The sequence below is a fragment of the Phoca vitulina genome, unplaced genomic scaffold, assembly GCF_004348235.1.
Source record: "Phoca vitulina isolate PV1807 unplaced genomic scaffold, GSC_HSeal_1.0 scaffold22, whole genome shotgun sequence".
NCBI classification, from domain to species: Eukaryota; Metazoa; Chordata; class Mammalia; order Carnivora; family Phocidae; genus Phoca; species Phoca vitulina.
Window position 1 is genome coordinate 39,821,877 of NW_022589725.1, and position 110,350 is coordinate 39,932,226.

The 110,350-nt window shown below is 40.7% G+C and overlaps 1 protein-coding gene across 1 annotated transcript; it reads left to right on the top strand.

Moving 5' to 3' along the window:
- The first annotated feature begins 8,330 nt into the window (after nucleotides 1–8,330).
- SLC9A4 (solute carrier family 9 member A4) lies at nucleotides 8,331–74,214 on the top strand. Its single transcript, XM_032419200.1, has 12 exons — nucleotides 8,331–8,586; nucleotides 14,595–15,058; nucleotides 41,402–41,661; nucleotides 42,817–43,034; nucleotides 45,702–45,904; nucleotides 46,478–46,564; nucleotides 49,917–49,987; nucleotides 54,982–55,143; nucleotides 60,479–60,575; nucleotides 65,196–65,327; nucleotides 66,552–66,639; nucleotides 73,859–74,214. The coding sequence occupies exons 1-12, from the start codon at nucleotides 8,331–8,333 to the stop codon at nucleotides 74,212–74,214; spliced, it is 2,394 nt and encodes a 797-aa protein (XP_032275091.1).
- Nucleotides 74,215–110,350: the final 36,136 nt, after the last annotated feature.

Consider the following 110,350-nt stretch of genomic DNA (forward strand, 5'->3'; position numbering starts at 1 on the left):
TATAGTAGTTAACCTTATTTTTGGTGTATATATATGTATATATATATATATATATAAGTTATTCTCTCTTTAAAATTTTGGGATACAGTTTCTTCTAACAGACCAAAATATACCCTAAATCTCTAGTGTATGGCTTTGTTCTAGTCTCCTGCCTGATCACATTCTCTCTCTCTCTCTTTTTTTTAATCCTCTCCTTTCTTTTTTCAACCCACTTCTTATCTTATCAATTCCTTTTATAAAATCTTTTATAATTTCCATCTTTTCAGTCATATTCCATCCCTTCATTGTATTTACCCTTATTTCTGTACGTATGTAAGCTTTTCTTTCTTTAAAATTTTGGGAGGCACTTTCTTCTAACAGACCAAATACACCCGAAATCTAGTGTGTGGCACTGATCGTACACCAGCCTGGTCATATTTGATCATATTCTGTTTTTTTTGTTTTTTTCTTTGTTTGTTTTTATCTTTTTCTTTTTCTTTTTCCTTTCTTTCCCTTTCTTTTCCCTGGTTTCAGGTCTCTTCTAATTTGTTTAGTGTATATTTCTCTGGGGTCATTGTTACCCTGTTAACATTTTGTTCTCTCATTCATCTATTCTCCTCTGGACAAAATGACAAGATGGAAAAAATCACCTCAGAAAAAAGAACAAGAAGCAGTACTGACTGCCAGGGACCTAATCAATATGGACATTAGTAAGATGTCAGAACTAGAGTTCAGAATTATGATTTTAAAGATACTAGCTGGGCTTGAAAAAAGCATGGAAGATATTAGAGAAACACTCTCTGGAGAAATAAAAGAACTAAAATCTAACCAAGTAGAAATCAAAAAGGTTATTAATGAGGTGCAATCAAAAATGGAGGCTCTAACTGCTAGGATAAATGAGGCAGAAGAGAGAATTAGTGATATAGAAGACCAAATGATGGAAAATAAAGAAGCTGAGAAAAAGAGAGATAAAGAACTACTGGATCACGAGGGCAGAATTCGAGAGATAAGCAATACCATAAGATGAAACAATATTAGAATAACTGGGATCCCAGAAGAAGAAAGAGAGAGAGGACCAGAAGGTATATTGGAGCAAATTATAGCAGAGAACTTCCCTAATTTGGGGAAGAAAACAGGCATCAAAATCCAGGAGGCACAAAGAACCCCCCTCAAAATCAATAAAAATAGGTCAACACCCCGACATCTAATAGTAAAACTTATGAGTCTCAGAGACAAAGAGAAAATCCTGAAAGCAGCTCAGGAGAAGAGATCTGTAACCTACAATGGTAGAAACATTAGATTGGCAACAGACCTATCCACAGAGACCTGGCTGGCCAGAAAGGACTGGCATGGTATATTCAGAGCACTAAACAAGAAAAATATGCAGCCAAGAATACTATATCCAGCTAGGCTGTCATTGAAAATAGAAGGAGAGATAAAAAGCTTCCAGGACAAATAAAAACTAAAGGAATTTGCAAACATGAAACCAGCCCTACAAGAAATATTGAAAGGGGTCCTCTAAGCAAAGAGAGAGCCTAAAAGCAACATAGACCAGAAAGGAACACAGACAATATACAGTAACAGTCACCTTACAGGTGATACGATGGCACTAAATTCATATCTTTCAATAGTTACCCTGAATGTAAATGTGCTAAGTGCCCCAATCAAAAGACACTGTGTATCAGATTGGATAAAAAAACAAGACCCATCGATAAGCTTTCTGCAAGAGACTCATTTTAGACCCAAAGACACCTCCAGATTGAACGTGAGGGGGTGGAAAACCATTTACCATGCTAATGGACACCAAAAGAAAGCTGGGGTGGCAATCCTTATATTAGACAAATTAGATTTTAAACCAAAGACTATAATAAGAGATGAGGAAGGACACTATATCCTACTTAAAGGGTCTATCCAACAAGAAGATCTAACAACTGTAAATATTGATGCCCTAACATGGGAGCAGCCACTTGTATAAGCCAATTAATAACAAAAGCAAAGAAACACATCGACAACAATACAATAATAGTGGGGGACTTTAACACCCCCCTCACTGAAATGGACAGGTCATCTAATCAAAAGATCAACAAGGAAATAAAGACTTTAAATGACACACTGGACCAAATGGACTTCACAGACATATTCAGAACATTCCATCCCAAAGCAACGGAATACACATTCTTCTCTAGTGCCCATGGAACATTCTCCAAAATAGATCACATCCTAGGTCACAAATCAGGTCTCAACCAGTACCAAAAGATTAGGATCATTCCCTGCCTATTTTCAGACCACAATGCTTTGAACCTAGAACTCAATCACAAGCAGAAAGTCAGAAAGAACTCAAATACATGGAGGTTAAAGAGCATCCTACTAAAGAATGAATGGGTCAACCAGGAAATTAAAGAAGAATTAAAAAAATTCATGGAAACCAATGAAAATGAAAACACAACTATTCAAAATCTTTGGGATGCAGCAAAAGCAGTCCTAGGAGGAAAGTATATAGCAATACAAGCCTTTCTCAACAAACAAGAAAGGTCTCAAATATACAACCTAAGCCTACACCTAAAGGAGCTGGAGAAAGAACAGCAAATAAAGCCTACAGCCAGCAGGAGAAGAGAAAGAATAAAGATTAGAGCAGAAATCAATGAAATAGAAACCAAAAGAACAGTAGAACAGATCAAGGAAACTAGGAGCTGGTTCTTTGAAAGAATTAACAAGATTGATAAACCCCTGGCCAGACTTACCAAAAAGAAAAGAGAAATGACCCAAATAAATAAAATCATGAATGAAAGAGGAGAGATCACAACCAACACCAAAGAAATACAAACAATTATAAGAACATATTATGAGCAACTATATGCCAGCAAATTAGATAATCTGGAAGAAATGGATGCATTCCTAGAGATGTATCAACTACCAAAACTGAACCAGGAAGAAGTAGAAAACATGAACAGACCTATAACCACTAAGGAAATTGAAGCAGTTATCAAAAATCTCCCAACAAACAAAAGCCCAGGGCCAGATGGCTTCCCAGGGGAATTCTACCAAACATTTAAAGAAGAATTAATACTTATTCTTCTGAAACTGTTCCAAAAAATAAAAATGGAAGGAAAACTTCCAAACTTGTTTTATGAGGCCACCATTACCTTGATCCCCAAACCAGACAAAGACCCCACCAAAAAGGAGAATTACAGGCCAATATCCTTGATGAACATGGATGCAAAAATTCTCACCAAAATACAGGCCAATAGGATCCAACAGTACACTAAAAGGATTATTCACCATGACCAAGTGGGATTTATCCCTGGGTTGCAAGTTTGGTTCAACATCCGCAAATCAATCAATGTGATAGAATACATTAATAAAAGAAAGAACAAGAACCATATGATCCAGGGGTGCTTGGGTGGCTCAGTCGTTAAGTGTCTGCCTTCAGCTCAGGTCATGATCCCAGGGTCCTGGGATTGAGCCCAACATCGGGCTCCCTACTCGGCGGGAAACCTGCTTCACCCTCCCCTGCTCCCCCTGCTTGTGTTCCTCTCTCACTGTGTCTCTCTCTGTCAAATAGAGAAATAAAATCTTAAAAAAAAAAGAACCATATGATCCTCTCAATAAATGCAGAAAAAGCATTTGACAAAGTACAGCATCCTTTCTTGATCAAAACTTCAGAGTATAGGGATAGTGGGTACATACCTCAATATCATAAAAGCCATCTTTGAAAAACCCACAGCGAATATCATTCTCAATGGGGAAAAACTGAGAGCTTTCCCCCTAAGGTCAGGAACATGGCAGGGATGTCCACTATCACCACTGCTATTCAACATAGTACTAGAAGTCCTAGCCACAGCAATCAGACAACAAAAAGAAATCAAAGGCATCCAAATCGGCAAAGAAGAAGTCAAACTCTCACTCTTTGCAGATGATATGATACTTTATGTGAAAAACCCAAAAGACTCCACCCCAAAACTGCTAGAACTCATACAGGAATTCAGTCAAGTGGCATGATATAAAATCAATGCACAGAAATCAGTGGCATTCCTATACACCAACAACAAGACAGAAGAAAAAGAAATTAAGGAGTCGATCCCATTTACAATTGCACCCAAAACCATAAGATACCTAGGAATAAATCTAACCAAAGAGGCAAAGGATCTGTACTCAGAAAACTATAAAATACTCATGAAAGAAATTGAGGAAGACACAACGAAATGGCAAAACGTTCCATGCTCATGGATTGGAAGAACAAATATTGTGAAGATGTCAATGCTACCTAGAGCAATCTACACATTCAATGCAATCCCTATCAAAATACCATTGACGTTTTTCAAAAAAATGGAACAAATAATCCTAAAATTTGTATGGAACCAGAAAAGACCCCCAAATAGCCAGAGGAAGGTTGAAAAAGAAAACCATAGCTGGTGGCATCATAATTCCGGACTTCAAGCTCTATTACAAAGCTGTCATCATCAAGACAGTATGGTACTGGCACAAAAACAGCCATAGATCAATGGAACAGAATAGAGAGCCCAGAAATAGACCCTCAACTCTATGGTCAACTAATTTTCGACAAAGCAGGAAAGAATGTCCAATGGAAAAAAGAGAGTCTCTTCGACAAATGGTGTTGGGAAAATTGGACAGCCACATGCAGAAGAATGAAAGTGGACCATTTCCTTACACCACACACAAAAATAGACTCCAAATGGTTGAAAGACCTCAATGTGAGACAGGAGTCCATCGAAATCCTGAAGGAGAACACAGGCAGCAACCTCTTCGACCTCAGCCGCAGCAACTGCTTCCTAGAAACATTGCCAAAGGCAAGGGAAGCAAGGGCAAAAATGAACTATTGGGACTTCATCAAGATAAAAAGCTTTTGCAAAGCAAAGGAAACAGTCAACAAAACCAAAAGACAACCGACAGAATGGGAGAAGATATTTGCAAATGACATATCAGATAAAGGGCTAGTATCCAAAATCTATAAAGAACTTCTTAAACTCAACACCCAAACAACAAATGATCCAGTCAAGAATTGGGCAGAAGACATGAACAGACATTTTTCCAAAGAAGACTTCCAAATGGCCAACAGATACATGAAAAAGTGCTTCGGATACGTGCACCCCGATGTTTATAGCAGCAATGTCCACAATAGCCAAACTGTGGAAAGAGCCAAGATGTCCATATGTCCATCGATAGATGAATGGATAAAGAAGATGTGGTATATATATATATATATATATATATATATATATATATATATACAATGGAATATTATGCAACCATCAAAAGGAATGAAATCTTGCCATTTGCAATGACGTGGATGGAACTGGAGGGTATCATGCTGAGCGAAATAAGTCAATCAGAGAAAGACATGTATTATATGACCTCACTGATATGAGGAATTCTTAATCTCAGGAAACAAACTGAGGTTTGCTGGAGTGGTGGGGGGTGGGAGGGATGGGGTGGCTGGGTGATAGACATTGGGGACGGTATGTGCTATGGTGAGCACTGTGAATTGTGTCAGACTGTTGAATCACAGATCTGTACCTCTGAAACAAATAATACATTATATGTTTAAAAAAAAAGAAGAAGAAGAAGATAGCAAGAAGGGAAAAATGAAGGGGGGGAAATTGCAGGGGGAGACAAACCATGAGAGACTATGGACTCTGAGATACAAACTGAGGGTTCTAGAGGGCAGGGGGGTGGGGGGATGGGTTAGCCTGGTGGTGGGTATTAAAGAGGGCACGTTCTGCATGGAGCACTGGGTGTTATGCACAAACAAGGAATCATGGAACACTACATCAAAAACTAATGATGCAATGTATGGTGATTAATATAACATAATAAAAAAAAAGCCCCCCCCCCCAAAAAAGAAGATCGTCTTTAATTGCTGTATGCCCATAGGACAATTTCCACAGACTGAAGGGCTGTTCTCTTTATTTTCAATAGATCTTCCCAATTATGGGTGTTTCCCTAACACTAGGGAGAGGATCTATAGAGCTCCTCACACCACCATTCTAGAAGTGTTTCTCCCTTGCTTCCTTTTTTCTCTCACTTTGCTACCTTTGGTTTGCACCACTCATATAAGCTTTGTCTCACACTGTTTTCTAGAGAACCAGGATTAAGAAGGCAATTTTAGAGAGAATATTTCAGGCAGCTGTGTGGAAGCACTATTGCATGGGTGGAAGTGGTACCAAGGGTTGACCCCTCAGTGGTCGGGTGGGGGGCATGGGGACAGCAAACCTCAACCTGGAAGACAAGGTGGTCGACTGCTGTAGAATTCAAGTTTTCCTCTCACTATCCTCTGACCTTGGCGTCGCTTCTCTGATAGTGATTGTACTCTCAGTTACCAGTTGATTGTACGGCAAAAGACGTTGTAATATATTCACAAAGACTTGAAATTTTAGAGCAGGAAAAGATACCTGGAGTGGACAGCATCTTCAGTCTATAGATGATAAAATTGAGGCTCAAAACAGGTAAAGTGTCTTTCCCAGAGTGAAGCAGGTAATTAATGCCGGAGAACAGAGGTTTTCTGATTCTTAGTTTCCATCTTGTCATGGAGCACCATGGGAAATTCTCTCCCATTTCTTTTTAGAAAACAGAAGTAAAACAGAAATGCAAATGAAAAGATAAAATATCTATTCTAAGGAAGTTTTCCATTACAAGGCTATGCATGTCAACTTTTCTGAAAAAAATATTGGCCCAATATGGTGGCCTGCTTGAGGTCAACCTCTCATTTTAGTGACTAAATTGGATCTATTTTTAGAGCCAAATTGCAAAGGAAAGAGAAAAAAAATCCATATGTGAACTCTTAATCCTTGTCTTATTAAGAAGTTGCATCTAGATGCTAGCCTTCCTCAACAGAGGTAGCTCTGTTTTCCGGTGATCTTTGCTGAGCATGGGGTGGAGGGTGGGAGTGATCCACTTTCACTAACATGAACAAAAATATATATATAAATTGCCCTTCAGTTTGATATGGAAGAGGCGTTGAGACTGTTTATGGAGAATAATTTTCATTTTCTATTGAGCGCTATTCCGAATTGCAACAGAGTTCTTATCTTCCTATAGCATAAGAAATGTGAGTAAAAATAATAAAAACCAACATTTATTAAGTGCCAGTTAAATGCCAGAGATTTTCCTTGCTTTATCTCATTTAATGCTTCTAGGCAGTCGATGAGGTAGATATTATTATCCTCCCTGTTTTCAGAAAAGGATGCTTTGAAAGGTAACTAATCGGGTTAAGTCCACCTGGCCAGATGTAGAAGAAGCAGAAGTAGGTCCCTGGAATCCATTTCAAATTCTTCCATAAACACTCTGTGTGGTACTGCTCTTTTTGAACAAATAGACCATAATTAACAAAATTCTTTAAAATGAAAAATTTGGATGTGCCATGGAGATTTTTTTAAACTAGGTTTTAAATGTATTTCATGAAACTTGTTCTGCTGCTCTTTTTTTTTTTTTTTTTTTCTGTGTAAATTTCATGGAAACCTAGAACTTTCTTTGAGTTACTGCACATGAGTTTGGTCATGTATTATGCTACCTCCTCTTCCTTCCCAATTTACAGAGACCATATGATTCCAGGATAATCCTGGCTGACACCTAGAGTCTGGCATAATTATCAATCGTTCTTCTCTACTCTCAAAAACGCCCTTGTGTGGATGATAATTACAAGACCACCTTAATCATTCATTAAACATGCCGAGGTGTCATATTGCGGCTGCCCACTAGGTGTCAGCAGCGTAACCCCCGGAAAACGCTCAAGGAGAGCATTACATTACAAAAGTCCTATCGGAGCAAATAATTAAGTGCAGGAGCTACCTGCAGCCTTGCCCATTCAAAACAAGTGTGAGAGCAGGGGGAGGAGAGAAGGAGCAGGTGCAGGACAGGTAGCTCCTTACTGAGACCCGGTGGAGAGGGAAGGATTCCCTTCCTAGTCGGAAGGACTCCAGTGATATCTGGAATGCACACCGTGGTATCCTTTTTAATTTTCACTCACAAGATGAAACCAGTGTGCAGTGAAGTGAGGAAACAGCTTTGAATGAAGACATGTTTTTCCCCTTCCTAAACTGTTCTTCAAATCATGATCGGATGAAGGTCACATAGGTGACTTGGGCTTTAACGGGTCTACTGAATGACTGACGCCTTTGAGCCAGAAGCTGACTTATCTGGACACAAATCCTTTAAAGGTGATTTGAAAACATCGACACTCAGAATTCAATGACACGCTCGGACTCTTCTTGGAATGACCCACAGACTGTACGTATGTTACCTTTGACCCAGGTAAACGCCTCTGCTCTCTAGAAACCCTCCTCACGGCCGATGTGTGGCACACAACCACACACAGGGTAGGAGAAGCCCACAGCATGGGTTTTCAGATGCTTGTGCCTTTCAGTCCTTGGAACTGGGTGCTACTGCTAGTGGCCCTCAAGTGTTCTGAAGCATCTTCAGATTTGAACGAATCCACAAATTCCACTGCCCAGCATGAAGCTAATGTTCGGTTTGCTGCTGCCAGTTCAGAGGTAAACGAGAAGATATCTGTTTTTGCCCTGGATTATGACTACGTGCAAATTCCTTATGAGGTCACCCTCTGGATACTTCTAGCATCCCTTGCAAAAATAGGTAAGTCCCCCAAACACCTGGTTGTGGGAATCGTTCTCCATGTGCCTCGTAGGTGGTGAACTACACAGATTTTAACTGTTACTGCTATTACATTAAAAAAGAAATCTGTTCCTTAGAGTCAAGGGGAAGTCATAACTGCTTTTTATAAAGCCACGTAACACCTCAGGATTGTGCTTTGAAATTTGAGCATACTTCTGGGTTCTGGGATTTCTTCTTATTTCAGGGTGACACCTATGTGACATTATTGGCATGTAAAAATCTCAAGTTCTATGCCTTAAAAACTAGAGCATAAGGCATTAGACCTCGGAATGATGCCCATTGGAAATTACAGAATATTATTCTGTAGAATATTCTTCCTTCATTCTTGGCCATGTAACTGTGGGCTTCATCAATGACTCCCTTTGTTTATTCTTTAAAAGTGACATGTATTCCTTGCAGAATGACAGAAAGCAAGGAACAAGACAATCACAGGCCACTCTTATATCACTCAGTGGTGGGATGTGGGGGCATAAGAGAGGATACGTCGGTAACATACTGGTTTACGCCGGAGCCAAATGGCACTACTGGGGCACCTCAGGTTTCCTTTGTGAAATAAAGGGAATTTGAGTTCATGGATTAAATTCTAATCAAAATAATGGTTTACACTCTGTGATCATTTAATCCCTAACTCCACCCCCTTGTCTCCCTAAAGCCAGCTTATTCTGAAGTGAAAAACTGATACAGTTATCTCAATTATTAAGCATGACATCTCCTTTGCCTCTGTTATGATCTTTGTTACTTGAGTAGATAAGTTGTCCTATTGGGATAGAATCTATGATTCATTTTGATGCTTCTTTATAATTTTCCTCTAGCCTGGGTGTGAAGTAAGGGTTGATCCATGGGATCTGGCAGATAACTCCCGGGGATCAGGACTGTGGGCTCTGTCTACTCATCTAACTCCCTCCCCGGGGATGACGGGGGTACTGGTGCATTCACTAGATGGTCCTTCGCAATTGCTATTCATTTTGAGCTAGTAAAGTGTGAAGAGTGAATGGAAATTGTTAATTTGAAGAACTCCTGTGTGATTTGTCAAAGCATTAAATTACACAAAGGGTCTCACGTTATTTCTAAAAAGTGCTCAGGTGAAAAATGGCTTTCTAACGGGTTAATGTTCTCAGTTCAGAGCTAGGGTTCTATCACCTTTCATGCAACCACATGGGCACTGAGATCATTCAAAGTGATCTTATGTGGATCTTGAGTTTTCCTTTGTGAACAATACTGTCTCCACCCACTCCTTCCCTCTTTACAGTAATGGCGGAAGTTGGTCTGGGAGTCAAGGAACTAGAGCTGCCACTGACCAGCTAGTCACCTTGTCTTTCTAAGTCTCCGTGTACCCAGCTGTGAAATTATTTCTAAGACCTCCTTTTGGTGCAAATAAGGATTTTCTAGTGGCAAAGAGGTTTACATTCTATGTCAGTAAAAGGCTCAATACAGAAGGATATATTTTATCTTGGTTTTATATTAGCATAATACACAGATTGTTTTTTTTTAGAGTATTGTATGTACCCAGACCCACTATGTCTAGAAGCTCAGAGGATGGTAAGGACACTGTTGTTCACAGGACTACTGACTTAAATGTTCTTGATTTTCATTTTGGTGAAATTCAACATATTTTAGAAAAAGAAACTAACTTCAGTAGGTTATCGGTTGGATCATGCTTATTCAAATACAATTTCATATTCGCTAGTCTTTAAGAACTCATACTATTTCTATATTGCACATGAAAAGAAGGCTATACTTAATGATTATTATTTCTTATGTGTCAAGTACTGGGCTTGTAGTTTTATATGTGGTGGTTCATTTGCGTGGGGCAAAAAAAAATGACATAAAACTTTCACACATAAGGAATCTATATAGATTTTTTTTAGATTCTATATTGTAAAACTTGAATCAAAACATAATTAATAATCATTACATTTAGCATTCATTCTTTCACTCAGTCATTCTGTCAAGACACAGTTATTGAATGCCCCTACCATATGTGGGAATGACCATGGTTCCCGGCCTTAAGGGGCTTAGTGTAATGGGGAAAACAGATGAATCTAGCACTGCCTGGTAGGCATTTGGACACAAGAACATCACGACTCTCCTCCAATCCTTTTTAAAACAGCCAACTATGTGTCTTATAGAAGAATATTATAGAACAACGATAATACAGAGTCACCTCAGATTTTGTTGTTTATCTTTTATTTTAGTTCTGCTTCTTGGCACATTACGGAAGGGTGTTCCTTGAATCATTGGGCAGAATGGAATTGTAGGGCCCTCTTTGACTTTCAGGCAGGACGTTGTTATTTGTGGCCATTTAAATTTCAGGCACTAGAGTTGTAGACTCTCAAGGTGACTGACTCTGCTGTCCATCAGGAAAGGGAAGGAGAGTTGTAGAGTGTGATGCACCCGGCATTTCTCCTTACGATGCCCTACTTTACAGTGCAGGGCGCCTCTTCCTGCTCCCACTGCCTATGTGTAATTTGGCTTAAGACAGGTGCATGTTGGATGCGTTTCAGGAAACTCGATTCCTGGAAGAAGGACCAAACTGGGGAGACACAGGGCCAGAGAAAATCACACTATAGGCTCTTCCACCTCTTTTACATGTTAAAAAAATTCAGTGTAGTTAAAATAAGCACTAACTGAAGAAGAGGAAGAAGGAGGAGGAGGGCAGGGAGGAGGAAGGGAAAGTTGTTGTTAGGAAATGGAGAGAGCAGTACTCTCAAACTCTTGAAGGAGGCCTTAAAATGGTCTTGAAGCCAGTGGGTAGGCTTGTGGTTTTGGACAATGTCCCTTGATACTAATTATATTCTATCATAATAACCTGCCCGCTGATAACAAAGGAAATTCCAAGCTGTGATCAGGGAAACCTACATGCTCTTTGGATGGCTGTACTTAAAATTCCTTTTAGGGAGCCTGGGTGGCTCAGTCGTTAAGCGTCTGCCTTTGGCTCGGGTCATGATCCCAGGGTCCTGGGATCGAGTCCCACATCAGGCTCCCTGCTCAGCAGGAGGCCTGCTTCTCCCTCTCCCACTCCCCCTGCTTGTGTTCCCTCTCTCGCTGTCTCTCTCTCTCTGTGGAAAAATAAATAAAATCTTTAAAAAAAAATTCCTTTTATTTTATTGTAATTTTTTTATTTAAAGTTTTATTTAAATTGTCACTTACATATAACACCCAGTGCTCATCACAACAAGTGCCCTCCTTAATACTCATCACCCATTTAGCCCATCCCCCTCGCCTGCCTCCCCCCATCAACCCTCAGTTTGTTCTCTAGAGTTGAGTCTTTTATGGTTTGCTTCTCTCTCTTTTTTCTCCCCTCATGTTCATCTGTTTTGTTTCTTAAATTCCACCTATGAGTGAAATCATGTGGTATTTATCTTTCTCTGACTTATTTCATTTAGCATAATACACTCGAGCTCCAACCACATTGTTGCAAATGGCAAGATTTCATTCTTTTTGATGGCTGAGTAATATTCCATTGTATATATACACCACATCTTCTTTATCCATTCATAAGTTGACGGACACTTGCACTCTTTCCATAGTTTGGCTATTGTTGATAATGCTGCTATAAACATTGGGGTGCATGTGCCCCTTCGAATCTATATTTTTGTATCCTTTGGGTAAATACCTAGTAGTACAATTGCTGGGCCATAAGGTAGTTCTATTTTTAACTTTTTGAGGAGCCATCATTACTGTTTTCCAGCTTGGCTGCACCAATTTGCATTCCCAAAACCCCCAAAATATATAATCCAGTTAAGAAATGAGCAGAAGACATGAACAGACATTTTTCCAAAGAAGACATCCAGATGGCCAACAGACACATGAAAAGATGCTCAACATCACTCATCACCAGAGAAATACAAATCAAAACCACAATGAAATACCACCTCCCACCTGTCAGAATGGTTAAAATGGAATTAAAATTAAAATTCCTAAGGAGACATTCAGTGGCTCCCTGTGGCCTGTGGGAGAAATCTTCACTCCTTAGCCTTGACCTCAGACCCTCTCTTGTTTGGCTCAATCATCTACTGACTCTTCTTCCAATATTCTTCTTCATTCATAATTTGCTCCAGCCAGGTGGATCTCCTCAGTGAATGTCAGACATATCTGACTGGGCCATTCCTGTCTCTTTACTTTTTCTCTTGGAGTTCTCCCCACCTAAAATCTCTTCCATTCTCCTGTCCAACTATGTAAGTCCTAGTCATCCCCCAACAACCTGTTCAATTTCTACTTCCCATATAAAAGCTTCTCTGGTGAACATTTAACTGGATCAATCATTCATGTACACACTTACAGATTCTTCCACCAAATAGACCAGCTGTCGTGGGCAAGACACATTGCTAAGCACTTTGGGGAGATAAAGAGTTGTATGCCATTCTGTCCAAGTTGGAAAAATTTGGAGGTTAGTAGGAGAGATAAGGCATGCACAGAAAACGATAGAAAAAGAACATTGTTGTTAGACAGATACTGATAAAATATTACAGTAATTCAGAGGAAGACATATGATTTCCTTGGGAAGTGGTTGGGAAAAATTTAATTTTGAAGATTGAGCAGGACCTAAATAAGTTGAAGAAAAGAACAATCCAGGCAGGAATAAATGAAGACAGGAAAGGTGAACCACAAGGTAAAGGTGTGTGGTTGGCTATAACGTAGGATGCACACGGGTAGTGTTGGGTGGGAGGGATATTGACTTGGAGAGAACCCCAGAGTGGCCTGCTGTGCTCTGATCTCTTCTCCTGTTTGTTGATATAGTCAATATACACTTCACTGCATTCTTATATGTTGCCTTGTTTTTGTCTTCTTATTTGTTAATGTCTTATTTCTGAAATTTCATCAATAGCTGGAATTGTAATAAACATGTTTGGTTCACCATGTCACACACAGTACTTGGCAGTGAGTTGGTCTTGGCCCAAGGATGCTTCACAAATAACCCTCAGTTTAAAATCTGTGAGATGCTTTGTGTGCGTTCAGATGTCTTAGGTGGGGAATGAGATGAGTATAGATACATGTGGTTTGGAAAAGTCATCTGGCAGCGGAAGTTGGAATGAGCTGCAGGGTTGAGGGTGAGATACGAGGTCAGGAAGCCAGTGCAGAAGTCAGGATGGGAAATGGGGAGCCCCTACATAAAGGCGGTAACTGTACAAGTAGGGAGGAGGAGAGGGTCTTAAGGGACAGCTACTGAGACATAGATGATGAGAAAGGGAATTGCACGAGGGCAAAGTGATGGGGATTCAGGGAATGCGACTTGATTTCCTTCCTTTTTTTAAAAGATTTATTTATTTATTTTAGAAAGAGAGAGAGTTTGCAAGTGGAGGGAGGGGCAGAGGGAGAGAATCCTCAAGTAGACTCCCCACTGAGCATGGAGCCCCATGCTCAGGGCACCATCCCACAACCCATAAGATCATGACCTGAGCCAAAACCAAGAGTCAGACGCTCAACCAACTGAGTCACCCAGGTGCCCCTTGATTTCCTTCTTACATGGCTGACCAGATGGCGTGTCATTGGTTAAATAAGGAAAATACAATAAAGGACTAAATTTTCATTTATTGGTTTGGTGGAAGGGAAGTTTGGAAGAAGCTGATGTTTAGGTGACTGTTATTGACTCTGAATGGGCCTCAAAGGTGGGTTTTGCAGGAATGCAAAGGAGCTCCACCCTCCTTGCTCCTCTTTCCCGACTGCCCTCTCAGACCCTGTAAGGGGGGAAGCAGGAAGGAGGAGGGGGAGGGGACAGCTGGCTGAGGACTGCTCTGAGACCTGCACTGGGCCTGGCATGTTAAGTACTTGACCTGATTGAAAGACCCCATGACATTTCTAGTCCCCACTAAAGATGGGGCGCTAAGGCTCAGGGATGCAAACCAGCCTACCCAAGGTCCCCTCTGCTTAGTTTTAGAAGGCGTCTTCTACACCAGTCCCCTGGTATCTTCTTGGCCAGAGCCATTTTATTTGCAAACATCTAAATGTGGTTCTCCGCTCTTCCCTAGGCTTCCATCTTTACCACAGACTGCCAGGCCTCATGCCAGAAAGCTGCCTCCTCATCATCGTTGGGGCTCTGGTGGGTGCCATCATCTTTGGCACCGACCATAAATCTCCTCCCGTCATGGATTCAAACATCTACTTCCTGTACCTCCTTCCACCCATTGTCCTGGAGGGTGGTTATTTCATGCCCACCCGGCCCTTCTTTGAGAACATTGGGTCCATCCTGTGGTGGGCAGGCCTGGGGGCCCTTATCAATGCCTTTGGCATTGGCCTCTCCCTCTACCTCATCTGCCAGATCAAAGCCTTTGGCCTCAGTGACGTCAACCTGCTTCAGAACCTGCTGTTTGGCAGCCTGATCTCGGCCGTGGACCCCGTGGCCGTGCTGGCTGTGTTCGAGGAGGCGCGGGTGAACGAGCCACTCTACATGATGATCTTCGGGGAGGCCCTTCTCAATGACGGCATTAGTGTGGTGAGATGTCAAAGAACGTCCCCAGGGAGAGCAGGGGTCAGGGTGGAGCTGGAGACAGGAGTCCGTCCTCGGGGCAAATGGAGAAGGCTGAGCGGGACTTGGCCTTGGCAGGGCAGGGATAGGCTTTGGTCAATGGAGTGTGACTCAAGTTCTGGTGACTTCCCTTAGGATCTGCATCAAGTGCGTGATTGCTCACTAATGCTGCTTGTCAATCACTAGCCAAATAAATGGCTTCTTTAAAGAGAGAAAAAGGAGAGGACATACCAATCATTGTTTAGTTAAATTCAAGTTTTCACTTAGCAAGCAAGAAACAGTTGCCAAGGGCTCGTCTGGTTTTCACACTGGAATAAACAGTACTTAACCATTTTTCTTTTCTCTCGTTCACTGGACCTCATCCTCCTTCTCTTTATATACTTTTTGTTTGTTTGTTTTGTTTTTAACATGTTGCATGAGATGATGAAGTTAAATAAAAGATGGGGTAGGAAGGGAGTTGAAAAGGATTTGCAAAATTGTGTTAGCTGGCATATCAGTCTTGATTACCTGTCTTCTCCAGAATATGTGAATGAGGCATTTTTGCGTTAGGACTCCTTCTGGAGAGAAGCTGAGAAAAATTTAACGGGCTAAGTCAACACATAGCGTTAAGGCCCAGAAGATGTCCTGGGGGCTGGAATATTCAGACTAGCCACTCCCATTGCTTAGTTGTGTTACATTACCACAAACCTTCACCATGTGTTAGTCTATGAGACTTTATATCGTTTGATTTACTTTTCTTACCTTTAAATTTCTATCACATCACATAAGGGATACTAGAATGCATTTTCAGCATAGAAGACTCAAACAGTACAAAATTACACAGCATAAAAACACAAAAGCCTCCCCTTGTCCCTCTCCTCACCCTCTAAGCAACCTCTTTGATCAGTTTGGCATTTTCCTTCCCTGTCTTTATTATATGTATATATGTATATATGCATACAGACACACACATATATGTAGGTGTATATTATTTTGCATAAATTGGGTGCAGGTATATGTATTGCTTAAATATAACAAGTCTTGGAACTCATTCTATATCATTTCAGTAGTTAGGTAGTATTTTGCAGATTACATTGACAATAATTTATTTAACCATTTCCTGACGGATGGATATTCAGGTTGCTACCAATTTTTCAATTTTAAAAAATACAATGTTGCGATGAATATTCTTGTTTCTGCATGCATCTCTTTTTGTCTTTGTGAGTATTTTTATAGGCTATATTGTCGGAAGTGAAATTTCAAAAGTGGATACCTTCAAAAATTTGAAAGATGCTGCTGTTTTAATCACCTCCTCTTCATCGGGTTGATGAGGGAAGGATTCCTGCCCCAGGGATAAGGAGTGACAGCTGACAATAAAGGGATGACACCAATTAGATACATACACTCACAGCCCAGGGGATGAGGACACCGCACACGACACAGGGCCACATGGGTGCTGCACTTGGGAACAGAGAGAACAGTGAGGGGTATGGGGTTAAGGTTTTGTAGTAACAAGAGGAGAGGTGCCTCCTGGTTCCCAGAGGATGACGTGATTGGCTTGTTTTGCATAATTCCACAGGCTGTCAGGAGACTGACACCTAATACTCAGGTATGAACAGGTGTTGCACCTGGTCCGACTGGTAAGGAGGGCTATTTGGCCAGCAAGCGATCAGATTGGGGAAGAGAGCTTGCAGTTATGTCATTCAGGACCCTCCCAGCTTTACCAGATGTCAAGGTAGCACATAGCATTGGACCTTAATTTTAGGCCTTCTACCAGAGTTGCTAGAATTTTCCAAAACTCCTTATGGTCTTACATTTTCCGTAGTGCATTAAATATTAATATAGTAAATATTTTCTTTATCGAAGCCCACAAGGGACACTGCTTCTTAATGTTTTCCAATCGAATGAGCAAAAACAGGTTAGGCATGTTTGTTTTAATTTGTATATATCTCTTCAATGATCTTGGATCATTAGTTTTTCTCATTCTGTAAACTGGAAGTTCATATCCTCTTAGGGTTGCCAGACTTAAAAAAAAAAAGCAAAAAACACAAAACAAAACTCAGGACACTCAGTTAAATTGAAATTTCATATAAACAATGGATTTTTTAAATAAGTACGTCCCAATTATTGTATGCAAGTATCACATCCCATCCATTTTTCTTTGCTGTTTTTTAATTTTTTTAATTGATCTCGTAGAAACTCATTAAATTTTCTAAATTTTAAACCTTTGAGTATTACATGCAAATCAAATACTTTCTCTCATTCTGTAACTTAAAATTTTTTAAACTATGGTATTATTTATCCTATAAAAGTTTTACATTTTTATGAGCTCAAACCTAATGCACTCTTCTATTGCCACTGGGTTTCATATTTTGTTTGCAGAGATTGCATCTAACCAAAGAACATGCAAACCTTATACTTCTTTTTTTTTTTTAAAAGATTTTATTTATTTATTTTAGAGAGAGAGAGTGAGTGCCAACGGGGGGTGGGGCAGAGGGGGAGAGAGAATCTTAAGCAGATTCCCTGCTAAGTGCAGAGTCTGGCACGGGGCTCCATCTCATAACCCTGAGATCATGACCCGAGCTGAAATCAAGAGTCGGCCACTTATCCGACTGAACCATGCAGGCGCCCCACAAACATTATGTTTTTTTCTTTTTCCCCTTTTACAATTAGCTATTTAATTCATCTGGCACACAATACTTTATAGTGAGGACTTCATGCAAAAAACGATAGTACAGGGGGCAAAAGGCTCCTAAAAAGTAATCCAGGATATCTAGGGTGGACTCACCAAGTGAAGGAGACCCATACATGAGGTTGGAAGTCAATTTATTGATTCATAATGTGAATCTCCAGCTGTTCAGCAAGATGCTAGACTCATCAAGGCTCCACATTCTTTTCTTCTGGGCAAGTTCCACAGGAAGCCAATTTGTCAGAAACTGGGAGGAGAGACTGGGACTCCAGACTCCAGACTCCCACCATGTGCCTCAGAATCACCTCAGTGGGGCTCATGAATATTTGGATGTCCAAACTCCATCCCAGACTCTCCGAGAATGGAACCTGGCCATCTGTATTTTAAACAGGCCCTCAGGTGATTGCTGACTTTGAGAACTCATGGCTTCTTGCCTTTAAGTTGAGAGTAGCTGATGTATCTTGACCTAAAGCAAAGCTATGTTTGGAACAAGGGCTGCTCTCTCCTCACACTGGGCCGGATTGACTCTGAGATCCGCTTTCCTCACCCCATTCTGTCTTTAGATATTTCATCCTCTCCGTGTTATTACAGTGGAGAAAGTGGCCTCAGCTGGGAACCTATCCACTCCCAAGATGGCCCCTCTGAGCCATGATGTGTTCATTTCACAGTTCATCTCCCAAAGATTTCACTTAAATCCAAGTTATTTGCTGTTACTTGCTTAGTGTAACCCCCACTCCCGGCAGCGTCACTGAGGAGGCTTATCTGTGATGACATCAAAGCCACCTCTTGGCAGCCCATTCTGAGGTAATTAATTCTTCAACCTTTCCTTCACCAGTGACTTTCTAAATACCACCTCTTGTAATTTTCCCAGAATGTGTTATTTATAACACTGGACTCTGCTACCTCTTTGGTATTGCCTCTGAACTTGAGAATCTGCTGTCCCCCTGAATTTTCTCCTAGATTTTACATCTAGAGCCAATCACAGCTTGGTTTCTGGTCAGGGTTTCTTGGCTAGCAACATTTGTTTGACTTTCCCAAAGTTTAATTGTTTCCACTTGGACTTTTTTTTTTAATGATCATTTCAAAATAAAATTATAATTTTCAACTGACCAGAGTATCTGCTGAGGGCACTGCTATGACCTCCAATGGGCGAAGCTGTTGCTGTGTTGGCTCCGGGGGGGTCGCCCACACGTCACTCCCGGGTCACTCTGTGGTCACCCACAGCACAGTGAGTATTAAGTGTGTGCTGGGGCACTTCTGTGGCCCAATGTGAAACCAGAGAAGCTCCAGGGCCAGATTTAGAAAGCAGTTTGAAAGCAACTGGTAGTTAATGCAGTCCAGTTGTATTTTGAGCGAAGGGCCTTGAACTCACCCTTTCACTGGGGAAGGGGCCTTCCCAAAGGCCACAGTCACAAGCATGCTCTTTCAGCAGAAAGTCTGACTCATCTGGAAAGCGATCTGTGATTTGTGGGTTACATGTTACAACTCCACAGCTCTTTATCCACTGAAGAGCTGCTTTCTCAGTAAAGAGGAGCTGTTCCAGAACTGCCGAAATGCCACTGAATCGGATCCTCCAGGTCTCTTGTCCCACGTATTTCTCCCTCTTGCTGAACATTTCACCAGAACATACCCTTAATGGTGGGCAAAGGGAGCAGAGACAAAACCCAAATAACTCTAATATGATAACTAGTATCCCCAGTTGAATCTCATGGCCAAAGTCATAGTAGGTGACTATATCCAGCTACCGTATCTGAGCCCTGTGTGGGGTCACTTCAACCCTTAGTATTTTATTAAATTCTTGCATTTTACTATGGCACATGACTTAATAACCACATTTCACAGATGAAGAAAACAAGGTAAAGGAAGTTAAATTGAACAAGGGCATGCTGCCTGACTAAGGACAGTCTGGACAAGATACACAGCTCTGTCCTATTCCAATCTCTTTCCTTGTATTATTACCTCTTGCCTTTCTTCCCTTTTTCTTTCTTTCTTTCTTTCTTTCTTTCTTTCTTTCTTTCTTTCTTTCTTTCTTTCTTTCTTTCTTTCTTCTCTCCCTTTCTCTCTAAAGATTTTATTTTTAAGTAATCTCTACACCCAACATGGGGCTTGAACTCACAACCCCTGAGATCAAGAGTTGCATGCTCTACCCACTGAGGCAGCCAGGCGCCCCATTGAGTTTTCAGCTCCTGGAGCCCGGAGGGATGTGAGAGAACCCGCGTGTTACCTCCGAGTGCACTGGGCTCACGTCCACTTAGCAGTGAAGCCAGTGTTCTTTCTCAGAATTGGCTCACTGGGCAGAGTCCAACCTGTGGCTCCAGGAAAGATTGTGATCATCACTGTGCCTCATTTCTGTAAAATTGGGATGATGATATTCCTTAGCTCATAAGGTCGCTGGCAAATTGATACTAAACTTCTAGTGTCTCGAGTACTCAGCATGCGGTGACTACTCGGTGAGGGTTGGCTGCCATTGTGTCACAACAGGTCCTGGACACAGCAGGGTGGTTGGCTTGCTCTGAGTGGGCAGCTGGTTTGAAATACGGCACTACGTGATTTACTGTAAGCAGACGGTTCTCCCTGGTTTTCCTGAGTCCGTTTGCTAAATAAGAAACATAGCAATGCTACCAAGGTCTCTTTTGGGTCCCATCTCTCCCCATCTTCCCCCTCCTCCATCTAATCTGAGAGGCCCAAGAGGCCAGCACAGGCCCGGCCTGAGACTTGAGCTGAGCAGAGGGCTCCAGAGCATGTCGGCTCCTGACTGGTACTCCGTGCCGTTCCTCATCTCTCCCTCTCCACCTGCGCTTTCTTTCCCTCTGATTTTCATTCCTTTCCTTGGTGATATATTCATTTGGTATCTTGCTGTGCTGGCGTCCACCCTCCAGGACAACAGGGAATGAGAGAGTAGTAGAGGGAGGCAAATGAAAATGTCTGACCGAGCCCAGATCTTGGGCCCCTCACATGGATGGTGCTTCATGGAGATTTCCTTACTCAAGCTTCACAACAACCTAATGTGGCAGAGGCTGTTGTCCCCATGGCGTGAAGGGACAGTATGTAGGGGTTATGAGCAGAGACACCCCGCCCCCACCTCGTTCTCGAACATCTGGGTTCACATCTCCTGCTGGCTCTTCTCGCTTCTTTGAGCCTTTGAGTGCCTAGATCGCCAGGTGCTTATGGTTCTTCATTGTTATTTTTATTATAAAGACACAGACTGTCAGGAAGTTGTCTGTTGGATACAATTTATTCTGTGGCTCAGGATCCAAAAGATATAGTGAAAAGTTGCCCTCCCACTGCTTTTCCAGGCTGCTCTTCTAAGCTGGCAAACCATAGCACCAGTTTCTTCACAGAGAGCTTCTACCTTTCATTCAATTTACTCCTCTGTTTATTATGCATGCTTGTTGCTGGCCTTAGATCCTAAATTGCCAGACCCCTTATGCTAGAATTCCCTGCCCTCCTCTCGTCTCATCTTGCCATCTCTTTGCCGGCCTAACTTGGCGAACTAGTTGCCAGGTGACCCCGGTGATTTCTCTCCGAGCAGCTCCTGCCATCATTCCCGGGACCAGCGTGCCTCACTGAGCCTTGAAGCGCTGCTGAGTCAATGGCTGGAATGCAGGAATGAAGGCCACACAAAGAGTGAATCAATGGATGGGGGGGTTGGGGACTAGGAGAGACTGTGCAGAGGCTGTTCTTGCCCAGCTCCGGCCATGTCCAGGACCACGGCTCTCCCTCCCCGACTCCCAAGAGTGACACTCAGTTTGAACTTGGATTTGTCAAGGAAGCTTCGAGCAAACTGGGGTGTTCCCCTCTGACACACTGCTCCAACACTGAACGGCAGGATTGTTCCCTGAGCCTAAATGCTTGAGGTGGGTAGCTACTAGTGGGGGAGAAGTGTCCCAGTGTCCTTCCTTCTCACACCTTCAGGGAACATCTGTTCACACTGGGGCTGTCCTGGGCACTGGGCATGTGAACATGAATGGTGGGCCTTTGACCCTTAGGGCAATCTCTTCATGGAGGAGGGGCAGCCATCAACCTTGCTGGTTTTGAGTACAAGATGGCAAGTTTAAACCAAGCTAGGACAATAGTGAATAGCTTGTCAGAGGAAGCTGCATGGATCTAGGAAAGATTTTTTTTCCCATATTTTATTTATTTATTTGACAGAGAGAGAGAGAGAGAGAGCGAGCACAAGGAGGGGGAGGGGCAGAGGGAGAGAGAGAAGCAGGTTCCCTGCTAAGCAGGGAGCCCGATGCGGGGCTCAATCCCGAGACCCTGGGATCATGACCTGAGCCCAAGCCAGATGCTTAACCAACTGAGCCACCCAGGCATCCCAGGATCTGGGAAAGATTTTTAAAAACAGTTGTGTGGAGGCGAATTTTCTTTTATGATTTTCTCTAGTTTATGACTTTCCTCCCTTCAAGGGGTCCTAGCTCCAGTGATGTCATTTAAAGGCAGTGAAGTGTGGCCAAGAGCATGGATGGCGAGGCCATTGGCCTTAGTTCAATATCTGGTTGCGTGACTTGCAGCTGTGTGACTTTGCCCTAGTTACTGAACTCCTCTGGGCCTCAGTTTCTTTTCTGTAAAATGGAGATCAGGTTGTGTGAGAATTAAAGTGAGTTGATACACATAAACATGAAAATGGTGCCTGGCATAGAGTAAGTACAGAAGATTTGGTTATTTGTAATATTGTGATTTATAATAAATATATATTTGGTCTTCATCCCCATTCAGGGCACAGAGTTCATAAAACCCTTGGAATTTTCAGGGATGACAGCTGTGAAGGTGTCTTTTTTATGTTAATGAGGTGACTTTTGGAAAGCCCCTAGGTCACCTAAGTTTTGGGGTCTGTTGCCAGGGAAGCCAACCATGTGAGTAGAGGGTTGGAACTTTCAGTCCCACCTCCAGGGAGCAGAGAAAGGCTCTGCTTGGCCAATAGCCAATTATCTAATCAATCGTGCCTATGTAATGATGCCTTCATAAACACCCAAAAGGGGGGCACCTGGATGGCTCAGTCAATTAAGCGTCTGCCTTTGGCTCAGGTCATGATCCCAGGGTCCTGGGATTGATCCCCGCATTGGGCTCCCTGCTCAGTGGGGAGCCTGCTTCTCCCTCTCCTGCTGCTCCCCCTGCTCGTGCTCTCTCTGTGTCTCTCTCAGTCAAATAAATAAATAAAATCTTTAAAAAAAAACAAAAACAAAAACAAAAACAAAACCCCAAAAGGACCCGGTTCTGAGTTTCTGGGTTGGTGAACGTGGAGATTCCGGGACAGTGGTGTGTCTGGAGAGAGCATGGAAGCTCCACACACTGTCCCCATACCTCACCCTATGCATCTCTTCCATCTGGCTGGCCCTGAGTTATATCCTTCTATAACAAACTGGTCATCTGGTCAGTAAAATGCTTCTCTGAGTTCTGTGAGCCATTCTGACAAATTAATCGAATCCGAGGAGGGGGGCGTTGGAACCTCCTTTCTATATCCAGTTGATCAGAGGCACAGGTGACAACCTGGACTTGTGACTGACATCTGGAGTGTGAGCGGGGAGGACATTTTTGTGGGACTGAGTCCTTAACCTGTGGGGTCTGACTCTATCTCCAATTGAGTTAATTGCTCGGAGTTGTAGGATAAATCACACACATCGATACTGGAGTCAGAGTCGGGTGTTAGTAATAATACAAGTCCACCTACATCAGTACTTCTGAGCCAGAGATCTCCTCACATCCTAAGTGATGCCACATTGTCTGGTCCATCAGGCCATCTCAGCTTTTCCTAGAGAAGTGCTGTGCACAAACTTGACTCTTCAGCGTGTGTGGTAGGCAACGTTTTCTTGTCCTCTTTTTACCTCCTTATTTCCTTTCATTTTATTCAGGCTCCTAGGATAGGAGGTGAGAGGCTCCACATACAAGTAGACAGTTTCCTCTGGACAAGAATGTAGGCAGCTCAGGGTATAAGGTAGAGGTGAACCTTACAAGTTGTACAGTCTTGAGCAGGTGACTCAATCCATTTGTGCCTCCATTTTCCCATGTGTACAATGGGACAATTAATCTGACCTCAGAGAGTGGTTTCAAGGAGGATGTGAAAAAATACGCATAGATGTCTGGGACATGGTAGGTGATGAATAAATGACCCTTTGCCCTTCCTGTATTTGAGAGGAGGTTCCACACAAGAAAGGCAATCTGATTGACATCTGTTGGCATAGAAATGGGGATAAGCCCTAAACCTCAGACAAACTGGGCCATGGAGCCTTGGCTGGTTGGTTTTAGTTGTCTGGGGAGTGAACTTTACCCCCCGCCCAAGGGCTCAGCATGTGCACCTGAGCTGTGAGACACCTCTCCCGGGGCTGTTTCTGACCCACCGTGCAGGGAGGGCAGGTGTCTGGTGCTTACCCAGCCTGGGACCCAAGCGATTTCCTTCAGACATGCACTCTCAACAAAACATCTGGAAGTTAGGCCAAAGCTGCCATTGACAGTGAAATATGGTGCTGGCTGTGGGGGCCTGAAGGGATCATGTGTGTGCACGCACATGCATGCACATGCACCCAGGTGTGATGCAACCACAGGAATAGCTTGGGATAATGCTTGGAGCAGGCTGGAGAGATGGAAAGAGCGGGAAAAACAGAAGGGCAGAGGACACTCCCATGCAAACAGAATGTTGGAGAGGTCAGAGATTCACCAACCTGGAGGAGGCAAGTCTGACTCCTAAATGTCCCCAAATGGGTGACACTTTTACCTCCCAGATATGCTGTAGACTTGTTCACCAGCAGCCTGAAAGATCTGTCCCCTAGATGCATGTTACAATTCAGGAGCTTAAGCAGTACAGGGCCAGAGAGGGACATTGCAATCATTATTTCATTGGAATTCCTCAAATTTGATTCACAAACACTTGTTTCATTCATTTTCTTTGGGTTGACGAAACAATGATTGAAGTGGGAATTGTATAAATCGATTTTCAACCAGCCTACGCTGTGAGCCCTTTATGGGTGGTTAGAACTCCCTCCAGCTCACAAGTGCAGGAAAAAAGAACAAAGCCGCACTGGTTATCAAGTTGTCCTTCCTTTGTCAGGAGAGAGGGTTGAGCAGCTGTGGAAATGGATTTGGAAAAGAAACACTTGAGGAGAAAAGCAAACTCTTTAAGTCTTTAGAGAACAATCAGAATGATCACAGAAAAGTGTGTGGAAGCAGTTCTTTCAAAACCATAAGGACCATGCACTGCACACCGACTGCGCTAATTGCCCAGATGCAGAAGCAAAGGAGCGATGCCCCGCCTTTGATGAGCCACAAGCTATCAACATTTGCCTTGTTTCTTTTCATCTGTAAATTCTTTTTCTTACCCTAGAACCAGGAACCTGGCTATTCTTCTGTATTTTCTTTTCTTTTTTTAGATTTATGTATTTATTTTAGAGAGGAGAGAGAGAGCAAGCGAGCGAGCACGTGGGGGGAGGGGCAGAGGGAGAGACTCTCAAGCAGACTCCCTGCTCAGTGTGCGCCCCATGCAGGGCTCGATCTCCCAACCCTGAGATCATGACCTGAGCTGACCCTGACACCGTGAAACCAAGAAACCGGAAGGCCGAAACCAAGAGTTGTTCACTCAACTGAGTGAGCCACCCAGGTGCCCCCTTCTGTATTTTCTTATTGCCCTTTCAAGCCATAGAGATTTCTTAGGAGATTACATAATTCATTAATAAAAGTCACTGACTTGGGAGAAAAGCCTAGAACTACAAAGAGCCAAGAGAGTTTCCTAGTTCAGTGGTTTTCAGTAGAGCCCACCCTCTTCAACAGCATGTGTGCATGCATTCTCAAGGGTGAGTTGGGTGTGTCAGGCTGCTGTATGGAAAAAATATGCTCAGTGTCAGGTGAAAAGCCCCATGAGTTGGCTGACAAATAGTTTCCCTATAGCTTCCTCAATGATTATGTAAAGTGAACAGTAGGTCCAGCAGAACCTGTTGTACAAGGCTGCCCTGTGACATTATATCCAGGCCATGGGTTGGAGAGGCGAAACCACGGATTCTCTCTGGGCTTTGGTTCTCCAGATTTCACCCCTCACCACCCAGGACCAGCAGCGGTCCTTAGTGAGTATGAGACTCACAGCCTGGGAGAAAACAGAGAGATCATGAAATCCAGTGCCTTTATTTTAAAGATCAAAGTTCAGTCCTGTTTGATTGAGCCAGCGTTCCCCTGAATCTGAATCATCCATTTATTCATCATTCATTTATTCACAAAAAAATATTACCGAGCAACCCCTTTTGGTTTCTGAAAGTTCAGTTTCTCCAGAGACACAAATCACCGAGCTAGTCTTCAATGAATTTAAATCTACTGGTCACAGCTGATGTTTGCTTTTATAGTTAATAAAAGTTCTGAGGTTAATAGCCTTTAAATGACTTTTCCTGCCATGTTGGTATATTAACACCAGATGGTGAAAGATAGTCCTGTGGGCATTTGCTCTAAGCTGATGAGAGGGTGGGGGAGGCCAGTATGATGTAGACTCAGGGGTGCTAGGCTGCGACCTTCCTTGGATCATATAATGGGCGAGGAACAGGTGTTGGTGGGGGCCGCGTGATGAGTTTTGACTTGCTGAGTTTGAGATACCTATAAGCCATTGAAAAGAGTTTTTCCCTAGTTTTAGAAATTGGAGTCTGGAGGGTGGGGGCAGGATCTAATGGATGTGCACACTTGGAAGCCATGGGCTGGTAGGTGGTAATTGTAGCTTTGAAAGCTGGCAGCCTCCTTCCTACCATTCTTCAAGCTGAGAAGAATTTTCAAGCTTTTTACATTGAAAATGAATTTCTCAAAGAAGCTTCTTTGCTGTGCCCTACATCGATAAAATCCTGCTGCTCACACTTCTCTTTATTAAATTTTCTGACGTCTGTTCAGGTCATCTTCTTGGCCTCTGTTCTCTGAGGTTCTAAGCAACACATATTCCAGGATATCCAGCCTAGGAGAGTCGGTAAATCCCATGTTAAATATCCTGTCCGGGGTTGTAGATCGTCGCTTTCCTTTCTTTAGGAGTGAGGCTAAATCTTCCTCCATTCTGTCTTTTATTTTATATCATTATGCGGTGCCGGCAAAGTTATTGCTGGGTTCTTAGTTGATTTCCTTTACCCGTCAGAGCCAGTGGTTGTCAAGGAAATGTTCTATGACAGAGTTTAGTGTGTCCACAACCCTTCAAACAAAAGAGAAAATTAGCTGTGCTTATTATTTAATTTCCCGTAAGATTGATGGGTACAGCTCCCTCTGACATTCTCTGTACCTTTCCAGTATCTGACATACAGTAAGGATCATCTTTACTGTGATTCTGAAATTTCAATACTTTTTACACATATGGAGAGTGTAGGAATTAGTTAGGCTTTTTGTTTTTAAGGAATTGAGTTTATGGCAAACTTAAGTAATGAGGATTAATTAAAAAGACACACAAAGCAATCAGGAAGACAGAGATCCCATAGTAGTCTGTTAGGGCCACCATAATAAATAGCACAGACTGGGGGGCTTACACCACAGAAATGTATTTTCTCATACTTTGGGAGAAGTCCAAGACCAAGGTGCTGGCAGGGTTGGTTTCTGGTGAGACCTCACCTCCAGGCTGGCAGCTGGCTGCCTTCTTGCTGTGTCTTCATGTGGCCTTTCTTCTGTGCGCCCTCTTGGTACCCCTTCCTTTTCTTATAAGGACATCAGTCCTACTGGTTTAGGACCCCACCCTTGTGACCTCATTTTAACTTAATTACCTCTCAATAGACCCTATCTCCTATCCAGTCACATTCTGCAGTACTGGAGGTTAAGACTTCCCATAAATTTGAGGAAGACACAATTCAGCTCAGAGAAACCCCATCAGGAACCCCTCAGGAAGGTCTCATAAAAGCTGTACCTGGAACCAAGCTGGTTTTAGGGATTTCAGAAGTACCAAAAGTTCAGGAAAAAAACCAGAAAAGTAAAACCAATGAATCACTGAAGTAGTCATTAGTATAAATTTATTGTGCATGGACCCAAAAAGATGTTTGCAAACTGGGAACACTCAAACCAAAACATGAAATGAGGATCATAGATATATTGTGAGCAAGCAGCTTACCTAGTGTGAAAGCAGGGACTGTTCTTCATAGTGATTGGTTACAATATTAGAATTTTCTTAAATGAAAGGGAATTGGTTAGTGGTCACTTCATATCAATTTTAGGGAACTATTTAAGTTTTGCTAGGGGCGCCTGGATGGCTCAGTAGGTTAAGCATCTGACTCTTGGTTTCGGCTCAGGTCATAATCTCATGGTTGTGAGATCAAGCCCCAAGTCAGGCTCCATGCTTAGCTGGGCGTCTGCTTGAGATTCTCTCTCTCTCTTGTCTGCTTGAGATTCTTTCTTCTCCTCTCCCTCTGACCCTCCCCCTGCTTGTTGACTCTCTCTCTGTAAAATAAATAAATAAAATCTTTAAGTTTTGCTAATGATTTTCAGAGGTGTATGCAAAAAGAGACGCAGGTCGAGCTAGTCTGGCTTGTCTCACAAAACAAGGTAAATTAAGTGTTGCTGACTAAACTGCTTTTGTCTGCTCAGGACATGTTCCAGTCTGGTTTCCATTTGTGTTTAGTTTTAACAGAAGCAAAAGTTCATAATCTTCTCTGATAGTCAGGAAGGGCCAGGTTATGCTGTGGTAATAAACATCCTTCTAAACCTCTGTTGGCCTGAAACAACAGAGGTGTATTTCTTGTCTACCGTACTGGTTTCTCACTGGCCAGCAAAACGCTCTGTTCATCACGGTTACTCAGGACCCTGGGCTTAGAGAGCAGGCACCATATTGAGCATTGCTGGGCACTTCGCCAGAGGGCAAAAGATTTATGGAAACTCATCTCAGCAAGCAAGGGCCCCATCTCATAAGTGGTATATCGCACTCCTCGAAACTCATTCAAACTCAAAACTTGGCCAGGCCTAGTCATATGGTGGAGCTGAAAGTGCAATCCTACCAGGCGGCTAGAAGGGAAAGAACTATGGGCTAAACGGTGCTAATAACTATCACATCATCACTCCAGAGCCCCACCGTGGATGCAACATAGGTCAGTTGCTCAGAATCTGCTGCTTTTTATAGATCTTTCCAGTTTCACTCCAACTAGAGTCAACATAATCTACTCAATTATCTTTTCCCCTACTTCTTAGTGTTTATTATACAGTTTTTGGTCCTCATAACACATACTTCTTTGTGGCCCTTTATCATCTCTTAATTAGTCTCATGGTATTTATTCATCCACACCTAGTCAAGTCTACCCGTATGTCTCAGAAAGTATAGTTGCTATAGCTCATAACTAGGCAGAGGGTTTCACTGGCAGTCCCCGGTCTATGGACAGGCTTCTCAAGTCTGTCTACTCCTGTTCTTGAATGGGAAGTCTCATGTTGAAAGCCACATGAGGCTACCCCTTCCTTAGATTCAATGTCATAGATGTTACCCTTACAAGGAACCATAGCATGGTGGGGAATATGGCTACAATGTCCAGAAGGGTTCGTAGTCACAAAATATGCGATAACTTATCATTAAGTCCTCAGCTATTAGTGTTAAAGGAATCCAGGAGATTTAATATTGTGGAAACAAATAGCTTTCTCATTCTAAAGGATGGTTAAAAGTCAGTACAGTTAATGGACCTAGATGGTTATAAGATTTCTTTATTTTATGTGAAGTGGTATAATGTTAACACAAAGAAAAAGTTAAGTTTATATTGTAGAGTGCCAGTGAACATAATGCAAAGAAGTATGGACAATAATAAAATTAAAATAGAATTCTAAAAAGTATTCAAATAATCAAAATGAATGCAGGAAAATTAAAAAAAAAGAGGAAGAAAAGAGAAAATAAGTAATAAAATGGTAGATTTAAATCTAACCATAACAATGTCAATGCAAATTGAACAAACCTTTTAGAATCTCTAAAAGAAAGAAAGAGTTTTATTCAAGCCCAAGTTAGGACACCTGCCCGGGAAACATACTCTTCACAGGGAAGAAAGTGCTCCAGAGAATGAACCATTTTTACAGGCTTATGTACTTTTTTAAATATTGTAAAAGCTCAAAAGATTATAGATTAGCATATAGGCAGGAATCACAAGTTTTATCATAAAGGAATGCAGGGAGCAAGAACATTGATCAATCTTTCAAGGACAAGATGGTTTTCCTTTAAGCTACTCATTCACAAAGCAGATGTACAGTGCATGCATGGTGGGCCATAAATCAGGTTTTTGGTTGGAACAAAGTTTATTTACAGTCATGCTGACTAAGAAAAAAAATCTAAAATAGTTTCCCTTGTGTATCAGGCCTTTAGAGAGTTTTTCCTTTCATCACAATAATTGCATTGAAAGTTAATGGACCAATGCTCTAGTTAAAAACTGAGATTACCAGAACTAATTATAAAACAAGATTCAAATATATTCTGTTTATAAGAAACACAATGTAATTATAAAGATGCAAATAAGTTGAAAATAGGTGAATGCAAAAAGATACACCAGGCAAATGGTAAGCATAAGAATGCTGGTGTGGCTATACTGATATCATTTAAAATAGAAATGGCAAGGAGTGATTGCTTTCCAACTTACCTTGTGAGGCCAACTTTACACTAACACCAAAACCAGGCAAAGATAATGCAAAGAAAGAAAACTACAGACCAATATCCATCAAGAATATAGACTAAAACTACTTACGCAAAATATTAGCAAATCAAATTAAGCAATATATAACAAGAATAATAAATCACAACCACAAAATGTACATTCCAGAAATGCAAGTTTAACACTGGAAAAAAATCTATCAATGTAATTCACACTATAAATAGAATTAATGGTTGTATCAATAGATGCAGAAAATCATTTGACAAAATTCAGTGCCCATTTATGATAAGAAACTCCTAGCAAGGTAGAAAGAGTAAGTAACTTCTTCAACCTGATAAAGGATATTTATGAAAAACCAGAGCTAACATCATACTTAAGAATATCACTCTCAACACTTCTTTTTATTAGGCAAAAAATAAGAAAGCATTAAGACAAAATCACTAAAGAAGTAGTGTGTTTGTCTCTATTTATGGAGGACATGCCAGTTTATGTAGAAAATCCTGAAGACAAAACAGCTACTAGAATTAAAAAGTAAATTTAGCAAGGTCACATGATATAGGGCTAATGTACAAAAATCAACAGCACTTTAATATAGCAGTGGCAAATGACTTTAAATACTAGTAGCAAAAGAAAATCTCAAAATTCCATTTATAAGTACTGTCAAAATAGAAATTCTTAGAAGTTCAACAAAGATGTGCAAGAACTTTTCACTGAATATTATAGATCATTGCTGACATGAATTAGAAGACCTAAATAATATCATATTTGTTAATGGAAGATTCCATTATTATTGGGGAGGACAACTTTCTTTTAATTGATCTGTAGATTCAGTAAAATCCCAGTCAAAATCCCAGAATTTTTTTTGTAGAAATGGACGAGCTGATCTTAAAATCTGATTGAAAGTTCAAATGAAAATCTGATTGACATTAAATGCTCAAAGCAATTTTTAAAAAGTAAGTACAAAGATAGAAGACTTATATGAAGACTTACTATAATGCTACAATAATAATAAAGCAATAACATCACAATATTAATCAAACAATAGATAGATATGACCTCATGGAGGAAAAATAGAGAGGCCAGAAATAGACTTGCACATACATGGTCAATCGATTTTTGGCAAAGGAACCAATGAAAAGGAAGACATTGTGCTAAAATAACTATGGGTATCCATGTGGAAACATATGAGAATTGCCCCGTACCTCACACCAAATGCAAAAATTAGCACAAACCGTGTCATAGAATAAATGTAAAAGCTGAAATTACAAGTCTCCTGGAAGAAAAAAAAAATCTTCATGACCTCGGAGTGGGCAAAGGCAGAAAAAACACAAACAACAGAAAGAAAAAGGTAATAAGTTGGATTTTATCAAAAGAAAAAATTTTGCTCTTTGAAATACACAAGTAAATAAAAAAGTAAGCCAAAGAATGGGAGAAAATGTTTGCCATGCATATATCTCAGAAAAGACTTACATCCAGGATAAAGAATTTTATAACTCAATAATAAGAATATAAATAACTCAAAAATGGGTAAAAGATTTGGAAAGATATATCATAAAACATGATATACAAGTGGTCAGTAAACACATGAAAATTTGTTCAACATATTTTGTAATCAGGAAAATGAAAATTAAAATCACAATGAGATACCATTACACACCCCTTAGAGTGGTTAGAATTGAAAAGACTGACAGTATTAAGTGTCGACAAGGATATAGAACAACTGGAAATCTCATACATTTCTGGTGGAGATGGAAAATGGTTCAATGACTTTGAAAGACAATTTGGCAGGGGCTGTCGACTGAATGTTCATGTCCTCCGCCAGATTCGTATGTTGAAACCTAATCCCCAGTTGGATAGTATTAGGAGATGGGGCCTTTGGAAAGTGATAAGGGCATGAGATTGGAATCCTCATGAATGGGGTTTGTGCCCTTATAGAAGAGACCCCAGAGAGCTAACTTGCCCTTTCTGCCATGTGAGGACACAATGAGGAAATAGCTGTGTAAGCACCAGGAAAAAGGCTCTTACCAGACACCAGGGCCTTGATCTTGGATTCAACAACTTCTAGAACTGTGAGAAATAAATTTCTGTTGTTTATAAGCCACCCAGTCTATGATATTCCCTTAGAGCAGCCCATGTGGACTAAGACAGCAGTTTCTTAAAATTGTAACTTGTATGTACCACACTACCTCGTCATTCCACTCCAAGGTATATATCCAAGAGAAATGAAAACACAGGCCTACACAAAAGACTTGTACGTAAATGTTCATAGCAGTAATATTCCGATAGCAGAAACTGGGTGGTGGGGGAAGCAGGGAACACATCTCCTTCAACAGGTGAATGGATGAGCAAAATGTCTTGTAACCATGTAATGGAATACTTCCCAGTATTAAAAAGGAATGAGCCACTGATACTTGTACAACATGGGCAACTCCCCAAAACATTATTCTGAGCTAAAGAAACCAGACACATAAGAGTCCATATGTTATTATTCAATATATATCAAATACAAATTAATCTAGGGATGCCTGGGTGGCTTAGTCGGTTAAGTGTCCGACTCTTGATTTCATCTCAGGTCATGATCTCAGGGTCATGAGATGGAACCCCGTCAGGTTTGTGGAGCCTGCTTAAGATTCTCTCTTTCCATCTCCCTCTATCCCTCCTGTTCCCCACCCCTGAAAAATAAACAAAAAACGAAAAACAAATTAATCTACAGTGGTAATAACAGATCAGTGGTTTCCTGGGTTCGGGATTAGAGGGAGGGATGGACTTTAAAAGAGTAATAAAGAACCTTTCTGGGTTCACGGAATTGTCTGGGTCTTGACTGTGGTGGTGATTTTGCAGGCATATACAATGGTCAGAATTCATTCATTTTAGATGTAACTTATCATATGCAAATCATTCCTCAATAAATTTGACAAAGAAAAAAAAATATCAGCACATTTGAAATCAGCCCTCCACCTCTGCTAAGCCTTGGTGGGTGGGCTGGTGTCTTTAGCCACTGTTTTGTGTATTGAAAGGGTTTTGCAAAATTTGCAGTGGTTTCTGTTTTTTGGGTTTTTTTTTTTAAGATTTTATTTATTTATTTGAGTGAGAGTGAGAGAGCACAAGCAGGGGGAGCGGCAGGCAGAGGGAGAGGGAGAAGCAGGCTCCCCGCTGAGCAGGGAGCCCGATGCGGGGCTCGATCCCAGGACGCTGGGATCATGACCTAAGCTGAAGGCAGACGCTTAATTGACTGAGCCACCCAGGCGTCCCTCAGTGGTTTCTGTTAAAGGGTTGACGTTATTATGATCTTGGGAAGTTTCATGAACAGTCTGGGCCACCCATACTGACCCTCTCTTGAGGTTTGATAATTTGCTAGAATACCTCATAGAACTCAGGAAAGCACTTTACCTTGGTTGCCAGCTAATTATAATGGCTGAAACTCAGGAAGAGCCAAATGAAAGAGAGCATAGGGCAGGGTACAGAAGGAAGGGTGCCGAGCTTCCATGTCCTCTCCAGGCATGCTACCCTCCTGGCACCAACCCGGATGCTTTCTGACCCTGGTAGCTTAGGGTTTTCCTGGAGGTTCCATTACATAGGCATGATTGATTAAATCATTGGCCATTGGTTATTGAACTCAATCTCTAACCCCTCTCCTCCCCCTGCAGGTCATGGGGTGGGGATGAAAGTTACAACCCTCTAATCACTTGGTGGGTTCCTCTGGCAACCAGCCCACCTCCTGAAGCTCTCTGGGACCCAGGCAAGAGTTACCTCATTAGAAGAAACTCAGCTGTGGTTGAAAATGGTCCATTAGGAATAACAGAGGATGCTCCTCTCACTCAGGAAATGACAAGGTCTTTAGGAACTCTGTGCAAGGTAGTGGGGACAAAGACAATAAATCCATATTTTTTGTTATATCACAATACTGCACCTCCACCCTGAGTGAAGAGAGTAAATCTAATCTTGTTTCCATGAATGCCATGGACATGTTTGAGATTTAGCATTGGCTGACATTTCCCCTCCAATATGTGAAAAATATCCACATGATTGTGATTGAAGTGAGTCCAAAGAAAATCTTTTACAACTCTAATGACATCCAGAGCCATGTAATTTGAAAGATAAGAATTGTTTTTCATGTAGTCATATGGACTGTGTCTGTAAGTGTAGTCTTCTTAAATTATATGTGCGACTTTAGCTTCTCAAACTAGCATGGCATCTTTCTGGCAGTGCATACTGGTGTCCAGGGACAGGGCTGGCCCAACTGACTTTCCCAGGCCCTGGGAACAGACTGGGTAGCTCCTTATAACCTGGAGAGCTATGCAGAGGAGTTTTCGTTTGTGGCAACAACATGCAAATCTTTGAGTCTTACTCATATCCCCTGTGTTTCCTCTGGATTTGAGAGTCAAACTCCCACTAACACTCATTCAAACCTGCCTTTTTGGGGCCTTGTGGAATGTCTGGCTCCTCATCTTGGCTTTACTCCTTGGAATATGAGCACAACTGCAATGCTTCGAGGATCTGTATGTGGGTTGCTCCAAGGTCAGGCAGAATGTAAAATGGGACTAAGTAAATTCACTGAGTTGGGATACAACCACTAAGCTTCTTTTGCGTTCATTTTTAAACTTTATGTCACAATTTCCTTTCAAACACTCAGCCAAGATTTTTCTCAAAATCTGGCCTCACTTTGCTTAAACAAAAGAGACCAATATTATAACAGTTTTGTAAAATATGCTTGGTACTCAAATGGACATATTGGTAGATGTCCAGGTCAGTCATGTGCCAGACATTCAAAGGGCATTTAGATGCACAAAAGATGTATAAGGGAAACTCCTGTGAGAGAAGATGGGGAGGGAGCTCGGAGAAATGGGGAGCCTCAGACCATCGTGCAGAGTGACCCCACGTGCTGAAGGGGGCTCAAGGGAAACCAGATGGGTCTGTCTGACTGCATTTCTGAGAGAGTTTATCCAGCCCAGCGGGAGTCTTCAGGCTAAAAGCACCCATCAGAGGAGTCTTGCACCTTCCAAGATTGGGCCTGCCTTAGGGCCCTGCCACACCAGGTCCTTGGCTGAGGACAGCGATGGGAATCAAGGTGCGGCAGTTGGCTGCTCAGTTTCATTCCCTGTAGTCGGAGACCTGAGGGGTCCTGACTGCCTCAGATGGAGAGGTAGATAGCTTATAGATGGACGATGGATGGATGGATAGATAGATGACAGACAGACAAGCGGGATTAGAAAGGATATATATGTGTGTGTGTGTTTATATAATATTTACATATGTATTTATAAATATATATATAAATATATGTAATATTTAGAGTGGCTTTCTCTGGGAGGGACTGGGAGACAATTGCGGGAATTTTCCTTTGTATTTTTATATTCTCTAAAATTTCTGCGCATCAGCATGTGTATTCTTAAGCAAATCTGGTGTGAAATTTCAGCAAACCTCTCTCTTTTTAGGACAATCCCTTTCCTAAGTGTGCAGATGTACAGAGCGCAAATGTCCAGTGCTCATGATGTGAGAGTGTGTGTGTCCTTGCTTGAGCCAATTTGCACAAAGCTTTTTGCTTCTTCTTCTTTTTTTTTTTTAAGATTTATATTTTTAAGAGAAAGAGAGCATGAGCAGGGTGGGGGGTATCAGAGGGAGAGGGAGAAGCAGATACCCCGCTGAGCAGGGAGCTCACCGCAGGGCTCCATCCCAGGACCCTGAGATCATGACCTGAGTTGAAATCAAGAGTCGGTTGCTTAACCGACCCAGCCACCCAGGCACCCCTTTTTGCTTCTTCTTATTCACCTTCCCCAGCTTCTTCTCCTTCTCCCAGATGATGCACTAGAAACATCTCTTTAAGAGAGGAAGGGAGACTGTTTACAGTCTTCGTCTATATCCCTTATCTAACTAAGCTTGTGGGTTACTGGCTGTTAGTCACATTAAAAAGCAAGAACTAATCCAGACATGGAAAACATGTGTCCTAGGCTCTCTAAAGAAATAAAATGGATCCATCCGGAGGAAAGCCACAGTTTAGGACTTCATGAAATTCAAAATCAAGTTGTAGCCTGAGATGTACAATGAAAATCTGCTAGTCTATAATACAAGTTAATTCATTGTAAGGTCATTTTGGTTATAGAAGCTGTACTGGAAAGAATATTTTTCCCACAAAACTCATGTCCACCCAGAACCTCAGGATGTAATCTTATTTGGAAATAGTTCTTTGCAGATACAATTAGTTAGGATGAGCTCACACTGGATTGATGTGGGTCATAGTCCAATGACTAGTGTCCTTGTAAGAAGGCAATGTGAAGACGTGGAGGAGGGGACACAGAGGGAAGGACATATGTAGAAAACGGCAGAGACCAGAGTGGTATGTCCACAAGTCCAGGGACACCAAGGTTTGCCAACAACCACTAGAAACCAAGAAGAAACAAAGAACTGTCCTATCCTAGAGACTTCAATGGAGTGTGGTCCTCTCAGCACCTTGATTGTGGACTTCTAGCCTTCAGGGCAGTGAGAGAGAATAAATTTCTGTTGATTTAAGCCATCCAAGTTTGGTGTATTTTGTTACAGCAGCTCTAGGAAACTCATACAGAGGGCAATGTGACAAAGCTGCACTGGGGAGGGGAGGTGCATTGGACCTGTGAGCAGAGTGGCTGCTGGACGCCCTCCTCATGTCTCCTCTCCCCATCCAACATGGTCCATTAGTGATATAGTTTCTTACGTGAGGAGTGGTGACAACCGAGCTACTTTAAGGACTGACCTTTGTGCCAACTCGTATTCCAAAGCCAAAGCCATTCTGTACTGGATAAGATTTTTTTCTTTTTGAAATTCTCTTTACTAAAGGTATTATCATTTCCAAGGCTAGAGGATGTAGAGACTGAAGTTTCCATTTAAAGGTAAGTGCTCACAGCTGTGAGGGTCATGCAGGAACAGGAAACCACACAACACATTGTCATTTCCGTAACATCATGGCAATATCAAAGAGTCAAAAAAAAGTCCAAAAGGATCTTTAAGGGAAAATTAAATGGAACAAAATTGGAGGCTGTAAAATGGCATACTGTGAATGCATGAGAAGTCCTTATACACAGAGGTAACATCATATTTTAAGACCCATTCTTAGGGAAACCCAAAAACAACAAGTGACTTTCAGCTTTTAACTAACAAATTCCCGGGAAAACAGAAACATTTGTGGGGTTTTTTCCCCCACTTATTGTTACCTTTTGAATTGAATTTTTTCTGTTTAACTTTCCTTCTACGTAAGTTGGTATACAAAGACTAAATGTGAAAAGTCACCACTCTTGCAATATCTTGTAGCAAAACCCTAATATCTTTTTTGAGAGAGAGAGAGCAGGTGTGTGCAGTGGGATGGAGGGGCAGAGGGAGAGAGAGAGAGAGAGAAAATCTTAAGCAGGCTCCATGCCCAGCACCGAAGTGGAAGTGGAGCCTGACTTGGGGCTGGATCCTGTGATCCTGAGATCATGACCTGAGCCCAAATCAAGAGTTGGATGCTTAACTGACTGAGCCACCCAAGTGCCCCAAACCCTATCTTAAAGAAGGTGATATACAAGTCTGTGATTCAGAAAGGAAATTCAAGTCCAGAGGCTCTGTAGGGAAAAGTGAGGCCAGACAAGAGCATTTTCCCAATGAGCAGCTATCTTTGTCACCTAAGGAACCAAACCAGATTAAGAAAAAACAGAATAGATTTCCAAGAGAAGGAGGCAGGGAGAAAGATCTGAGGTATCATTGTAAGAAAGAAATTTTCTACATGGGGCCAGATTAGGTGCATCCTGCTTGGTGTGGGAGGACCATGGAAGGGGGGCCAGAACCGAGAACAGTATTTAAGTGTTGGTTGCAGTATAAGCAAGTTGTGTGTGTTCTTTGGAATGCCCATAGTTATAATAGCAACCAGCTAAATATGTAAAACTTGAAAGAATGGAATATTTAAATTCTTAGGAAAAAAGAACACCAATTCATCCTCCAGAGATGTAGTACAAAGGTGCATTTCATAGACTCCCAGGGAAGGACATGATATGGGCCCAAGGACCCATCCTGCCCCAGGTATCATTGGCTCCTGTCCCAGCCCCTACCTCCCATCTCCAGAAATACAATTAAATATAAAAGTATGAGAAATTACATGTTAACTACTGGACTCAAGAAGAATTCTGTCTACACGCCATAAACTTTTTAAAAATTCTGCTGAAGGGTGCCTGGGTGGCTCAGTTGGTTAAGCGACTGCCTTTGGCTCAGGTCATGATCCTGGAGTCCCGGGATCGAGTCCCACATCGGGCTCCCTGCTCAGCAGGGGGTCTGCTTCTCCCTCTGACCCTACCCGCTCTTGTGCTCTCTCTCTCTCACTCTCTCTCAAATAAATAAAATTTAAAAAAAAATTCTGCTGAAAATGTTTTCAGATATACCAATTGAAATTTAAAACCTGTTGCAAATCCCATATTGCCTAACTTTTTTTCTTTCTCCTTCCAGCTTCATTGAGATATAATTGACATATACCCTTGTGTAGAGCTGGATAAGATTTTTTTTTGAAAAATATATTTTCTTTTCTTTTTTTTTTTAAAGATTTTATTTATTTATTTGTCAGAGAATGAGAGAGTGAGAGAGAGAGAGCCCAAGCAGGGGGAGTGGCAGGTAGAGGGAGAAGCGGGCTCCCCACTGAGCAGGGAGCCCGATGCGAGGCTCGATCTCAGGACCCTGGGATCATGACCTGAGCCAAAGGCAGATGCTTAACCAACAAAGCCACCCAGTGTCCCTGGATAAAATTTTTGATCTCCACCCAGAAATGGATAGCAAAGTGTATTAACAGTTTATACAGCAACTCTAGGGCATCCATAAACAGAGACACTCATTGCCACAGACCAGCTGCTTGTTCTATTTCTGCTACTGGAGAACAACCTCACTCAAACAAATGTGAGGCACTCCTTAGAAAAAAATGCAAATGAGATGAAGTGGGGCTTTGCTTTGAATGTACCTTGATGGTTTATGATTGTGAACGTAACAAGAAGCCAGCCTAGGCTTCTTCATTGACCATCTCATCAGAAAACAACAAACTTTAATCATAAAGGTGATGTCATGGGGGGTCAGCAGAGGCCCTTCACAGAGCAGATCTGGAGGGGGCAGGACAGGGAAAAAGGCTGGGGAAGGAATGGCAGATTGAAGACCACGGCCAAGGGGTCAGTGTGTACACAAGGCAGCCAGTAGGTCTGGTAAGCCCCATGGGTGAAGCCAAGGCTGATATCCAAATGCCGTCAGGGCACCCTGAAGAACACAGGTGAGGGTCTCAGTAAGAAAGACAAATTGGGGATGGAGAAGTTGGAGTCACACAGGAGGCTCAGGCCTGGGCAAGCCTTGCAGGTCGCAGAGTCGGGGATCATTCCAGAAGTAAGGTGAGAGCAGAGTGTGAGCCGGAGAAATGAATGGGTAGAGACCTAACTATTCTGGAGGGTCCATCCACTCCTGTGGTTCCACATACAGCAGATAATCGTTTCCTTGAATTTTAGCTTCTGCTCCTGTTCTGATTTTTTTTTTTTTCCCATTTTTCCTAGTATAGGCAAACAAAGGCCAATAGGTATATGCTGTGGTTTATCAGGACTCTTCAGGGCCTAATATCCTCAAAGGTCTTCAATTTCCTCAGAAATCTTACTTTACCTGTTTTGTGCGTCTCGTTAACTGTGCGGCAGCTGCCACTTTTCAGAAGTTCAGTCTCAGTTCTGGGCTGCCAAGCACATCAAGTAGTGATCCGTAGATCACTGTAATTTCTTTCTTTCTTTTTTTTTTTTTTTAAGATTTTATTTCTTTATTTGAGAGAGGGAGAGAGAGAGCACATGTGGGGGAAGGAGGAGAGGGAGAGGGACAAGCAGACTCCATGATGAGCGGGGTTTCATCCCAGAACCCTGAGATCATGACCTGGGCCAAAATCAAGAGTCAGATGTTTAACTGAGCCACTCAGGTGCCCCCACCATAATTTCTTATACATGTTGAAGTAAGTAGAGAAATAGCAGGAAAATTGGGAGTGTGTATCACATGGGTTCAAGTGGTTTGGAGGATTCAATGAGATGACATATATGCAAAGTGGGGTCCAACTGAGAGAGAGAAACCACACAGTAGATTAAACAGAGAAATTTTAATATCAAAATGATCAACTATAACAAAGGACTAGCTGTAAGACATGAGAACTCTTCCTGGTACCCTAAGGCTGAGGGATGGTTCCCCCCCTCAAAGGACAAACTTGAAAGGGGTTCAGATCTCCCTGGAGGTGTGGATGGACCACTGGGCAGCAGAGAAGCCGTGTGGTTTAGCCAGAGGAGCTGGTCTGGAGCTGCTCGGCAAACAACAGGCCACCCTCGGGAAGGCAGGCAGGGAAAGTGCATCAGTAGTTGGTGGCACCAGGCGTGCAGTGGGAGCCTGGGCTTAGGAGGGGGCAAGGGCCTTCCCAGGAGCAGACTGCGTGGACAGGGCAGAGGAGAGGGTTTACACACAGAAGGCTGCTCAGGGGGACCCTTGATGACAGGCGTGCTGCATGAGGGCTATGCCAGGGCTTCTTTTTTCCATGTCAGGAGGTCCACGGACAAGTTATCTCCTGTCAAAGCTGTAAGGTTACGGACCAACCGCCTCCAGGGCCTGTGCCCACCCCTCAAAGGACCTATCGGAAGTCCTCTCAATCACCTGACTGACTATTGCCCCGCCCACCGGAAGTTGCTGGAAAGCCCCTTTCTCCTGCAATGTCCCCTCAGCGCCTTCTGCTGAGAGAGCTGTAAGATGCGGCTCCCTTGAAGGAGAAAAATTCTGCTGAAGGAATTCCATTGTTTATTATAGAGCCCGTATTGAAAGGCACATTCGGAGCTGGGAGGAAATTAAGTTGATAACTGACACAGCTTCGCAAAGAGACTGGCACAGAGTGGGTGCTCAGTGACTGAAAGCTGTATTAGACTCTTACCCAGTGTAAACGAATAAGAGCAAATTATTTGGAATGATTTTAAAGTTAGGTATTAGCCATATTAATATTTATGGTCGTGTAATTCACTGTTGTGTATTACTCAACTAGACACAAAGTTAAGAATCTGTGTGTCAAATATTTCTCATTTTGAATTCATGTTTCTTTTCCTTCATTTTCTTTTTGTCTAGGTCTTATACAATATATTAATTGCCTTTACAAAGATGCATAAATTTGAAGACATAGAGCCTGTCGACATTTTGGCTGGATGTGCCCGATTCATTATTGTGGGGGTTGGGGGAGTATTTTTCGGCGTCATTTTTGGGTTCATTTCTGCGTTTATCACACGTTTCACTCAGAATATCTCTGCAATCGAACCACTCATCGTCTTCATGTTCAGTTATCTGTCTTACTTAGCTGCGGAGACACTCTACCTCTCTGGCATCCTGGCGTGAGTACAAACCAAGGACCAACTCTCATAGCAATAAAAGAGAATGCAGGACCACACGGTGTGGACTAGCATCTGCAAAAGGCAGAACTTCTGACACTAATCTGCAAGGGTGTTGCTGGATTCAGGCTTTTTAAACTTCTGTAAAATCCGATTCGGGGCCTTTGCCAAACAAATGTTCTCCCCAGCCTTTGAATTTGCTCTTCTCCTGAACGGCCTTAGCAGAGCAGAGCAATTATAAGGTCAATTTAAAAGGCTCAGAAGAGCTGATGCGGAGAAGAACTAGAAGTTCAAGGTTAAAGTCTCATTTCAATAGCTTTTTTTTCCCTTGAAAAATTCATTATTTTAAAGGTAAAGGGCAGCATGCCATGAAGGACTGTCATTCCTGAGCTCTGCCTTCTTCTATTTCCCTTAAATCCCATCACACTGGGGTGGAATGAAACTAGGTAGATGGGATAAGACCAGTAGTCCAGATTTTTTTTCCTAATGAAAATATTTGTAAATATTTATCCTTCCTTATATTTTGGAATGAGGCTTCTTAACTTGGCTTGCTATATCTAGTCATGTTGTTTTCTCTATGGTATTATCCTCATACCTAGCTACTCAGGCAGAAATATTTAATTTTACTGTATAGAAATACCTATTTTAATTAAATATAATAGTATAAAATCTAGATACTCATTATTGTCCCACCCGAAAAGTGATCTAAATTACTTAGACAAGGCAGTTTTTTTCTCTTCCCCTGCCCTCAACTGCCCCCCCACCAGACTTGCTAGTGTCTCTAGAACAAAAACATTTTAAGTGAAAAATATCTCATTAAATTGTTGTAAGAAACATTGCTCTGGTGGTGGAAATGAGAGCCTCGCTGGATTATTCTTTCCAGAAACAGTTCTGCTTTGGGTTTGTGCATGGTTGATACCATTTTCTTGTGAGAAAGCCATGCCATGCCCACCTTTCCCAACACACTCAACTTGAGCAAACCCTTTGGGGAGGGAGAAGAGGAAAAAAGAAAGCCTGTGGGGAAAAGGAAAGGGGAATGGAGAAGATGTTCTCTCTGGATAAAAACAGGACCTATGTATCTGTGGCGTCTCCAGTACAGAGTTTTTCATGGAGGGGCAAAATCTTGTGGCTTCTCCTGAGACTCTGTTCCATCTGCAGAATCACGGCCTGTGCGGTAACAATGAAAAAGTATGTAGAGGAAAATGTGTCCCAAACATCCTACACGACCATCAAGTATTTCATGAAGATGCTGAGCAGCGTCAGCGAGACCCTGATCTTCATCTTCATGGGCGTGTCCACCATTGGGAAGAACCATGAGTGGAACTGGGCCTTCATCTGTTTCACCCTGGTCTTCTGCCAGATCTGGAGAGCCATTAGTAAGAGACAGCAGGACCCAAAGAGGCCCCTGCCTGTTGCTTTTTTAAATTTTTCTTATCCCTTTCTGCAATGTAATAGCCTAAGTAGTGAAGGGACACTAACTGGTTTGACTAGTTAGGGGAGTATAGGCACCTCGTAGTGACCAGGAATGTTGTCTGTGTGCTCCCTCACTCCGTTCAGAGCAATCAGAGGCTGGTAAGGTTGTGCACTGAAGCAAGGCTGGCGCAAGGAGTTTGTTTTTCTTTTTTATTTGAAGAGAGAACTTTCACATTTACACATTTAAATATAACTCAGTAGATTTATCCCTTGCTCTTCACTTCTTTGTCAATTTTTACCCTCTTGCACCTTAAATCAGATACAGATTATACACTGTGAGCATTTACACTTTTATTACAGGAAAAGTGAGATCTAAGTGTAGTCTATGTAAGGCAGGTACTGCTAGAAAACATTCCCTTAAAACATACAGGTGCTTTTAGTTGAGCGTTGAATTTGATGTATAGAAAACCAAGGACCAGGAAGTAAATCTTTATTTTTAAAAGTGCTTATTATTAATCAGTAAAGGCAACTCTATAATGTAACTGACTTTACCCCTATAAAATATGCCTAATTTTAAAAAAAATGAGACGTCTTGACTAATGGCTGCTTATTTATCTTGTACATTTATGTTTCCGGGGCTAGCAAGAACATTAGGTACTGAACTACATTATATGTGCTGGCTTTTGATTAGAAGCAGTTTTATTTTAAAATGATTTTGAGCAGGATTTGAAGCATTTGCTTAATTGACTTTGATCAATATTTTCAAGCCAATTACAATTAAAGAGAAATTAAGGGAAATGAATGAGAACTTACCTTGAACATACCAATTCTAAATTAATTTAGGGTGGGTTTTAAATCTGGGAAGAATAATAAGAATGCAGAAATATTAAAACATTCATAAAACTAGCTCTGAATATATGTGCCTGTTCGCTTTCTTGGGGAGAAAAGAATTAAGGAAACTGTTATTTAATAATATAAATTTATAATTTCAAATCAAATCTTAGCACTGCTAATAACTAGCTATACTCAAAATCTTCTTCCTCAACCACAAAATGGGAGGCATGAACAAATTTCCTAGGTTCCCTTCAGTTCTAATACTCTCTAATGTCAAGAGAAGTAACACTACTGAACTTCAGCCCAGCCAACAGGAGTATAAACCATCTAAGAGAGGATTAATATGGTGGGTACCTCAACATTGTTGGCCCTTGGTGACATTCCAACCCGACTCCTTCATATTCTAGCTGAGGGGAGAGTCACCGAGAGAATGGCTGACTGGGCCATGTCACAGTGAGGGACAGAGCCAGCTGTCAGAATCCAGTTCTCCCTCCCAGTCTCTTCTCATGCCCAGCCTGACTCGTTGGCTAATGTAGTTCACACTCATGAAGGCTTATAACATAAAGTCCCTGATTTCTGTTATATATAGAAATTAAATTTATGTAAACCTTCCATCTACCTTCTGAGGTAAATACTACCATTATCTCCTCCAGAGAGACTGAGTACATGAAAAGATCAGAACCTTAGCCAAGGTTACATGACTAGTATGTGGAGGAGCCAGGACACAAAAAACAAAATGAAAAATTTTAGATTTTACCGTCTCTCACGTTATCCATGTGCCTGTCACCAAAGGTTGCTTGCTGTGAAGTCTGTGTGATTAGAAGTCACACGTGGACACTGAGCTTTATTCTGTAGTAAAACCTCCTCTTTAGTCAGAGCTTTAGTGAAGGGCCTTTCCCACCAGGAAGCACTGCATTGGTGGTAAGCTAGGTCGTGTGGGCCACTCAGGGATGGAAAATCGGTGTGGTAGAAAACACCTCTGTGTTTTAAACAAACTCTGCCACCCTCCACCTTCCACTTACTGATAGTAAGAAACCCTCCTTTGAGCCCTTGCCAACTTTCTTGTTTGCATTGAACCTCAAGAAGAACCAAACCAACCACAAAAGTTTTGCTTACCCAGCAGAGACCACAATCACTAAAAGAGTCCCCTTATGTTTAAAATTATACACCTCCTTTGGTTACTCATTGAGAACATGAGGTGACAAAAATGTTTCTATCCCCCAAGTAATACCCTTGCTCTACCTAGTTTTGAAAGGCAGAACAAAAATTATGAGTATAGATTAGAATATATATGCCATGCCTTATATCAGAAAGTATCAAGATTTTATTACTTTAAACACACACACACACACACACACACACACACACAAGCTAGGAGGCTAATAACCTGAAGCACCACTGTTCACAACTACTCAAGAAATGAAGTTTTTTTTTTTTTAGATTTTATTTATTAATTTAAGACATAGAGATATATATATAGAGAGAGCATGAGCAGGGGGAGAGGCAGAGGGAGAGGGAGAAGCAGGCTCCCCTCTGAGGCAGGAGCCTGATGTGGGGCCCGATCCCAGGACCCTGGGATCATGACCTGAGCCGAAGGCAGATGCTTAACAATCTGAGCCACCCAGGCCCCAAGAAATGAAGTTTTGTAAGATATTTTGTTTGGGATGGACAATCATGGGTGTGATGAAATTAAGTTGCGTTGTTTTGCGGGCACATGCACACGACTCGGGTTCACTAGCATTGTATATCTACCCATTCATGACCCTTTGCTCTAATACGTATTTCCCCCTTTCTAGGCGTATTTGCTCTCTTCTATGTCAGTAACCAGTTTCGGACTTTCCCCTTCTCCATCAAGGACCAGTGCATAATTTTCTACAGTGGTGTCCGAGGAGCTGGAAGTTTTTCACTTGCATTTTTGCTTCCTCTGTCTCTTTTTCCTAGGAAGAAAATGTTTGTCACTGCTACTCTAGTAGTTATATATTTTACTGTATTTATTCAGGTTAGTAGATTTCTTTCATATCTGAAATAAGTAGATTCTTTCAGGATGATGTATTAAATTAGTATGGTACCAAAAAAGGGATATTTTATCTAATTTTTCAACATATGCTCAATAGTCAAACTAAATTCCCAAAAACTTCTAGGTCATGTTTGTGTTCATCCTTTAACCTCTAAAATATGTTGCTTTTTAATTAATAAAACATATTTATCAAAATATTCCTGGGTAGCAGGTGAATGATTGTTACTCTAGTGTGTTTTACTGAAAACAAGATTCCAATTAGTACTGGATAGCAAGAGTTTTTATTTTAGCTGGAGTTTTTTTCTCAGCAAACTAATGAGGTTATTTTAAGGGATGACACTAAATTCCTGCTTTAAAGTAATGCCTATTTTCATTGCAGAATTTAAAAGACTTAAATAAGAACTAAAGTAAACAGTGGAGCATTTATCCAGTAGAAGCTAGTACAAAACAAAGATATGAAAACTGGAAGCTCTAATAGTTTTGGTAATAGACTTACTCTCTATAATGACAATATTCACTACAACAGAACTCTTTATTTTGTCATTTGTGGTCTAGGGAATCACAATTGGCCCACTGGTCAGGTACCTGGATGTTAAAAAGACCAATAAAAAAGAATCCATCAACGAAGAGCTTCATATTCGTGTAAGTTATCTCTTTGTCATAATTAGTAAGTTAATAAGATGTTCTCCATTTGTCACTGATAGGAGTAATCTATCAGCTAAATGATGAGATGTTGTGTACACATCACTAAACATAGTCTCTTTCCTCGCCAGCTAGATCAAGAGTAACTGTACTAGTTTCTGATTGCTGCTGTAGGAAATTACCATAAATTTAGTTGCTTGAAAAACCATAGTTATTATCTTATAGTTCTGTAGGTCAGAAGTTCAAAATGGGTCTCACTGGGCTAAAATCAAGATGTTGCTGGGCTCTATTTCTTTTGGGAGTTTCTAGGGAAAAATCTGTTTTCTTGCCTCTTCCAGCTTCTAGAAGCCTCTAGCATTCCTTGGCTCATGGATCTCTCCCATCTTCAAAGTCAGCAATGGCCGCTCAGGTCTTTCTCATGCTGCATCACTCTGATACTAACTTTTCTGCCTTCCTCTTCCACATTAGAGAACTTTATGATTATATTAGGCCCATGTGGCTAATTTAGGATATTCTCTCTATCTTAAGGTTGGCAACCCTAAGTCCAGCTACTATCTTAATTTTCCTTTGCATATAAACTAACATATTCACAGGTTCTGGGGATTAGAATGTGGACATCTTCAGGCATTATTCTGCCTATCAGTCTGCTCTCTGCCCCTCAAAGATTCATATCTATTCCACATGCAAAATACATTAACTCTATCCTGACATCCCCAAAGTCTCAATCCATTGTAGTGTCAACTCAAAGACCAAAACCTCACCAAAATTTTATCAGCTCAAAAGTCCCAAATCTCATCATCTCAATCATCTAAATCAGGGATGGTTGAGCCTCTGAGTATTATCCATCCTGAGGCACAGCTCATCTCCAATGCTGAACATGTGGAACTCAAGAAACAAGTTATCTGCTCCCAAAACACACTGGCAGGGCAGTCATAGGACAAGGGCTATAGATATTTCCTTTCAAAAAGGGGGGAAATGGAAGGAAAAAGGGAGTCATTTCCAATGACTGGGAAAACTACTTGGTTTCAAGGCCTGGGAGCAGCCTCTGTTCCCTCAGACTGGAACTCCAATATGGGTTCCACCCTCTGGGTTCTCAACTCCACCCTCAGAGTCATCCTTTCTTTTTTATGAAAGATGGCCTGTGTTTTCAGCTTATTCCTTTGATCAGCCTGTTTCTAGCCTGTGGAACTTTGGGGTCCAAACCCCCACTTCCATTTTATCTTTTCTCCTTGCCATTTGGTTCAAGTTTGCAGTGTTCCTGTCAGGGTTCAACAGGGAAGCAGAACCAGTAGGAGATATATATTAAGAGCTTCATTGTAAGGAATTGGCTTACCTACTGTAGGGGCTGACTAGGCAAGCCCAGAAACTGTATGACAGCCCTTCAAGAAAGGTAGACCAGAACTCTCAGGCATGAGCCACAGCTGCTGTGCACAACTGGAATTTTCTTCTTCATCAGGGAAGCTTCAGTTCTACTCTCCAGGCCTTTGAACTGATCAAACTAGTCCCACCCAGATTATCGAGGATAATCTTCCTGATTTCAAGACAACTGATTATGGACTTTAATCATATCTGCTAAATACCTTCACAGCAACATCTAGATTAGTGTTAATAATACCTGGGGACTAGCTTTGCCTAGATAACACCTCAAAAAAACGATCACCGTAACTAATGCTCATAATTGCCCTACTTTCTTCTGAAATCATTGTTCCAATGGAACATGGGACCCTCTGCTTTTTCTGAACTTTTCATTAAGAAAGGGTAAAGACTTCTACTACTTCCGCAGATATAGCCTGGTAGCAGTTTTCAGTGAAAACATTCAATTCTGACAAAGATGAAAGTGAAGTTGAGCATGGTTTCTACCTGTTGGTTTAAGTTCAATACAATATTAGAGGGATGCCATTCTGTATGGCTCCAGGGAATAAAAATGAGAAGGAATACATGGAAGACAGAGGGAAAGAGACTTCAGCTCAGTTAACGAAGAGCATTCTGGCAATTGCTTCTCCTATGGCACACCCAAAGGTGAGATGGAGGTGTAGAAACAGTGGCTGGGAACACTTGGCATAGCTGCTGTACAGGAGCTTCAGGCTCTGAGGGGATGATTGTCCAGATAATTTGTAAGGTTCTTTTATCCCTCTAAGTTCATGATTCTAATGCTGGAGAAACTGATGAAGTCTTTCAAAATCAGCCCTGGATTTTATGGCCAAAGTCATCTAAACCCAAACCAAAAATTTTCAAGGCCATTTGAAAATGTTCAACAGATGGGGATAAGGAGCAAGCATTTTAAAATAAGGAATGCTTTGGGGCCCCTGGGTGGCTCAGTTGGTGAAGTGTCTGCCTTTGGTTCAGGTCACAATCCCAGGGTCCTGGAATCGAGCCCCGTGTCAGGCTTCCTGCTCAACAGGGGGTCTGCTTCTCCCTCTCTCTTTGCCCCTCCCCTGTGCTCATTCTCCCTCAAGTAAATAAATAAAATCCTAAAAAAAAAAAAAAAAAAGAAGTGCTTTAACCTGACTGAAGATTTTTGTTTCTATCTTTATACCCTCTATGCACTATTTTTAGAAATTAAGTAATATACCTAAGACAATAAAACTTAGATACTTTACTCCTTTCTTATTTATTTTTTTCTCAAATAAAGTTATAATTATTGGTAGAAAGTACATCAATTAAATGTTTCAGAATTAATTTAGTATTTGTCTATTTTGAAAATATTTTAGAGGTCAGCATAAACTTCAATGATTGCAAGTTTAAATTATGAAGACTAATTCATAAATTTTGAAGAGATTATGCTTTTTTCTGAAATTCCTGTAAATAATTCAGGTGAAGCAAATTTATTTAGTGTAATTGGCTTGGATGGTGAAATGTAATACTGAGACAAAATAATCAGATTAAAAATGAGGCAAATAGGTAAATATTGTTGTTAGTTATTATTATTATTATTTTAGGATATCTGTAGAATTATATTTTCAGAAACTATAAATTGGATACTGGCAATGTTTTTCTTTTGTGCTGAAATTAAAAGTAACAATTAGCTATTACATTCATGTGATTTCAGTAATGAGACATTTTCTAAATCATTCTAGAAAAATATTATTCAAAGCAAATGGCAAGTATCCTTTTTCATTGAAAGTTATGTGCATTATTAAGGAGCTAGTGAACAGAGTCTGAATCATGAAACTAAGTTGAATTACTATGGAAGGCATTATAAGTTTCAGTTACATGAACAGAGTGATAGAAAAGAGGACATGTTCCAGGAAATTAAAACCTCCTTTGTTTTCCAAAGTGTATTAGCTTTCTTTGTGTGTCTTTTAGAGTTAAAGTTTCACCAGCAATCATTTTTCTGTATTTGGTTTGGCAGCTGATGGATCACTTGAAAGCTGGAATTGAAGATATGTGTGGGCAATGGAGTCACTACCAAGTGAGAGACAAGTAAGGAGGCAGAGGGTTTCGCTGCCTAGGAAGGATATTTGTGGCATGAGGAACCTCAAAATGTTACATTGGAAACTGAGCATAAGACTAGAAAGAGTCCAGAGGAATGGGACCAGGGATGTAAAGGGCCTGGGAGCCATGGCATAGAAGAGGCAGGTGGAAGACGTGGGAATGCCCAGCCTGTGAATGGAGAGCTCTCAGGTGGAGGGGCTGTAGATTTGGGCTAGGTTGTGTCAGAGAGAACTAGTGCAATTTTCAGACTGAAATTAGAGAAGTCAGACCTAAGTTTAAAACACGGACAAGTTTCCCAATGAAGAGAGAAGCTCAACCATGGAATGACTGGCTTCGTAAGGCTACAGAGGGAGTTTGGTGAATCATCGGGGATCCTGGGGAAGACAGTCCTCCATTGGGGAGGGCGGATGCAGTGGAAGACCTTCAAGGGTCCTTTCTACATGGTTCTATAAAAATGCCAAAGTCTCCCTTCTCCACCACATCTCACATTTCAGAACACATTCTCTTCCTGAATTTTAGTCTACAGCATATTTCTTATGTGGCCCTGAGGAGAGTTGCCCTCAAGATAAGGAAGATGAGAGTTTGGGAGTTAAACATAGCAATTTAGCCGATGTAAGAATCAGCAGTAGTTGAGTTAACCAAACAGTAGAAGTTTTCTCTCTAGGGCTTGACAACATGTTGATGTTGGTGATGCCAAGAGAAACTAGATCTTAAAAAGTCTAGCAGATGAAAGGGGTAGTAGCACCTAAATGAGAAACTGAGAGCTTTTGGGTGGGCTTTTTAAATTTTATTTTGAATAATCTATTTTTAAATTTTAATTCCAGTTAGTTAACATGCAGTGTTATACTAGTTTCAGGTGTACAATATAGTGAGTGATTCAACACTGCCATACAACACCCGGTGCTCATCACAACAACTGCCCTCCTTGATCTCCGTCACATATTTCCCCCATCCTCCCACCCACTTCCCCTCTGGTAACCACCAGTTTGTTCTCTATAGTTAAGAGTCTGTTTCTTGGTTTGTCTCTCTCTTTTTCTCTTTTTTTTTTCTGTTTTTCTTTTGTTTTGTTTCTTAATTCCACATGTGAGTGAAATCATATGGTATCTGTCTTTCTCTGACTTATTTCACTTAGGATTATACTCTCTAGCTCCATCCATGTTGTTACAAATGGCAAGATTTCCTTCTTTTTGATGGCTGAGTAATATTCTATTTTATATATCACATCTTCTTTATCCATTCATCAATCGATGGACACTTGGGCTGCTTCCATAGTTTGGCTATTGTAAATAATGCTGCTTTAAACATAAGGATGCATGTATCCCTTTGAATTAGTGTTTTTTTGTATTCTGGCAGTAAATACCCAGTAGTACATTTCCTGGATTGTAAGGTAGTATTATTTTTAACTTTTTAAGGAACCTTCATACTGTTTTCCACAGTGGCTACACCAATTTGCATTTTGAGTGGGCTCTTTTTTATGAAGTAAAAAAAGGACAGTCCTCATAGTGTTAAAATAGAACTTAATTTATGTAAATATCTACCAATCTAGAACCTAGGTTATGGATTTTTTAAGTCTAAATCCTATAGTTCACCCAGTGAAAAATCATTTAATATTATTCCATTTAGCCAAATTTATACCAAATTTTCCAGACACTAAGGCAGATATCAAGAGCAGTAAGACACAATCAAGGACATTCCAGGTCCTCACAATATAGTAGACAAGGTCCTGGGGGAAAGAAGAGAGAAAGAGCCTGAATGAATAATGATGATCCATATAAGAAATCCTAGAGCAGAGGTAAATGCATGGAACTATAATAGTACAGAAATGGGAGCACATTTTGAAAATAAATGAGGAGTTCTCCAGGCAAAGAAGAATGGAAAACATGCTGAGCAGCAGCAGTAACAGCAGGATATTTCAAAATGAAAAGGCAAGAAAGAGTGCAGCATGGTTTAGACACAGAGAGAAGGACGTGGTTGGAAGGAAGAGGTTGGAAAGACAGAGATATGCTTCTATGGCACAGGGCTAAGGAACTCTATGCAGCCATTAATGCTATAAAATTCTATTTGACATTGAATACTCAAATCAGAAGACTTTTAAATAGGAGAGTAATGGAAACAGTTGACAAAACCAAAAGACAACCTATAGAATGGGAGAAGATATTTGCAAATGTCTTATCAGGTAAAAGGTTAATATCCAAGATCTATAAAGAACTTATCAAACTCAACACTCAGAAAACAAATAACCCAGTCAAGAAATGGGCAGAAGACATGAACAGACATTTCTCCAAAGAAGACAAAGAAATGGCCAACAGACACATGAAAAAATGCTCAACATCACTTGGCATCAGGTAAATACAAATCAAAACCCCAATGAGTTACCACCTCACACCAGTCAGATGGCTAAAATTAACAAGTCAGGAAACAACAAATGTTGGCGAGGATGCAGAGAAAGGGGAACCCTCTTACACTGTTGGTGGGAATGCAAGCTGGTATAGGCACTATGGAAAACAGTATGGAGGTTCCCTAAAAAGTTAAAAATAGAGCTACCCTATGACCCAGCAATTACACTACTAGGTATTTACCCAAAGGATACAATGTGATCTGAAGGGGCACCTGCACCCCAAGGTTTATAGCAGCAATGTCCGCAATAGCCAAACTATGGAAAGAGCCCAGATGTTCATTGGCAGATGGAAAGATAAAGAAGATGTGGTATATATACACAATGGAATATTAGTCAGCCTTCAAAAAGGATGAAATCTTACCATTTACAATGACATGGATGGAACTGGAGGGTATTATGCTAAGCGAAATAAGTTAATCAGAGTAGGACAATTGTCATATGGTTTCACTCATATGTGGAATTTAAGAAACAAAACAGAGGATCATAGGGGAAGGGAGGGGAAGAATAAAATAAGACAAAATCAGAGAGGGAGACAAACCATAAGAGACTCTTAATCATAGAAAACAAACTGGGGATTGGGGGGGGGGGGGTGGGGGGGGGGATGGGGTAACCGGGTGATGGGCATTAAGGAGGGCCCATAACGTAATGAGCACTGAGTGTTATATGCAATTGATAAATAACTGAACTCTACATCTGAAACTATTGGTACACTATATAATAATTAATTGAATTCAAATAAAATAAGATAAATTTAAAAAAAAGAAAAAAGAAATAAACAAATAGGAGAGTAGCATGACCATACTTGGCTTTTGGAAAGCAAACAACACCAGCGATATGGAAGCTGAATTTGAGACAGATACCGTGGGGTGCGAGACCTGTAAGGGATATCCACATGGACATAAGAATTTCATCCTGTAAACATAAAATAAGCCTCAGATACTATGCTAGCTTTTTCATATATTCTATTGTACATGATCTCCTGAATCTCCTGTGTTAGCACTATTTTTCTCATTTTGAAGATGAAGAAACCAGCTCCAGGGTATCAACTAGCCTACAGCAGAAACTTGACTGAATTCAGGTCTGGCTTTAGAGCCTCTTCTGTTTCCCATGAACCACAGAGCTTTCAGAATCATAGGGATGAGGAACTAGCAGAAGGAGCACTGGCCTATTTCTGAGGCGGACGTGGGGACTGGCCAGGGGTATAGGGAGAAGAGGGTGAGGAAAGAGACAATAAGAGTGACTCTCAGATTTCCAGATAGCAAGTCTAGGAGGATAACAATGCCAAGGTGCAATGTATAGACTATAGAAGAATGTCCAGTTAAATAATACCAGGGTATGGAGAGGGGAAGCTGAGTGAGGACAGGACTCTGAGAAGCTTCCATTCCTCTGGGGCAGGTAAGGAAGAGGAAGCGATTTGGAAAGAAGCCTTTAGGGAGGCTGGAAGGATGCAGGCGTAGATCAGGATGTGGCGGGCTCAGAGGAAATGACCCGGTGGCACATCGGGAGGAGCCAGGTGGCACGTAGGGCACCCACCGGCGTTGAACAGTAAAGGTCAAGATGAGCTCAATGTAAAGAGTGTCAGAGAAGTCCTGATGGGTGTGGAGCAATGCAGGGGACTGAGGAATAAACAGGAACAGCAGCCTCTCTTGAAGAAAGGCAGAAAACAAGAAGGCTGAGGGGTGGACCCATCTGGAGCAAGAGCAGGCCAGGCATGAGCCAAACACAGATCCTAAGGAATCACAGCCTGCTGACCCCGGAGGAGACTTGACTGATAAAGCATCCTTCTGCCTCACAGACCAGGAGACCAATCACCAGATAATAAGGCAGCAGCCCTGGGAGTTCTTTCCCCTCCAGAAAATAAAGCAGGCACACAAATTACTCTTTGAATGTAAAATGATTGGAAGTGTTGAAAATTCCTACTCCAAACAAATGGCCGGCTCTGAAGGCTCCATATGCCGATGTGCAGCTCAGCCTAATGGGCCAGCCAGAGGTTTGTTGTAATAGTCAGCGGCCATCAGCACCTAGCCTATTCAGCTTCTCCATCATTCAGACTGTCAGGATATATGGGTTCTCCCCCTACCCCCTCCTTCATTGTCAGGAATCAAAATGATCTGCAGCATAATGGACGAAACTACCGTAACTACTGGGCCATTTAAATTTATTGGGTTCTGGTTGAATAGGCCAGTATTACTGTAAGTGCCACTGCCGCTATTAGGAGCTATTAGAATGGAACATTTGTTCAAAAGCCTCAACCCCTCATTTCTTCTCTTACAATTGGAGCTGAGCTGCGCTGGGCCTCCCCCGCTCCCCACTTATGCGTACTTTCTGCCCTGATTGCAGCTTGTCCCTCCCTTTTGTCTAGTTGATTTTCAATGTATTCAGGCCAGTAGGCTATTCTTTCTTTATTAAAATATATATACAAGTCCTCTGATTTTTTTTTTTTAAATGTGTTCCAAGACTGAATTCTCAGCACCATCCTGGTGTTCAGAACAAAGTGAGGTAGTAGTTTGTTTTAAGAAAAATACATACTTCCATAACACGTACAGAGATTAAAGATGTCCAAAATGTTGGTTTTCGTTTTTAGGTTTAAGAAGTTTGATCACAGATATTTACGGAAAATCCTAATCCGAAAGAACCAGCCCAAATCCAGCATTGTCTCCTTGTACAAGAAGCTGGAAATGAAACAAGCTATTGAGATGGTAGAAACTGGGATCCTCAGTTCCACAGCCTTTTCTGTACCCCACCAGTAAGTCCCATATGCTCTTTGATCTGGACTTTCTGTGTCAGAATTCCTAGGGGCACTAACTCATCGTTCCATTTAGAGATAATACTAGGAGTGAAGGGGCAGAAATTTGAAGGAGGAATCATGAGAAAAGGATGACCTAAGTCTTGGCCATTTGTATTTTGGCCCACGCTCACCTCGTTTCTGAACATTATCTAGCAAAAGTTGCGTGCTGTAGTTGTATGACACCTTTCCTTGGGAAGGAAGGGAAAGTGAATTTATAGAATGATGGCATAGTTTACAAGACTTTCTCTTTTTGATTAATTTCTACCCTTCAACCCCGGTTCATTTGATTTCGCTAATCGTACACTAATAATAATATGCATTTCTCCAGTAAGTCATTTATTTCTCTTCCTCTCTTGTATGAGGAGGAGAGACCCAGTCAGCATATTGCGATGCTAGCTGGGATTAGGGGTTGAGTGGTGGTAACACGTGTGGTGGTTGGTGGGCTAGTTAAATTTACCTAGGTAAAACCTAGGTAAATTTACCCCCCCACCAAGGATGTCCAGGTTTCTTTCATGAAGCAGTTTATGAGGGACCCCTGGGTGGCTCAATCAGTTAAGTGTCTGCCTTCAGCTCAGGTCGTGATCCCAGGGTCCTGGGATCGAGTCCTGCATCTGGCGCCTTGCTCGGCGGGGAGCCTGCTTCTCCCTCTGCCTCTGACCCTCCCCCCTTCTTGTGCACACACACTCTCTCTCTCTCTCTGACAAATTAAAAAATATCTTAAAAAAAAGAAGCAGTTTATGAATTGAGAAAATTACTCACAACATATTTAGGGTAAGGAACACCTCCATCCTGTCATCTTCTGTAGGTAGACATTGATCATGAGCTTCAATTGTGTCTTCAGTTTGAAAAGCAGGTTGAGATAAGAACTAAGAACAGATAGCAATAAAATTGTCACTAATACCTGAGTGTTATCTCGCATCCCTTACTTGCTAATGAATCAGAAACACCCTTTCCTTTCTTCCGAGGCCTGAGAAAAATCTCAAGTAGGGTCCCTGAGGGCATCTCAGTGTAAACAGAGACTTTCTGCCTTATTTCTCAGTGAGACTGTTTCTGTGGTTTGCTTGTTTGTTTTGGTACTGCCCATCGTGCGGCTTGCTTTAAGGAAACTTCTGATGCGAAAATGGCAATGTGCTAACAAATATTTATTGGTAATGCCATGCGGAGCCATATTAGAGCCTAAGGCAGAAGAAAAAATCAGTATTATCGATCCTGTCTTTATTTAAAACGTGGATATTTTATTCATCGTGGATTGTTTTCTTTTTTGCACTGACCTTTGTTTTCTAAAATATTGCATTTGCATCCTACTTAACTTGACTGAGCTTTTTTGGCATCATCTTGGGCCCAACCCTGTTCTGTGGGCACTTTTTATGTGCCAGGGACGTCAAACAGACACAGTCCCTGGCCTCGTGGAGCTCATACCCTAGCACGGTCATGGCATTAATAAAAAAATTTCTCACAAACATATAATCATAAAGTCTAGGGAGCTAGGAGAGTATAAGAAGTGCCCCTCTGGTCCCCAGGCATTTGACCTGCTCACTGGGTGCATGGGAGTTAATGCCCTGCAGGAGGCCTGGATAGGTTCAGGCACTTTAGACCATTAGGAACTTCCTGAATCCATTTGCTTACTAGTTCTGTGAGCTCTGGGTCTAAGAATGTAGGGGTGCTTATCTCAGATGAGAATCAGTCTGTCATGTGCTAAAACATATTTGCAATCTCTGTATTACCTTGCATTGGTCATAAGCAGCGGCCCCAGTCTCTAACCTCAAGGCAGTTTTCAAGCCAGCTTTATTTGGAGGGAGCCTTTCTGTTGAGTTCATTAGTTTTTAGACATTGATTCAAGATTAGTAAGAGAGGCTTCAAGGTTAGTAACTCTTTTTTTCCTCTAACAGCCCAAACCAGTTAGTTAACTGGGCTAGGAGAGGAGATTCTTTTACCTGATATTTAATACAAGTTTAACAGTACTTAGATTGCATTCATTTGATCTCATCAGAAATCTGTACGACATCAAGCAAAAAGGAATTCCTCTCCCAAGATCAAAGCAGCTAATTTCTTCAAAACAAACCTTTATACAATAATAGGAAAAAGAAGTGTGTACTCAGCTCGCTTTTTATTATTCTGTATGAGATGATAACAACAAAATGCACATATATTTTTTTCTTTAGAAGTTTAAGCAATTGTTCTACAAGAGGGTTAGCTTTCCAAACTCTGTGAAGTTCAGGAGAACACTACCACCAGAAGTTGTCGATAGCACAGTGTGGATGGCGATTCTATAGAATGCCCTTATTTTTGCAGGCATTATGTTATTTGACCCTCAAAACAACCCTAGGGAATAGATAGAGTGTGTACTTGGATTACTATTTTAAATAAGAGGCACCTCGTTTTACCAATGAGTAGTAAGCTTTTAGAAATACCAGACGATAAAGGCTCAAACGATTAAAAGTGTCAAACCCTTAAAAAATATTTGGTTACTATTAAAGAGATATTGAAGTATGTATAAAGTTAGAGGCATAACAAACTACCACTATATAACTTCAAAGCGTCATCCTTAAAAGCTCCCAAATAATTTTAACATGTCATAAAAAAAAAAGCAAATTACTTTATTGTAGTTTAAGAATTTTTAATTGATCACACATTGGCGGGTAGAGGCTTACATTTATGCATTCTTACACCGAAGATTCTGGAATGAAGATTCTGATGCCATTTTCACTTCCATAATGGAACATTGTGTTGTACGGAGCCAGGCCCTCTCCTGCGCCACTCTTCACTCATCCTAGATATTGGTCATCTTGGTGACCTCTCTAAAAAGACACAAGGAACCCACACACAGAGAAGAGCAGTTGGGTCCCATTGGTTAATCAGTGGGCGCATTCTTCATTTGCCTTAGCATACGTTTCTCATGGATTTTGTGTGTAAAGCTATCACAAGAGAATGGGTTCTTTCAAACAAACCAGGGTATAATATTTGATCTTTTAGGAATTCATATCATGGCATGAATAGAACATCTACTACTAGATTTCATATTTATATTGTTGTGTTTAGAACTGAAGCATTTTTTTACATTATTATAGCATCTGATTAAAAAAAGTTAAGAGAAATGTGAACTTTTATTTAAATACATTTGGATTCAGATTTTCCCAGTTTGATTTTCATAGTCATGAAATTACCACAGAGCTTTTATTTGAGGTGACAGAAATTTCCTTTATGGATATGGAATGGATGTTCCAGCGACAAGCGTCTCTCAGCTTACAATTTTATTTTTTTTACCTAGAGATTATTAACATTCAGTTTTTCTAAGGATTGTATCTTTCCTGTGCTCACAATATGATCATTTCAGGGATGATTTTGCTAATGAAGTGGCATGTAGAAAACTCCAGGTATCACGTTGCCTAAATTAACAATTCCTCTGTATAATTTCATAGCTGTCGCTTCTCAGTGTGGATCAGTGCGAGATAGTGCCTTTGGGATCCCTGTATTACACGTCTAGCCAACAGCCTGAATGGACATTAATTAAGTCTAGTCTTTCCCAAAGTGGCCAATTACAAACTGGGAAGAGTGCCAAGTTAGACCTACTGCTATCTTGAGTTTAACTTTACCATTATCTTATGGTTTTTTCCTATTTGGTTGTGAATATCATTATGAACATAGGAAATGTAACTTTTTGATTAGCTGTTGTTTCTGCTCAGCAAGAGATTGCTTCCACCATAATAAAGGAATGTGTTCAGATTGTGGGAATGTGTAGGTGTATCTCAATCAGAATAAATTTTATTTCAAGGACTTTTAAATAGTGAGGTTGAAAAGCCCTGATAATAATGTTTAGATCACCAAGGGTGGTAACTGAATATCAATAGAGTTGACATTTGCAGCTCTGAGATATGGAAACTCTGATTTCAAGGATTTTGTAGAAAGGGCATTAGTCAGTCTACAGGTAGGATTGCTAAATGAATTCTGGCATACTGTGATCCCCCGTATCCAAGTCCTTAAAAATATTTTAACAATTGTACTTACAAATGTACAAAAAGTACTCACAAAATGTCCTTGCTATGTATGGCTATGTTGCTACTAATGTTTGGGAAAAATACTTAAAAAGTGGCCTGTGTTGAAACCAATAGCTACTGATGTCTGTGATCAATTATCCTAAGACCTTTGCAAGTAGATAGGAGCATCTTTGTGCCTTTATGCCTTGAGAAGAGCTCCAGCGAGGAAAGAAGAAATCAACACTCTGTAAGGTTTTATACCAAGATATTAAAGGAGGTGAGAGTATTGAAAGATGCATTTAATTTTCTTTAGTTCTCTCTTTTTTGTTCTTACTTCCTACAGTGAACATATATTATTCATACAATGAAACTTTTTCTAGAAATTCCTGCCACTAGATTGAAATGATTGAAATCAAATATATTTGTCACATAAGAATTCTGCACATAGCAATGTCATGGCTTTGAAATCCTCAGAAGACAATGGTGCATTGACTGATAACCTGGACATGACTTGATTTTTAAACCCATTTGGGGCGCAGCGGGTGGGGGAGGAGGGGGAGGGCTCATGGTGAAGGAAGCCTTGGGGAGCTGGTCATGCGGAGGCAGGGAGCAGTCAACTGCTTCTAGAAACTCACGGAGTGCCCAGTGTCTCAGAGCTGGGCTGGCTTTCAGAATAGAAATAGTCTAAATGTCCTCATAAAATATGATTCTAGTTTCTTACCATTATTCTTTAACCAACGATAAAATCCCTAAAGGGACAATTCCAAGGTAAAGGTACTCACAGAATTTTAATACTCCCTTAGATCAGTGCTATTCAAAATGTGGTGTGCAAATGGTGTTGTCCATGAGCTGTTTGTCACCTGTCGCAGTGGGATGAGTGCAGACCTAACCACGAGTCAGTCTTGCTTAGTAATCTTATTTCCATTTAATCTACCAGTAAAACGTTTGGTTCTAATTTTATAGTATCTTTTTAAAAATTTATTTTCTAGCAATTGATTTTTGTTGTATTTTACCAACGTGTCTGCTCATAACAAATATGGGGGAAAAAATAACTGGTTTGTAACCACCTTAAGCCCTTTTTTAAAAATGAGTTAGAATAATTCCCACATAAAAGCTATAGGCAAGGAAACCATATTTTTAAAATGTGAAGTCAAGACACATGTACTGACATTTCACAGGAACTTACTAAAACAGTAGAAAAAATTATGTTAAAACATGTGTTCTGGAACTTAGAACTCCCACATGTATATTGATACTTTTGTGGCACTCTTGCCAGGATGTAAGAATAATGCTTGGCTTCCCTCCAATGATGTTTCTAGGGCCCAGAGGATGCACAGAACCAAAAGGCTTTCCCCGGAAGACGTGGACTCCATGAGGGACATTCTGACACACAACATGTACCAAGTTCGACAAAGGGTGTGTATAAGCCAGCTGACTTGTCCCATTGCCTGGCCTTGGAACCAGTCATTCAGGAATCCGTTCTTGTTCACATTATCTCCTCTAAAGCAGCTTTCTGGCTAAACCATTTATTTCTGCTTGATTTGGAGAACAAAAAGTTAATTGTTACCTTTCTGCTAAAAAAAAAAAAAAATTGGCACAGGCGGTGTAAAAAGGAATGCAGATCCAGCTGCCGGCCCTAGGGGTCAGGCTGCCCTAGCCCTGCAGCCTGGTACTTTCAGAACCAATCGGTCTCCCTCTCCCTCCAAAGATGAACAAGTGGTGGAGCTCATTCACCGCACCACAGAAAAAGATGGCACCGGGACACCAATGATAGGCTCAATCTGATTGACTGTAATAGAGCTTAGAAAGTGGAGATGGTTATTGAAATGCTGAAAGCCTATGTTAGAGGAGACATATTAGGTGTATTATTTTTTCATTTTGGAAAAAGGTATGGAGTCTATACTACCACTTGGGAACTGGTGGAAAGTGAGTGGTAAGAACCTTCCTGGGGGCGGTGGTGAGTCCTTCTGAAATTTTGATGTAGTCAAATGACATTTAAGCTTGTGAAATCTAAATAGGAGTTTTCTTTTTTCAGTTTGAGGATTCAGTTGAACATGCCAATGCTTGAGTATGATATGGCTCTAAGTAAATTCATTGTGAGGGCCTTGGTTTTTGTGACTATGTTATAGATCACGGTCTTGATGGGGCCAAAAAATCCATCAGGTCTACTTGCTTTCAAGTAGAAGATGCTGAGGTTAAGAGAGTTGTTCATCTGACCTGTTGAAGGTCACACACAAAAATCCAAGTTAAGAACCCAGGTCTTCCAACTGCCTACCCAGTGCTCTTTCCATGACTCCAGCCTTACGCGATCCAGTTAAAGTGAATGTTCTCTGGCTTCCTGTTTTGGAAAGGTCAGTGATTAAGGGGAATGTGTCAGCAAAAGGCTCTGCACCTGCTGAAGGAATATAGGTCAGCATCAATCATAGCAAGCTTAGAGTAAATTCAAGAGCTTTCAAATCATTCCAAGTGAAACTGTTTCAGTAAGACTATCACATTCTGATAAATGGTGAGATAAATTGTTAAAAGCTTCCTGGTTTGAAGAATGTCGGCTTGCTTCTTGGGGGCCAGAGCTCAAAGGCAGCCTGAAACTCAGCCTTTTCCCCATGTGGACAAAGGTTGAATTTAAGGAAATGTCCAGAAGTGGAGATGAAGATCCTGGGATTCCAACTCAGTCTAAAATGAGGTTAACTACCCATTCTCTCTTTCTTTCCTTCCATTCAGGTTCCCAGACGGCCACATTTCGTCTTTCATAAGGGCGTCTATTCCGTCTGTCCTCCAGATTTCTCCCTTCTAAGCTATATAACATCTACCTTTCTTACTGCCCCCAAATAAGCAGATGGGTCATGGAAGGTCACATGGGGAGAACATAAATAATAAGCAGAAGGGAGTTTTCAAGCCCCTGAGATGGCTTTTACCTCCACTTTTTGTTACTTTGACGGAGTGAGCCTCACCAGTCCTTCCCTTCCTGTCTCCTTTCTCATCCCACCTTTTACGTGGGTCATGTGACTCCCCTTTGCCCCGTGGTCCTCTTGCCCTCTTGAAAGAAAAACTGCTCTAGAGATGCAATGCAGGACGACTGTCTCCTTGGTTTCTAGTGAGTGATCTACAGTTTTGAGGATTGTCACAAAAGGTGACATCTGTGGTCTCTAGCCTGGGTGATAGTCACTGGACCTCACACAGTGTGGGGCTGATGGCTGGGGCATTTCTCACAGTCTCATCTCAGAAGAGTCAGGAGTCATTTCAGGGCAAGGGTGAGATGAGTGCCGGGTTTGACTGGGGGATCCTGATTCATAGTTGATCTGAAACTGAGCTGGTCCTGCCCAATCTGTTGCTCCTGGGAGGGCTCTGGCCACTCCTGTTTGAAGCCATTCCCATCAGCACGTCCAGGATCAGATAGTCACTGCTGGGCAAGTTGAAGAACTAGCCTCCAGAGGTTCCCAGTGGGACAGCCCTCTGGGATGCAGAAGCTCTTTGCAACACACTGGGGATGGAGATGGAGAAACACTCTCTTTAATTGTACAAGGGAAAAAATTGACCTCCACTCAGACTCTAAGGATAAGTCAGAGATTATTGATGGGCAGCCCCCTGGGGAGGCCCAAATGATCAGGTCACACTCAGAATTCAAAGGAGTAAAACAGTTTATTCAATTTCAGTTCTCTTCAGCAGATTTTTAATGCACATCTAGAGCTTTGTCCCATAGAGCTCAAGTTCTAGGGGCAAATACAGTCTTTCAGCAATCACCAGTTCCTTCATCAAAGGACTGGACTGAAAGAAACAGAAGGAAGAAAATTGCATATACATATGCATAGGACCTACTATGCTCCCTGCAGATAGGCAAGGATAATTACATGGGTGATATGATATGAGGTGAAATAGAACAAAAAATGTCCAAATGTTCCTTAAAGTACAGCCCTCAAGTCAAGGTGTAGGAAATTCCTACCAGCAACATATACACATACGTGTATATATATGTACAGACACACATACATACATGTGTGTATATAAACATACACGCACACTGACGTCACTTTTGCATGAATTTAATGTTGATGAAAAATTGTAAAAGTTTGTCTTGGTAGTCTAATACTTAATTTAAAAATGTTTTCTGTGACAGTGTCACATGTCATTCTTTAATATCTCCATGTATACAGTGCACTGAAGTTGAGGTCCATCATTAGTGATGGTGGATAAGAATCCCTATTTCAAACATATTTCAAAAATTTAATTTTTTGCCAGAGTTTTTTTTTTATCAGATTGGTTAATTTGTCAAGAGTGGCTGGTAAAGATCTCCTCTCAGGAGACGGTGAAAGTTGGCTTTGCAAATTCCTCATTGTTCCCTTGGCCTCCAACCCGTACCTTCTTTATGGAACTTCTTTTAGACAATTGTCTGTTTTGTGAGGACTAGTTAGCTAACAGATAGTGAAAGCCACAAGTCTACTTACCTGGCTATATATATGCTAACACACAAGCAAGAAACTAAGAACCAGTGAGCCCGTGAGGACACCGTTGTCAATGCCTCCTTGTTACAAACACCCTCTTCTGTTCTGGTGGGGAACTGGGCCATCTTCTTTATCGACCAAGCAAGGGTCTGTTATAAATCTCCATATTAAGTACAAAGAAAGCTTAATTTCTTTTTTATTTTTTATAAAAACAAATAGAAACATAGGTATTAGTATTTTTTCCTTACACTGGAGATCATCTTGTGGCATCTCTTAAAGCGTGTGCACCCCACTTAAGGGACCCTTGATCTGGAGGATGGAGTCTCTTCTCTTGGCAGGTTGTCCCTAGGATTTTCCCCCACTCCCGCCCGTGTCTCATTTCTTACCATACTTTGAATAAAGTACTAAATTCTCCTGTGGTAAACAAATGTCCAGGTCTGCTCCAGTAGGTCCTCCTATCTCCCATCACATTTTTCCAGAGCTATGTCTTATCTCACGTGTTCCCTCTTCGTGAAGGGAACATCTACTCATCTTTCAAGACTCAGCCCAGTGCAATGCACCTTTCCCACCCAAGACTGGATCAGTGCCCTTTGCCTAAACTCTACAAGTCCCTGCAGACCCCAATATCTTATCACTTCCTAAGCACATAACAGTATATGCTTGTTTGACGACCCAAATAGGCCATGAGCCTTTTGAAGACCATTCTTCAAATTTATCCATTTTTTAAAACTCCTGCACCTACCATGGCACCTGACACATAGAGTATTTGCTATTTTGTTTTGAATTTGAAATCCTTAATACAATATCCATTAACCAGTCCTGAATCTGGTATCCAGTGGGACCAGTATATTCACTGCTGCACAGTGAAAAGTAGGGAGAAAGGAGTTTCCAATCAAGCACTTTATGAACATTTGAGGACCAAGCTTTGTCTTTGGTTCAAGACAGGTTATCACTGGCCTGGTAAGAATAAGGAAGAAAAATTTTTATAAAGATAATTGATTCAGTTTGAAGGACAGCTCTTTAATCAGCAATTATGTACTTCCTACATTTTGGTTAAAAAAAACAAAACAAAACAAAAACCCTCTTCCTTTTTGAACTGATAACGGTGATAGTAATCGGTTGATTTTTTTGAATGTAGCTTTAACTGGCAAAATGTAAAAATAGCAACCTTAATGAAATTCCCAAAGTAGTTCTGACGTTTTCCTGACCCATTAGACCCAAACTTTCAGTAACCACTCTCCAAGCATAAAAAACATGACCTGGGAAAGCGTGTGGGTATGGGGCAGCCAAAGTCTATGGGTATCTCAGGGCAGGACCACTGCAAGGATACGAAAGAGACAATGCAGGGGGACAGCAGGGCGGGGCAAGCCGGAAGGCATAGGCTCCAAACCCCAGCTCTGTCCTGGTAGGGTGGCCTCGGTCACAGGTCTTTCTTCTCAGGGGCCACCGCTTGCTCCTTTGTAATTGAGGCAAATGCTTAGGTGGCCTCTCCAGTGTCTTTTCTCTAGTAGTCTTAGTATGTGATATTTCCATGGCCCCAAAAGCCATGGTTGTATGGTGATATCCTTACGTATTTGACATTCTATTCTTTCCGCAGACCCTGTCCTACAACAAATACAACCTCAAACCCCAAACAAGCGAGAAGCAGGCTAAAGAGATTCTGATCCGCCGCCAGAATACCTTAAGGGAGAGCATGAGGAAAGGCCACAGCCTGCCGTGGGGAAAGCTGGTATGGTGGGGTCTGTAGACACACCCGGGAGCTGGGACAGTCCCTTGCACAGGGCCTCCTCGGGTGACTGCCAGTGGTAGTTACACAAAACCAGCATCTTGTTGCCAGAGTAAACCAAAGCAAGAGGGTGCAGGACACGAGACAACTTCCCTCTGGGTCTGGAGCCTTAGGGTCCATGGTTAGGATGCACCTCTAGGATCCAGTTAGCAACGGGAACACACTCCCTGGGCTGTGAGTCTAGACCAGGTGCCATGGTGGCCAGGTACTGACCATTCCAGGGGAGCCTCCATGGACTGGGGCGCTGGGCTCTAGAAGCTTCCTTCTCTCCCAGGAAGATCTAGGGAAGGATCTGTTCTTGCCCAGACTCTGGGGTTTCATCTTCATATTACCCACCGTGCATCTGAACTATTCTATTTGAGGCCATATCATACCAATCTCACTGGAACTTCTGGACGAAGGTTACGTCTAGAGTAGATTCTAATTTCTACCCTAGTCTCAGTGGCTAAAATGTAATGCTTATGAGGAGGACAGTAATAACAGCAACTAACAGCCTGAGCAGAGGGTTAAGTGACCTTGTTCAAACATTTTAGTTTCACAATTTATCATTTTCAAAATAAAATCAAACTAAGTGTTCAACCTGTGATCTTGTAGGAATGCTTACCTTAAGCACACATCTGACGGGCCAACATTAAGAGGTACCTGTAAACCTACTAACGATATCGTGACATAGCATTCATATTGTGTTTGCAAAGCATACAAGTGCTTTCCAGTGTTTTACTTTATCCTCAGACTCTTTCTGTGAACAATGTAACACAGGCATTTTATCCCCTTTCTCCAGACAGTCAAACTCCGGCACAAAAAGTCTAATTGGCTTATCCCACTTAATCATAATTATTCCAATGAATAGAATACAGATCTCCTGACCATGGACTAAATACTCTTTATTTTTTCCTGAAACAATATATCCCAATAATCCATAATTCTGTTTTTCTTACGAAAAAACAAATGGCTTCCAAAATAAAGTCAAGTGAGGGGTTCATAATGGTCTGTTTTATCATGACAGGGAAAGGAAACACATATTGAAGGCTGAAGCATTCTGCTGTCTCTAAACCAGTCACAGGAGTACAAGGGAGCCAGTGTAGGCCTGTATCTCCCACTGTGTCCCATGGGAGGCTCTGAATCGCAGACTCACCTCTGCTTTTCCTTTCTGTTTTTTATCCACAGGCCGGTACCAAAAATATCCGCTACCTCTCCTTTCCCTATGGCCATCCTCAGCCTGCAAGAAGAGACCCGAGGGCTGCTGATTTCACAGGTAACCTGCCTGCCTGGCTGTTCTTCTTTTCTTGTAAAGGGTCAGATGGCAAATATTTTGGAGCTCGTGGGCCAAGAGGCAAAATCAAGAATATTATGTAGGTACTTACATGACAAGAAAAAGAGTAAACAACTTTTTTATTAATCTAAATCAGCGCTTGATTTACAGACACTGAAATTTGAATTCCATGTCATTTTTACCTGTCATAAAATATTCTTCTTTTGATTTTTTTTTTCAGCCCCTTAAAAAGGTGGCAACTATTCTTAGCTCACAAGCCATACAAAAAGAGGCAACAGGCTGGATATAGCCCAGGGGGGATAATTTGCTGATGTAAAATGGGTACTTTTTAAAAATATTTGAAAATTTTAACTCAAATTGAATGTCTGAAATATTTAAAAATTAGCAGGATTCTCCAAAATTGGTAAATTTTACTAAAATAATTTCATCAAATTTACTGATTGTTTCCCGCTTAATATCGAATTCTTAAGTAGAATTCTTAGAATTATTGAAACTAACTATTCTAATAAAAGCCATTATTATTTTTAAAATGTATATATAAAATGATTTTCTATTAGCAAAGGTGATATGTAATATATAATATGCCATATTATCTATTTTAATTTTCCCAAATTTTTAAGACTTAAAAACACATTGGAAATTCAAATAAGCTAAACATACAGGATTTTAGAATTATATCTTTGAAGAGTGAATATAATTATTCTTCAAAATGGAACTTTATTTTCTTCTGATTTAAAAACATGCTTGATATAAAACCAAAACCAATCAGTAGAAAAAAGCATAAAATAAGAAAGTTAAAAGCACTTGAAACCCCAACACCAGGAAATAATCACTATAGAACATTTTGGTAAGCATTCTTCTATAATTCTCTCTGCACCATCCTGATCCCTACCCTATCTGTACCTGACAGAAGAAAGAAAGAAAGAAACAAACAAACAGCATTATGTTATCCACAAAATCATTGTATCATCATTGTTTTGGAATTTTTATAAATTGCCTAGTTCTCTCAACCATGTACTGTGGACATATTTCCATTCAATTGATATAAACTAAATAATCATTTTTTATGAGTAAATAATAGTCAATTATATAAAATAATCCTAGCTTAGTTAACTAAATCCTTATTAACAAATATTAAGGTATTTTGCCTTTATATGTAATATGAGCAATGATATATAATAGGCATCTCAGATCACTTGTGATTGTTTTTTGCACAAATAATCAATTATTCCCTTAGTACATTTTCTTGGAAGCAAAATTTGGGGGTCAAAAACTACACATATTTAAATTTACCCTCACACCCACAGTCTGTGAGAAAGGTCATTGCCAAATACTTTTCTTTTTTTTAAGATTTTATTTATTTATTTGACAGAGAAAGAGATAGCAAGAGAGGGAACACAAGCAGGGGGAGTGGGAGAGGGAGAAGCAGGCCACCCGCGGAGCAGGGAGCCCGATGTGGGGCTCGATCCCAGGACCCTGGGATCATGACCTGAGCCGAAGGCAGACGCTTAATGACTGAGCCACCCAGGCGCCCCCATTGCCAAACACTTTACCATCACTCAGACTTTTGAGTGACCTCTGATGTGATAGGATAAAATTTACATAACATATTAATTTTCATCTGAGTCTGATTTTTAGTAAGGTTGAACGTCTTTTCATATTTTTTAGAAGCAACATATTTCTTCTTGGGAAGTTTCTGTTTCTGCCTTTGGCCATTTTTTTCTATTCCGTTGTTTGTTTTCTTAAAATGAATTGGAAGAACACTGTATAACAAGGATAGCATCCATTGTCTCATGTTTGTTGCCAATGGTTTCTCTTCCAGTTTCACATTTATCTTTTAGTTTTTAGATATACTCGCCATTCAGAAATTTTTATTCTGATTAATCAAATCTGCTCCATCTTCCACAGAAAAATTAGAAAACCATTTACCCAATGTTTTTAAACTTTACTAGTTTAATGATTCCATTTAAATTTCAACCCTTTGAGATTTATCTTTGTGTAGATTAAGACAGAGCCATGCTTCAGATTGTTTTCCAACGGCTGTGCACCTGTCCCAACCCCATCTTTTCCTCCAGGATAAGATGCTATCTTTGCTCTGCTAAAGTCATTTACCCTGAGAGAGTTCTCGGCTCTCAGTTCTGTTTCATTGATCTAACCATTTATTCCCAGAGCACTCTCTTGAAAGCAGTGTCATTTTATGTTATAAAAGAGCTAATCCACAAACAAAAGCAAACAAACAAAACAAAACAGTGCCATTGTAGGGTGTATAATAAATTAATTTCTAAAAATCTTCCTGGTACAAGTAATTTGCTGCTATTTACATTGTTTGAATGAATAGAAAACATGAAATTCTCACGGTCATTTCTTATGATGGACATCAACATCGCATGCTCCTGTAACAGGGGATCACCACGTAACAATCTTACTTGAGCACAAATGTGCAAATCTTAAATAAAGCATTATTAACAAAATACAGTAGAACATTAAAGAAATACTACACCTTACCAAGTGGGATTTATTCCAGAAGTGGGGGTTGTTTAACATTTGGAAATGTGTTTACAACATTCATGAGATGAATAGGTCAAAGGATCCTATTCTTCGAATAGATGCCCTAAAAGGCATCTCACTCGTATTTTCCATTAAAATAATAAAATCCTGGGGCGCCTGGGTGGCTCAGTTGGTTAAGCGTCTGCCTTCGGCTCAGGTCATGATCCCAGGGTCTTGGGATCGAGCGCCACATTGGGCTCTCTGCTCAGCGGGAAGCCTGCTTCTCCCTCTCCCACTCCCCCTGCTTGTGTTCCCTCTCTCGCTATGTCTGTCTCTGTCAAATAAGTAAATAAAATCTTTAAGAAATAAATAAATAAAATAATAAAATAAAGTAATAAAATCCTAGGACAATATATTTAGGACTTATATGAAGAAAACATAAAAGCTGACTTCTCCATGCTGTCATTTTCTCTCTGTAAAGAGAATATTGGTACCTCCCACATACAACAGTGTTGCCCCGAGGTGAAGCCAGGCAATGCATACAAAACTCTTAGAACAGTGTCTGGAATCAAGTAAATGAGCAGGAAATATTACCCATTATAATTAGTACTACTGAGGAACATCAAAGAAGACTTGATGTGGGTAGATAGAGGTGTTCTTGGAACGAAAGACAACACTTCAGTCTAGGCATGGAATGAAATCTTGGCCCAATGAACATTTTTTTCTTTCAAATGTGCACAACTAGTTCAAAATTTTATTAGATGAGCAAAAATAGTGGTTAACCTAGAAATCTGAGAAGGGAAAGTAATGAAGTGGGACTATTTTTTGAATTGTTATTAAGTTTTTTATTTTAATTCCAGTATAGTTAAGATACAGTGTTATATTCATTTCAAGTGTATGATATAGTGATTCAACAATTCTATACCTTACTCAGTGCTCATCAAGTTAAGTAAGTGTACTCTTGGGCGCCTGGGTGGCTCAGTCGGTTAAGCGTCTGACTTTGGCTCAGGTCTGATCCCAGGGTCCAGGGATCGAGTCCAGCATCAGGCTCCTTGCTCAGTGGGGAGCCTGCTTCTTCCTCTCCTCCTGCTTGTTCTCTCTCTCACTATCTTTCTCTCTCAATAAATAAATAAAATCTTTAAAAACAAAGATAAGTGCACTCTTAATCCCCTTCACTTATTTCACCCCTCCCTCTACCCACTCCCCTCTGATAACCATCAGTTTGTTCTCTGTAATTAAGAGTCTCTTTCTTGGTTTGCCTCTCTCTCTTTTTTCCCTTTGCTTGTTTGTTTTGTTTCTTAAATTCCTCATATGAGTGAAATCATATAGTATTTGTTTCTCTGATGGACTTAGTTCACTTAGTGTAATATTCTCTGGCTCCATCCATGTCATTGCAAATAGCAAGATTTCATTCTTTTTGATGGCCAAATAACATACCTTTGTATATATATACACCACACCTTCTTTATCTGTTCATCAATCGATGGACACTTGGGCTGCTTCCATAGTTTGGCTATTGTAAATAATGTTGCAGTGAACATAGGGGTGCATATATCCTTTTGGAGTGGGACTTAATTTACTGGTTATCCTTAATAAGTTTTAAAGCATTATAATAATCAGGGTTAGACTGAGATCATTCTCATTGAGTCTCTGGACACAATTATTTGAATCCACATTCTCTCCAAACCTGAAGTCTTTCCGCACCAGGACAAGTCAAGGAGTGGCCAGGGGCCTCTGGGGGAGAAGATGGGGGGAGAGACGGCATTGAGCAGGCAGTCTCTGGCTAACCAGGCTGTGACTTGGAGAGCATTTTCCTTTCTCACTGTCCCCTTGCTCTCCAGTGTTGGTGCATCCCTTACTCTAGATGTGTCGGGGGCTCCACATTCTCTTCCAAGGCTCTTTTGCATGGAGCCAAGGCTCACTTGGTGTTATAAGTAGAGAGCTCCTTCCTAGACACCGACCTCCTCTGCTCTGAGGCGGCTGACAATCCATGTGGATTGGGGAAGATGAAAGAGGTCTGGAGATGGACACACAAAGATGTGAATGTACTTAATGCCACGGAACTATGCAATAAAATGGTGACAATGAGAAAAAAAGGTTAAAATGGTAAATTTTATCAGAATTAAAACAAAACCATGAGGAAAGGAAGGAGGGAGGGTTGCACCCAAGGTCTAGGTCTCTAAACAGTGTATATTGTACTAGGTAGTCCAGTGTCACCCCCTGGGTATCAGGCTCTGCCTGGCCCTGTGCAGAAGCACTTCCTGTTTCTCCTTCACCCTGCCCCTGGGTGCCTAAGTCCAGAAGTTAAAGTGGAAGAGAGAAGAATAGATGTTCAGAATTTGCTGCAAGGTCTCCATTGATCTCTCCCTGGAACTGCCTGCCTGGGTGCTGACCAGCAGGACATTGTGCAATTGGGACAGAGCCCAGCCCCCGCTCTTCCTCCTTCCTCTTCCGCTTTCCACTGGCTTCTTCCTCCCCTTTTGGACACATCTACTGATTTAAGTTGCATGGAATCTTGCAAGTTGCCTGCTCAAGCCTCTTCCTAGTGTTTGGAACCTACTTTTCAATAAGCAGAGGTGGTCAGGAAACATCAGTTTTAATCTGTGTGCTAATGCAGAGCATATGCTCAGAAGGAGGGGTTGGAAACTAGGAGGGGACGGGAGGGTATGGGCCAAAGGACTGCTCTTTGGGGCAGAAGCACCCAGGCCATTGTTTCCTTAGGTAATATTCCAAGCACCAAAGGATCAAGGGGAACTCTTGTTCCAGGCCAGATCATGGAGCACAAATTAAAGGGAAGTAAAGAAAAAATGGACAAATAATCTGAACTAATTTTTTTTTTTTTTTAATTCAAAGCAGTTGATTCCTGTCCCTCACTCCCCACAACTTCCAGGCTACCTTCTGAGGACAATTCAATTACATTTAGAAAAACATTATTGAACAGGTTATTTAAAATTTTTCTGATGACTAAACACATTTTGCCTTCTGCATACCGGTGTGCATATCAGTTCCAGCTGTGGGGTTTTTATTTAGTTTTGTGTTTGTTTTTTTAAGAGGGAATAAAGAGTGGGAGAAAGAATCCTGCTTTCAGATTTAAATATAAAGTTCTTAAAATACTTAAATTCCCAGGAGAATATTTAAAGGGAAAATAAATTTATTTTATTTTTTTTTAACATATAATGTATTATTTGTTTCAGGGGTACAGGTCTGTGATTCAACAGTCTTGCACAATTCACAGCGCTCACCATAGCACATACCCTCCCCAGTGTCCATCACCCAGCCACCCCATCCCTCCCACCCCCCTCGACTCCAGCAACCCTCAGTTTGTTTCCTGAGATTAAGAGTCTCTTATGGTTTGTCTCCCTCTCTGGTTTCATCTTGTTTCATTTTTCCCTCCCTTCCCCTATGATCCTCTGTCTTGTTTCTCAAATTCCTCATATCAGCGAGATGATATACTTGTCTTAGGGAAAATAAATTCATAAGGTTGAAACTTGAAATGAGAATAGGTGAGATTTGTGAAAACTACTCATTTGAAGATATGTGCTCAGTGAAGTTGGGAAAAGGCAATGTCCTAGGCATGGATGAGGTCTTTGGAAGGTCATCTGAGAGGGGATGTTACCTAGATACCCAATGGCTTCCCTCTGCTCTTGGCGTAGCCCCCTGACCTGCACATGGCATGTATCAGGGAGCCAGGCAGAGTCTGGCAGAGAGCAGATATGCCCCTGGACAGACTCTGCTGAACTGCAGTCCCATCTTCACTGTGATACTGAAAGTCACTTAACCTCTTGAAACCTCAGCCTCTTTACCTATGAAATGGAGATGTTAACTTTACTCATCTCCAAGGCTTGCCGTAAGGCTTCAATGGCATAATAGATGTAAAATAGGTAGCACAGTGACAGGTGCAGAGTGAGTTCTCCATACATGGACGTCCCATCGCTATCATGACTGTTCCATGCCAGCAGAAATCTGTTCTCCTCTTACCTGCTTTGGAGGGAGGACATCTAGTCACAGTGGTTTTGCCACACATGGCTCTCTGCTGTAGCCACCCCTGTTTCTCCAAGATTGGCTCTTTCAAGGCCCAAGGGATAAAACTCAGATTTAATGCTTTCTGGTAACCACTGATTAAAAAACAAACCAACTGGGGTGCCTGCGTGGCTCAGTCGGTTAAGTGTCTGCCTTCTGCTCAGGTCATGATCCCGGGGTCCTGGATCGGGCTTCCTGCTCAGCAGGGAGTCTGCTTGTCCCTCACTGTCTGCCCTCCCCCCCCCTACCACTCGTGCTCTCTCTCTCTCAAGTAAATAAATAAAATCTAAAAACAAACAAACAAAAACAAAGAACAACAACCAAAATCCAAACTTCCCATGTTCCTATCACAGTTACCATGGAACCCTCAGTTAAGCATTGGTCTTCAACAACACAAAACATCTTTGTGCCTTATGGCCTAATGCCTGTGGTCAGCTCTTCTGATTTTGTAAAAAACACTCCCTTACTTACCTGAAGGAGTCTAGCCTGATACACAGGTTTTGGTGCATTTCTAACACAGCACATATACTTCTATTCTCTGCCCTCCTTGGGGCAGGGAAAGTCAGACAGGCAAATGTAAGATCTGGAACCTCAAGAAGGACTATCTTTCACACTGAGTTCTTGCCATCCAGATATGGAGTCTCCTCTCTGATCGTAAGTCGTGTTCTTTCCTCCTCTTGTCATATTTCCCTAGGTAATGACAGCAGTGATTCAGAACTCCCATCCATCATGTTCAAAGCACACCCTCGAACAGGGACACTTCAACAAAGACAGCTGACACACGAGATAATCCCAATGAAGAGCTTACCCAGAGGAGGGAAGCCATGCTACTTCGGGTATCCAAGAAACACAAACCAAGAAGAGCACGTTGGCGCAGGCAGAAGGGAGGCACTACGGCCCAAACCACTATTCCACGCAGTAGATGAGGAGTTTGAATCTGGAGAGGAGAGTGAGGAGGAGGCCTCAGCAAGTGGGTCCCGATGGTCAGCGGAGCACAGACCCAGCAGGCAACACCACAGGTCCCACAGTCCTTTGCTCCAAAGAAAATAGTTTCATCATCCACACGATTGTCTCCATGTATTTCAAGAGTCCATTTTCTTATTGTTGTGGAAGAAGGATTTTCAGAGTTACGAAGAGAGCTACTGAGTCTATTTTTCAGAAGCTATTAGACATGCATCTATTAGAGGAAGGGAGATATTTTTTGGAGAACAACTTGGAACAAATTTGCAGGCTCTGCTACATTCTTGGTTAGTGTACTCTGTAGATGAATTCCCTGTGAGTGATTAATGTTAATCATTGCAGGAATTATTACTAAAATTCCTAAGAGTGTGTGATCCATGAAATTTATTGAGATACAAGCATGATTGGTCAGTGATTCACCTTGACTATCTGCTTGTGCAACTTATAATCAAGTTAGAACTGGGAAGGGCCTGGGAAATCATCTGGCCCAATCCTCTGTGTTTACAAATAAGGACGCCTTGCCCAAGGTCACGTGGTGAGTTGCTGCTTTCACAAGCTGGCTGTCCTCTCTCCCGAGAGAATGCATCCAATTTTCATTTTGGTTTGTACTATGCGATAATTATACTTTTGGGGAAAGGTAAAATTTGCCATAATATGGCTATATCTAATCAGTAGCAATAATAAATGGATGTGATATGTACTAGAGAATTAATCTGTGAACAATGGGCTTGTTGTCTATTTTATAATTGGAATATTTATTTTAAAAACAAAATGGACATAAACAGACTTTCATAGCAATGACACGAACAACAGGTATTTATTAGATGTGCAGTTGTAGGCTGTGATACTGTGCCCTAGGGTTGGAAACTATTTCCCAATTTAATTTTCCATCCTCATCACCCCCAGACTTGACATTGAACCTCACACTCTAGCTCACCAACTTTGCTAGATGACTTTATCTTTCCTCCCTCCTTGCTCTCTCTTCCTTTTCTCACTCTTCTGGCCACCTGTAGATGAACACATATTTATTAAGTGCTATTTATTGTGCCAAATGGCTGATCTATAATAAACAACCATATTATCCTTTATCATTGCTATTTTTGACATCTCTAACCATCCCCAACTGATTTAATCCTGTACATCTTTGAAGGATGCTTTCTGATGCACCCTGTTCCCTAGACCTGCCTTGATCCCCTTACTCAGAAGCAATGAAGTGATCTGCTTCCTCCTGGGTGCCCCCACAATGCACTGGGTGTGTTACAGAACTTATCTGGGAATTACACTTATACATGTTGTGTGTGTATCTGCCATGATCTGAAGGACAGAGAGGATAGTCTGTTCATTTTAAATTTTAACCACTCATCAATTGTGTTTTTTTTTATCTCTTGGCTTTACTTTTTTTCTATTTTTTTTTTACTTTTATCCATTTTTTTGTCTTAGTTATTACAGTGCCCTTGGTATGTGGTAGATTATCTATAAATGTTAGGGCAACAGTGACTTTTTTTTTTTTTTTTTGCTTCTGAATATGAAATATAAGGTTGCTTCTAGGTTGTCTAAATATTTTAAATTATATACTACCAAATAATAGTAGTCAGCCCAAAGAGATAGAAGTATATATAAAACCCGGCATCTCTGAGTTTTGGGTTTTTTTTTCCTCTTTATTATTGTCTAAACAAACAAGCAGTCAAAGCAACAGAAAAAAACTTTATGCCAGGGAGTCAGTGAGTCATTACCTTCAAACTGTAGATGAAGATACAGAGAGTAGAGGCATCAGAAATCACCTTTCCAAAGCCATATGCAAAGCCGATTCTTGAGAGGTAGAGAATGCTGAGTTCCTTGCTGGATTCTCCACATAACAGAAATCCAAACTGTGAAGTCCCCTTCCCAGAGTTGCCAGGAAAGTCTAAGAATTAGTGGAATTTATCTAATTCTTCTGTTTTCCCTTTGAGAGAGGGATGGTGGGATTTAGTGAATAGATGGGAACTCTCCCCTTTTATTGGTAGAAACCATAATGGAGTCATTGGCCTGGAGGCCATTTATTCTTCTAGACACTGTCTGACCCTGGATGCCTGGGACAGGAAAGTGGCCCTGGAGTTCTTTCCTGGAAAGTTGAGGGCCCTCGTGGTCCTAGTAGCTCTGGTAGACTTGGCAAGCTCATGGTGGAAATGGCCTCTTTACTCAGTCATCCAGGATTGTTTCCAAATGCAGGTTGATCTGATTTTCATTCCACTGGCGACAGCCCACTCTGGGGATTGGTTGAGGGTGTGATCAGTACACCAAGAGTGCTCTTGGGTTTGGGTTTCATATCATGAGTTTTTCCAACAGGCACCAAGCAGTGCAGCAGAGAAAGTTCCCTCTTGAGTGTTGAGACAGTTCTGCTTCTTGTTCCCTACACAGCTCGGGGGGCGGGGGGGGGGGGGGTTGGAATCCCATGAGGGTGTTCTCCTGGGCCTGGCTACTGGTCCACTGAGCATCACACCTTCTCCACCAGAAGCAGAATTTGCCCTTCTATCTTCAACCTCGAAAAAGCAAACACACAACCCACAGAATCTTATTTTCCCTCTGTAAGTTGTTTGTTTTGTTTTGTTTTTTTACTTTCTCAACCTGTTCCTATTGTTAACCTCAGTGGACTTATTAGGTTTTAGTAAATTCTGAAATTGGGTAAAGTAACATTTCCTTTTATTTATCCTATACAGCAGCTTTCTACCTTAAAGGTTTCCCACATGTTTGCTGGTGTTTGGGATGTGGTAAATATTTGTACTCACGCTGCCCAAACCTGACGTGATGCTATGGGACCTCCCCTGTCTTTCATCATCCTGCTAAAAGAGAAACATTGGCTGTAGAAGAGAGTCTGCTATGACAAGGTGGGAATGGCATTCTGGACACTCTATTGTGCTTCCCTCATGCTTTTCTCTCTCATGAAGGCCAGATACTTCTGGGCTTCTCTTCTGAGAAAAAGTTAAAGGGTCATGGGAAGTAGAGCTAGGATTGCCACTTGAATTCAGTGATAGAATTACTATGCCTAGGTAGAAGAGGTGACTACTGCTCAGGCCTTTAGCCTACATCGTTGATTTCAGCCTGCAGGGAAGCTCCTAGAACACTTCCTCGCCTATTCAGATGTCTGCCACTCAGATCATTTAGATTTTTAAATCCATGTAGCTAGTTCAGAGCTTAGGCTCTGAGGTCAGGCCTCTTTTAGCTGTGGGACTTTGGGCAACCAAGTTATCTTCCCCAAGCTGAAATTTACTGATTGATAAAATAAGGTAGTTATTTTATGTACCTCATCGATAAGGATTAAATAAAGTAATATCTGTAAAAGTCTCAGCTTAGTGCTTGTTTTATAGTAAGAGCAAAAATGTATGTACTCATGACAGAGGACATACATTAATTTAATTACATGAAGAGGTATAAATAACAAACATCTGAGACTTTTCTGAGAGGCAGTTTGAATGACATAATAGAGGATACTTGGGGCTATCCATTATTTCATAGCAAAACCAGAGATCAGGCCTGGATATGGATTCATGTTTTTTCAGCAAAGCTTATTTAATTTTTTTGTCATTACTTCAAAATCATTGTATTTTCTTGTTTGGGGGGAATGGTCACCATGGTGTCCAACCCTAAGCATGGTTTATTCTCAAAGACACAATGAATTTGGAAGACCGACCTCTGCATATCATGACAGGCACCAGTGAAGAAAGGGAGAATTTCTCTGTGCTGGAGAAACATTCAATGGGGTTTAATTCCTCAGCTTGGCATCTTTTCTGTAAGAGAGCTTCCCTCTGGAAGAGTGATTATTTTTAACTTGTAAATATTAACTAGTGAAATAGGTGTTTAAGGACTTTCAGTGTGGAAAAAAAGTAGTTTTTACTGTGTTTCATAACTTTCTAAAATTAGGGAAAATAGTTTTTTTTTTTTTAAATAAATAAAGTCAGTGTATGTGTTGGTGTTGTCTAGGGTTTTTGCAAATACATTTTATCCACAAATAATACAGGTGGTTTCTTGTAGTTTTAATTTTATTTTTTTCCTGACTAAACTCTGTCAAGTATCTTATTTCTAACTCCTAGTGAGAAAACCCAGCAGTGCAGACAGAGAGCTTCCTCTCAGGACATCAGTCACTGCTAATTGTTAATTGGGCCATAAGCCGCGGGGAATAAAAGAGATGCCCGCATCAGTGCTATAGGCCCTCCTGTCATTAGCAAGTGATATGTTGTTTCATCTGTGCACGATATTTGATTTAATAAATTCTTTTTCTTTCTGAGACTCTAACAAGCTTCCAAGCCAAGGGTGCTGAAAGTGAGTATGACAGGTCAGAAATCAAAATTTCCATTGCCCAGCCTTCTTCAGGTTAGGGCTTATTCAACAGAGTAATTGGAGCCATGTTGTAAACTGAACCATGATGGTCACTACTCTGTTTCCAGACACAGCGATACAGATCTTGAATCCAAATGGTCCTAAAATCAAGGTATATACTCTGTGTCCTAAGAGATCAGTCTGAATAAAACAGTAATAACGGCCAACATTTATAGAGTGCTTACTGTACGCCAGGCACTACTCAAAATGTTTTACCGCACATAGATGCAGTGTCCCCTCATCTTAAAAGAAAGAGTACAGCTTTAGAGAGATTGAGTAATAGGTCCAAGGTCTCCCTTCTTCCAACAAAGATCTTGGAAACCGGGTCTGTTTGGTTCGTAACCATTGACCTAAACTTTCTCCCTGAGGAGAACTGAGAATCTAATTTTTTCTCACTTGGGAAAGACCCAATGGGAAGAAACGGAGGACCCCCATCCTACAAAAAAGGAATTTGTCTTTAAAATGGACAAATAAATATGGTGGAAGGTGATGTGATTTTGAAAATCTGTTTTTTACAAACGGGGTGGAGAGGGGTTGGGAGAATGACTGACTACTGAAGCATTCATATAATATTTAAAGAGGTACATATATTCCTGGTAAGCACTGTACCATTAATTGGAAACATAGCACGTGCCTGGCTTTTTACTAAGAACTTTTCAGACACATTTTTAAAAATTAAATTCTCATAACAATCTCATGAGGTTGGTATTATGATTACCATCCCCACTTTACAGATGAAGAAACTGAGTCTCAGAAAAGCTTTCACCAAGGACACACAGCCGGTCCAAGTGTTCATCAAGGGCACACAAATGGCCGTGTACTTACATTTAGTGCTGTCTGACTCTAAAGCCACTAATTCTATCCACTGGGCTACAGCAACACCTTCATAGCTGTTGTAAAGAATACACTGACTGAGTCACCTAAAAAATGAATTCACTGTCTACCACCATCATTTGAATTCTTGAGCTCACTTCACTACATCAAGTCCTGGTTCTCGTCTTGTTTATACACTGCTGCCACAACCGCAAGTTTCCTTTGTGTTTGGCTTGATGTTCATGTGCTAATTGAAGCTAACAGTCCCTGTGGCCAAATCATTGCTTCCAGAGTCTATGTCTTGGAATAAGTATAGTGAACCGAGAACATGAATTATCCTTAAACTGGTTTTTATAATTTGAATATTCTTATTCCTATTGGGGTTTATCTTTGAACTACCAAAAATACTAGAAATAAAGCCAGAAATTTTCAAAATAAGGGGTCACCTGGCACCGTGGCCCTGGACCCAGTGGAAAAGGAAGGAAGGCCCCACGGTGTGTTTCATTTATTTTGCTTCCTTACAGGATTTTTTCTGGGTAACTAAGAGCGAGTGAAACTAGGACTCTGGGTTTCGTTGGTGTACTGTTTCACTGGTGAAGGCTGCCCTTGTTTTGAGTTTGTGCTTGTCCTGGACCTGGTTCAGGAGGCAGCCCTATTATCTAACTATGCCATCTTTCAAAGGGGTTGTGTGTATGGGCAGGGGAGATGTTCCAGAGTTCTAAATGCAGAAGTTAAAAAACCAATCAGAAAGAGGAAAAGAGGATAAATGTTCTGTCCTCCGAAAAGGAGATACTCTTAAAACAAGAGGACAAAGGACAGGTCCTCACCCAGGGATACGCCCACGGGAAAGGCACACAGAGCTGTGCAGTCCAAACCAGCAGTCTTAAGAGCATGGGGTTTAGCAAACAATGGTTGCTGTACTCCACCCACACCCTGGAGCTGAATTTCAAGTTCTGAATTTAGACAATACAGTTGGAATTTCTGCAGTTTCATTCCCTGACACATGGAGCTTTGGGCAGCTCTCATTAAAAATAGTTGGACAAATATTGCAAGAATGAAAACGAGTATTTGAAAAGTGAAATACATTCGTGGTGAGTTGGAGTAAATTCTTCCAGGCAGGATGAAAGAAAATAGCTTTTGAAGAGTGCCTTCAAGCAGGTTAGTAGTTTTATAATGGCTTGAGGATGTAGGATGAGTTTGTTGGAGGGAAAAAAAGGTAGGATCATGATTATATCCTTGCTTTTAGGGTAGACTCAGGAAACCTTCATACACAGAAGATAACTTTACATTTGATAAATTATTTGCAAGCCTTGGTGCACCACACTGTTCCCTTCTTGACCATAAACTCTTTGAATGCTGGCTGTAAAGAAAGCCTTGGGAAATGTTGCTGCATTAATGTGTTCCTAATAAGTGGTAAGAACTAAATATCCTAGAGCAGTGGTCAAATGTTGGTTTAACACTGCAGAGTCAGTTCTTCCATAGCTTCTGAAGACTCTCCAGGATTACACTGAGAGAATTCACCTGGCAGTAGACTCTTTCCCTCTGGGCATTACCAACTTCCTGGGGGTGACCTGACAGCCACCTCCTCCAACAGAGCAACATAGAATTTGGAATCCGAAGGTCTGGTTTGGAGTACTAGCTCCATCGTTCAGTGCTCGTGTGATGCCCATTAAGCCCTTTAACCTCCCCAGTGAGTTCCATATCACTAAATCGAGAGTAACAACATCTACTCTACCTACCTCATGAAGGGGGTGTGACTCTGGAATGAGGTCAAGTGTTCAGCGAACTCTGACGTATGGAGCCCTGCAACAGTCTAGAGCAAGCTGAAAATTTGAGGGGCTGTGAAAAGGCTTAAGGAGGAAATCTAAGACAGTGGTTAAGAGCTGGAGTACAGGAGTAAAACGGAGCTGAACCTGAATCCTTTTCTGTGGCTTTGTAAAACTTTCCTTGGGCAACATTTACCATTTTCAAGCTGTTAGCGGAGGGTCTGATATAGTTAGTGCGTGATAAATTTTCCCTAGTACCCTACTGAAGGAGTTGGTATAGTTTTGTGGTGAAAGATGTGGGCCCTGGAGTCAGATCACCTAGATCCTGTGAAAGGGCAAGTCTTTTTTTAAGAGGTAACATCATGACTCCCCAAAATAAAATGCACACTTGTAAAGATGATATTTAACTCATTAATTAATGAGGGAACCAATGTCTCAAAGAGAATTCCAAATACCACACTTTTAAGAGGCAGTCAGGAATGGCTAAAATGAAATCATGAATAGAAATGGAAACAAGCTGGGCGCCTGGGTGGCTCAGTCGTTAAGCATCTGCCTTCCGCTCAGGTCATGATCCCAGGGTCCTGGGATGGAGCCCCGCATCAGGCTCCCTGCTCCGCAGGAAGCCTGCTTCTCCCTCTCCCACTCCCCCTGCTTGTGTTCCCTCTCTTGCTGTATCTCTCTCTCTGTCAAATAAATAAATAAAATCTTAAAAAAAAAAAAAATGAAACAAGGTTTTAACATGGTGGGAAGAGAAATCAGTTGTCTCTTCACCTGATAGAATCCATTTGCACGTCTACAGACAATTGATTGCAATATTATCAGTTTTCTACAACTTACAGAATTGAAATTAGCTGAGAGACAACAAAATAATTCAAAGAATGTGAAAGCCTAAAACCATAGTGCTTGGAGCAAATTAATCTAGGAAATGAGAGAAAAGGACATTTTTTTTTTTTTTGCACCTTAATATTATGAACTTAAATTCCCATTTGCTAAAAACTCATGGGAAATAGTACAACACAGAATGTTCCAGTTTCTCTGGCAAAGGGGATAAGCCCCATCTACATTATTGCCTACTGTTCAAATTTGCAACTAATTCAAATCTGATCCTTTGTCCTGTGCTTTCAATAGAGTTGACACTTAAAGAATCTGTGTAGTATACTGATCCAGCTGATTCTCATGAGTCCGAGATTAGCAGTGGCCTTCATTTGATTATTACTGATTGTGACAGCAAATATCTTAGGGTATAGTTCATTTTATTGTCTATTTAAAACTCTTGCCCCATGAGGGGAGCCTTGGTGGTGCAGTCAGTTTAGCATCCAACTCTTGGTTTCAGCTCAGGTCATGATCTCAGGGTTGTGAGATCCCGCCCTGGATTGGGTTCCGCGCTCAGTGCAGAATCTGCTTAAGTTTCTCTCTCCCTCTCCCTCTGCTCCTCGCCCCCCCACCAAGGATGCTCTCTCTGTCTGTCTCACTCTCTCTAAAATAAGTAAATAAATCTTAAAAAAAAAAAAAAAAACCTCTTACCCGTGAATTATCTCTATGTTTGTTTTTAAGCTACTCCCAACTTTTGCAAAACTGTCTTAAAATTACAAAGTTTTCTCCTATTTCATTATTCAGACTGTTCATTTCATTTGATATGTTGGAAAAAGCATTGATTTAGGGGTGTGATTAACGTGGTATCAAGTTACAGCCATGTAACATTCAAATTGTGGGAACTTAGGCAAGCAACCATAACTCTTTGAAATTTGTTTATTGATATACAAAATGGGAACAATGATATTACCACTGATGTGAGAAATAAATAAAACAATGTGTGTAAAACCCCAGGCAAAGCACCTAGCAGGCCCTAATAAAAAATAAATAAATAAATAACTACCCTTATCCTTGGTTTATCCAGGAAAAGTGTATGTGTTGTTATTTCATATGTACACCATGATTTGGTATTATTGGATTTTTTTTCCTTTAAATAATAGTGTTCCAGATCACTTTGGAGAAAATTACTAGATTTAGGGGAAGATATTAATGAAGACCCAAGTAAAGTGAGAGGACAGATAGGAAGATTCAGCATAATAAATATAGTAATTCTCCCTGAATGTATCTATATATTTAATAAAATTTAAATAAAAACTTAAGCATGTTCAATATGGAACTTATCAAGATTTAAAATTTTTAAATTTAAAAGATTTGAAAATTTATATGAAAGTGCAAAGTCTCAAGATAGACAAGACACAAGAAGAAGAAGAAGAGGAGGAAGAAGAAGGAGGAGGAGAGGGAGAGGGAGAAGGAGAAGAAGAAGAAGAAGAAGAAAAGAAGAAGAAAGAAGAAGAAGAAGAAGAAGAAAGCGGAGGAGGAGGAAGAATATTTGAAGGACTAGTTAAATCAGATCTCAAATCTTTTTATAAATCTATAGCAATTAAGGCATCATAGTATTAGTGAAAGGATAGATACATTGACCAATAGGACAACACTGAAAGACTTCAGAAGTGAACTCACACATACTTGAAGACATACTATCAATAAATGATCATGAGACAACTGGCAGCCCATCAGAAAAAAAAAATGAATTGAGTTGCCATCTTTCATCATACGTAAAAATGACTTTTCAAATATACCTGTTGTGCTCATTCATTGGCTGAGAGCATCCCAAGGGAAATATGGACTTGTATGAACATCAAGATATATGTAAAGGTGTGGCAACTGGAGGCTGTCAATGAGTTATGTTCCCTATAGAAAGTTCTCTTGAGGGACGCCTGTGTGGTGCAGTCGGTTAAGTGCCTGACTTGGTTTCAGCTTAGGTCATGATCTCAGGATTGTGAGATCGAGCCCCATGTCAGGCTCCGTGTTCAGCATGGAGTCTGCTTAAGTTTCTCTCTCCCTCTCCCTTTGCCCCTCCCTCCCCCCCACCCACTCTCTCTTTCTAAAATAAATTTAAAAATCTTAAAAAAAAAAGAAATTTGTCTTGAAAGGGAGCACAGTATATCCATGATGACAACATATCCCAAATATGAAAATATTTGGAAGATAGTGAGCTGCCATAAAAATGGAAAATAGTACCTACCCTTCTCTCTCAGACACTCATCAATATGATCCTTCTTCTATGACACAAAATAGCCACAACAAAATGTTCCTATTAAACAATATTACTAGTTCTTATATGACCCAGTTTCATCCTTAAATTAAACTTGAATGAAAATTCGTATTAGGAGAGACAAGACATAAGAATAGAAAATATATATTTATTTTCAATTATAGCAATAACAAGTGCAAAATATTTGCATTTAGTTTAATAGAGACAAGAGCCAATCCCACTTCTGTCCTTGATTCCTGGACCCATGTATTCAAGTTACAGTTACCACAGAGTCACATACTGGTGCTTAGTTCAGCCCACATACCACATCTTCTTAAGACTGTTACCCAAATTCACAAGGGAGTTTCTCCCAGCTGACTCCATAACTGAGTCCTCAATTGACTATTCCACTACCCTACTTCTGGGTAGTAGGGCATATGGTAAAACTAGTGAACTCTGTTGGTTTCAGCATACTGTATTAATTCTTTTGCTATAAAATATAGGGTTTTGTCATATGTTGTCATAATTTTGTGATTATAAATAAGTAAACATCATGACTATAAATAAATAGTATGGCTTTCAGAAGGATGCAAAGCAAGGTAAACAAATTCATTTCCAGAATACGTGCTAGAGAATGGCAGAGGGAGGAGCTGCATAAATTTTTCCTTCCTAAAAACAATGAAAATACTGGCAAAATGATCCAAATTAACCTCAGAGCTCTGACAATTGGCTGAAAGCTCACAACAATCTGAAGATTGTTTATCCAAGAAAAACTACTGGATCTCAGTAAAGATGACAGGTTTTGTGGTGTTTTGTATGACTTACTTACTCCTATTCTCAAAAAGCCCCGTGACCAGAGAATTGTGTTTATCTGCCAGCTCCTTGGAAAAGTCCAGTGTACAGGTCTTGTGTTATTTGGTCTGAATCAGAGCTTGTTCAGTGAGAAAAACTCTATCCTTGGTGTGTTTGTCAAAAACAATCAGCAGAAATGGTTTAATATCACAGCTGCCTAAGGCTGTGTGATACGAGCTACAGCAAACAATAACTAGCCAACAATTTAAAAGGAAAATCTGAGAAATGAGACATCCATAGAAACTTTAAAAAAAGCTATGACATATTCCTGGGGACTTACAAGTCCTCACACATGTGCAGGATAGACCTGAGAGCGTTTTGGTTACCTCCAGCTGTCTTTAAATCCCGACACAAGCGGGAAATAAAGGTTATGGCAGACTTGTAAACTGCCTTAGCATTGAAGGCATGAGTCGACAAACACATAAATTACAACTACAAGGATTTCAGTTATTTTACCATCCCATGAGATATGTTGGTGATTACATTGATGACATGCTGATAAGGCTAGGTGACCAGGAAATAACAAAGAGCATTGATGTCTTGTTAAGATATACATTGCATGAGAGAATAGGTGACTCTTGCAATGAAAATTCAAGGGTCCTCCAGGTAAGTGAGGTTTCTCAGGTCAGTAGTCTCAGGCAGGTTATTCTTTCTTGTATTCATCAAGGTTCTATCAAACCATGAAATCCTCAACTGTTGGTTAATAAGGATTTCTCAATGAAGAATTTATTTAGAAAGGTGAAGACAGAGTTAGGAATATCAACGGGGGATGGTGAAATACCCTTGGGCTAGCAAAGGAAGGAAGTCTTTTCTATCCCTAGACTAAAGATTCCTAGAGGTGAAGGGTCCACGCCACCTGCTTGTGCAGTTTACGTGTGCCCATTGGCCCTGTCATGCCTGATCCCAGATATACCAATCTGGTATTTTGCTTGTTGCTTGGCCTACCTAAGCTGGTTCAATCGGGTCAGACAGAACTCAGCTCACAATAGACAGTTTGGCAACATAGTCACTTTGTCTCATGGTCAGAAGCTATAAGATCCCAGGAGCATGCTAAAATTTTTAAAAGCTGCTTTAAAGTGGTGTGTAATTTTGTGCTGCAGATGGCATGGCCTTGCTCCAGAATTGCAGGTGTTGATTTTGTGATTCTTCTACACAGCTCTGCCATAAACTCCATATAGTGCCTTTTATTGCTAGATATCTCTAACGCCACAAGGTCCACTACGTCTGATGGCTCAAGTAAGCATGGCTGCTTATACCAATGCCTGGAGCTGTTGCAGAGCCCTTCTGACCTGAGTCCCATTCAAAGCTGGCAGCCTTCTGTGTCACTTGATAACTGGATCAGAGAAACATTACCAAGTGTGGAATATGCTGCCTCTGAAGCCCAGGGAGGTCCGCCAGATCTTGGGCTTGCTTTTTAGTGATGAGAAGTACAAAACACGACATTTTGTCCTTTACATTGGAAGGGATTGTCTCAGTATGTCCCAGATCTTTGGGTCATAAAATCTTCAGGAAGGAGCAGATCCCTGAATCTTCATATTGTTTATCTTCCAAATTCTGCTGTCCATGCATCTTGTCAAGTCTTCCAAAAACTTTTGCCATTTCTTGTTCATCCAGCCAATTAGAATGATGTCATTATGATATTCTATATAAAGTTCTTAAGGCCCAGCTATCTTCAGATTATGACAGAGGGATAGAGATTTAACATAGCTCTGGGGCAAAAACATATAGATATACTGATGTCCATTCCATGAGAATACAAGCTGTTTCTGGCTCTCCTTCTGGATAGGGGTGAAAATAAATGCATTCAACGATGGATGGCTACATACATTGTACCTGAGTACCTGTTACCAGCTCTAGCATAGTACCACATACAAGTAGCAGTTGCAATTGGGGCAGTTATTTGTGTGAATTTGCAATAATACACTATTAACCTGTAGTATATATATACTCTTTATAGGAACCAGATCGGTGAATTAAATGGAAATATTATTGGGACTACACTCACCATATCACTTAAATCTTTAAGGGTGGAACTAGTCTCTGCCATTTACCAAGGGATACAATACTGTTTTTAATTTAATATCTTGGCCACAGTGGGGATGTGGATTGACCTTAGCTTTCCAAGCTCTTACCCCATGGGTCAAAGAAAAGGTGTGGAGTTCTTCCAACCTCCAAACCTGTCCACTTTAATTATACATTTGGAGACTAGGGAAATGACCACTGGGTGGGTCTTTGGGGACAATGGACCCACAGTCAGCTGAACATGGGTGAGGAATCAATTTATTATCTTGCTCCTGTATATACATACTTTAACAGGTCATAATGATCCTTCAGATCTCTGGGTATTAAAGTCAAATCAGACACTTTTGGCCAACAGTCCTTGAAACGTCTGAGTACCCCTCTTTTTTCAGTGATGGTTCTCTGAGTAAATGGCTACAGGTCCCTTTAGGGAAGGACTAGGAAATCATCCCATATATACTTGCTCCAGGGTTACAAAGTAATTCCTTCTGGGGGTCTGGCCTCTACTTCGGTCTATGGGTTCTAGTTCTGAATTCTGGCTCAGTTTTGAAAGCTGGCAAGTACTTGTCATGTTTATTTGGATAGTGTGATAAACTGAATAATGACTCCAAAGGTGTCCATATCCTAATCCCCAAAATCTGTGAATGTGTTACCTTACACGGCTAAAGAGATTTTGCAGGGGGACCTAATATAATCACAAGGGTCTTTATAGAGGGAGGCAGGAAGGTCAGACTCAGAGGAAGAGATGAGAGGCTGGAGGGTCAAAGTCAGAGAGAGATTGAAGATGCAATGCCGCTGGCTTTGAAGATGGAAGAAGGGGCCATGAGCTAAAAGATGCAGGTGGCCTCTAGAAGCTGGAAAAGGCAAGGGAATAATTTTTCCTTAGAGCCTCCAGTAAGAACTAGCACTGCCAACACCTTGATATTGACCCAGTGAAACCCATTTCAGACTTCTAGAATTATAGGAGAATGAATCTGCATTTGTTCAATCCATTAAATTGGTGGTAATTTGTTACAGCAGCAATAGGAATCTAATGTAGACAGCTTCCTGAATCATTTATCCCTTGGTATTTGGTTGTAAATATTGAGTACCTTTGTTCATTACCCACCTATCACACCCAAAAGCAAGATAGATTCCCTTCTAATTACCTCCTCTGTAGCTCTCTGCAGGTCAGATTCACAGCCTGCCAATCTTCATGCTCATCACATTTCTTCCACCTTGTCTCTCCTGCTTTGGGATCTTTTCCTTCTCATTGCCATCAGTGAGTCTCCCTCCCATTAGGCTTCCTTATAAAGGATAATGACTACTGAGCTTCTCAGTGCTGCTGCTGTCCTCTTAACAGTACATTCTTTATTGTTTAGTAGATGCGTCTCTTCCAGAAACTCCAACAGAGAACAAAGTTGGCTGGTGGTGGATTTCTGGCTTTTCATGATAGATCCACTCAAATGTTGCCAATTCTTTGAGCCTTTTGACACCCCCCCCCCTTTTTTTTATCATTTGCCATAGAAGTTTGGGCATTTTTACTTCACTTAATCTGGAACATCACTTTCTCTAGGATTTCAAAAGCTAACCTAGCATATTAGTACCATCTCCCAAAATTCTTGCTGGAGTGTTAAATCCTGAATCACGGGAGAGTGTGCCTATATTTATAAATCTCTTTTATCAAACTTTGTGTATCCCTCACCACCTTGATGCGGCACCCTCAGGACCTGGTCCCATCCATACTCTACCAGCGCCTACCAGTGCATGTGGTCTAGGCCCTGCTGCTCACTTGGAGTGTAGTCACTTTCCCCCTTCTCAGGCCTAGCACTTCTGCAGCTGGGCAATGTTAAGAATTAATACTAGTTAGTGGCCAGGAGGAGAGATGAAGGTAGATCACGAAGGAGCACATGTAGTCTTGCAAAGCAGAGACCTCAACACCATCTTCAGCCAAAGGTAGGGGAGTGCGGGAGTTTGGCCGAGAACAGTGGGCCATTCCAATAGGCCCAGAAATTCAGAGAATCTGCCATTCAAGATTTTTAAGTACATTAACCCTGATGTCTCAGGACCAACCTTTCCTAATCAGCATCCTGATCTTGGGAATTACTGGGATTGAGAATTCAACTCCTGTGGAACTCTGCTATCTATATTATTAAGTTCTGGGTCTGATCCTTAGCTTTTTCTGCTCTCCAACTACAGGAGATAAGAGTGTCTTTATAGGCTTCCAAGGAGGCTTCTGGCTTCATATTTTGTATTAAATAGGTAATTAATCACCCTCACATTTCACTACCTTTTCCTAATTCATTAATGGCATTCAGAAATAGCCATCTAATCTCATTTTCCTTATAATTACTACTTCCGTATGTCCCTGGAACACCTGAGCTATTGCACCTGCCTTCATATCTCCTTCCACATATAGTCCCAGTACATGACCAATGAAAGTTTTAATAACTGCACAATAACAGCATATCAAAGGCTATATATATATGTGTATATATACACATATATATATATACACATACCATTGTATAGGAGGTCCTTATTGCTAACTGATGGGTGATACAGTTACAAAATCTCATTTTGAGTCTGATTCCTGGGACCAATCCTGGCACCAACTTTCTTAGGCCTGGTTCCCTGGGAGACAGACTCTGAAGAGCAGATTTGCATGCAGAAATTTTAATAGATGGTGTTCTCAGGAACACCTGTGAGGGAGTAAGAGCAGATAGGGATTAAGCAGAAGGAGAGATTTACCTGTGATAGAATCGCATCAAAGGTCTCTGCCAAACTCATAGGGAATTCTTAAGCTGAGATGGCCCTTGAGAGATGACCTGAACTAAAGCAAGGGGGCCAGGCCTTTTTTTTACCTCCAGTAGGACCCATCACTAGATGTGGGCTGCACCGGGAAGGGGTCATTACCTTGGATGGATGCTCACAGGATGCTCAACAGTACCTGGCCTCGCCTTTATTCAAGGAGCTTTGGGTTTGTGAACTGAGTTAAATCTGAAAATTGGTAAGTGGCCATGAATCTACTGTGGTTATTTAAGCCAATGTCTGGTTGACAGATCCAGAGTTTTAAGGGATCAAGACGGATATTTGAAGGTTTCCTTGCTATTTCATCCTGGGAAGCCCGTCATTAGTCAATGACTGTCAAAGATCTCTGAAGATCAGACCATTCTCATACCCACACAAACCAATCTGACGACTACAGTAATTGCAGCTACATTGCCTGTGGTTAGTAAGCACTGCTACTCGGTCTCTGCCATTTCAAGAGTTTATCATCCACTGAGATGTGGAAGTCCACCTCAAAGTCAGTATCTCCCAAACATATCTATCGTCTATGGAAATGGCCATTACAGTGTTTTTCAAAGACACGTATGCTAAGCCCCACATCACCAAACTGAGACTTAGCTTAGTTACAGTTTCAGCTCTCCCAGAAATGGAATCTTACACCAATCAATCAGGAATCCCCTGATCAGCACTAATTAGGTAATCTGCCTGATGGAGCCCTACCATCCCCTAAAGGAAAGTAACCTTACCATAACCAATTTACTTTTTTGCCTAATATAACTTCCTTATTCTTGCTCCCTTCAGCCTGTAAAAGTTTTCATTTGTACAGCTCCTTGGAGCTCCTTTCCATCTGCCAGACTGGATGCTGCCTGACTCATGAATTATTGAACAAAGCCAATAAGATTTTTGAAATTTACTCAGTTGAATTCTGCATCCTAACATGGTCAAGGAGTCTGTACAATTTTTAGCTATATTAACCGCGTAGGTCTTCAGGTCCAAAACATTTTCTTAGGACGATCATAAAAACTTCTCTGGTTCTCTGACTCTGCTGTATTAAGAGAATTTAAAATGTTGAGCCCAACCTTGTCTTCCTTTCCACCCTCCCACACAGCAGGAAACAGCAGCCCACCTAGTATTGTGTTCCTTATGTCTCTCCCATTGCCCGAAGGCAGCATCCACTCGGTCCTGCAAGGCCTTGTCTGCACTGGGCATGTTATTCCGGGTGAGTGCTGATGACAATTAAAGAAATTCTTCCAGCATTATGTGAAATGGATTACCAGAATCTCATTTTCTTATTCTCATCAGTTTTTTTTGTTTCAGCCAGGCTTCTCCTTTATTAGCTTCTCCTTTAAGTGAAGGCATGTTCCCTGCACCCACTGCTGGTAACAATTATTGAATAGGTTAAGGATCAGTCACAAGTAACAGAATCCACTATCTAGTTTACAAGGAATATATTAACTGGCATACAGTAGTTCGTAGTATCACTGGGAGAGAAGGAGAGATGGGTCTGGGCCTAAATGTCCACATAAAATGCATAAAAGTTGCTGTTCCTGCTGCTGTCGTCATGGCTAGCAGACACCAGATGCCAGGAACCCCACGGTAGTCCCACTGCTATTAGCTCTGCTGCCCTTTTATATCAGGAACTGGACTTCACAATCCCTAAAAGACAGACGCCTTACCTCCACCTTTATCAGCAAATAGGAGTATTCGCAGAGCCAACTTCCTTTTGTCCTTCCAACTCAAATCCAATGGCAATGCACTTGACTGGAGGCGCCCACATCCACCTGTGTTACAGCTAGAAGAAGTGCATATTGAATTCTGTCTATGACACAGGAAGGAAGATATCGATCGCAGCATGGGAATATACTCCAACATACAAAGGCTTTTCAAAGGATGATATATATCCTCAAGTATTGAAAAAATAAAATAAAAAGATCCATTACATCTTTACAACATGAAAAACCATTTACTGTATGGTGATAGTTGTAGAAAAGCAGAGTATACCATTATAAGTCAGCCTCATTTATTTGCTTATTTATGTATTTATTGTTTGCTTCTTCTGTCTGTAGTATGAGCTTCTTGAGGCCTAAAAGTTTTATGTTCATGGATATATCTGCTGGCTTTAGCTAGGACAGAGTTTAAACCAGAATAGTTAGTAAATAAATATTGAACAGATTAAGAAATAAATAGATCTATTTATATCTAGCTAGGCTTCTTGATATATGGCCTGAATGTTGCACACAAATGAATGCAAGGCTTACTATTGTTATTTTTAGAATCTAAAATGGTACTTGAAAATATAATAGCTACTCAGTTAATTGTATTATTATTTTGAAGTTGACCAAATACTGTTGTTGTTTGACATTTAAGAAAATAACATGCCTGAGACTACCCAGTTAGTAGAGACAGGTGATTTTGGTGTTAAAAATGCAAATTCTGCTCCTGACACATGGGTGACCCTGAGCAAGTTACTCTAGTTTCTGTGCCTCAATTTCCTTATCTATGAAATAAGGGTAATAATAGTAATCATAAGATTGTGGTGATATTTAAAAATTATACTTAAAGGCCCTAAAACAATGTCTGTCACATGGTGGACATTCAGTGGCTATTTATTATTTTTACAAATGGCCAATTCATTCCATCATCATATATAGAGATGTGGTTTCTGCAGTTGTAGGGTCTCCGTCTGGATGTCAGGCCTCTTGCTTCTCTGGCTGGGTTTTCTTCTCTGGCATTTGTCTAAATCCATGGAATGTTAAACAAAGGTCCATTAACAAGTCTACCACTGAATCTGCAGCTTCTTGAGGGCAATTACCAAGTCTTACTCATCTTTATTTCTCTAAAGCCTGGTGCAGTAGCTAACACATTTAGCAAAATGATTTTCAGCTCTGCCTTAAACATGCTCAGATAAGGGAGTCCCATATATTAAGTTCTTACTCCATCCATGTTGGTTAAATATAAGAATTCTGGAGGCTTTTCTGAGAGAGTATTTGGTTTAGTATAAGATAAGGAAATGAGCATGAGTTTCTCTGAAACTTAGATATCTCATACAAAGGAGAATAAGGAAACCAAGAAATAATCATGATAAAAATGACTCAGAAAGAGAGGGGTAACAACCCATATTCAGAAAATGTAACAATCCATCCTTGCCCAGACTGGTCACAAGGAAAGCCTAGAGGTTGAGTTACAGGGTGGGGAAGTGTTTATTAAAGGAGGTTGGAGAACATGAGAATGGTGTTTCTAATATTAGTGTGATGTCAAGAGAACTTGTGCCTCAGTATTTTGCAGATAATCCAATTACACACACCCTTTGTAGAGTAGGAACGTAGAGTACATTTGGACACAATCTTATGATAGCTTCCACAGATCCATAAACATTATGGCTGCTGGGGTTTATCTGAAAATGGTATGCCACGTAAGAAAGGTAACATGAATTGCAATGATCAAATGTGGGTAAATAAATCCCAAGAAAAGGAGGTGTGAAAGTGTTTATTGCATGAATGGGAGGCAGATAGTGGTTAAGACTATGGGCTTTAGAGCTTGACTACCTGGGTTTTTATATTAGCTTTTATATTGATTAGATTTATGGTGTTGGGTAATTGATCTTCATTTTCTCGTCTCAAAAATAATGGTCATATGAGCTGTTGGGAAATGAAAATAGAATTCTTGGAAAGTGTTTAAAGTACTGCTTGTCAGTGGTAACTGCTCAACACATGTTAATTGCTATGATCATTTCCAAGCAAAATATGAACCTCATTCAAACTTCCTTCGGCCTTTCAAGAATACTGATAACTAGTACACTGTCATTTTTAAAAAGACTCTCTGATCTAAACTGGAATTCAATGGAGTCCTTTTGTCCAGGAGAATGATAGAACCACTTCCAGTAAAAGATGTGGTACACTGTGGTAGGGAAGGAGTCTTCTGTTGGGCAAACTCTGAAAATGGCTTTTCTTGGCTCCTTACCTTCCACCTGTCCCACATAATGACGTTGTTGCTTGTCACTAAAACCTGTTTTCGCACTTCCAAATGTCCAAGGCTCACATTTTGGGTGGGGCCTCCATAACTCCGTAGCTTTGAATTTATAAGTGCATCCAGATTCTACTTCAACCTACTTGATCTTGAATAGGGAAATCACAAATCCCTGACTAGATATATGTGGGTCTATACCTGGACCCTCCCTTCTGTTGCACTGAATTATTATCTCTCCCTATTGCCAATATCACTGTCTTGATTTCCTGTCCTCTTGATTCCTTTATTTTTTTTTTTTTTTAAGATTTTATTTATTGGGCGCCTGGGTGGCTCAGTTGGTTAAGTGACTGCCTTCGGCTCAGGTCATGATCCTGGAGTCCTGGGATCGAGTCCCGCATCGGGCTCCCTGCTCGGCAGGGAGTCCGCTTCTCCCTCTGACCCTCCTCCCTCTCATGCTCTCTGTCTCTCATTCTCTCTCTCTCAAATAAATAAATAAAATCTTTAAAAAAAAAAAAAGATTTTATTTATTTATTTGACAGAGAGAGACACAGTGAGAGAGGGAACACAAGCAGGGGGAGTGGGAGAGGGAGGAGCAGGCTTCCCACAGAGCAGGGAGCCCAAAGAAGGGCTCGATCCCAGGACCCTGGGATCACGACCTGAGCCGAAGGCATATGCTTAATGACTGAGCCACCCAGGTGCCCCCTCTTGATTCCTTTATATGGATCCAAGATTCCATCAGACATCAATTCCTCTCAGCTTAAAGAACTTTTAATATTTTCTATAGTTAGGGTCCCTGGAGTCAAATTTTCTAATTTTAGTTTAACTGGGAAAGATGTCTTCATTTGCTTCTCTTTTGTAAGGATATTTTCACTGGACATAGACTTCTAGGTTGACAGTTTTTTCTCTTTTCAGCACTTTAAAGACCCAATTCAATTGCTTCCTGGCCTCCATTGTTTTTAATAAAAAATCAGCCATAATTTTACTGTTGTATTTGTCTATTTAATATGTCTTTTTTTCCTCTATCTGCTTTTAAGAATTTCCTTTTATTACTGATTTTAAGCAGTTTTACTATGATTTCTCTACTATGTATATTTCTCTTTGTTTTTATGCTGCTTAGTTTCACAGAGATTTTTGGATTTGTATGTTGATTTTTTAACCCAAATTCAAGACACATTTGGCCATATTCCTTCAGATATTTTCTCTGAGGAAAATATCTTCTTCTTCTGGGGTTCCAATTACACAACTGTTAGACTACCTCATATTTTCCCATTGGTCATTGAAGGCCTGTTTTTGTATGTGTGTGTCATTCTTTTTTCTCTTGAAGTTCAGTTTGAATGGTTGTTGACCTGTTTTAGAGCTTAGTGATCCTTTCCTATACAGTATCTTCTCTCCTTAGGTCAATACTATAATTTTTTCCCTCTTAATGTATATTTCATTTCTATAATTTCCACTTCTTTTTTTAATAGCTTTCCTTCTATGTTGTTATTATCAATGCTCAAAAATCTGCCCCTTTTTTCCCATAAATCCCTTACATATTTACAATAGCTGTGTTAAAGTCCTTGTCTGCTAATTTCAGATCTTTACATATACTTCAATTGTTACTGCATTTTTTTCTGATTATGGGCATCGTTTTCTGCCTCCTAGGGTATCTAACATTTGGAAACTTTGGATGATATGCTGTAGAGATTCTGTATTTTGTTAGTTTTCTCCAAATAATATTGAGTTTTGTTCTTCCAGGCAATTAAATTACTACTGTATCCAGTGATCTTGTGGATGGTTTGGTTTTAGACTGTGTTTGAATAAGTTATCTCAGTGTTCATTTGTCAGATTACAGAAATTCCTTATATCGCTGAGAAATTTTCATTATGATTAATGATCATATTTTATCAACTTTTCCATGGAATTTTTCTCTTCTACTTTTTAATGTGTTGAATTATATTACTTGATTTTCTAATATTAAACCAACTATGTGTGCCACTAGTAAACCGACTTTGTTGTTACATATTATCTTTTAAAATGTTGATGAATTTTTTTTTGCTGATATTTTGCTAGGATTTTTATATCTGTGTTCACCACAGACATATGATATATGATATATATAATTTTGTCTTACTTGTATATATCAGAATGTTATCACAAGCATATTCTGCTTCAAGATGAAGTCATGAACTTTCCCCTTCTCTCTCAGCAACACCAGTCTAAATCCAATCTCCACCTCAAGGTTCGGTTGAACTATTCTATTTCTTTCATGAATTTGGTCTTAATTCTTCTATTCACAATGAATCATTCCATTCCGTATATAACAGTTTAACTTTGTTATGCTTTTTCTGTATGATAACCCTTCCTATCTAGTACGTCCGGGAAGTTTGAATATTTCCTCCACAAGACTGTGATCCTCTTAAAAGAGAGACCTCCTGGGTGGCTCAGTCAGTTGAGCTTCCAACTCTTGATTTCAGCTCAGGTCATGATCTCAGGGTCATGAGATTGAGCCTACATGGGCCCCACATCGGGCTCACTGAGGAGGGAGTCTGTGTCTCTACATCTCCCTCTCTATCTGCCCCTGCTCTCTCTCTTTCTCTCTCTGTGTCTTTCAAAAAAAAAAAGTCTTAAAAAAAGAGAGAGAGAGAGAGAGACCTTTGTTTATAAACTTTGCAAGCTCTATCACCATGCCTGAGACAAAGCAGGTGCTCAGCACATCTGTTGAACTGGTTTATACCATGTTTTACATGCTTTTGATTTGGAAGGCCTTGTTCTTCGTTGCTGAACTCACCTTCTTTGCTTACATGGATTCCATGATACCCTTTACTTTTCTCTACGTAGTTGGAATTAAATAATAATAATAATGGTGATTATAATGATAATATAACCAGCACAGAGCCAAAATGGCTTCTTCTGACCTCAAACTCATTCCACCAGAGACTTGGGGTGAAAGATACAACAATCCATCAGTAAAACAAATTGCTGAAAAGCAATTTAGTTCTTTACCTTTCTCTTGTGAAAAGGCTAGAGATGAAGAAAATTCTGAGACAAATGCCTTAAACCATTTTAAAAAATAATTTCACATCTCCCTCTTACTCTGAGGACTCACCACAGTGTGCTGGTATCCAAAGTCATCCTTTTATTCCAAAAGGAATGGATACCAAAAGGTTTCAAATGCATGCAAGGTCTAGATTCTTTTTTCATGCTTTCTCTTTTTCTTTAGATATCGAATCTTTCTTCTCTGCAACAAGTGATCTTTTTCCCTTTTTAAAGTTTCCTCCCCAGGAATCTATTGGATAAGGCTGGTAAAGCTGAAGGAGGCCTGAATGCCATTAGTCAAAGACAAAATTTTCCCCAGCAGGTAGAGGAAGTAAAGCAACCATGAAATTCTTATTTTACTTTAACTTTTTGTCCCCCTCACATTAAAAATTATCAGCCACTTATTACATTTACCAAACTTTTAATTTTCACATATATATAATTCTCATAATAACTCTGGGAACTGAGCCAGGTACTGGACTTTAATGGCCTCATGGACCAAAAAGAAAAAGAAATTCTGGTGAACACAAGATGATAATTAAAATAAACTAGAAAATGTGTGTAGGGAAATGAAGCAGAATTATGATTTCTTAATAACACATTAATCATTTTTCTTTTGAAGTATCAAATGTCACATTAACAAAGCAAAATTTTGGTTTTTTTTAAACACTTCCCTGGTGTTCTAAGCATGGGACAAGTCTTCCTAGTGGGAAATACATCTCTGTCTGGGAGGTAGGTTTTGTTTCCACTTAACAAATAAATAAGCTAAGGATCAGAGCACTTATCACCTGCCTAAAATCGCACAATTGGTGAGTGGCAGGATAAGGATTGGAACCCAGGTAATTCAGTCATTTGAGATGGAGCTCACTAGTGTTTTACTTTACTTTTTATTTTTTGCTAGAATTTTAGTTGGTTGATTGGTTGGTTAGTTGCTTACTGTTGTTTCCTTCCATTTCATACTGGAAGTACATCTTACCATCAACTTTTACCCCATCTTTGCACATCTCCCAAACACTACTTTTCTGATTATATGAGCAGTAAATTTTAGCTCCCAATGGACACTTCCTATTATCTACCTGGCTTTTCAGAATATAGCATATCCTCCCCATCCAAACAGTGGGCTCTTCTGTGTTTTGAACTCCATTATTATATGGTCTTCATTATTACCTGCATTATTTCATACAGGTATTTCTGGCAAGAACGAGGATCGTAGGGGGAGGGAGGGAATGAGGGCAGAAATGACCAGCTAAGGTGTATGGAAAACTTGTTCAGCCCTTAGCAGAGGAGTTGCCTAGTCCATGTATGTTTCCATGAATCTGCATCAAATAGCTCTCCAGGCAGCCTTTCAACATCACTCTGAAGTTGATCTCAGTGTTAACAGAATGACTGCAAAAATTATGATCAAGTACACAAAATCACAACAGGAGAGTCAGTATTCAAGCAGGTATCATTTAATATCAGTAAGAAAGAGGAAGTATTTAAAAAAAGAATGGAGCATTCCATCAGGTCTGTAGATCTTCAGAGTTCAATGGAAAAATATTATATATCTTAAGAGCCAAAGAAACATACAATCTAATGAGCCCTCTGCATTATGGTGCAACATCTGGGGGGTTCTTTCCCAAATATTTAGTCCCTGTGTAATTAATTCTATCTCTGAGACTACCTGACAGCTTCCTTCTGAGTAATGGAGTCATCAATCCAGCCACCACAAATACAGTCAGGTATAACAACTCTTAGGGTCAGAGATAAGGATCAGTCAAGTCCTGCTTAAAATCCCTGGTCATTAAGAAGCTCACCAAGTTGAGGGCCACCTGGGTGGCTCAGTTGGCCAAGTGTCTGCCTTCAGCTCAGATCATGATCCCAGGGTTCTGGAATCAAGCCCAGGGTCCTGGGATCAAGCCCAGATTTGGGCTCCCTGCTCACCGTGGGGAATCTGCCGCTCTCTCCCCCTTAACCCCATGCCCCCTCACTCATGTTCTCTCTCTTACTCTCTCTCTCTCAAATAAATAAATAAATCTTTTAAAAAAAAGCTCACCGAGTTGAGAAGGTACCGCCTAAAATTGTATGGGAAAATAATTCCCAAATTGTGTGAAATGCCATAATTCTTCCCTTAATGGATACTTATCTTTCAATGATGGGAAGACTTACAACTTAATATAGAAAATATTTGTGAGATCTAATCTTTGGTACTGATATCTTGGAATTAAGAAATCTGTGCATGATTGATACTTTATGTATTTATATTGTTTCAGATTTTCAACTGATACAGACAAGAGATTAACCTTATAATGCGGTATAAGATGAATATTTAAGCAATTGAAATAGTCTCATGATTTTTAACTAGCCATCTTAGTAAGATTACAAAGAGCCATGGAATTATAAGTTTGATTCATCAAATGTGGACTGACCTTAAAAGTTTAGAAAAATAGCTGAGTGTTTGAATTTTAAATTTGTAAATTTAGTAAATTTCTTCTGCTACCCCAAAGCAGAGTGTTCCCATGAAATCGCTCCTAAACTGGCATAAAGTGGCATAAAGTGAAGAAACAGTTACTATTCGTTTATATGGAAAAAGTTTTGAGCATTCCCAGACCACAAAAATAACCTCTCTTAGGCTTTTTCTGATACCTTAGCACCCATCTTGCTAACAGATGCACAGAACAAATTGAGATAAAGCCCAAATGCTCACAGACACAGGTCAGAGCTCTGGCGGTGTGATGTGGAGAGGCTGAGATGTTGAGATGCTGAGATGCTGAGATGCTGAGTGTGGCTCCTGGGGAAGGGGGCTCAGGTGCGCACTGCGTCTACAGGGCTGGCTGCAATACCAACAATGAACGCTATTTTTACTTTGTAGCTTTTTTTTGTAAAAGTGAAAATCCTTTCTGGATTTCTTCAGGTTAGGGAAAGCAGGTACTAATGTAGGTCTTTTGTTAAAGCAAGGTGACGCAATGTGACCTTCCGAAAATCAGGGGATGCCTGTATTAACTTTTTAAAACCAAAGTAAACCTCCGAATAGCTTTTGCATGCACAATACTGCCCTGCAGGGCACCCAAACTCACGTATCTATTGTGAGCTAATCTCTTGTTAAGCTTTCTGCCTGTTTGAATTTCCATTTGGCTCCTCTTCAAATCCTCCTAGAAAATGCTGTCAGACTTGGGGATGGCAGTGTGGGAGCTTGGGGACAGAATCACTAGGTGACACCCGAGGATCATCCAGAGTTACCAGATGGGTAAGCACAGCCAGGCTGTAAACTGAGAGAACCAGAGGAGACTTTGGGGGTCATCAGAAAGTATTCGAGAGACTTCACCTGACCCCTGACTACAATTTGGAGAACACAAAGTTTTAGACCCGAAGTACATGGTGTACTCTTCCACCATGGGGATCCAGGTCCCAATATTTGGACTTGTTATCTTCAATGATAAGAAATTAAGACCTAGAGTGTGTTTCGCTCTGAAAGTGAAGGGTTGTTTCTGAGATAATCTTTTGTTAGTCCTTGCTTGTTGGGGTTTTGTCTTTCCCTAAGGGTGAATTCCCTGGCACGGCGGCCCACTCCCTTCTCTATATGGATGCTTTAGCTGGCAAAAGAACTGAGGTTGAAATTTGAGATTGGCTTTATGGGTGAGGTTCCTGTTTGTTCAAAGCCACCTCCTATCTTTCCCTTCTGAAGCCACCAAAGAAAACTCTGAAAATCCTGGAGTGACCCTTAATTAAGGCAGCTCGGGGAGGAGGTACAGAGTAGCTAAAATAGAATGCCTTTCTTTTTCTGTATAGCAAATATAGACTGGCTGAAAGGCTTTTATGGACTAATCAGTTTTCCCTGGTTTGATCTACTATCTGACTAAAGCGAAACAATCTTTCCTCTGTTCCTTTTAGACAAGGGGCCAGATTTTGAGCAAGTGGGGCCTTCAGCTCCAAATAGCTATGTTTCTGGGAGCACCGGCCGTTGTCTCCAAACAGCTCTTCCCTACTCTTGGGGGAAATAAGTGGTGACAGGGTGGGGCTGGTCCTGGGAATTGATGACGGGGGTCAAGGTCTTCTGAAGGATCCAGCTCCTTGTTGCTCAGCACACCCCTCCCCTCCAGGCCTCGCCCTGCCCCCTTTACTTTATCAAAATGCCTCCTTAGGCAAGTTCAGAAGAAGCACCTGACATTTTGGTGTGTTAGAGCTCTCAGATCTAACTTTCCTCAAAGCCTCATTGGAGGAAAATTAATTTCAGGCATCAAAGTGGTTGAAAAGGGTTTGTAGGGAAAAAGAGGATTCCCTCTCACTCACTTTAAGAAAGGAGGCCTTCTTAAAATGAAATTTGACGTGCTCAGATCTGTGTATGCCTCCAGACCAAAAGAAAAATTGGTCTGAACTAGTGCTATAGCTGAATTTGACCCGACTTGGAGAAACCACTGTAAGCAATCTATTGAAGTAAAAACTAGAAAGCACTTAAGAGTGTATCTTTAAGCTTAGTTGAAAAGAATGTGAAAATGTGCTATCTTGTTCTTGCCATACAATTTTAAATTGCCTTTTTTCTCAGGGAGGTCTTTCGATAGAAGCAATTGGATAAGTAGAAAGGTTTAAAAGGTTATTTCTTGGACATTTGCACACTCCAAATGTTTTCTTAAGAGCAAGGGTAATCACCTGTAAAATGTTGTACCAACATTTTATCTTAATGATTCTCAGTCTTTATTGTGCATGAGAATTACCTGGAGAATTTGTCTAAAGCACAGATTTCTGCACAATCTCCCTCACTTCTCCCCCAGATAATCCAACAGGTCTGTGCTGGGGCCCAATAATCTGCATTTTGAGAAATTCACAACAAATCTGATCTTGGGTAAACCACAGGGTTCACTTAACCTGCAGGACTACATAGCTAATTTTTATTTGGATGCTCACCCTCTTTCCTGGCCTTGCCTGTGCTCAGCTCCCTTTGTCCTTTGTCCCCTTTGCCTGTGCTGCCTCCTCCCCTCCCATGGAAGCTAAGCCCTGGGGCACCACACTTTGAGTCCCTGGTTTTGAGTTAGGTCCATACCTTAGGGGGAGTGCTGGTCACATGGCAAACAAATTCTCACTTGCTCCAGCCTCATTTCTCCAGGATAAGCTTCCTATCCTTGAGGAAACGACCACCTAGAAGTATGTCCTGAAATGTGGTTACCACACTTTAAGAAAAACGTAGCAGATCTGGAAAAGAAACTGCAGACATTAAAAACAGCACAGAAGGTTTCATAGGAGGCAAAAGAAATAATTACAGTCTGTATATCTAGGAAGTCAAAAATTCCCCAGGAGGGCCATAGTCTGAGAACCAGTTGGCACCATAGAAATCATGGAGTGCTGGCTTCTCGGTTCAAAGTCACCAGAAAACATGTACGTGAGAGCAAAACAATGTAGCCTTATCTCCTAAAGAAAAACACCTATCACAGTTTGGAGGAGATCATTTTGCAAGATAAAAAAAAAAAAGATTACCCAACAGGTTATGGATTAAATGTAGACAACTCATTATTAGCAAATAAGTCATGTAAAAGATTTAAAGAATATTCTTGAAACATTGATGATGTGGGATATATGAAGAAATAATTAAAGAAAATTAAATATGTTCAGATGACTCTAACATTTGAAAGAGACCAGTATAATCTCTCTCAAAGGGATTTCTTTTTCCTTTACTTCAAAAAAAAAAAAAAATTACTGGTTTGCTGAAACCAGACATTTCTTCTTCAATCAGTAGGTCAAATGAAACCTCAGCACACCTGTAAAGTAATGTGCATGGTGTAGTAAGAAACATGGCGTGCAGCTCTCTGGAATGTCTAGTATAGTTGGGAGATAGAACATACGCATGAACAGAAAATAACTAAGCATAGCATAGCCAATAGAATGCACTGGAGTTGGGGAAATGGCCCTGATACTATGAGAGGTAGAATAGTCTAGTTAGTCCCTAAGGATAAACATCAGGGTCTAGAGTCACACCTAACAGATTTGTACCTCAGTTTTTTCATCTTTAACATAGAGACAATGGTAACAGTGGTAATACCTCTGTTACTTCAAAAGGGTGAGATTTAATTAATGCATGTAAAATGTATGCCATCCAGTATAAGAACTTAATAAATAATAAGGTCTTTATTATCACTGTGCCCTTCCTTTTGAATGTATTCTACCATGCCTTACTTACTCACCCCTCAAAACCCTACTCAAATAACACCTCCCTCAGAAAGCTGGCCCTGATTCCTCGATTTGGTTTTGGAGTGCATTACTATCAGCATTGATCACTCAGTCTTTGGTCTCCTCCACTAGATTCCATGCTCTCTGAGGACAGAGAGCAGGATTTATTGACTGTGTCCTGAGGGCTTAACGGCATGCTCAACATATCGTAGGTACCAAGCAAATAGTTCTTCATTAAATGAAATGAATTTCTTTTTTTTTAAAAAGGTTTTATTTATTTATGTGAGAGAGTGAAAGAGAGAGAGAAAGAGAGAGAGCACGCGCACAAGCAGGGGGGAGGGGCAGAGGGAGAGGGAGAAGAAGACTTCCCGCTGAGCAGGGAGCCCAACTTGGTGCTGGATCCCAGGACCCTGGGATCATGACCTGAGTCGAAAGCAAAGGACACTTAACCAACTGAGCCACCCAAGCGCCCTGAAATGAATTTCTTAAATATGGAAGGTAGGACTTTATACTAAATCTCAAGGTCCAGGTAAAATCCCAAAGGACAGCAACGGGAGGGGCACAAAGTCTCATGAATGAATAACTATTGGTTTATATACATCTTCGAAGAAGTTATAATCCCTCCTCCTGCTGATCCATATTCTTTTGTTGGAAATTTACTTACAGGATGCAATTTTAGTTTGGGTGTTAATATCCAGATTGTAACTCTACCACACTAATTTAAAGGAGCCTGACAGAATTTCTACTTCATATGGTTATTATTGTCATTAAATGTAATAATAAATATTTGGAAGCAGAGTCATCCACTATTAGTGTACCCAACATAAGTTCATAGCACTTTTGTTAACCCAGCACTTCTTCCCTGTTTCATGCTCTGGAATATGAACCCCATGAACGCAGGGACTGTCTCTTTCACCATTATAACCAGAACACCTGGAAGTATAAGTTCCAAGTAACTGCTCAATAAATATTGGTAGATTGAATGAATGAATGAATGAATGAATTACTGAGTAAGAGGGTACGAACTATTTTTTTCTTAAGAAAATAGTTTATTTATACTTCCCCCACATGCTTTCTGCACTCATGTATTTCTCCCTTTGATTGACCCTCCCAACTTTACACAAATACCTGCCTGCTGATATTGTCCTCTCAGATCTCATTTTACATGCCCCCCTCCTTCTTTCTAGAGCCTTATTAATCCCCCAATATAAATTATTGTCTCTGCAACTCAAGTCCTGTAATAACTGTCACCTGTATTAGAGCAAAGCTTTCATACTGCTTGACTTTTTCTCACCCTGCTCCAGATGTTAAGTAACTCATCTTTGTTCCTTGAGCTTCGTGTCAACTCATTCTTGATCACATGTATGGCATGAGCTTTTGTTATGTTGCTTCACAGATAATTTTTAAGTTATAAAAGTAATGGCTTTAACATATCCACATATCTCAATAATATGTTATATATAGATATAACATCTCACGTAGTATATTGTTAGGCATTTAGATTCAGTTATTTTCCAAATATTTTCATTTGTGGATATTTAAATAAACATACACTCTTGCTCTATTTCCTAATTTTAATTTTAAGAAGTATTACTTTTGAGGACACGTGGGTGGCTCAGTCAGTTAAGCAACTGACTCTTGGTTTCAGCTCAGGTAATGGTCTCATGGGTCATGGGATTGAGCCCCCTGCTGGGATCTCTGCTCAGCAGGAGTCTGCCTCAAGAATCTGCCCCTCCCCCCACTTGCACACACACACAGACACTCATGCACTCTCTCTCTCTCAAATAAATAAATAAATATTTGGGGAAAAAAAAGGAAAAAGTATTACTTTTTTTTCCCTTTCAGTTCACAACATAGTGATTCAACAATTGTATACATTATACAATGTTCACCACATTAAGTGTAGTTACCATTTGTCTCCAGAAAAGGTATTACTTTGTGTGGATTTAAAAATGATTTTTTATATGTGTTATATTTACATTATATATTTTATATATTATAGTATATATTATTATATTTATTATATTTAAAAGTGGTTCTGTAATTTGGACTGGTTCTGATGTCTCAGTGACTTAACTTCCCGGATTCCCCGTTTTTAAGTTTATAAGGTAGAGTTTCCTGTCAGTGAACATCACATATGTTATAAAATTTATTATTCTTTCATAGTATTTAACCATAATATTAAGAACATTGTGTATTATATTATTTGATTCCTATTACTTAGGGTATGAATTTTTTTAAAGAATTTATCTATTTATTTGAGAGAGAGAGAACATAAGCAAGATCATGAGCAGAGGGAGAGGGAGAAGCAGACTCCCCACTGAGTGGGGAGCCAGATGCGGGGCTCGATCCCAGGACCCTGAGATCATGACCTGAGCCAAAGGCAGACGCTTAACCCACTGAGCCACCCAGGCGCCCCTAGGGTATGACATTTCTAAAGCTCTTATAAGTTTTGTCAAATTATTTTTCAAACATTTTCTGCCACATTACGTGGTCTCCAGCAATGGACAGATATAACAGTTCCATTCATATTTTCATCTGTACTACACACTATAATTTTAAAATTAATTTAATAGAGGAAATGAACTTCATTATTGCTTTCATTTGAGATCTTTCACTAGAAATGGAGTTGAACACTTTTCAGTTTAGTCAGACATTTTTATTTTCTCTTACTCTTCACATACTGTGTCCGGACTGTAGCAGAAAAAAATATTTTAGCAATTTTTATGCATTAAAAACCATCACCGCAGATTGCAATAAACTAAATGTTCCAAACAATCTTTTTAATAATACCAATTCTCATCATGCAGTAAGTGTTTACATAGCTTAAAGCTCACTTCAGTGAAAAGGAGAGTCACGGATTAAGAGAGAAGTCATAAAAATCAAGTCATGCACCAAGGTCTCATTAACAGTCAGCTTCTGTTAATTACAAACCAGGGGCGGAGATGGGCGAGACCATTTCCATTCTACACCAAACCAAGAGAAAGGGAGGCCACTTATCTGGTGAGCACAAAGCAAATCAGACTCTGCTCCTTTCCCTATTCCGCCTTTGTTTGCTTATTTAACCAGGCAAAACTACTTAACCACACAAAACAGCTTCTACTATATTGACATAAAACTCATTTCACATGACCCACAAATAATTGCGGCAGCCTTCAAAAGGGTACCCGCTCACAGCTCCATCATTTCCTTACAACAAACTGTGGCAACAGCCCTACTGTGCAATTTTTAAAATTTTAGAACCCAATGGCCCTTCATTTGTCGAGCAGTTTCTGTGCAATAGATTTAAAAAAAAATCGTTAATAAAATCTCATTTTTAGTGTTGGACAAGAACCCAATCTGATGACCGGGGCTGAGGACATCCTGGGGCACTGGCTCTCAGTCGTGGCTGCACACTGGAGTCTCCTGGAGCTTTAATAGACGCTCAGGTTGCCCCCTTGCCAAAGGTTCTGATGTCATCCGCCCGGGATGAAGCCCAGGCAGGAGGGTTTTTAAAAGCGCCTCAATCAAGAGCCTCAACCTCACCGCTTTAGGGGAAAGTAGTGGATAGAGTTTCATTGTTCCCTGCTGTAGCGACTTCTGTTTGTAAAAGGTAATACCACATGTGAGTTTATTTCTCAAAAAAAGATTCCTGAGGATTTGTTTTGTCTGTTTACTTGCTTGTTTGAAGATACGCCTACGAGGTATTTTGAAATACAGAATAAACATGATGCAAGTTAATCAGATCTTTTAAAAAGTAGTTCTTCAGTTTTAAGACTTTACATAAATGCAGGTAAAGGAACACCTACCAAATGATGGTTTTGCCACTGATGCTCTGGCGCATGTTCACTGTTTTAGCATATTTCCCGGCATCCTCTATTCCTACTCCTCTGCTCTCCAGAGCCGTCCAGACCACCTCCTTTATGCACCTCTTTGTTCTCGCTGCCTGGCCGTAGTGCCTGATACCATCCAGTCCTGGGGTTGTTGACTGACTACATGTTTGCATTGTTCTGCCAGGGGCACAGGCTGTCATTAGCAGCAGTGCCACAGTGACCTCTCTTGATGAAACCAGAAAGTGCAGTGAGGCATTCCAGAAAGGAGTTCTCGTAACCACAGTCAAGTTCAGGTTGAAATGTGAGCCAGTCCCAGTCTTGGACAAAACTGAAGGGGGAAATAATATCAAAGGAGCTTAGGGCAAATGGGAAGCAGAAAAGCACGGTTGGTCTGTTTCCGTAAGTAGCCTGGCCCAGCATTTTTTTAACTTGTCTGAATCTTTTTCTTCCTCCGTGTCCATATCCCAGGGGCACGAGGTTAAGTGCACTCTTTTAAATGACTTTACTGGGTTTTCAGCATTCAAAGATTTAAATGTTTTGTGCTATGGATTGATTTTTCATGAGTCACCGAGGCGTTCTAATCAAGGCAATTAAAAAAATCCCGTACTGCATTTTAGAAGACAAAGTCACAGTGCTTTAGAGTAGTTTTTTTTTTTTTTTTTTTTAACTGTTCTTACCTTTAGTTTGTATTTGTTCTTACTGTTTGTGTACTGATACATACTTAGTGTAAACTCAGAGGGAAGAAGAAGTGAAAGAGACAGCTTTTGATGCCATGGTCAAGGTGATAACTACTTAAGAAATTAAAGGCAAGGAAACTTGATCCTAGGGGCTCCTGGGGGGTACAGTTGGTTGAGCATTGGACTCTTGGTTTCGGCTTCGGTCATGATCAGGGTCATGAGATCCAGCCCTGAGTCAGGCTTTGCCCTTAGCATGGAGTCTGCTTAAGATTCTCTCTCCCCGTCTCTCTCTCCACCCTTTCCCCCCTTCTCTCTTTCTCTCTCTCTCAAATAAATAAATCAATCTTTAAAAAAAAAGAAAAATGAAAACTTGATCCTATAAAGCAAGGACAAATAGGAATACTATCACCAGATCATAAACACGCTATCGGGGGTCAGCCAGCTAAGAGTTAACCTGGAGACTCTAGCTCTAAACTCAGGGTTCAGTTTCAACCTTTGCACCCACTGAATCAATTAACTTTCTGCCTAATTAACTCGGCTCTCAGATGAGGCTACACATAAAGCATCCCATATGGACAGTGGCCCTATTTCCCCCTCTGACAACAAGGTATAAAATTGCTTATCTGCATACTGATAACTTAGAGGTTAAAGAAAAAACAGGAGGTAGGCTGTTTATTTGAATAGAAATATGATAGTAACACAAATGTTCTTTGAACGAAATGATAATTTTAGAGGTGGTAATAAAGGAAAGAGTATACAACAGCCAGGTGAAGAATTAGAACATTTTCTTCCTTGAAGAATGAAAACACCTTGGATCCTCACTCCATTGACATTTTGGGGTCTTCGACCATGGGATCACCTTCACAGTGGGCCTACATTGTAGACCTCCTAATAGCAATAAATAAACCTTTCATCACAAAACCATTTTAGATGGAATCCAAAACAAAGAACTCCATATCAAATTACCAAACTATTTTTGTAAGACTGCAGGTTTACTCTATTTATTTTTCTTCACACACCCTGTCCCCAAGACTTTTAAAGAGTGCTAAAAATGATACAAAACCCAAGAAGATAACAATAATAAAGCAGAAGCAACAGAATAAAGGAAACTAAAGATAGGGCCAGAAAACGGAGCCAGAAAAGAGGCTAAAAATATGCATAAACACGGTATCGATGTGCTTTCTTCCACGCGTATGGGCCACAAATGTGGCTTTAACCTGCTAGCAGCCACAGTGAACAGAGTGGCCTGGTCAAGGACTCCTGTACAGATTCTCTAAGATAAAAACAAATGAATTTCACAGAAGACAACCAAGTCTTCCTGGTATTTAGACCAGAAAACAAAAACACAAAACAAAACAAACAAACAAACAAACACTTAGGCTTGGTCCCTTTGTGAAAAAGAAACTATGTGATAGAATAAGCAATGTCCTCAACAATATCTTGATACAAAGTTTCATAGGACTTTTCCTTAAAATACTCCTCTGGATGGGGTGCCCAGTTTCATTTGAATTTCAGATAAACAAGCCAGACATACTTGCACTAAACAATTACTCATTGTTTTTCTGTGATTCATATTTAATTCAGCACCCTGTATCTTTATTTGCAAACTCTGGCAACTTAGGGTGAAGGCCTCAGAAAGAAATGCAAATCCCTACATCTGTGCATGTTGATAATACTGATCAAAATGTATGACAGGGTTCAGGCACCAGCCATGGGCAGATCAGTGCTATAGCTTAGAACTCTTGAGTATCTAGGGGAGAAATATTCACCCCAGCTTAAAAATTGAAACATTTGATGGGAAAACACTTCTCAGGGTCATTAAGAACTAGAAGAGGTTTTACTTAAAAATGCATGTAAGTCTACTGTATTGGCAGGTGATTACAGCTCCCCTACGATTTGTGGAATATCAATGATTTTGCTTATTGATTCTTTCTGGGTTTGGTGCCATATAAAATAATTGGACACTGACATAGATTAATTATCTTAAAACAGAGCTTCCAATCCATTCTGTGGAATGTGAGAACCTAGTAAAATATTCTAAATGCATTTTAAAGCATTACTTAGTGATAAAAAGACACTTGACAAAAAAAAAAAAAAAAAGGATTGCTTTTCAGTCTTAGAAAGTCACCTGTGGATTCAAAGAGAATACATAGTTTGAAATTTGATAGAAATTGCCAAATTGCTCCCTAAATAAATTATATCAGTTTACAGGCCAACCCACAGGATAGGGAGACTGCTTTCCAGCACTCTTAGTAATAATACTCACTATGGATGCTTTAATTTTTGCCAGTCTTAGAGGTAAAAGAAACCATATCTCCATGTTGAATCAACTTGAAACTCTTCAACTATGAACAAAATTGTAGTTGACATTTGTCAGTTTGGGGCTGCCAGCCCCCATTGTCAGTCCTTTTCACCATTCCCAGGCACCCAAGGATTGCCCTTTGGAGAACTGTACCTTCCTGCATCTTTGGGGTAGGCGGTAGAGTCCACATCTCTCTATGAAAACTGTGGGGTCAAAGCAGGGGTTCCCATGCAGGGGGTCCCATGACAGTCCTTTGGACATTTGGATCTTCTGGGGGACACTGATGTTTAGGAGAATGACCCAAGAGTGAGGGTGCTGGTTGAAGCCACAGCCATCACGGTGGGAGCTGCTGTGTATTTGGTGCTTGCGCTGTGACTGTGGTTCTCACCACACAGCACTCCAGAGCTCTGTGGCCATGGTCTGGTTTGGAACATAAGCTTTTACTGCCCTGAGCCCCAGCTGTCTCTCCAATGCATCCATTTCCTCTTGGAGAAAATCAATGTATTCCTTCCGCTTGAAATCAGGGACGCTGGCACAATTGTATAGAGAGAGGTCCCATCTAATTTTCCTCTAGTGAGTCTGTTAAATAGTGAGTCTTTCCAGTGCATGAACATGATTTGATCATGACTTACATACAGTTTCCTCAGGAATTCATCTATGGTATTATGCAAAGT

Bases quoted from the DNA above. Each gene is read 5' to 3' on its own strand.
- SLC9A4 (XM_032419200.1), top strand. From the start codon at position 8,331: ATGGGTTTTCAGATGCTTGTGCCTTTCAGTCCTTGGAACTGGGTGCTA. The intron at 41,662-42,816 runs GTGAGTACAAAC...TTCCATCTGCAG, and splicing joins TACCTCTCTGGCATCCTGGC to AATCACGGCCTGTGCGGTAA. The intron at 45,905-46,477 runs GTTAGTAGATTT...TTTGTGGTCTAG, and splicing joins ATTTTACTGTATTTATTCAG to GGAATCACAATTGGCCCACT.